Source organism: Pinus tabuliformis, chromosome 7 (assembly GCF_031772625.1).
Source record: "Pinus tabuliformis cultivar Carrire ecotype Pingquan chromosome 7, CPIR1, whole genome shotgun sequence".
NCBI lineage: Eukaryota > Viridiplantae > Streptophyta > Pinopsida > Pinales > Pinaceae > Pinus > Pinus tabuliformis.
The window spans coordinates 63,666,939-63,811,117 of NC_142293.1; the positions used below are offsets into that span (position 1 = coordinate 63,666,939).

General features: G+C 40.1%; 2 protein-coding genes across 2 annotated transcripts; both read left to right on the forward strand.

Annotated features, from left to right (window-relative positions):
• Positions 1–5,457: 5,457 nt before the first annotated feature.
• LOC149245218 (peptide-N(4)-(N-acetyl-beta-glucosaminyl)asparagine amidase-like) lies at positions 5,458–46,732 on the forward strand. Its single transcript, XM_089455549.1, has 7 exons — positions 5,458–5,518; positions 5,742–5,828; positions 44,820–44,875; positions 45,040–45,099; positions 45,508–45,595; positions 45,700–46,464; positions 46,590–46,732. The coding sequence occupies exons 4-7, from the start codon at positions 45,044–45,046 to the stop codon at positions 46,704–46,706; spliced, it is 1,026 nt and encodes a 341-aa protein (XP_089311675.1). The 5' UTR covers positions 5,458–5,518; positions 5,742–5,828; positions 44,820–44,875; positions 45,040–45,043; the 3' UTR covers positions 46,707–46,732.
• Positions 46,733–68,484: 21,752 nt separating this feature from the next.
• Positions 68,485–70,871, forward strand: LOC149245219 (uncharacterized). The gene is made up of 2 exons (XM_089455550.1): positions 68,485–69,741; positions 69,859–70,871. Exons 1-2 carry the CDS (start codon positions 68,565–68,567, stop codon positions 70,515–70,517), a joined length of 1,836 nt encoding a protein of 611 aa, XP_089311676.1. The 5' UTR covers positions 68,485–68,564; the 3' UTR covers positions 70,518–70,871.
• Positions 70,872–144,179: the final 73,308 nt, after the last annotated feature.

The following is a 144,179-nucleotide window of genomic DNA, read 5'->3' on the forward strand; positions in this document are numbered from 1 at the left end:
TATGCTGCCCATGCTCATATCATCATGCTGCTTATTATGCTGCCCATGATCTCATACATCATGCTACCTTCCTTCGGAGACAGATGCTTTGGCTGTTTCGGCAGTTCTCGGTAGTTCCGGCTTTTTCGGCAGTTCCGGCTTTTCCGACAGTTCCGACATTTCTGGCTTTTCCGGCTTTTTTGGCTTTTCCAGCTTTTCGGGCGTTTCCGGCTTTTCCAGCAGTTCCGGCTTTTCCGGCTTTCCGTCTTTTCTGGCTTTTCGGGTATTTCCAGCTTTTCCGGCATTTCCGGCTTTTCCGGTAGTTCCAGCTTTTCCGGTAGTTTCGGCTTTTCTGGCTTTTCTGGCAGTTCCAGATTTTCCGTCTTTTCTGGCAATTCCGGCTTTTCCAGCTTTTCCAACTTTTCCGGCTTTTCCGGCAGTTTCGACTTTTCTGACTTTTCCTGCAGTTCTAGTTTTTCCGGCTTTTCCTTAGGATCTCTCCTCCTACTAAAACCCAAAGACAAGTAGAGAGAGGAAGAGATCCAAGTGTGTGTAGAAATGACTTGAAGTCCTCTTCTATTTATACTAAAACGTAGAGGTTGAATAGACATGACTGTTGGGCTTTTGAGCCTACATACGTTGCTGGCCGACTTAACAATTTGTCCATAACATAAATAAATTCATAGCTTCATAAATACTTATCGGAATTGGATGATCTTTAGATCAATCCTACACCTCTCAATGAGAGGGATCCAATAAAAATATCAGCTGCCATAAATAATATGACCCACATGGAGTTTGGCCCTAGTTGCCAATTTTAACACTCCCTCTCAACTAGGGAGAACTCTATCCGCTAATCCATATGTCCAACTGTACTATCTCTGCTATCAGTGCCCTGCACTGCTCTGCTTAGCTCTGTTCTGCTCTGCTGGCTCTGCTCTGCTCTGTTGGCTCTGCTCTGCTCTATTGGCTCTGTTGGCTCGGCTTTGCTCTGCTCAGCTCTGCTGGATCTGCTCTGCTCAACTTAGCTCTGCTGAACCATGAAGAAGAAGAATTGATCGAGAATGTGTCATACCATTCTCCACTGACCCAAAGTCAGTCTCAGAGTGTGTACCACTGGTCCCAGACCAGTCCTCAACCGACCCGAAGTCAGTGTCATAGTAGGTACAACTCCTACCACTGGTCCCAGACCAGTACTCATTGATCCCAGATCAATGAAGGTCATCCTAGCATAGGGAGTACGGTAGATACAACAATGCGTCCATCAGCACTACTATGGTCCCTATCCTCATTTCCCTACTCATTGATCAGATGAGAGGTACTTCCCATGAGTCCCAGACTGCATGGGTAGGATGCCTCGACAGGAGAACTTAATCATTCCTATCCTCACAGGAGAACTAATCATCCTGCTACATAATCGCCATGGCGAACACATCATCCGGCCTCACAGGAGAGCTGATCATCCTGCTACATAATCGTCATGGAGAACACATCATCCAGACCTCACTGGAGAACTAATCATCCTGCTACATAGTCGTCATGGAGAACACATCATCCAAACCTCACAGGAGAACTAATCATCCTGCTACACAGGAGACCGAATCATCCTGTCCCACAAGAGAGCGAATCATCTTGTCCCACAAGAGAGCAAATCATCTTGTTCACAGGAGAGCGAATCATCTTGTCCATAGGAGAGCGAATCATCCTGTCCCACAAGAGAGCGAATCATCTTGTCCCAGTGCGCACCACCAGGGGAGGGTGAGTCACCTTGTGGTCGTATGTTGCTCTAGTAAGAACCACAAGCCCCCAGAGCTCCCAGAGCTCAATGTACACAACATGCAGGACCCTTGTACAAGGGTCTCTTGACGACTCCAAGTCGTTCGAGAAAATCACAAATTTGATTTTTCCCCCGGGGCTTAGACAAAGTGTAGCGACTTGTACATCATCTCATAGCGATGGAGCTTCCTTGCTCATAGACTTACCATATCCCAGATAAGATAGTATCTGATGTCTATCTGCTGGAGCAATCGTCGAATATGGGATTCCTTAATAATCGAATCACACCTCTGGTTGTCACAGAGAATCACAGTGGTACAAACAGCTCACTTGAAGAGCTTCCCCAACCAGGCAGCTTCATACGAGATCATACTCGTAGATATGTATCTGGTCTCAGCGGTGCTTATAACAACCGACTTCTGCTTCCTGCTCATCCATGATATCGAAGCAGAATCCAAAGAGAAACAACACTAAGAAGTGCTCTAGTGATCCTCCACACTGCTTGCCCAATCAACATTCGAATAATCATGCAGTTTCATATTTTCGGCAGTGTATCTCAATCCATGAGAGATTGTGCCCCGAAGACATCTCAGAAGATTCTTGGCACCAATCCAGTGAGGTTCAACCAAATATGAGCTCACCATGCTAACTGCAAAACATATGTCCGGACGGAAGTTCACCAAGAACATCAACGCGAATGAGTTTATGAGATTCAGAGGCATTTCCCAAATCTGGTCCGACATCACTACCATATAACTTCTGAAAGTTAAGATCCTCGAGGTAGTCATAGGCTTGCAGTTCACCATTCCACATCTGGAATCCAACTCCCTCTTACTTCTGCAAATGAGAGGGTCTGCACCTATTAGAAGTAGGTCGTCCTCATAAGGTGCTGGTATGAGAGGTCTATCATCCACAACCTTCGGATGGTTTGGATCCATTTCACTCCTAGTGAATCTCAGCGTTATCAGACAGCTATCGATCCTCTCATATTATGCCCGGGGTGTTTTGCTTCAAGCCATAGAGGGCTTTCTTCCACTTGCATATGCGAGATTCCTGATTATCAATCTTAGACCCCTTGGGTTGTTCCAGACCTGTGGACTTGCTACATGAGGGGAATGGTCCCCTTGTAAGATTTTCCTTCGGTACATCTCAGACATGTACTTTCATGCTCCTTTTGAATTCAGGCATCCCTATCACCATCTGACTCACAGACCTTCGGTGCTACGTGACAATGGACATGGTCCCCAGTGGACTTCCTGCAATTTGATACAACCCTGAACTCAAAAACATCTTTGAAAATTCTATTTCCAAACACGTACCTTTCCATTGATGAGTGCCACCCTGAAACCTTTGACTTCCATTTCCGAGATGGACACCAGGTTCTTCTTGCGATTAGGTACATAAAAGTGATTCGAGGTTCCTTGCTTTCTTTGAAGAGTTGACCATTTCCTTGATGACCTGCATTACCTTCGGACACTCCTTCACATAATGGCCGAACTTATTGCAACCAAGGCATCCGCCTTTCCTTCCACCCTTAGATCCGAACTTCCCAATGAAGTGATCTTTAGATGGGCCATCAGAAACTTCCGCTACGCCATTCTGATAATATGTTCTGCTTCGACTTCACCCTTTGTGAACTTAGAAGAGAGATGTGGAACCCATTGATCCTTTTGTCTTGTCCCTATTGTCTTTGGTGATTGCTCTTTCACTCTTGCTTGGGCATTGTCTTCACCTCAGCTCTGATACCATGTTAATTTTAGGTATGTTCTATGCTAAAGCAATTTATTTCAATTTCTTTTCCACATTAGCAATCACATCAACATAAAATAAACTACAGATAGAACATAAATATAAATCGCAGAAGACAAGCCAAGACAAGAGGACACAAGATGTGGCGCTAGCCAGGGACAAACCCCAATGTGGGGAAACCCTTGATCAATTCTTCTTTTATGTTCTTCAAAGTTCAGCAGAGAAAGTGAGAGAGATAGTACATTTACAATAGAAGTCAATCACTTTGACTTTTGATATCGACATGAGATCAGTTGAAGACATATTGCTTCAACTGATTCTCTAAGGTGACTCGTTCACCTATCATAGTGCTGCATCTCGTCTATTTGCTGCACATTACCGTGTGACACCTTGCTGTACTGTCACATGTGTTGAACCTTGATGACTGAGCTGCTCTCATCTTCATGCTGCTCATCATGCTGCATCTTCCATGGTCTTATTCATCATCAAGCTGCCCATGCTCATGATCTCATTCATCATTATGCTGCCCATGCTCATATCATCATGCATCATTATGCTGCCCATGCTCATATCATCATGCTGCTTATTATGCTGCCCATGATCTCATACATCATGTTTCCTTCCTTCGGAGACAGATGCTCCGGCTGTTTCGGCAGTTCCCGGTAGTTCCGGCTTTTCCGGCAGTTTCGGCATTTCCGGCTTTTCTGGCTTTTCTGGCTTTTTCGGCTTTCCGGCTTTTCCGGCAGTTCTGGCTTTTCCGGCTTTTATAGCTTTTCCGGTATTTCCGGCGTTTCTGGATTTTTCGGTAGTTCCGACTTTTCCAGCAGTTCCAGCTTTTCTGGCTTTTCCGGCAGTTCCTTCTTTTCTGGCTTTTCCTGCAGTTCCAGCTTTTCTGGCTTTTCCGGCTTTTCCGGCAATTCCGGCGTTTCCGGCTTTTCCGGCTTTTCCGTCTTTTCCTTAGGATCTCTCCTCCTACTAAAACCCAAAGACAAGTAGAGAGAGGAAGAGATCCAAGTGTGTATAGAAATGACTTGAAGTCCTCTTCTATTGATACTAAAACGTAGAGGTTGAATAGACATGACTGTTGGGCTTCTGAGCCTACAAATGTTGCTGGCCGACTTAACAATTTGTCCATAACATAAATAAATTCGTAACTTCATAAATACTTATCGGAATCGTATGATATTTAGATCAATCCTACATCTCTCAATGAGAGGGATCCAATAAAAATATCAGCTGCCATAAATAATATGACCCACATGGAGTTTGGCCCTAGTTGCCAATTTAAACACTATCCAATTAAGGGTCAAGTCCACTGTAATACGGATGACTAACAGTTCTTGGAGATGCAATGCACATGATAATCATATCAAAACCATCAACGGCAGAGTGATATTTCCTAATGTGAGTACTGAAAAAAGGGTATCATTTCAGCTGAATTATCACCATTTGAAAATTGGAAAGGAAAGATAAAGAACACATTTTCCCCCAGTGGATATCCATTGAGCCTTATGCTACCTAATTGTAAATTAAATCTGTTGTAGCATGCAGAATTCACTGCAGTTTTTCTTGAGCATGGAAAATAAAAAGCCATTTCTTCTAAAATGAAATTTGCTACTTTAAGGGCTTATTTTATATTTGTTTTGATAATTCAATTCATAAGGCATAATTCTTCTTATTTTAGCCCCATCATGCAGATATTACATTTTTTGGGAATCACAATATTCTGCTATATTTTTGAAATGATAAGCACCCACATTCCAGTGAATTTAGAATATAATGAGATAAATTATCTCTCTAATTAGCTTCATAGACTTGTAATTATATTCTATCACTAGTTCTGTTATTTCTGATGTACGGTGTTTCAAGTTCTCTTATAGACAAAGTTGCCATAATTTTTAACTAAGTTTTAGTCACTATTGTGAATTCTTAAACTCATGAATGGTTTGTAAACTACAGGTGACACAAGTGTTCAGCGACTACTCGCTTTCCTCGCTACAATGATCCACTGAAGGTTTTTGTAATCCTAGCACTTTTAACAACTGTCTTGTCGCAATGTTTATAGGGTTCTTCCCCTTGGGGTAACCCTTTTGTATGCCCAGGTTATGTTGTTTCATTTTCTGTTGTTCTTGTACTTACCTGTCAGTCTCATTTTAGGTGGCCTCATTTTAAGTGGGCTTCTTAATGACATTATCAAGTCTCTGAGATCCATGATTTGTCTGAATCCTTGATTGCAGCTTGTGGAGACCAGGAGAGGACGCTGTGGAGAGTGGGCAAATTGCTTTACATTGTATTGTAGATCATTTGGTTATCAAGCTCGCCTGGTAAGTGTATTTGCCTTTGAGAATGCCAAATGTGGAATTTTTTAAAGGATATTTGAGGTGGCCTGATTCATTCCAACTGGAAGTTCAAAATGATTATTATACACTTAGAATAAGGAGTCTTAATTCCCTATAGGAGAATGAGTTTGGCTTGCATAAACAATAGGCCAAAACATAGCTATATGTGAATCTTCAGAGTAGGATGTAGACAAAGATTTCTGCAAGTTTTAAGTCACTTTATGTAAATATGGAATAGTTACGGTTGCCATAATCTTAGAGTACACAGCATAGTGTTAGCAACATATTTGGTTGAAGTGCGATCTGTTAGCACTTATTTTAGCAATAATGTTTGTGCTATGTTGCTCTTGATAAACTGTTTTGTTATGTATTTATGGATTGCAATTAATCACGTAATAGTTATATATGAGACAATAATTGGTCATAACTTTTGACTCATGTGTCTATTCAATAACCATTCATGTTCAAAACAATCAAGTAGCATTATTCATGTGCAGTGTTGCAAACATTGGTCAAAATTCACGAAAAATCGGCAACATTGCGATTTTTCCAGCTGTCGAAAAATCACCGGGTAAAAATCGCGATTTTTTCCTTTGGCGATTTTTCCCGATTTTGGAAAAATGAGCATATTTTGTATTTTTTAATATGTGCCGCGGTTTGCTGATTTTTGTCGAATTTTTTGCCGATTTTGCCGAAAAGGTGTTTTCTGGACCCTTGCTGATTTTTTCAGCACTGTTCATGTGTCCGATTTCTTCTCTTTTATGTCTAAGTATGCCATGACTATTAATGCTATCAGAGTGATAATAGTTGGTGCGTGTGATCCAATATCAGAGAACTAGGATGTGGACAAGATATTTTGTTAGGGGGTTCTTGATTTCAAATCACATGAAAGAGGCAAATTGTTAGGCACAAGCAAGGCAGTCTTTATTAATAGTTGAATTTAAAACAACAAAAGGTTTATCAAAGGTGAACAAACTCTTAAATTAATATGAAGAAATGTTTTAAAGGGATTTAAAAGACCATTATGGCAACAATAACAAATGATGACATACAGAGGCGTCGACATTGATAATTTTGAGGCATAGTAGATTGTTATCCATCCATATACATGGGAACCCTAGGATAAAATTTTTCTCCTACGATGCAGCTGGCCAGCCAGCAACCCTACCATGATCCGTAGATAGCCAGCCTCAGATGCCTCTCATCCATTCTTGTTGGAATTTCTAAGTCTAACTGTTAGAAATCCTTCATGTACTTTCTGATTTATTCTTGCCTACTTGTTCTGTTTAATTAACAAGTTATTTACCATGTAAATACTAAAAATAAATACAAGTATATGCTCAACACATTACAGATCATCAACTGAAGGAAAAACAAGAACACAAGTGAAACTGTTATTTTTGGACTAATGTCCCTAGAAAAACCCAATGCGGGAAAACTGGTGCAGCTATCTGAGGGTTTTATTATTAAGCAGTTTCAGAATACAATCTAGGTTCCAAACCAGCTCACCCAACAAAGAATGATCTCGGCAATAGTACCTCTCAGTCGGAGACAGATATTCTGGCTAAAACCTCGGATGAACAATCCTACAGCTCTTAGCTCTAATTTGCCCCACGAAATCTCCAACGTCTGCCTCTAAGGACTGCGTCAGCCTCTCTGGCCCAGCGTCAGCCCAACGTCACCCACACTCACCCTGCGTCAGCCTCTGGAGGCATTGTGTCAGCCTATAGAGCCTCTGCGTCACCCACACCGGCTCTCTAGCACTGCGCAGCTCCTGGCTGCCTCTGCGTGGGCCCTGACTGGCTCTGCGTGGCCTCTAGCTGGCTCTGCATCCCTCTCTCTCTCAGCTTCTGTGTTGATGCTCCTGGTACCTTCTTTGCCTCTCTGCTCTGTATTCACTGCCCCTCAACTGCAACTCTGATCACTCCTTTGATTTCCTCAGCAAGCCCTACCCCAGAAAATCGAAGTCTTGATCAACTCGGTGCGTTCTCCAAGTGACCCTCAAACCTCCTCTTATACTTTTCTCGTTGACAATTCACGGCTGAGATTAAGTCCCTAATCAACGGCTAAGATTAACTCTAGCTTGATCCATGACTTTTGTACCCTTCTAACACAGTTTTATATTAATTCACATTAATATTTTATTTTCCCTAAGTTTAGACTTAGGGACTCCATTAAAAATATTAATCATTTTAATATCTCCCAAACTGTTTAGAATCTACCCAAACCATTTCGGGGTATTGGAGATCTCATGTGCTTTAGCCTCTCCACCAATTTTCTTAGCTAGAGCACATCCAATGCTACCCCAAACCAACACTCCCTCTTAGCGAGGACTGTGCTCTAGTAATACTCTTCACTGAGCATCACCTTGATCATCCGGCATCAGTCCTGGTGCTGATGCTAGGCATGTTGCCCAACATCCTCTGTACTACTGCATCATGTACTGCTACCCATGGCCCTTCCACTGCCACTGCTGCATCCGTACGACAACCCCTCTCATCATGCTGCATCATGCTGCCCATAGCACTGCCACCATTGTTTTAAGAAACGGCCGTTTCGATACCGAAACGGCCGGGTTGATCCGAGCCATTACCCTCTGCTGTGACCCGGCCCTTGGAACGGTTCGACTGGCCGAGTCAGCCATGACTCGGCCAGTCATTCAATGACTCGGTCGAGTCATGGCTGACTCGGCCAACTCGGCCGTTTCTGTAACTCGGACGTTTCTGTATTGACTCGGCCGAGTCATAACCAGTGGCCTGTAACCCCATCAAAACAGCGATTTGACATTTTTTTAATGAAATTTTGAAGTGTTTGCTGATTGGTTTGAACTCCAATGTGTTTTATGAATTAGTTAAATGTTATTTGGGGTCCATTTCCCCCTCCCAAACCCTATTTAACACACTCAAATGCTCTCTACTATTGATATGCTATTCAAATTTCATGGTAATGTTAAATTCTTAAAGTAAAAGTGACATTCTCCTTAATCTTCATTTTCATCCTTTTACTTAAATTTTTAACATTACCATGAAATGACTCAGGATGTTTGAGAGTGGTTTCGGCCTCATTGGATTTCATATGGAGAAAGTAGAATTTTAGATTTCATTCAAAATCCAGCAGACTTATCAGTTTTTCAGGATTTCAGGATTGGAGGATTGCAATGTTTCCATTGAATTTTGTCATGTATTAGGGTATGGAACTCGTATTTAATCAAGAGCACCAATCCCTCTATGTACCTTGATGTTAGTGACATTGGTTGTCGAACTCCTCTGGGATTCGCTCCCAAACCAGGAGCTTCTGAAAATGTCGCTCCCGCTCCCGTTTTCGCTCTCGCTCCCCACTTTCGCTCCTGCTCCCAACTTCCAAGTAACACTGAGCCAGATGATGTTGGCAACTCTAGCAGTAGCCAGTAGTACTGGTCACATACTTTTGTTGTAGAGGCCATTTATAGCCTCCTTGGTTATGTGTTTTTGTTTTGATCTCTATATCATCATCGTGTATGTATTGGACAATGCATTGGGTGCCATTTTGATATAATGGATATATTCATGAGCCTACTTTGATCATATGTTGTCTTCTATCTATATTCTAATGCTGTGTGTTTGGAAACATGAATGAAAATCTTTAAAATTATGTGTTTTTATAAAAAATAAATATTTATTGTATTTTTTACAATGACCGAGTCATTGAAATCAAGCTGGCCGAGTTGATACCGAGTCGGAGTCGGAGTCGGAGTCGACCCTCGAGTCGGAGTCGGAGTCGGAGTCGACCCTCGGCCGAGTCGGAGTCGGAGTCGGAGTTTTAAAACATTGACTGCCACTGCTAATTGTTGCATTGCAACTCAGTTACTGAGAAGTAAGTAACTGATCTCCCAACTCTGACATCTCTGTCAGGCTAGAGACACCCTCGACGCTGAAACTCCCTCTATCGCTGACAAGTGCCCTTTCTCTGACCTCTACGTTGCTGCAACAACTCCATGCATCTCGCACTATTGCCTCACGTTGTCCTGGGAATCCTGCAATGTAGCTCCCTCTGTCGCTCCATCCGCATCCGTCTCTATTGACATCCGTTAGTATTGCTACTCCTCTTCAGGGCTCCCGTAGCAAGGTATAATCTAAGAGGCTGGGTACCTCGAAGATCCTGCCCCTCATCGCCTGTAGTCCATTTGACTACAGCTTGATGTCTCCCCATTTCCTCTCAAGTGGCTTGTGAGCACTCATGGCACAATCATCATTTGTCTCCACTTCCTTCTTCGCCTTTGCTGGCGCAGCCTTGGTCTCGGAAGCCTCTCCCTTGCTCTTCTTCCTTGGACACTGGCTCGCATAGTGACCCAGTTCCCCACAGTGGAAGCATTTGACCTTGGAGAGGTCCTTCTTCTTTCGTTTCTCCTGCTTTCCCGCAGATGCTACGATAGCATCCTCCTCTTCCTCCTTCTTGATTCTGACCCCCTTGCCGCTGCTTCCCACCTTCATCTAGAAGATTCTCACCATGACTTAATTAATACCCTTTAATTAATAATATTTCCTAAGTTTAGACTTGGGAAACATTAAAAAACGATTAATTATTTTAATTAAATCGTCTCTAGTTGGAATTTCCAGAAACGATTTCTGGGTTTTGGAGAATACATGTATTCTAGCCTCTCAACCAAATTTTGTGGCTAGAACACATCTGATGCTACAAAAACTATCACTCTTAGCGAGGAATGTGTTCTAGCGCTGCAACCCACTGAAGCAACACCCTGCCTCTGCACCACATCTTGTCGTGCTGCTGATGTCTGGCTGCTCTGCCCATCACTATTGCACAACTCTAATATGAGTTGCATCTGTGTTGCTGCTGACCCTGTTGAATTGTTGTCAACTACTGCATCTACACTACAACTCCCTCTCTTTTGCTGCTGCTGCAACTGAGAATCCATCTGTTTTTGCTACTAATACGGGTTCTCCACCGTACCCATATGTTCCCTGAACTCGATGAACTTAGCTCTCCCTAGAGATTTCATGAGTATGTCTGCTACCTAATCTCCCGTGGGAACATATTGTCGCTGGATTGCCACGCTGAACACAGTCTTTGATGAAATGACATCTGATATCAATGTGTTTTGACCTATCATGAAATAGCGGATTCTCAGAGTTTTATGCAACTCTGATTATCACAGTAAACACTGGTCGCTCCCATCTTCTTCCTGAACAAACTTACGAGCAACTTCCTAAGCCATATAGCTTCACACGTAACTGTGCTGGTTGCCATATATTGAGATTCTATTAAGCTCAGTGTTACTGACTTCTGCTTCGTATTGCACCAAGAGACCATCCTTGATCCAACACTGAAGCAGTACCTGGAGGTACTTTTCCTGTCCACTGAACTACCTGCCCAATCTGCATCTGTGAATTCGTGTAATCTGATGTCATCTCCTCGAGTGTATTTCAACCCATATCCGACTGTTCCACGCACATATCTAAGAATGTGCCTAGCAAATGCCTAATGTACCCTTTTCGGTTCTACCATGTGCTGACTAAGGGTGTTGGCAGCGAAACAAATGTCTAGCCTAGTGTTAACCAGATACATGAGCGACCCAATGAGCTGTCTGTACAAGGTGGTGTCGACTTCCTTGTCCCCTAATGCATCTATCTTCATCTAATTGGTGATCATGGGCGTCGTCACAGGCCGACAACCCTGCATTCTGAACATCTGCAAAATATTTATAGCATATCTCCCTTTCCTAAGGAAAATCTCCCTGTTGTCTCACAGATTGTCACGACAACGCTCAGACCGGGGGCTGTCACCCTGATCCCCGATCTCTCCGTTTAAGCCTGTCTCCCGCGGCTAAGGGGGGTAGACCCTATGGGAAAATGGATGACCAACTGAGAGCCAGTTGGGCTGGGAGACACGAAGGGAAACAAGCACTTAATTGATTTTATTAAGTTAATAGACCAGTGCCTTAAGGAGCTGATGATTAAATGATTATTTATTGAATATTGCAGAAATATAAACCATGTAGAACAATCATTTATCATCAAATAACCCAAGCGATGTAAGATTTTCAACAAATGCACAACGCCTTAATGGTGATCCAGCAATTAAACTTAAAGAAAAATTAAATGCTTTAAATGATCATAAAATTTAGATGCTGATCAGTTACCACTTTCACATAGCTAACTTCAAGATAAACATTAAGTGCTTTTAACTATAGAGAAATGGAACATAGAGACACCAAAAATGAATTTTTCAATTTTTATATATTTTTTATGATTCTAAGCTTAAAAGAAATCAAAATAGAACAAAATCCTAAATTAAAATCTGATCTAAAACCATAAAATAATTTTTGATATAAAATTTTAAATCTAAAAATTAAACAAAACTAAAATCCTAACTAAAGTCTAAAAAAAGGGAATTTTTTTATTTTTTTTTTTTTATTTTTTATCTAACTTTAAAAATTAAATCAAAACTTTAAAAAATTAAATCAAAATTTGAATCCAAATAAATCCTAAAAGAAAAACTAACCCTTTATTAACTTTTGATATATATATTTTTTATTTTTTTTAAAATTCTAAAATAAAAAAATAGAACAAACTAAAATCTATTCTAAACAAGAAATGAAAAAGAATCTTTTTATATTTTTTAAATCATTTATAATTTTTATATGAGATTTTTTTTTTTTGAATTTATTAAAAACAACTAAAAAATAAAATAAAACTTGAAACAACTCATCTAAAATGAAAATCGATTTCTTTTTATTTTTATATATATTTTTTATTTATTATAAAATCAAAATTTAAACAAAATTAAATCTAATTTTAACGAAATTTAAATCTAAAATTAAAACAAAAATTTAATAGATCTAAAACTAACGGCTAAACCAAAAATAAACTAAACTCTAACCTAAACTAAGATCCTCAAAAAAAAATGAAAAAGAACCTTTTTTATTTTTTTTTAAAACATTTATGATTTTTTTTTATATTTCTTTAAACAAAACTAAATTTAAACAAATCTAAAAAAAAAAAAAAAAAAAACCTCAAATCCAAAACCTAAAACTAAACTAAACTTAAAATTTCTAAATATTAAAACTAAAGTCTAACAAAAGGAAAGCAAATACAAAACTTAAATATATCCCAACTAAATAAAAAAAAGAACCTACGCTAAATCTTAACTAACACCACTTAAGAACTAACGTGAGTGAATCATATACAATTTTTTTTTTTTTTTTGAAACATTAATCCTTAAAATCCCAAAACGTATCAAACGTTTGGCAATTAAAAAAAAGAAAACGCAATATTGTATTTTGCAGGTTTGGACGGATGGAGTTGGACGGGGCAGCGGCGTGAGCAAAAGATGGCTGCGCGGTTTATCAGAAACGGCTGCGGAGGATCGAAGTATGGACTGCTGCAGTCGTGTGTGTGCAGGTTGGAGAGCAGCAGTGAAGATTGCCAACGATAGGGACTGCGTTTTGGGAAGAGTTGCGTGATGGCACCAGAAGGAAAAAAAAAACGCAGAGAGAAAGGGCAGAATGAAGGCTGCAGGTCGATGGATGAAGGCAGAAATTAAGCAGCGAATAAATGAGCAGTGTTGAGGGATATACGATTGCACAATGAGGAACGGAGCAGGTTGAAATGCTGTTTTTTTTTTTTTTTGGAAATGAACCAGAGGTAACCAATGACGAATTCTTCCTCAAGAGTTTATGGAGAAAAATGGCCCAGACCAGCGTTGCAGCCCTCAGAAAATACGATCAGTGTGAACTCAAACCCTAGCTATGAAGGCTGGAAATCCTTGCTCCGTCAAATCTACAATGAAAGCCACGGGTTGCAAGCTGCTTCAGATTTTCTGATGAAACCCTGAAATATTTCTCAAAACCTGTACCTGCAACCTGCAATGACAAAGAACAGAAAACCCAAAAATAATGTGCAAGAAATGAAACTAAAAACCCTAACTAAATAATTACAACATTCACAAACTGCAGGCTCTAAAACAGCGAGATTTCTCGTTATGCCACATAAATATTTTCAGAACTTTAATTTAACGAGAGATGCTTCAGAAAAACCCTGCATGCATTCATAAAAAATTTCAGATGGTAAGCCTGGGATCAAAATTGGCTGGGCTCTTTCAGAAAACACAACCCGGGAGTTAGCTGGTTCAGCCGAGAACTTCCCCTAACGCCCGGTAATCTGAAAAAGGGATTTCCTGCACAGCTTAAAATCAACCATTAACATAGAGGGAGAAAACAATAGTAAAACCCCGATCAAATGGAGATACCTGCCACTATATTTCAGAATCTAAACTATCATTCAAACCCCAAAGATCAGACAAGATACATGTGCCTAGATCAATCTTCATTAAGCTATCATCAATGGCTGAAAATAAAATTATGCAGAAAAATAAAACAATCTTATAGCGTTTTCAGAAGAGTAATACCAGCAAGATTTTTAACCCCAAAGTTTTCTTTATTGCACAAAAATGACTACAAGAGAGCTTTCTTTAGCACCAGACTCTCAGATCTAATCTCATCTCAAATGACCCCTAGCACCCTATTTAAAGGAAAAATTCCCAACGGCTAGTTCGAGTGATCCATGTCAAAATGATCTCGACCGTTGATGAGGATCAAGACATCTCTTAATCTCATCCGTCGAATTTTTTAATGCATTAAAAATTGAAATTCTGCATTTATTTACTCAAAAATATTATTATTTTATTATTTTTAGGTTTTTACTTTATTTTATTATTTTTATTTATTTTTTTAATTTATTTTATAAATTTTATTATTTTTTATTTTTTAAAAATTTTTATTTTTCAGTTATTTTTTTAATTTTTTTAGTCTTTTAATTTTTTAATTTATTTTTAAATGGATCCTCGAACTTAGCCTTTGGAAAAATCACCTAGGACCTAGGACTTAGGACTTATGAGGGGATTAAAACATTTTCTAACCCTCCAGACACTTTACATCATGACTTTTACAACTTTACATCTCAAGGGGGAGAACCCAGTTGACATAGACCCTCATAAACCACCCAGTTCTGCGACACAACTATAATCTAGCAGATTAACACACTAGGATTCTCCTAAGATTCTAATGACAAAATCCATTCCGGCTTTGGGGTTAGGCTGAAGGAAAACTCTGCCGATCATAGATCGGTGAGACAAAAAACCTTCCGGAACATAGATTATCACTAGAAAATTAGGTCCACCTAGGCAATTTACATACATGACTCAACTCTGCTAAGATTATTTACAATTAAATATGCAGACTGGGTTTAAAACATAAATTGATCAAGCTGTCGATGACTGTCGAATGGCACAGACATGTCGATCAAGCGCTATCCCTTTTTTGCGAAGAAAAGGGGGTGTATTGCTGGAAAGTTGACACGTAGTGGTCAACACTCCCCATTCTTCTGCCATACTTCCAGTCCTAGAAAATAGTGCATTCACCCCATATCCTCCATGTCGAATTCTGCTTCAAGGTTCCTTTTGCAGTCCTTTATAAGCCTTGATGACCCTGTTAGAAACAGGGCATCTACCTACAAAACCAGAATGAGAGGCTCATTCTCCACCATTAAATAGTAGAGATTGGGATTCTGCATCACTCTTGATGAATCCCAACTGCTACAAATAACTGTCAATTTGACCATACCACGCCCTGGGTGCCTATTTGAGCCCATATAGGGCTTTCTTCAACCTGCATACATGAGTGTGCTTATCATGTGTTTCGAAGCCTTCAGGCTGCTCTATATAGACCTCTTCTTCTATCACCCCATTCAAGAATGTTGTCTTGACGTCCATCTGGTGAATCTCCCATCCTAACTGCACTGGTAGGGATATAACGGATCTGATAGAGGTATATCTGGCAACTAGGGCGAAGGTCTCCTCATAGTCTATCCCTTCCTTCTGTGCATACCCCTTTGCCGTGAATCTAGCCTTATACTTCTCTACACTGTCATGTACATCGTAGTTGATCTTGTAGATCCATCTGGAACCTACAACTAATCTACCTTTTGGTCGAGGCACTACCTCCCAAACATCATTTGTCATGATAGAACTGTATTCTTCTACCATGGCATCCACCCACACGTGATGCTGTGCAACTTCCTGAAAGCTAGAGTGTTTCGTAACCTGAGCTACCAAAGCTTGATATCTGTCAGGTTGCTTGCGCTGTCTCTTGTCTGTCCTAGGAGCTCCGACAAACTCCTCTGCGTCCCTCAAGGTTTGACGCACTTCCCTATTGGCTCTACCACTGGTGGTGGGAGGTCCAATTAGCTCCTCCAACAGTTCTTGCTGCTCCACTTGCTGAGAATTCCCTGGATCTCCTACCCTTGAGGAGATACTAGTACTGGTCACCGTACTCCTGCTTGTCCCACTTGTTGTCCCTGTTGCTGGACTAACGAAACTTCTCTTGACTGATCACCTACAAGCATTTCTCGAGATCTTTTGAAAGCTCTATCTTCCATGAAATTTACATCTCGCCTAACTACATTCTTCTTGCTGCTAGGAATGTAGATCCTGTATGCCTTTGAGGTCTTGCTATACCCTACGAGGAACCCCTTTTCTGCAATCTGATCCAATTTACTGCGCTTTTCATCTAGTATGTGACAGTAAGCCACACTCCCAAATATCCTCAAATGACTTACTTTAGGCTTCTTTCTTGTGAAGACCCCCTCTGGCATTTTCTTCCCCAATGCTCTATGAGGTGTTCTGTTTTGAATGTACACCGCTGTGTTGCATGCCTCTGCCCATAAAAATCTAGGCAAATCCTGGTCATACATCATAGCCTTTGCAGCCCCAACTATTGTTCTGTTCTTTTGCTCTTCTACTCCATTCTGTTGAGGATTATATGGAGTTGTCCATTCTCTTTTGATGCCTTCCTTTGCGCAGAAGTCCGTGAAGTCTTTATCTGTGTGTTCTCCAACATTATCTGAATGTAACACCTTGATCTTTTTCCCTGTCGTGTTCTCTACAAGAGCCTTGAACTCTCTGAACCGATCAAAGACCTCACCTTTGGTCTTTAAGAAATAGATCCAGGTCTTCCTGGAATGATCATCAATAAAGGTGACGAAATATTCACCACCGCTAAGAGCTCTAGTGGACATAGGACCACAAATATTTAAGTGTATCAATCCCAATGCACCATTTGCTCTGTTGTCACTTCTAGGAAATGCTGCCTTTGTGTACTTCCCAAGTGCGCATCCTCTACACATCATCGTGCTCTGTGCTGAGAACTGGAACTCCTGTTACAATTTCTCTGAGCATCCTAAGTGCTCCATGTGAAAATTCCTGAATCTAACACATCAGAAATCCCTACTGCAATTACTGGTTTACAATCTCCTACTTTTTCTTTACATTAACAAGTTATTTAATTGCATAAAAATCTTAGTAAACACTATTGCAGCCTCCACAAATATACAGATCTTGCACTGAAATAAACTGAGACAATCACACAAGGGACACCGTTATTTTTGGACAATCGTTCCCGGAAAAACCTAATTCAGGAAAACCGGTGCATCATATATAGGGTTTGTATTATTAAGCAGATTTCGTGAATACAACTAGGGTGCTAGAAATGACTCACCCAATAGAGAATATCCTCGACAGTAGCACCTCTATTCGGAGACATATATTCCGGAAAATCAATAATCGGATGATCAAACCCTATAGTGACTCCGGTTGTTCCCCATGCTGGACAGCGAAAGCTACTCCAAGCACTGCTCAAGAACTACGTCACTCCTCCAGGAGCTGCATCACCCTATCCTGGCTCAGAATCTGCTGATCTGCTCCCAGTTTGCCCACAAAATCTTCGAGCACTGCCTCTGAAGCCCTCTACGACTTTTGCGTCAGCTTCTACGGCTTCTGCGTCAGCCTCTACGACCCTCTGCTTCCTCTGCGTCAGCTCCTACGGCCTCTGTGTCATCCCTTCTAGCGCTTGAGCTGTCTGTCCCGACATTTCATTGCCTCTCTACTATGTATTCTTCAGCCTTGGATGGAAATCCCTTGTTGAACTGCCCCTCACTGCAACTGATCACTTGCTCGATTTCTTCAGCAAACCTCGCCCCAGAAAATTGAACTGACTGATCTCTCTTGGTGTATCACCAACTGACCCTCAAGCCTCCTCTTATACTTTTCATGTATACGATTTAACGGCCGAGATTAAGTCCCTAATCAACGACTAAGATTAGAACTAGCTTGATTCTCGTCACTTAGAACTTTCTCACCCATTTTATATTAATACACATTATTATTTTTTTTTTCCTAAGTTTAGACTTAGGAACCCATTAAAAATATTAATTATTTTAATATCTCTTCATCCGGGTGAAATTTCTCCAAACGATTTCTGGGTCTTGGAGATCTCATGTGCCTTAGCCTCTCCACCAAATTTCATGGCTAGAACACATCCGATGCTACCCAAAATCAACACTCCCTCTTAGCAAGGAATGTGCTCTAGTAATGCTTCACCATAGAAGTATCACACTGATCTTCCACATCGGTCCTCTGTGCTGATGCTTGGTCTACTGCTCCACATCCACTGCACTGTTGCTTCTTATACTGCTGCCCATGACACTGCCACTGCCATTGCTACATCTATACTGCAGCTCCCTCTCAAAATGCTCCCTCATGCTGCCCATAGCACTGCCACTGCTAACTGCTGCAATGCAACTCAATTACTGAGAAGTAAGTAACTGACTTCACCCAAACACTGACATCCTGGTCAGTTTGGAAGCCTCGTGATGCTGAAGCTACCTCTGTTGCTATCCTGTGCTCCCTTTGTTGCCACTGCGCTGCTGCAACCTCTTCTATGCCTCTCCCACCACTGCAACCTCCACTGCGTTGCTACAAACTTATGCACTCTAGCACTGCCTTATCGTTCCATCACACCTTGCTCCACCCGACACTTGTCATTATGCTACTGTCATTAAGGGCTCCTGTAGCTGTACGTGATCCAAGAGTTTGGGCACCTCAAGGATCCTGCCCCCAGTTCTATAGTCCCCTTGATTACAGCTCTATGTCTCCCCACCTCTTCTCTAGAGGTGCATGGGCACTCATGGCACAATTGTTATCAGTCTCGACATCCTTCTGCGCCTTTGCTGGAGCAGCCTTTGAGTCGGAAGTTTCTCCCTTGCCTTTCTTCCTGGGGCACTGAGAGGCATAATGTCCCAACTCCCCACAATTGAAGCACTTGACCTTGGAGATGTATTTCTTCTTCCTCTTCTGTACTCCATGCTATCCCGCTAATGCGAGAGCTGCATCCTCCTTCTCCTCTTTCTTGATTCAAACTACCTTGCTGCTACTCCCGGCCTTGGTCAATCTCCTGAGCTCTTCCTATCTAAGAGCCGCCCACATCTCCTCCCAACTGGGGAGAGTCGCTCTTGCCAAAAATGCTTTGGACAAATGTCTCCAAATCCTCAGAGACTGCATTCAGGACAGTCCTGACCATGAACTTTGAATCTGGTGTAGACCCCACGGAAGTAAGCTGGTCGCGAATTCCTTGCAACCTGAGAAGGAATGGATCTATCTCCTCTCTTTTCTGCATCTGATATGACCTCAGCTGATTCTCCAATAACATCTTCCACTGCACGGAAGAGCCCTGGTATAAGGTGGTCAGGGCCTCCCACATCTCCCTTGCTGTTGTCTTCTCAGCAATATGTGGTATTACATGATCCTTGACCCTATCTAGGATCATGCATTTCGCCTTCACCATGGCCTCCTCATACTTCTCATTTGCATCAGGGTCAACTGGGACAGCTACTATTTTCAAGGCATAGTCCTTGATGCGATGTTTATCCAAGATTGCTAGGATCCTGGCCTTCCAGATGACAAAATTGGAAGCCCCGTCCAATCTGTCCTGATCCCTCAATCCGTTCACTGCCATCTCTGCTCCTCTTCTCTAGACTCCCTTTGAGTCTTGATTTCCCTCTCGAAAATCCTCTTGCGAACTGTTGAATCACTCCTCTCCAATTCTCCTTAGCAGTTGCAACTCGGATCTAGATTTCTTGGCTAGAAATCTGTCGAGGTAGTGCTTCCCTCTACCTTGGTTCAGTTTCCTTAGACACTGTTTTGCCAAAAACAACATCCCACCAGCTCCTCAAATCAAAATATGCTCAGCTCCCTTAGCCCTGACAATTGAAGAATCTGAGCCCTTCTGGCTCTGCGCAATCACAGTGAGAGCTGGATTAGCTCCTCCTGGCCACTACGTCAATCCTTCCTGGCTCAGAAAGATGACTTGGCACTGCGTAAGTCTGATGCAGATACTGCGTCGGCTCCTCCCAGCTACTGCGTCACCTTCACCTGGCTCAGAGTGCTGACACAGGCACTGTGTGAGCCTCTGCATCACCTTCTCTGCACTGCATCACTCCCCTTTTGCGTCTCTGGCTTTGGAAGAACGCTGTCACTCGGGACAACTGCTTTTTTGCTGCAAATTCTCCCGATTTCTTGGTTGGTGCCTTTAGTCGCCTATGATCTGCAATCGCTTCGATACCATGTGAAAATTCCCGAATCTAACACATTAGAAATCCCTACTGCAATCACTGGTTTACAATCTCCTACTTGTTCTTTACATTAACAAATTATTTAATTGCATAAACATCGAAGTAAACACTATTGCAGCCTTCACAAATATACAGATCATGCACTGAAATAAACTGAGACAATCACACAAGGGACACCGTTATTTTTGGACAATCGTCCCTGGAAAAAACCCAATTCGGGAAAATCGGTGCCGCATATAGAGGGTTTTTATAATTAAGCAAATTTCGTGAATACAACTAGGGTGCCAAAAATGGCTCACCCAATAGATAATATCCTCGACAGTGTTACCTCTATCTGGAGACATATATTCTGGCAAATCAATAATCGGATGATTAAACTCTATAGTGACTCTGGCTGTTCCCCATGCTAGACAGCGAACGCTGGTCCAAGCACTGCTTAGGAACTGCGTCACTCCTCTAGGAGCTGCGTCACCCTATCCCAGCTCAACATCTGCTGATCTGCACCCAGTCTGCCCCACAAAATCTCCCAACGCTATCTCTGAATCCCTCTACGACTTCTGCGTTAGCCTCTACGGCTTCTGCGTCAGCCTCTACGACCCTCTGCGTCCTCTGCGTCAGCTCCTACGACCTTTGCATCAACCCTTCTAGTGCCTTTGTTGTCTCTCCTGGCATTTCATTGCCTCTCTGCTATGTATTCTTCAGCAAACCTCGCCCCAGAAAATCGAACTAACTGATCTCTCTTGGCGTATCTCCAACTAACCCTCAAGCCTCCTCTTATACTTTTCCTGTGTACGATTCAACAATCGAGATTAAGTCCCTAATCAACGGCTAAGATTAGAACTAGATTGATCCTTGTCACTTAGAACTTTCTCACCCATTTTATATTAATACACACTAATATTTTTATTTTCCTAAGTTTAGACTTAGGAACCCATTAAAAGTATTAATTATTTTAACATCTCTTCATTCGGGTGGAATTTCTCCAACCGATTTATGGGTCTTGGAGATCTCATGTGCCTTAGCCTCTCCACCAAATTTCATTGCTAGAACACATCCGGTGCTACCCAAAATCAACACTCCATGTGTAAATGTCCCATCCTCCTGTGCCATAGTTTGTTCAGCTCCTTTCCACTGCTATTCTCACTGCCTGTCAGTGCCATTGGAGAATCGAGCTACATCTTGTATAACCTGTGGCTCTGAGCTCCAATCTGTCTCACCTTCTTCCAGCTATAGTGTTTGACATACACTTTCTTCCCCATGAAGTGTACATCGTATCCCTTGTCCTGCATTTGGGACACTGAAATTAGGTTCATACCCAATCCTGGCACATGTAGTACATTAGTAGCGCTGGTGCTGGTTCCTGTTTCTGTTTGAAATTCTATGGTGCCTTTCCCTACCGGAGTACATTTAGTTCTGTTACCCATAGTGATCTGGAAGTCCATCTGCTCCTCTTGATAGCTAGAGAAATATTCTCTAACTCCTGTCATATGAGTTGAAGCTCCACTATCAATATACCACACACCAAATGATGTTGAACCTGACAAACATGCAAACTCATCCTCCAACCTGGAAGATAATTCTGAGGCTTCCTGACCATTGATTCTGTCCATGATTTTTTGTGCTATTTCTCCTTTCTTTCCTGACGTTATTCTTTACTAGCAAACTGCTGCAAAATAACTATGTCCCAGCTGAAGATCTTCTCTACAAGGAAAATACTACTGCTCCCTCTGCCTCTGGTAATCTTTGATCTGGAAAATTTATTCTTTGTCACCTCTCTTAGAGAAATAAAATTTTCCTTAAAAAAAACGACCTTCTTGGCCAAAGGAACTGCGCTGCCTTTGAGGGTTTCGAACTGCTGCCTACACAGAGTTTCAAAATTCCTCTTCCCTTCTGCAACTGAGCTCTTCGACTTCCAAGTTGTGCTTCGATACCATGTGAAAATTCCGAAACTCGGAATCCTATTGCAACAAGTAATTATATTTCTTCTATTTGTTAAATAATTAAGCAAATTATTTGCAATTTCCTACAGCAAATATCGAAACATATACATTGCAGCCTTCACAAAACAAATACCATGGAAGAAAATAAATGCTGGAAAATTAGAGAACTTCTAGCACACACATAAAGATATTGATACAGTTATTTTTGGACAATTGTCCCCGGAAAAACCCAATGCGGGAAAACCGGTGCAACAGATGAGGGTTTCTTTATTAATTCTTCAGTAGTAATTCAAGTACAAGAATTCAGACAACAAAATAGAGGAAAATATTGAGAGAAATTTAGAAACAAATTTGTTCACTCCATAGTGACTCCTTGACCCCGAGATGGACCCTCTGCCCATATGTAGGTGTCTTTGCGTCACCCTTTGCGCAGTGATTGCGTAGTGCTCTAGTGGACTGCATCTCTCCCTCTCTCCTCACATTGTCTCCCCTTGAATTTTTCTTGCACTTCCCAGACAACTGCTGATGCCCTCTCTCTCTCCCCTACAACTCACCCATTGGCTCATTCTCCTCTGCTGAACTTCAGCCACTGAGAAAATCGATCTACCTGGGCAACTAAGTAATTGCCTTGGTGTCTCAAGTGTATTCTCCAACCCCCACCGAATTTCTTCTTATAATCTCTCGTTGAGACATCAACGACCAAGATTAAAACATAATCGATGTCTAAGATTAACTGGAACTCGATCTATGTCTTCTTCTAAATGATTCTCACATGACTTAATTACTACCCTTTAATTAATCATATTTCCTAAGTTTAGACTTATGAAACATTAAAAAACGATTAATTATTTTAATTAAGTCGTCGCTAGGTTAAATTTATAGAAACCATTTCTGGGTTTTGGAGAATACATGTATTTTAGCCTCTCCACCAAATTTCGTGGCTAGAACACATGTGATGCTACAAAAACTAACACACCACATGTGACTTGCTTGGATATCAAAGGGCCAACCCCTTAGTCACTATGTTTGGAGTTTATTCTCTCATCTTGGAACACTTTGGACTCAACTAGGCCTTCTCAATGGCCCAACAACTCATTATGTTTACTATTTTTCCCTCTTGAGAGACTTACATTTGTATTATTGAGCTATCTTGGTGGGCTTGTCACCAAGTCATGTCATTATTGTATATTATTTTATTCTTTGGGGCATTCTTACTCTAATTAGTCTATTCGAACCCCCTTATGGATTGTATAAATTGATGAGAGGCTCATTTATTTCTCTCATCACATTTTGGGATTGGATTATCTCTTCTTAAGAATTTCGGCTAGCCTCTTTGATGGATGAATTGGAGATCCAATGCATTTCGATGTTTGGAAAAGCTTAATTTCTTGTCTTGGAGCATCAATTTCTTTGCATCTTGATGATTGGAATAATTTTGCTATACTCGTGAATACCTTTTCGTGCTTATTTGTAATTTTGTCTCATAAATTGTCTATGGAATATTTTCGTTCATGAAGTTGGTGTAGTTGCTCTTTATCTTATGCGAAGTTGTTGGGCTTGTCTTTGTGAGAGATTTTTCATATCATCATTTGAGGTATGATGAATTATTGTCCTAGAGGTACATGAATGTTCATGAATTGCCTTGATAAGTCATCATTTGCAATATAAAGACGTATAAATTTCCCTTTGTAACCTAGTTGTTGCTTAGGCCATATGAAGTTGCTGGGGAATTCCTTGGTTGGAATTAAGCCTACCTAAATGTTGATTTCATTTGACTCCATTCTCCCAATTCGCTAGGTATTGGTCTAGTCCAAAGGTGATCACAAAAAAAGAAAATTATTTTCACCTCCTTTCTTTTCTAGACCTAACCCTAGTATGTCACCTAGGGCATCAAGCGAAATCCTTTGTATCCATTCAAAACCCTTGAATGAATTTTGGTCCACTACTGCGCTGGGGTTTTCTCAAGAGGTCCTCCAAGTTTGAAGCAAATTCGATCGTGGAATCCCGAGAATAGCAAGCCCTAGCCATAAGACCATCTCTTTCCCTAGGCTGATTTGGGTTAGTGTCCTCACTTGGATCATCACATTTAAAATTCAAAAGAGAATTTGTCCTTTGATCCTATTCTCCTCCCTAATTTGGTCAAGCCTCTCTAGTGTTGACAAACTCCACAACCTTGACCTAGTTTGGGCCCATGTTACTTGGGAGCGGAAGCGGGAGCGGGGAGCGGGAGCGACCATTTTCAGAAGCTCCCGGTTTGGGAGCGAATCCCGGAGCGATTTTTTAAAAATATATATATATTTTATATTTTTTAATTTTTGATACATATATGTCAACAAAAACATGTAGAATGATAAATTAGATATAAAAACATAAAAAAGCATAGATTGAACCATATAACAACAATCATCTAGAAGTTATAATCTTCATCAAGCACGTCCGCAAGTTAGTAACATAGTAACATACAACATATTGAGTCTCATGATTCATCAATCTTAAAGTTTCAAGCTTTCAAAATTCAATATATAACATTTATCATCATTGATCACCAAAGTTGTACTTGTAAGCTAAGTGTAACCATTACAACAAATAATATCTAACATGAAATGAAATGTTATAAAATGAAATGAAATGAAACAACTTTCAACTTTCATGAAGCATCATATTCATAATTCATTACTAATGAGTTATAATTGCCAACTTCGAACTTAAATTGTCGTATATTGTTTAAAAAAATATCATAATAAATATGAAAGAGTCAATAGTTATAAAAGCTACTAGAAACTAGAAAAGAGAAGTAAATCTATTATCTATTTCTTATGCTTGGGCCTCTTGCCACCACGAGAAATGTTTAATTTTTTAGTCTTGTTGCAAAATCAGGATCTTTGTCATTAATATCACCCTCCAAGCATTAATATCCAGAGGTATCTTTGTCATTACCTTTGTATCTGTATAGGGATCTTTGTCATTAATATCACCCTCTAAGCATTAACATAAGATAGAAAAAGCATAGCATGTCAAGTCAAGATTTTGTTTGAGTGATGCGTACATTTTTAGAAGGGTCATGATAGAGGAGTTCGACAACCAGTGTCACTAACATCAAGGTACATAGAAGGATTGGTACTCTTGATTAAATACGAGTTCCATACCCTAATACATGACAAAATTCAATGGAAACATTGCAATCCCCCAATCCTGAAATCCTGAAAAACTGATAATTCTGCTAGATTTTGAATGAAATCTAAAATTCTACTTTCTCCATATGAAATCCAATGAGGACGAAACCACTCTCAAACATCCTGAGTCATTTCATGGTAATGTTAAAAATTTAAGTAAAAGGATGAAAATGAAAATTAAAGAAAATTACCATGAATAACATATCAATACTAGGGCCTAGACTTGATCATTAAGCTGCCCCACTCAAAAACTATTTGTTTCTTTAAAAAAAAATTGCATTTCGAACATTACTACAAAAAAAAAAATGCAAAAAAGGCAAAACGCTCCCGAAAACGCCCCGAAAAGGCAGGGAGCGAAATTTTTTTTAGGGAGCGCGCTCCCGAAATCGCTCCCGGTAATGAATAGCATATCAATACTAGGGCCTAGACTTGATCATTAAGCCGCCCCACTCAAAAACTATTTGTTTCTTTAAAAAAAATTGCATTTCGAACATTACTACAAAAAAAAAAAATGCAAAAAAGGCAAAACGCTCCCGAAAACCCAGGGAGCGAAATTTTTTTTAGGGAGCGCGCTCCTGACCCGCTCCCGAGTCGCTCCCGCCCGGAGCGCGGATTGGGAGCGGGAGCGAGGGGGGGGGGCGCTCCCCCGCAACACTGGTTTGGGCCCACTTGGGTTCTTTGTGGTCCCACAACTTTCTAACTCACATTCCATAAGGGTCACATAGAAGCCATTTCTCCTTTAGGATTCTTAGGTCTAGGATACTTCTTGTGAAAGGATATTCCCCAACCCTAGGTCTAGATATCCTCATAGCCCTTCTTAGAGAGCTAATCACCTTGCTTTCAAAGCAAGCAAGCCAATTTTTTGAGCCTCTCTTGTGAATAGGATTTAGGAATTGTTGCACTCATTTTGTCAAAGTTCCGAGGAAGCAGATGTACCATATTTTTCTTCAAAGGATTGAGATCATCAGCCATTAGCACTATGTTATTGTAAACCCATTCTACAAATTTTTAATGTAAATGATGTTAGTAAGACCATGAATGTATGTAACAACCTAGGTAACCCTATTATTTTGGCGATAATTTCATCCTATGAGGTTTTTCGTCACACTGACTCATCTGTGTTTCTAAACACAAATGGTTGGCAGAGTTTTTCCCTCCAACCTCACCCTAAAGCTAGGGTGGAATTTGTCGTTAAAGTCTTAGGTGAGTCCTAGTGTTCTAGTCGAGTCTTATATAAAAGTGATTTGGGAATAATTTATGCTAATTGGCTAAATTATTTCGTTACAAATCAATTGGTCTGCTAGATCATATTGTGTCGCATAATTGGGTATGTAATTTGAGGATTTAAGTCGAATGGGTATTCTCCCTTTAAGGGTTGAATTTGTAAAAATCTGGTAAAAAGTATTTTAGTGCATGGTCCCTCATATTTAGACACCATGGCTAAAATATTAGAGGGTGGAAAAAATATTTAATTTCCTCAAGCGTCAATTAATTAAATTTTCTGGCAAAATTAAATTAAAATCCTAAGCCAGAAATTTAATTAATTAGAGTCCAAATTAAAATGTCTAGAAAAATTAAATTCTCCAAGTGGAAAAAGTCATGGGTTTCAAAGGAATTAATTTTTGGAGGTCCCTCACCAAGGGAATATTGGAAATTTCAAGAAAAATTGGGCACTTGGACCTTGGTGGTTAAGTCAAAGTCAAATTTTTGAGGAAATTAGCTCAAAATAATTAATTTTGAGCTAATAAAAAAGGGATTTAATGAGAAATTCGAAAATTCCTCAAAATAAATATTTTCAACGGCTAAGATCCAAAAATCATTAAGGATTTATCAACGACCAAGATTATTTTGACGAGGATCAAGTCAACTAGCCATTATTTTTTCACTTCGAGTATTTATCTATAAATTAGAGTCATTTGTGTCAAAAGCCATCTGATGTTTGACTAAGAAATTGCTGCAGAAGAATTGATGTAACACTATAGTCCCGCTGGGAACGTTTATTTGAACCATATTAAAGACTTTGGGGTGTAGTTCATGGTGTTCAGTGTTCATTGATTTGTGGTATGTGCTAGGTATGGACTTTTCTATATTGCTCTTATTAATTTTAAAATTTGTTTTTCATTAGATGGGGATAAAATCATTTTATTGATAGATTCTGCATTAATCTTAGATGATTTGATTCACCATATGTCTAAATAATTTTCTTGAGAAAAATATATAGTGTTTGCAAGTTCCCTAGTCCTTGGTCCCCAAGTTCACAAACTATGGGCATCGACTGACCTTTTTTGGACTCCAGATATTTATGTGGTTGATTTAACTTCACTAAGGCTATAGTGTGCATTAATTTTCCAATGTATTATTAGCCATTTATTAAAGAAAATTCCAGAAAATTTTTTTTTCAAATTTTTTTTTTTTTTGGTTGATAAGTGGGTGAATCTTGAAAATCACTCTTACCTTGTGGCTGAGAGGCCACGACTCAGGGGCGTCTAAGCCGTCAAAGTCACCCGGGGATCGCAGCCGGCCTGAGCCGCACCAGCCGAAATCATGCTGGATTTTTTGGTATTGGCGAGACTAGAACCGGTGACCTTTGCTTACGAAGCGCCTTAACAACGCGCTCCTTCACCGACTGTTCTAAATCTCTTTGGTATTTCTCAAAATTTATTTTAAAACCCTTGTATATTTGTAAATTTTGTAAATAGCTTTGTAAAATTATTTTGTAAATTATTTTTTCTAATTGGGGTTTTAAGATTTTTTTGTATATATTAGGGTTTTGGGTATTTGTAAATCTATTTGTGCAGGTGAGATCAAGGGGAGAAAGCTGAAATAAAGCTAGATCTAGGCCCTTGAGGGTAAGATCTAGTCTCTAAAATCTTTTTGCATGGCCAACCATTGAAGAAATTGCAATAAAATTCAGATCTGAAGCAAATAAATTTTCTGAAGCTGGGGTTTCAAGTTTCATCTTTCCCGAGGCCGAATCTAGCCCCTCCAAGGCCAGCGTCCTCCTGTCTAGCCTGTGTCAGCACTACAACCCTCTACGTCTGAGTTTTGAGCCTCTCTAAGGCTGGCTGTGAGGCCTAGAGGCCTCGACCTCCCCTTCTCCCTCTTGCATCTTGGTTTTAGGGGATTTTTAGCCTTAGCCGTGAGGCCTAGGGCCTTCATCCCCCCTTCCTCCCCTTAAGTTCCCTAGGGCGCAACCCTAAAGGGCTTGCAACAACATCTTGGAGGCTCCCTTTAGGGTGTCGCAGGTCTTGGGGCTTGAAATCCCTAGGTTGCAGCCCCTAGGGGCCTCTCGGCCCTCCCTTAAGCCAAGCAACAACCATCTAGGGCTTGTCGTAGACCTTCTTAGGCCTTTCCCTTGAGCCACTAGGCCTCTAAGGCCTTTTCCAACCTTCTTTGGCCCTCTTCCTAGCTCCTCTTAGCCCTAATTTGCCCTAAATCCATCTCTAAATTTTATGAACTAAAAATTGGTTTGTTTTGCAGGTGATATTGGCCCTAGACTGATGTTTTCAAGGGGCATATTCATTGAAGAATTTTTGGGCAAATTTAACAAGTGATCTACAAGGCCTAGGGCCCAGGGTTTGTTCTTTAAACCCTCATTTTATCTCTGTTTTGTTACAACTGTAAATTCATCTTCATTTCCTAATTTTTTAGTCACTTGGGCATTTAAGATCTAGCCTAGATCTATATTTTTGCTTGCTAGAAATTTTCTGCTTAATCACTTAATCAAATCTGATATTTTCTGAATAGCATATCTAAAGGGACCTAAAAATCAAAATTTTCAGTTTGGCAAGATGTCTCTAAGTTTTGGGCATATTTTGGCACTACTTGTAGCATAGATAGCTCACCTAAGTCATAGGACATGTCCTCTAGGGTCTCATGTGCTGTATTTCACGTGCCGGACACGAAAAATGCCCTAAAACATGTCAAAAACAGTTTTTAACGTGTCCTTGAAAACATAAAACGTATTCCATCGTTTTCATCATGTCCTCTGAAGGGAAAACACGTTTTCGAGGACTAAAAAACGTTTCCCTAACGTATTTCCCGAGTTGAATACATGTCCCATGAAAAAATTAGCTTTAAAGGCCACATCATTGATTTTTCGGGGTTCTTTTGTTATTTTCCTCCATTGTCGTCGCTGTATAATCTCTGTGGAGCCGAGTCACTACGTTTGGTCGCTGGAAAGTTTGGGCATTGCCGCTAGAAAGTTTGGCATTGCCATTTGCGTGGTGCAGCAATGCTACCAGGTCTGAGGTTTAGGTAAGTCATATACGTTGCAACTTTGCTGAGGGATGAGGGATCTTTGTTATAGTTCCTTTAGTGCAGTTATATAAACCGAAAATTCCTTCTAAAAACCTCATCTCGCTTCTAAGTTCTCACGGTGCAAAATGGCGTTATATCGAGCCTATAGAGCCTCCTTGTATTATTATATCGACTTCCTTTAATATACATTTTTTGGGACCTTAATCCAAACCTTGTAGGTAAGAAACTTTGGATAATCCCTTTTCTGTAATGTTTAAGAGTAAACATAAGCTTGATTACCTGACTTGATTTAGCTCTTAGTGCAGGTCAACAATGAAAATGTAAAAAAGACACAGGGGCTATAAAATTGAGAATGCAAAAGTTACAAAACAGTGATATCACTTCAAGGAGATGCCTTTAGTTTACCACTTCAGAATATGTAATATTCAGATTCCTAATGGAAAATTGACCCAAACTACCCGAGCTTTCCAAATATGACTTAGTTTCCAATGCAGGTCTTTGTCAAACAGTTTATGGATGAACTGTTGTAGGTGTGTCTCTTTTTTTCAGCTTGTTGCAAATAACCATAACAATGAATAACATAAACCAATGAATGTCCTCTGTGTCTCGTGTTCCTACTGCTGTAATAAGCATTTCAGATCTGATATAACTGTGGTATTATCGTCATAAGAAGGCTGAATACACCTAAAATATTGAGTTGTAAAAGTTGGTTTGATAAGTTGGATTTCTCTTTCTTACATTGGGCAAGCATATGCATCTTGAAATTAGTGTCTAAGACAAGCTTGCTTACTGCCATCATAAATTATTAACTGCTGTCATATCAGTCATTTATTGCTCATTAAAGGGTCATTGGAACATAAATTGCATTAGTGCTTTCATGGTTTTACGTTCTTATTGCTAGTATTGATATTGTGGAAGTGGTTAACATTGTGTTTTCCTTGTGAGTTTATATGCTATAAAGTTCAGACTTCACATCTAATAAGCTCACTCACTAAAGCACTCTAATCATAACTTCCATTGATATTGAGTATCTTTGGGCATTTGAAATTTAATTGGCATTGTGATATTAACATAAGATCATAATTCGTGCATCTTGAGGAATTGTGATTGGCATTGTATATCATTGATTAATTAACAAGTGGATAAGTACTTCAAGATCCTTAATTGTTGTCATTGTCTAAGAGCATTATCATTGGCATCTATCTTATCTCAAGTGATGGTTATTGGCATCTCATTGGCTAATTATTGAATAAAGGATCTCTTGTCTATTGTTGGCACTTGTATCATTGAGCACTTGGTCTTGTTTAAGATTGTTATTCCAATAAATTGTTAAAGTACTTTTGTTATAAGATAATCAACTTCAAGTACTTGAATCACATAAACAAATCTTAAACTAAGACTCGCTCATAACCTTGCATTTCATCCTAAGTGTAGTTGCATTAATAATTTACCTCTAAGCATAAGCTTGGTTGATAGACTATTAGGACAACCACTTTTTTATTTAGCTTGAGGGATTCAACCCTTCTTAGTGGTTAACACAGTGATCTTGCAGTCGTTAGAGCCATAATCTTTGTAGCGTCGAAGGCACTGGGTGATTGGAACACTAGGGGAGGTATAGCTAATCAAGCCTTTGGCTTCCATCTCACAATCTACTCTGAACACTGTTTCTCAAAACAGTTAAGGGAAAGGTTCCATCTAGATTGTTGAAGTTTCTAAGTTTACTTAGTTAGAAACCCTCCATGCACTTTATCTGATTTATTCCTACCTACTTGTTATTTTCCTTAACAAGTTATTTACAATGTAAATACTGAAAATAAACACTAGTGTATGCTCAACATATTACAGATTAGCAACTGAAAGAAACAGAAACAAACACACCATATGACACCATTATTTTTGGACTAATGTCCCCGAAAAAACCCAATGTGGGAAAACCAGTGCAGCTATCTAAGGGTTTTTTTATTAAGCAATATCAGAGTACAATCTGGGTGCCGAAACTGGCCTACCCAACAGAGAATTTACTTGGCAGTAATACCTCTCAGTTTTTGACAAATCTTCTGGCTGAAACCCCAGATAATCCTTTCGGTAGCTACTCAGCACAAATCTGCCCCAGAAACCCCAGCATTAGCCTCTCTCTGGACTGCGTCTGCCCCGTTCTCCCTCACGCTGGCCCTGCGTCACCCTGGATGGGTTTGCGTCAGCCTTAGGAGGCCTTGCATCAGCCCTCTGGCCCTTTGCGTCAGCAACGCTGGCCTCTCTGAGGCTCTGCGTAGCTCCCGGCTGCCTCTGCGTGGCCCTGCGTGAGCCCTGGCTGGCTTTGCGTCACTCTCCCCGGCTACTGCGCTGCTCTCCCAGCACTATCTTTGCCTCTTTGTCTCTCTGTACTCAATGCCCCTCAACTGCAACTCTCGATCACTAATTCTATCTCTCTTAGCAAACCCCGCTCTAGAGAATAGAATGACTGATCGCTTTGGTGTATTCTCCAAGTGACCCTCAAGCCTCCTCTTATACTTTTCCTGTTGATATATCAATGACTGAGATTAAGTCCCTAATCAACGGCTAAGATTAGATCTGGCTTGATCCATGTCTTTTGGACCATTCTAACACAGTTTCATATTAATACACATTAATATTTTATTTTTCCTGAGTTTAGACTTAGGGACTCCATTAAAAATATTAATTATTTTAATATCTCCTGAACTGTTTAGAATCTGCCCAAACCATTTCTAGGTATTGTTGATCTCATGTGCCCCAACCTCTCCACCAAATTTCGTGGTTAGAGCACATCCGATGCTACCCCAAATCAACATTCCCTCTTAGCGAGGACTGTGCTCTAGCAATACTCCTCACTAAGTATTATTCTGATCATCCGGCATTGGTACCTGTGCTGATGCTAGGCCTTCTTGCCCAACATCCTATGCACTGCTGCATCCTGTACTACTGCCCATGGTTCTGCCACTGCCACTGCTGCATCTGTACGACAACTCCCTCTGCATCTGTGCTGCTGCTGGTCCTTTTTCCCAACACTGCATCTGCACTGCACCTCCTCTCATCACGCTGCATCGTGCTGCCCACTGCAACTCAGTTACTGAGAAGTAAGTAACTGATCTCCCAATCTGACCTCCCTGTTGGGCTAGAGACACCCACTGACGCTGAAGCTCCCTTTGTCGCTGACCAGTGCTCCCTCTCTGACCTCTGCGCTGCTGCAACAACTCCTTGCGTCTCCCACCGTTGCACACCTCTCTGTGCCATCCTGCACTGGTGCAACACTCCTATGCCTCTCGCACTACTGCAGCCTACTAGCTTCGCGCTGTCTCGGGACTCTTGCACTGTAGCTCTCTCTGCCGCTCCATCTGCATCCGTCTCTGCCCACATTAGCTAGTTCTGCTACTCCTCGTCAGGGCTCCCGTACCAAGGTCTAATCTAAGAGGCTAGGTACCTTGAGGATCCTGCCCCTCATCGCCTGTAGTCTGCCTGACTATAGCTCGATGTCTCCCCACTTCCGCTCAAGTGGTGCATGTGCACTCATGGCACATTCATCGTCCGTCAAAACTTCATTCTCTACTCGTGTTGGCGCTGCCTTAGTCTCAGAAGACTCTCCCTTACTCTTCTTCCTTGGACACTGGGTTGCATAATGACCCAACTCCCCACAGTGGAAGCACTCGATCTTGGAGAGATCTTTCTTCTTCCGCTTCTCCTGCTTTCCCTCAGATGCTAGGGTGACGTCTTCCTCCTCCTGCTTGATTTTGATCCCCTTGCTATTGCTACCCGTCTTCGACTGTCGTCTGATCTCTTCCTGGCGAAGAGCTCCCACATCTCGTCTCAAGGTGGGAGAGTCCCTCTGCCCAGTATACTCTGGACAAACACCTCCTAGTCTTCTGAGACAACATTCAAGGCTGTCCTCACCATCAGGTCCTGATCCGGTGTCGCATCTATAGTAGTCAATTGATCTCGGATCTCATTCAGTCCTCCGAGGAAGGTGTCAACCGGTTCTCCCTTCTTCATCTGATATGACCTCAACTGATTCTCAAGCAACATTCTTCTCTGCACAAAGGTATGCTGGTACAACTTCTTGAGAGCCTCCCACATATCAAATGCCATTTCCTTCTCGGCTATGTGTGGTACTACATGATCAACCCCTTCAAGGATGATGCTCTTGGCCCTCGCCATTGCCTCCTCGTACTTGTCATTATCATTGCGGTCGACTGGGATAGCTATTACCTTCAAGGCGAAGTTCTTGACATGATTCCTGTCAAGTACGGATAAAATTTTGGCCTTCTAGACTGTGAAGTTCGATGCTCTGTCTAGTCTATCCTGGTCTCTTACTCCGTGTAGTGCCATGATGCTCCTCTACTTCCCTCCTGGAAGTTCTCTGTTCGACTCCTCTGAGTCTCTACTTCCTATCTGGAAGTTCTCTTCTGGACTCTCTCTGAGTCTTGATTTCCCTCTTGGAAATCCTTCTGCTGCTATTGAGATGCCCCCTACTCTGATCGTCTTGTGCAACCGCACCACTGATCCGGGTTCCTCGGCTAGAATCCCTTGATAGCAACTCTTCTGGCCTTTCTCTGTTAGGTACTGTTCTGACTACAGTACCTCACCAGCTCCACTCTGCAATATTCCCGCAGCCTTCTAAACCCCAGCAACCTGAAGGTGAGAGCTCCTAGGTTCTGTGCAATCCCGACACCAGCAATCCGACCTCCTCAGCCAACTGTGTCATCCCTCCCAGCTACTGCGTGGCTCTGCGTGAGGCATTTTTTCCTTCCTTAGACTCTGCGCTGCCTCTTCCCGACTCGCCCTTGATGATGTAGGCACTACGTCACCCTTGTTGCTGCTTTGCTAGAAACAACTTCTGTCACCTCGGGACAACTGTTCTCTGCTGCTATTACTCTGCTTGGCTGATGCCCTTTAGTCCTCTTGTGATCTACAATCATGCTTTGATACCATGTTGAACTTTCTAAGTTTACTTAGTTAGAAACCCTCCATGCACTTTATTTGATTTATTCCTACCTACTTGTTATTTTCCTTAACAAGTTATTTACAATGTAAATACTGAAAATAAACACTAGTGCATGCTCAACATATTATAGATCAGCAACTAAAAGAAACAGAAACAAACACACCATATGACACCATTATTTTTGGACTAATGTCCTCGGAAAAACCCAATGTGGGAAAACCAGTGCAGCTATCTGAGGGTTTTCTTATTAAGCAATATCAGAGTACAATCTGGGTGCCGAAATTGGCCTACCCAACAGAGAATTTCCTTGGCAGTAATACCTCTCAGTTTCTGACAAATCTTTTGGCTGAAACCCCGAATAATCCTTTCGGCAGCTACTCAGCACAAATCTGCCCCAGAAACCCCATCGTCAGCCTCTCTCTGGACTACGTCAACCCCTCTCTGCCTCACGCTGGCCCTGCGTCACCCCGGATGGGTTTTTGTCAACCCTCTGGCCCTTTACGTCAGCAACGCTGGCCTCTCTGAGGCTTTGCACAGCTCTCGACTGCCTCTGCGTGAGCCCTGGCTGACTCTGTGTCACTCTCCTTGGCTACTGCGCTGCTCTCCCGGCACTATCTCCGCCTCTCTGTCTCTCTGTACTCAATGCCCCTCAGCTGTAACTCCCGATCACTAATTCTATCTCTCTTAGCAAACCCCACTCCAGAGAATAGAATGACTGATCACACTCGTGTATTCTTCAAGTGACCCTCAAGCCTCCTCTTATACTTTTCCTGTTGACATATCAACGGCCGAGATTAAGTCGCTAATCAACGGCTAAGATTAGATCTGGCTTGATCCATGTCTTTTGGGCCATTCTAACACGGTTTCATATTGTCGCGGTGCTTGTACAATCCGAGCGACAACCTTTTTTAGCGCCATTGTTGGGGACCATTTTATTGGACCTTGGTTTTGACGCACTCTCATCAATCTTACTAATCTTCCAATCTTTGCCATTCGTTAGCCCATCACGCGACACAACATTTTTGGCACCTTTCCTTTCATCATTATTCATCTTTTCATCACCTTATCCTTTGTACTCTCACTAATCCTTTTGATCTTGTTCATTCACACTTTTAGCACCTGAACACTTAGGTTGGTTTCCTATTTGGGTGGCAACTCCACTTATTCAACCATTCACAAGAGCCTACTCTAGAAGGAATCTTGGTAGCTTGGTTAACCCTGCCCTTGATTCCGAAAAGGTTCTAAGAGCTCGGTTAAACAAATTACATTCTAGAGAGCAACTAAATTTTCTCGGACAAGAAGCCCTCCTTGATCTCCATTTTCTTTTCATCAATCCTTCGAATCAAGACATCATGGTTAACTTTTATAGGCCTTGCAACTTCACCATCATCCAAGGATATCCGCATGACCTGCCAAATGAATCTACCATGAGAAAGCTACCAATCTTCCAAGGGGATAATGGCATCAATGCTGAAGGACATATAAAGAAATTCAACAGTTTCATCCAAAGATTTGTTCATACTACTGCGTACAACCATGAAGATGTTAGAATGAAGCTGTTTGTTCTATCCTTAGAAGATGATGCTCTCGATTGGTTTCATGACAAAGCTGATAATAAAATTTTGATTCTTTAAGAACCCTCCTTGATTCATTCAGAGATAAATATGGGGATAGGAGAGAAGGGAAATATTTGGTTAAAGAATTCAACACTATTAAGAAAAGAGAGAATGAAACAGTGGAAGAGTTTAACCAAAGATTCAATAAACTTTTGAAAGATATGACTCAGGACTACAAGCCTCCTGATAAGATAGTTTTGGAATAGTATCTTGAGGCTTACCACGTTGAAACTCAATATGAGATAAGACGCGCTCACCCCAATACTCTAGCTATTGCCCAAAGCACAACTGAAGAATTAGAAAAGGATAGAAAAGCTTCTGGTAAGTCAGAAGTCCCGAGTTTTGATAGAGGTCCAGTTAAATCTAAGGGAAAAGAAGTTAAAGAAAAAGAGTCAGAATAGTTAAAGAATTGACCCGATTAGTAAGAGAAATGAAGATTGAACATGCCAGACAAATAAGCGAGATGCAGAATCAGTTAATACAGATGGAAGAATCCGAATGTAGAATATGTCGCTCAGGAATAATAATAATAAAAAGGGTAACAACAATAATCCATGGCCAAGAAGAAATCCTCTAAAATATCAAAGGCCTCCTACACCGCTTGAGTCTGCTAATATGATTGATGAACTTGTTCCTTTCTGTAGACCTTGTGAGAGTTTCCATGAAGAAAGTACATGTGCCTTTGCTAAAAGAATCTTGGAGGAAAGTAGAAACCAACAGAATAATAATGCAAGTCAAGATAACTCCAAGGAAAGTTGATGTGCCGACATGATTTCTTCAGCCTTTTCCATCAATACCTTCAATGAAGAGAAAGACCCCATTACTCAAGCATATGGTGAGTAGCCATCTCAGGAACAAATTCTAGAGCTTGCCAAAAGTAAAGGTTATACCTATCAGAGTAGAGGTAAAGATCAAAGTCAAAATAAGCAAGTTCCTTCTGAAAGGTATAAGTTTGGATTAAAGGTGAATTGGGCTGCATGGATTAATAACATCAAGATGTCAGTTCCAGTCTTAGAACTTTTGAAGATCCCATCACAAAGAGCTTCATTCTTCAGAGCTTGAGGCATTGCTCAACAAGAAAAAATTGATACTCAGCCTGAAGATGAAGAAATTAAGTTAAGAGATATAAACTGCTATATGACCAATGAAGACCATCAACCATTCTTTTTGACATTGGATATTAATGATCATATCTTTCACAATTGCATGCTTGATTCCGGTGCATCTACAAATGTTATGACCAAGAAGGCCATGGAACAATTGAACTTAAGAATCTCTAGACCTTACCGTAACATTTGCTTAATGAACTCTAGAAAAGTTGAAGTCCTCACTGTGGTTATAGATCTATAGGTCTCCTTGGTTGATTACCCATATAGGATCACCACCATGGATATAGCAATGATTGATGCATCAAATGTATGGGGAATGATTATGTCTAGAAAATTTGCAGCGAATTTAGGCGGATCTATTTAGATGGATCTATCTTACACCACTATTCCAGCAGCAGCAGGCATTATGGTTAGGTTATACAGAGAAGTTGAAAGAAGGTACCACGTAGAAGCTCCAAAGAAGTTGGAGAATGGTGAAGAGGTTGTTCCACAGGGTCATCCATTGTATTTTGAGTCAGAGTTTATCTAGGCAGTATGCCACTTTTCTTCATTCCACTACCCATCCCCTCGTCCAAGCAGAAAGAGAAGCTGGTTTCAATTTGACAAAGATACGCAACACAGTGATGAGCAGTTGCACCGACCAAAGAAGGTCAAATTTCAGCAAGGGACATCTGATAAGCAACCTATTGATGATCTACCAGTTAGTCAGCGATTGCCCAAAATTGATCCACATCGATGACATTTGATGCCATGGGGCATCGTTTGTATAGTATCTCTAACCCTATCCCTTTAATTTCATGTCATTAGATAGTTTTATTTCACACATTTATGACTATGTCTTTCAAATTTCAATTTGTTAGAGTAGATTTTTCTCTTCTAGCATGATTGACTATGTATGCATAACAATTTCGATTTTGAATGGATATCTATTTGATGGACTTCTGTTTTCTTGGATGCAGGATTCTGGGGTTCTCACATTATTCCATGGAAACAACGTGTCCCCATATGGAGCCAGATGTTTCATTCATTTTGTCAAAGTTCTGAGGAAGCAAATGTACCATATTTTTCTTCAAAGGATCGAAATCATCAACCATTGGCACTATGTTATTGTAAACCCATTCTGCAAATTGTTAATGTAAATAATGCTAGTAAGACTATGAATGTATGTAACAACCTATGTAAGCCTATTATTTTGGCGATAATTTCATCCTAGGATCGAAATCATCAACCATTGACACTATGTTATTGTAAACCCATTCTGCAAATTGTTAATGTAAATAATGCTAGTAAGACTATGAATGTATGTAACAACCTACGTAAGCCTATTATTTTGGCGATAATTTCATCCTAGGAGGTTTTTCATCTCACTGACTCATGTGTTTCTAAACATAGATGGTCGGCAAAGTTTTTCCCACCAACCTCACCCCAAAGCTAGGGTGGAATTTGTCATCAAAGTCTTAGGTAAGTCATAGTGTTCTAGTCGAGTCTTATGTAAAAGTGATTTGGGAATAATTTAAGCTAATTGGATAAATTATTTTATTACAAGTCACTTGGTTTGCTAGATCATATTGTGTCGCATAATTGGGTATGTAATTTGAGGGTCTAAGCCGAATGGGTATTCCCACTTTCAGAGTTGAATTTGTTAAAATATTATGTAAAAAGTATTTTAGTGCATGGTCCCTCATATTTAGACACTATGGCTAAAATATTAGAGGGTGGAAAAAATATTTAATCTCTTCAAGTGTCAATTAATTAAATTTCCTGGCAAAATTAAATTAAAATCTTAAGCCATAAATTTAATTAATTTGAGTCAAAATTAAAATGTCTAAAGAAATTAAATTCTCCAAGTGGAAAATTTCGTGGGTCTCAAAGAGAGGAAAATTTTTGGAGGTCCCCCACCAAGGGAATATTGGAAATTCCAAGAAAAATTGGGCGCTTGGACCTTGATGGTTAAGTCAATGTCAAATTTTTGAGGAAATTAATTCAAAATAATTAATTTTGAGCTAATAAAAAGGGGATTTAATGAGAAATTCGAAAATTCCTCAAAATAAATATTTTCAATGGCTAAGATTAAAAGATCATCAAAGATTTATCAACGACCAAAATTATTTTGACAAGGATCAAGCCAACTAGCCGTTATTTTTTTACTTGGAGGATTTATCTATAAATTAGAGAGTCATTTGTGTCAAAAGTCATCTGATGTTTGGCTAAGAAATTGCTGCAAAAGAATTGATGTAACACTACAGTCCCGCTGGGAACGTTTATTTGAATCATAATAAAGACTTTGGGGTGTAGTTCATGGTGTTCAGTGTTCATTGATTTGTGGTATGTGCTGGGTACGGGCTTTCCTATATTGTGCTTATTAATTTTAAAATTTGTTTTTCATTAGATGGGGATAAAATCATTCTATTGATAGATTCTGGGTTTATCTTAGATGATTTGATTCGCCATATGTCTAACAAATTTTCTTGAGAAAAATATATAGTGTTTGCAGGTTCCCTAGTCCTTGGTCCCCAAGTTCACAAACTATGGGCATGAACTGACCTTGTTTGGACTCCAGATATTTATGTGGTTGATTTAACTTCGCTAAGGCTATAGTGTGCATTAATTTTCCAAAGTATTATTAGCCATTTATCAAAGAAAATTCCAAAAATTTTTATTTCTCAAAAATTATTTTAAAACCCTTGTATATTTGTAAATTTTGTAAATAGATTTGTAAAATTATTTTTTCTAATTGGGGTTTTGGGGTTTTAAGATTTGTTTTGTACATATTGGGATTTTGGGTATTTGTAAATCTATTTGTGCAAGTGAAATCAAGTGGAGAAAGATGGAATAGAGCTAGATCTAGGCCCTTGAGGGTAAGATCTGTTGAAGAATGTAACTAGATTCGGTCTTCATAATTGTATTTGAGTCATAATGAAATGTATTTATCAAAAGAAAGAAAAAGAAATTATTATTATTATTATTATTACTTGTTAAAGCATGGGTTTCATGCTTGGGTCATCATGTTTTAGGTCAAAGTCCCCATTGAGGACTTCTAGCTTTTGTCTTGAGTCATTAGAGTCATTGTCCATTTAATGAGACCCTTCTTGGGCTTTTAAATCATGTAAAACAAATTAATATTGAGTAAAATAAGTCATTTGTCACCTCCACACCAAGTCGACCCTTACCTGATCAGGTAATTTTTTTTTGTAGGGCCAACCATTGAAGAAATTCCAGTAACATTCAGATCTGAAGCAAATAAATTTTTCTGAAGCTGGGGTTTCGAGTTTTATCCTTCCCGAGCCCGGATCTAGCCCCTCCAAGGCCAACGCCCTCCTCTCTAGCCTCTGCGTTAGCCCTAGAGCCCTTTGTGTCTGAGTTTTGAGCCTCTCTAAGGTTGGCCATGAGGCCTTGAGACCTCGGCCTCCCCTTCTCCCTCTTGCGTCTTGGTTTTAGGGGATTTTTAGCCCTAGCCATGAGGCCTAGGGCCTTCAACCCTCCTTCCTCCCCTCATTTTCCCTAGGCTGCAACCCTAAAGGGCTTGCGGTTGCCTCTTGGAGGGTGCCTTTAGGGTGCCACAGGCCTTAGGGCCTAAAAACCCTAGGCTGCAGCCCCTAAGGGCCTCTCGGTCCTCCCTTGAGCCAAACAACAACCCTCTAGGGCTTGCTGTAGGCCTTCTTAGGCCTTTCCCTTGAGACACTAGGCCTCTATTAGCTTTTCCAGCCTTCTTTGGCCCTCTGCCTAGCTTCTCTTAGCCCTAGTTTGCCTTAAATCCATCTCTGAATTTTCTGAACTAAAAATTGGTGATATTGGCCTTAGATTGATGTTTTCAGGTGACAGTCATTGAAGAATTTATGGGAAAATTTGACAAGTGATCTATAAGGCCTAGGGCCTAGGGTTTGCTCTCTAAATCCTCATTTTATCTCTGTTTTGTTACAGCTGTAAATTCCTCTTCATAACGATGATAGAAGTGCCCTAAAAACACATCTAATTGGTCAAAATACTCTAAAATTGCAAAATAATTTTTTACTAAATTTTTGCTCACTTGAGCATTGAAGGTTTAGCCTATATTTACATTTTTGTTTGCTTGAAATTTTCTGCATAATCACTAAATAACACAGTGACCTTGCAGTCGTCAGAGCCACAATCTCTGCAGTGCTGAAGGCATCGGCTGATTGGAACACAGGGGGAGGTATCGTTAATCAAGCCTTTGGCTTCCATCTCACAACCTATTCTGAAGATTGTTTCTCAAAACAGTTAAGGGCAAGGTTCTATCTAAATTAGGCATATAATCTAAAATTAACCAAGATCCTTGCATCACACTTAGGTCTTAGGAGTTTCATCTCATATAGGTTAGTTAATCATATAAGCAACGATTTTCCATCCGGTTACTTGGTCATAATTTATAATAAGTAGGAACTTTTGACTCCATAAGGCACTGGTCTCAATTCTAAGTTTTTAATCGAATCCTTAATCTTACTAAATTTTCACCAAGTAACTAGGCCACTTAACTGTGTCTCCCGGGCAAGTTGGTTTCCAACTTGCTTTCCATTATCTCATTTCCATAGGGACTACCCCCCATAGCCTACTGTTGGGAGTCATCTAGAATGGAGTGGGCGGGGATTAGAGTGACAACCCCCGCCCTGAGCAATTGTCGCGGTGCTTTCCATTATCTCATTTCCATAGGGACTACCGCCCATAGCCTACTGTTGGGAGTTGGCTAGAATGGAGTGGGTGGGGATTAGAGTGACAACCCCCGCCCTGAGCAGTTGTCGCGGTGCGTGTACAATCCGAGCAACAATAATTTGAGCGGTAACCTTGCCATTTGACCTAGTAGTCGATCTTTAGGAACCCCTCCTAGGACCCCTGCTAGATTGAGCTGTAATAGAGTGCATCTATAGGAGTGCGAGCCACAAGAATATAGAGAGAAGTCACTGAGATGAAGTGTAAGATACAAAGTATAGTGCTAGCCATTGTTGAGCCAATGCGAACTAGAAAAGATGCTACTAAGAGAATATGCGAGCCATAGAAATCATGAGAGAGCCTCAGATAGAAAAATGTGAACCATAGCCACAGAGATGTCTAATGCGAGCCTCAGATATGAGAGATACCAATTGCACACTATTGGAGATGGTGTGATCCTCCATTTATAGACATTCGCATAGTCCAAAATAGATGCCTTCAAGCCGACGTTAGAGTTTGGAGGGAAATACTTCTAAATTCAAACTTTGCTCAGAATGATATTTAAATATATTTTCTCTTAATGATTTCTTTAATAATTATTTGCCCAACTAGATTTTGTGATATCAAATAATAATATTTCCTTTAATCAATTTGAATTCTTCTTGGGGCAAGGTGGGCTTCCTCTGGGGTCTTGGGTTCCTATGGGGAAATTCGTCTCATAGTTGCCCCAATTTTCAACATAATTGTTTAATGATATACTGGAAAAATTAAAAGAAGATCAACATCATTAGAAGTAATTATCAGTTTTCAGAAATATGTGCTTGTATTTATAGCACTTGAAAAATCAACAGTAATGTCACAAGTCAATCTAATCTAGGTAACTCTTCATTTCTATAATTGATTGGGCTAGATAGGCCATGGGGATTCCCCCCAGGATAGACTAGCTTACTTTTTCCTTAGTTTGAAGTGTGGGGCAAGGCTATCATGGTGATAGTGTTTAGCTTGCCTATTGTTCCTCTAGGCTTTTCTGCTGAGGTTAAGACTTTTCCTCCAAGGTTAGAGTTTGAGAGCTAACAGAAAGCTTAGTGACTTCTTATTTGGTAGCTGTACTACACTGTTAGATATATAAGTATGTATTCATTTTTTATTCACTATAGAAAAATGTTGTTCCTCTCTTTTAGGTTTGTACCCAAGTCACAGGGTTCGGCGAACCTGAAGCTTCAGGTTCGAAATTCGCCGAACTCGTAAAAAAAATTTGAGGTTCGTTCAGGTTTGGCGAATTTGAATTCTTTGAATTCTTATTCAATATCAGTCTTGGAAAAATTTACCCAAAATACTGAAAGAACTGAGACGCGAATTGGTAAGAAACAAAGATATCACGATGGCGCGCCCTCCCCAAGTATTTGGCCAGTCTTATTCAACGTCACTGTCGGTAAACAAATAGTTGCAGAGATGAGATGTGATATGGTAAGAAAGAAATATCGTGATGGCGATGTGATATGGTAAGAAAGAAATATCGTGATGGCGCGGACCCCCAAGAATTCACTGCAGCGCGGAGAATGATGGTGCGTAAGGATAGCATCGATATCAACCAAGACATCGTCGGTCCCTGTTTTAAATAAATATATGTATGTGGAAAATACTGAAAGCAAGATAAGATTCATTTGTATTGATTGAGAAAATGGGAAAGTGTCGGACAATGGGTCCGCTCTGTTTTATTTACCGAATAAAGTAGCGGTGACGGTTGTGCGTCGTCCGGCAAGATAAGATTCATTCGTATTGACGGAGAAAATGGGAAACAGTCGCACAATGGGTCCGCTCTGTAAGTAGCGGTGACGATTGTGCGTAGTCCGGCTGTTAGCTTTTTGCTGTATATATATACGGCTGTTAGCTTTTTGATATATATATATATATATATATATATATATTTTTTTTTTTTTTCTGGATTTTTTTTAAATTTGTTTGTCTTTTAATTTTGTATGTTTACTAATAAGAATTTGTGTTAATGTGTTTATGGATCGATTTTGAATTTTCTATTATTTTGTCATATATAGATATATAAATATAAATATATATATATTGAAAAATATGTATAGTCGAACCTAATGCCGAACCTCATTCGAACCTGATCGAAAAATTCGAATTCTAATCGAACTTAATCATTGTCGAACTCGAACCGTGTGACATTGGTTTGTACATGATGTATTTGAGTCCCGTTGAGCACTTTTAGTTATCTAGATTTTAGATACCAATATAGTTTCTTTATTTCGTTTTTTCTGTTGTATATAAAGAAACTTAGTATTTTCTATGTATAAAATATTGAGCAGAAAATATCTGTTAGAAAAGGCAGAATTTATTATTTGGATTTGTTGTCTCAATAATATAAGCTGAAACTAGCAGCCATTTAGTACTTCACTGGCCCTGTAATGTATTGTCATTTGTTGCAGTGGATAGTTCCCTTAGTATCTCCTTTTAACTTAGCCATGCTATGCTTCATTTCAAATTGCATTTCCTGTAATGTATTGTCATTTGTTGCAGTGGTTAGTTCCCTTAGTATCTCCTTTTAACTTAGCCATGCTATGCTTCATTTCAAATTGCATTTTTAGAAATACTGCTGAGAAAAAAGTTCTCTAAGAAGCGGGAAAGAAAGAGAACTTGTTTCATACACTGACATTTTTTGTTAAGGATGTATCAGGATTTTATGTTTTTCATAATCCTTACATGTAGCATTGTAGCCTTGTAGGTTCATGCCATTATTCTGTAGCTGTAGTTTTGATCGTAATTGGCACTTTTGCAGGTTTTGGCTTTCACAGATCATGTGTGGACAGAGTGTTTCTCTGATCATCTTGGCCGGTATTGTTCCTATGATTATTCATCTTTTATGTGAAAGTTTATGTTATAATTCATGTTATATTCATTCAAACTGGTATGGCTTTGCAAGATTATTGGCAATCTTTGTTACACCACATGTAGTATAATTCTTCTTCTCATCTCGCTATATGTATTAAATAATGCAGATGGATGCATTTAGACCCTTGTGAAGGTGCATTTGACCAGCCATTATTATATGAACAAGGGTAAGGATTTATATACTTCACATTGTCTGTCATCCTTGGATTTATGGATTTATGCAGGTTCTTTTAGACTTTAGTTGAGATGTTTGGATCCAAAAGAATCTGAACTACGTATATTTTTTGAATAGAGAGTTCTTTATTTTGTAGATGCATATTTGCATCCAACAGTTCATTTACAAAGGCAGGAATTGCGGATTACTTTATTTGTTTTTATCTGTACCTCGCTTTAGTAAAGAGTCCAATATTTTCTGCTTGTAAGCATAACCGTTACTTTTCTGTTCAAATTTGCTTTCACTGGTCCCTTTCTGATGACACAAACAATATATTTATTATATTTAGAATGAAGGTTTAGGTGAAATGCCTTCATTTTGCAAGCAGTGTTTGGCTAACTATGTGTTCTACTATATAAAGCTGGAATAAAAAGTTGAATTATACAATTGCACTCGCAAAAGATGGAGTATATGATGTGACAAAACGCTACACAAGGAAATGGCATGAGGTTTGTTCCATCCAATTCAGTAGTAACAAATCTTCCTGTGGAAATTTTCCTTTTATAGAATGTTTGTCCTATTGTTTAACTCATAAATATGAATCCTTATGTAGATTCTACATCGGCGTCTTGTCACTTCAGAAGCTAATGTGCAAGAAGTAATTAGTAGTTTGACGAAGGAAGCTCGCAGACATTTCTCTCCAGTTGAGCTGGCTGCACTTGAAAACCGTGATAAGAGAGAGTTGGATGAAATAGGAAGATCAAATTATCCTGAAGAATTTTTATGTTCGTTACCTGGACGGCAAAGCGGATCAAAAGAATGGCGGATTTCTAGAGCTGAGCTTGGTGCTAATAGTAATATTAATATGCCCTCCCAGCATTATTCGTGCCCCTACCGTATATGTATAGATGACCACATTGGGAAGATTTATAAATCCTTTGGATTAATTTTATACCAATGCATTGATCATGTGAAATCCATTACTAGAGTTATGGATGAACTGAAGGGTTTACAGAATTTTCTGGTTGAGCTGAGTGCTACACCTTTCAGAACTCGGAAAATAACAATTGATTCGAAATCAAATATGTTGGCTTTATCTGAAGTCCTAAAAAGTAATGCATATGAAAGCTTATTTCAGTCTCTTAATCTTAAGAGCTGCTTAGATGAAAATGGAAAAGGATTTGTTTGCTTGGGTGGGGAACCTGTCATGACCTCACTTGCCTTGCCAGTAGCTGTGGATATTCTACAAGAGATGGTCAACAATGCAGGCTCTGACAAATACCTTACTGATGATCCAGCAGTAAAAGTGTTTGCCAATTGCACTAGAGTTTGTTTTGGTTCAGTTCAAGCAAGTGGAGAGCAATTGCCTTTGGGAATTGTAAGTTTTGTCACTTTTACTAAAGAAATTGTTTCTAAGAAAACAGGAAAAACAGTGTAGTTCAATGCTTGGGATTTGAGTTTCCTGTATTTCCAAATACTATCTTGAGAATTCAAAATTTGCAGGCTACAGCAGCTTTTGATGGCCTTAAGTCAACTAAATGGGAAGAACCAGATGGAGGAAAAGGTAATGTACCTTACTCTTCGAGAGTTTATTACTGTTGCAAAGTTAGCTTTCTATGAGATTCATCATCTTTTGTCAGTTGGTTAACTTTCTCGCTTTAATTTTTACTATTTCCCAAGGGTGTGGCATTAACTTATAAATGAATTTGCCTGTGCTTTATGCAAGCTGCCACATGAGTCATGCTGGAAAATTTGGGAGTTAGTTTTATTTAGTTGGTTAGGTTAATAACATATTCCATCATGTGTGACTGACAGTGCAATGACCATTGAAATTCACAAACTTTGTCACAAAACAGACGACAGTCTTGTTGTCGCACAATGTCTAGGCACTGTGACAATGTCTCAGATCGGGGGCTGTCACCTTGATACCCAATCTCTCCGTTTAAGTTGTCTCCCTACAACAGACTAAGGGGGGTGGACCATACAGAAATGGAATGAAGGAGGACTAGTTGGGAACCAACTAGGCCAGGAGACAGTTGAGCGACCAAATACTTGTTTAGATCTAGCAAGACTTAAATGATTCGATTTATACAATTGATACCAGTGCCTTGTAGAGTCAACTATCTTGCTAAAAAATTTAGGACCAAGTACATGATGGACAACTGCTGCTAAGGAAAATGTTATTATGATGAAAAGAGATGCAAGATGCGATTAGCAAAGGGATGAGTGAGTAGTCTTGAGGTAAGATCGTTTAAGACTCAAGTAGTTAGTATTGATTAACTTTATGACAAGAGTAAGTACTTAATGAAATGAAGAGATGATCTTATACAAGACAAAGTGCCAAATATCTCAAGTGCCAATAAGATACACAAGATAACCAAGATGACCACAAGATATATGCTCTTAAAGAAAGATCACTAATATGTTAAAAATTATAATAACCACAAGCCAATAATAATATTAATGTCAAGGAACGAGAACTAGAGCATTTATCCAATTTATGCTTCAATGACAATTACTTGAAAATTCCAAAACTACTTAAGAGATATTCAAATAGCCCATGTTTTCAATTAGATCCAAATCGAATGCAAGCCTTTTCAGTGATACTTAGCTCAATAGATTTCACAATATTTACCATTCACCAAACAAGAAAACCTTTTTGCAATTTAAAATATTAGACTTATATGCTCCAAGTGTGTGAAATGAATTTCCTTTAGGCAATGAGCTTGTGTGTATGTGATTCATAAACTCAGAAAATAATAGGTGTAAACTTGGGATTTTGTTGCCAATAATTGTACCAAAAATTTGTTGACCTGAACTTATGCAAACAGTCATCCAAAAGCACTTATTTTCGAAGATTAGATTTAGGACAACAACAAATTCTCTAATGGCAACAATAAATTTAAAATGCCAAAGTAAGCCAAACATGTCAAACAAATTCTGAATTGTGTTATGAACTCAAATCATTTGAAATTTCAGAATTTAATCCATGGCAGCCAATATGTTTTAGTGATAAAAAAGGGCAGCAGAAAAGACTTTATGACAACAGGGAAATGCTTGCTGCAATCAAGAAGATCACCCTTCTAGATTCTTATGACAGTTACTTCCACAACGATATTAAAACTCTTAATTTTCAGAGAATTGTTTTTTAGGACAACAGTGAATTGTTTAAGACAGCAACAAACAAATGTTATGACAACAACAATATGACAATGAAAACAGTGAGCTATCAATGCTATCTTTATACTAAAAATTTACCAAAAATTTTCCAAACTTGCCCACATGAATTATCAAAAAATTTCAGCCTGTTATGATGTGATTTCCAAAATTATATCAGATCTGATATACTTATTACAGTCAGCAATTAAAATATGAAATAGGCTTAATGATGGATTCCCAACTCAAGAAATTAATTCCTTAATGTATTAGACAACTTAGGAACTAATTTTAGGCTAACCCACATGAAATTTTGCCACTATTAGAAAGGTATATGATCGCTGTAGCAAATAGTGAGGAAAAAAAGGGTTTAGAGATCAAACCGTTAGGCCCTAAGCCTTGAAGATCACTTGCCAAAGTTGCCAAAAAAAATTTCAATACCTGAAACACAAATTTTTACCAATTTTTCTGCAAAAAGTCACCAATGATCAGCTTCAGAAAATTAAATATTCAGATCAGAAAAGGAGGTCCTCTTCGGAGTAAGAAAACGATGTGGTTTGTGATAAAATCTCGAGTAAAATTCTCTCTGTGATTCTTCCTCTATTTTGTCTTGTACATAAACTATTGTTGAATATTAATAAAAGAAACCCTCATCTGCTGCACCGGTTTTCCCACATTGGGTTTTTCCGGGGGCAATTTTCCAAAAATAATTGTCACTATGGTTATATATGTGCTAGTATTTTCCTTGTATTTACTTTCTGCAGCTTTTTATTTGTGAAGACTGTAGTATATGTATTTTGATGTTTGTCGTAGAAAACTGCAAATAATTTGTTTAAGTAATTTAACAAATAGAAGAAATATTATTGGTTACTATAGTAGGATTTGGGATCACCGAATTTTCACATGGTATCAGAGGACAAATCATGAGAAGGAGAGCTCAGAGCAGAAAGGAAGAAGGGGGTTCGAAATCCTACCTTGACAGCAGTTCGAAATCCGAAAGGCAGCATAGTCCTTGAGCCAAGGAGGTCGAAGTTTTGAGTGAGATCGATTTCTCTGAGTGAGTCGACAGAGAAATTTGATTCTCCAGATCAAATCTTTCCACAGGCAGAAGGGAGCAGCGCAGTTTCCTTGCAGAGCAGACCTTCAGCTGGGACGTAGTTGTTTTGTAGTAGTTGCTAGCAAACCAATGTCAGAAGAAAGGAGAATAGCACAGGAAGTTATGGATACTCAAGAAGCCTCAGAATTATCTTCTAGGTTGGAAGATGAGTTTGCATGTTTGTCAGGATCAGCTTCAGCTGGTGTTTGGTATATTGATAGCAGAGCTTTAGCTCATATGAGTGGAGTAAGGTGTTGAAGAATCTAGGGCACATGTAGATAATGAGATTCTTCTTAGCATGATAACTATTTGTGAGGTATTTTATCTTTAGCTTATTAGCACAATCTTTTCTTGATATCATTGGTGTGTGTATTTATTACTTCATCAAATAGCTAGCAAAACAAATAGACAAGAACAGACGATGTTGGCTTTTTTCCAGGGCCAAAACCTCTCCCTTTTGGAGAGGAAAACCTGCACAAAATTCTTCTTATAGAGATTCCAATTGACGAATACCAAGACCATGACCCTTGACCTACTAGGCCACTCCAAGACCAAGACACCAATCCTCTTCTTTGTCACTATTGAGATCATCATCATTGTTGCACCAATGAGCACATCATTGATATCATCATCGCTGCACCATCATTAAGATCATTATTGTGCATTCACTGAGATAGTCACAGTCAGTGTTGCAGGAATCGCCCCCCCCCCCCCCCGGATCCAAAGGCAGAATCGCGAATCGTACGGAATCGATCCGGAATCCCCACAAGAAGCGCGATTCCGTTTTTGAGGTGGCGCGATTCCGGGTTAAATAGACGATTCCTGCCATTACGGTTGCGTTGCCCCCGGAATCGCGCTTTAGTAATATATAAAGAACTTATTATTCCGATATGCTCGCCATACAAGTCACTATCATGGATAATTAAAAAGCAGAAGTAGAGCTTTAATTATGCAAATCGTAATCGAGAAATAGAACGGTTGACACGTGAACGCCTTCAAATGATAGGTTCATCAACAAAATCCTGTCAGAATGGGTGCTTATTTTCATCGCCAAAAGCTTCCTGGATGCTTTTAAATGAGAGTAACAGTTGAACATGTCCGCCATGTAACCCCATTGCCAGATTAAAAAATTTCATGAGATACTCGTGTTACCACTATTATCTCATGAAATTTCATGAGACGTGAAATGTTCATGAAGAAAATGCTGTCAGCGTGGATTGCTTATTTTCATCAGAAAATCTTCAGAGTGCAGTGGATGCTTTTCATTCTGACCAGTAGTTCAACATGTCCGCCATGTAGAACCATTGCCATCCGAAAAAAAATCATGACATACTCGTGCTCGAAAGATTGATGAAATAAAAACGTAGATAATTATAATAAATTAGAGAAAGTATTTATTTCTTAAACTCGTTTTTAAAATATATTAATGTAATTTAAATCCTATATCTTTTTAGTTTATTGGGTAAGGTAGTGATATATAAAATTGTAAATTGTGAGTGTTGAAAGTACCATATTTAAATAAGAAAGCTAAGAAATAACTTTCTGCATGAGAGGACAAGGGCTATTAGATATCAATTAAAAAACATATCAAATAATTATTAAGCTAATTTCATAAAAATAAGTTATATTATAATGTTTTTATTAAATTATAAATAATAATAATTTAAGTTTTGATTATTTTTAAATTATAAGTTATAATAATAATTTGTTTTTATATAAATAATAATAATAAATTTCTTTTTCATATAATAATTTGATTAATAAAATTTACAAGTTGTATCTTCTCTTTTTTATATTTAATTTATAATATTTAAAAAAAATCATATTATATTATAGCTATTTAAATTTTATAGTATAAATATAAATGGAAGTCATTTCATTTTTTCTAAATAATTATATAAGTATTTACTTTGTTCTTATGATGTTCTCATGCATATTAAAATTCAAACATCACATTATTTACTTTTCTGATTTATTGCAACTATATAAAATAGACCAGGATGAAAATAATAAGAACATTATTTACTTTTCTGATTTATTGCAACTATATAAAATAGACCATGATGAAAATAATAAGATCGCTTATATATAACCAAATCTTCTACAATTAATTTGGTATTTGGGATGTTTGTTTTGAGTATAAATGCAAAAAAATATATAAAAATATATATATATAGCAGACGCTTCCGCGGACGCTTCGCTCCCTAGATTTTTGGAAAATGACGCTTCCGCGCTCCGCGCTTCCGCTTCGCTCCCGCTTCGTGCAACATTGGTCACAGTACATTTACTGAGATCATCACTATACCAATGAACTCTATATACTGTAATTATGTCTTCATCAAAAATTGTGCCGAGATGATGATTACGTCCAGAATATGAGACAGAGTGTGTCCCTGTGGGATCACCAAGATCCTTATCATCACACTTACGCCTTGACTGTGACTGTGTTTGTTATGCGTTATGACTGTATTGAGTATGCCAAAACGTGATCATGAGGAGGTCGATATATAGTGATATTTCTCAATGTAATTTCCTGCATCGAGACACTATAATCATTACCGATACTGTACCTCCGAAATTACAAATGAATCCAAAGTGTCTGTACTCCTATGCTTGCCTGAGATTCTGTATCCATTGTGCCATCCGAAGTTTCAGAGGTATGTCCGAAATTCTTTTCTGTAATTCTGAACCTTAACGCCTATTTATAGTGGTTTGTCTCCCATATTTAGTCGACGTGTCAATGTGAACCGATGTGTCTCTTTATTGAGCCGACATGACTGTTCTTTAGTTATTTAATTCATATGCAGGTCGACATGGCTATGTTTTATATCGTTTTTCTTGTTGCCATATTCAAGAGGATTGTGCTTGTCTTGGAGGGCTGATCTAGACACTGGGTTGAATTGTATACATTACACATAGGCTCAAGAAGAGTATGACCTTAACTCTTTGACATCCTAAGGCTCTCAATGGGAGCCACTAAATAAATATACCTCTTGCTCATGAAACCCATGCAACAAGGAATAATAATAAATTCATTTTCTTGTTTACAAAAAATCATAAATACAATATTATGAAGACCGAACCTAGTTACACTTTCTTCAACATAAGGGAATATTTTTCGAGCTATCAAGAGGAGCCAATGGAATTCCATATCACTATGGGCAAAAGAACTAAGCGTACTCCAGTAGGGAAAGGGACCATAGATTTTCAGACAGAAGTAGGAACCAGCACTGGCACCACAAATGTGTTTCATGTGTCAGGATTGGGTATGAACCTAATCTCAGTGTCCTAGTTGCAGGACAAGGGATATAATGTGTACTTTGTGGGAAAGAAAGTGTATGTCAAGCATCCCACCTGGAAGAAGGTGAGACAGATTGGAGCTCGAAGCAACAGACTATATAGGTTGCAGATCGATTCTCCAATGGCACTGATAAGCAGTGATGACAACAGTAGGAAGGAGCTAAATGAACTATGGCATAGGAGGATGGGGCACTTGCACCATGGAGCACTTAGGATGCTCAGAGAGACTGTAACATGAGTTCTAGCTCTCAGCAATGAGCACGATGATCTATGCCGAGGATGTGTACTTGGGAAGTACGCAAAAGCAATGTTTCCCAGAAGTGACAGCAGAGCCAAAGGCGTGTTGGGATTGATACACTCAGATATATGCGGCCCTAAGTCCACCAAAGCTCTTAGCATTGGCGAATATTTTGTCACTTTTATTGATGACCATTCCGGAAAAACTTGGATCTACTTCTTAAAGACCAAAGATGAGGTCTTTGATCGATTTCGAGAGTTCAAGGCTCTTGTAGAAAACATGACAGGGAAGAAGATCAAGGTAATGCATTCAGATAACGATGGAGAATACACAGATAGAGACTTCACAAAATTCTACGCAAATGAAGGAATCAAAAGAGAGTGGATAGCTCCCTACAATCCATAAGAAAATGGAGTAGTGGAACGGAAGAACAAAACTATAGTCGAGGCAACAAAGGCCATGTTGTATGATCAAGATCTGCCTAGATTTCTGTGGGCAAAAGCATTCAACACAACAGTGTACATTGAAAGCAGGAAACCTCACAGAGCTTTGGGGAAGAAAACACCAGAGGGAGACTTCACTGGGAAGAAAACTGAGGTAAGTCATTTGAGGATATTTGGGAGTGTAGCCTATTGTCAAATTCTAGATGAAAAGCGCAGTAAGTTGGATCAGACTGCAGAAAAGGGGTATCTCGTAGGGTATAGCGACAACTGAAAGGCATACAGAATCTACATTCTTGGCAACAAGAAGATTTTAGTAAGGCGAGATGTAAATTTCATGGAAGACAGAGCTTTTAGAAGATCTCGAGAAATGCCTGCAAGAGATCAGTCATCAAATGTTCCATTAGTCCAACAACAGCGGGGACCACAGGGAGAACAAGCAAGGGGACAATCACAGGATTCAAGTATAGTGACTAGTACTAGCATCTCCTCAATAGCAAGAGATCCAAGAAGTTCTCAGCAGATAGAGTTGCAGAAACAGGCAGAGGCACAAATTGAACCTCCCACTACTAGTAGTAGGACTAGCAGGGAAGTGCGTCAAACCTTAAAGGACGCAGAAGAGTTTGTCAAAGCTCCTAGAACCGACAAGAGGTAGCGCAGGCAGTTAGATAGATACGAGGCCTTGGTAGCTCAGGTTGCAGAACCCTCCATATCTCAGGAAGCCGCACAACATCAGGTGTGGGTAGATGCTAGACCTGAAGATAGTTCTGTTATGGGTTCTGGATGGATCTACAAGATCAAGTACGCTGCAGATGGTAGTGTAGAGAAGTACAAGGCTGGATTCATGGCAAAGGGGTATGCACAAAAAAAAGGAATAGACTATGAGGAGACCTTCGCCCCTGTTTCCAGATATACCTCTATTAGATCCGTCATATCCCTAGCAGCTCAGATGGGATGGGAAATTCACCAGATGGACGTCAAGACAACGTTCTTGAATGGGGTGATAGAAGAAGAGGTGTACATAGAGCAACCTGAAGGCTTCGAAACTCATGAGAGACGCACTCATGTATGTAGATTGAAGAAATCCCTATATGGGCTCAAGTAGGCACCCAGGGCATGGTATGGTCAAAATGAGAGTTACTTGCAGTAGTTGGGATTCTTTTGATGATGCATATGGTACATATGTTATGTTTCTTACATGTTGATCTTCATAAATTCAAGGAGATAAACAGAGCTTGATTATACAAACTCATTATTTGATGATGATGACTGACACTCATTACTTTTATGTTGTTGTTATTATGCCTTCAAAGATGCATAAGTTGCATATGGTGCAGTTATCCAATGGAGAGGGTCTGATTTAGCTTTGAGAACTTATGTGGTTTTGGAGATGGCTTCAAATTTTCTACTCTTTTCACCCTTTTGACAGCTGAAAACAATTTTGCAGTGAGTGACAACAGAAGGAATATGAAAAAGAAATATTATGATTCCTCTGCTCATATAAGATGTTATTCTTGTAACAAGTTTCGGCATGTAGCAAAAGAATGTAGGAACAAATCTATGGATCACCTCAGACAACATGGCAAGCAATTATATAAGAATATTGATGTCAGAATACCTGAAAAAGATGGATCCACCAACATTTCTCATAATAAGCATAAATAAGAAGAACAAATAAGGTGTGGTCTTTCTCTATGCTCATTTGAAGGAGAAGATGAATGGTACATAGGTAGTGGGTGCTCTCATCACATGACTGGAGATAAGAGTAAGATGGAGTCTCTCAAGAAAAAACAATATGGTAAGGTTATTCTTGGAAATAATGCTCCAGCAAAAGTTCTGCGAAAAGGTAGAGCCAAAATTAATAAACATAGAGGATCAATTGATACATTATTAGTTCATGGGCTAAAGCAGAATATTCTAAGTGTAGGTCAAATAGCAGATAAAGAAAATATAATTGTGTTTACATCAACCAAATGCAAAGCTATAAATGAAGAATATGGAAAGGTCATAGCAAGAGGATATAGAAACCTAGACAAATTATATATGTTTACAGAAGTAAATTCTCGCAGATATGAGGAGGATTCAGACTCAGAGTAAAAGAAGATGGTGCTCAAAGCTAAATCAGACCCTCTCCATTGGATAGTGCTCGGAATAAGCTTTTCAATGGTATATGGAACTCCTCAAATGGACCTCAGAATTAGAAGATATGGCATGTTAAATTTGAGGGTTTTGTCACCGTTGAAATAAGCGGAGAAGAGAATATCGGAGGTCTGGGAGCATGTCACAAATCGCAATCGGGGTTTTATGAAAGCAGTAGCAGGTGTGGGGTGAAATCAGCGATCAACGATCGCTGATATCGCAAATCAGCAATCGGCGATTTCTCGTCAGTGGCACTAAGCACATATCGGCGCATCGCAGGTCAGAGGTCTGATATATTGGAGGTCCTGTATCGGTGGGTCAGGCAGCCCTGGCATATCGAAGGTCACTCACATCGGAGGTCTGGAGCGACATCAGCGTATCGGCGATTGGGGGGAGACAACCCTAAAAATATTACGATATCGTGAGTTGCGATATATTAGTGTTAAAGCATCGGGAGGATCGAAAACATTTAATAAAGGAAACCAACACAAAACCAAGGGCAGGTGAGCCTTTTTCTCTCTCCTCTAAGGAGGCCACGTGGCAGAGTTTTATTGGATTCGGTAAAGACACAATGGTGGTGACGTCAGCATAATGTGGTAGTACGAAGGACATGTGGCATGCAGATCTGGCATTTTCAAGGTTCCAAAGAGGGCATATCAGGGTGACACGTGTCATCACTCAGGAAGTGCCATGTGGTAGTAATGACGTCACATCGGAGATCGCAAATCGGCGTTTGCAGGTTGAGGCATGTTATTACATCAAGGTTAAAACCCCAATTGCGGTCCGCTGATAAAGGGGCTCTGATACAAGGGCTGGCCCACAATCACATAAAGAGCTAAAAGAACCAGGGGCTAAGCACGAAGGGTGATCGACGATTGGCAGTTGTGATGTGCATCAAAAAGAAATCGTCGATTGCGAACCTCCAATTGGGGGACTCCGATAAGGGGGCTGGCCTGTGATCACTTAAAGGGCTGAGGAACCAAGGGCCGAGCACTTAAGGGCTATCACAATTGGAGATCGCAAACATGTGTGCGGCTCTAATCTAAAAGTCCCGACTGGAAACCCCGATTGTGATCCGCCGATAAACAAGCTCCAATAAAAGGCGCACAGTCGTGAAGACTTAGGGAAACCTGGTGCAAAGCACTTATAAAGGGAAAAGGCCCTTGGACAGGAATCTAAAGGCTCTAGCTCCTTAGGGCTAAGCTCCAGGTCACAGCCCCCCAGTCATATGAGAAGAAAGGCAGAAAGGGGCTAAACAAAAGGGGGCCAAAGGAGATCGGGACTCACTATTCTGTAATGCCTCTTAGCTTAAAGGTCCCAATACAACGATGCCCAGATAGTATGGTACAAAGCTTTGAAGGCAGATGGGTCGGCAGCTAAGACATTGAATGAAGGCATGGGGAAGTGGTAAATCAGTATGGGGACTCAGGAAGACTTAATCCCTCAGCGTGGAATTCCACTCAGTCGTAAATGTAAAGGACTGGCCAGATAAACCCTGCTTCTGCTCTGCGAAAAGCAAACACAGTCGATCGCTACCAACTCCAAAGAGTGTTGAAGCTAGACAGTTAAGGCGAAAGTGATAGGAACCAACCGAGCAATAGGAAAGGCACATCAGCGCAAAGATGTGGCCTGATCAAGGGGCTTATTGAGAAAAACAAAAATACATTTTCCTCCATCATCATTCAGTTTCCCTTGTTTCTCTTTTCTGTCATTTCTATTATTCTATAGTTTTTATGTATTTTCAAGAAAGGAATCGAATCCTTTAGAATCATTTTGGGCATCAGAGCTATCGCACGCCGAGACAGCTAGTCGATCAGACAACTGGATGCTCAGGCTGAGATATTTTTGTAATTAATTTTCAAGCTCTCCCTCTCCTTATAAAAGGGAGGAAGAAACACTTAATACAGGTTCCAGAATTCTGCACCCGCAGTGGTCCAAATTCTTTGGTTCCATTTTGGTTCTAAATGCTTTTTCATGAGGGACTTGAGTTGTAAGTTGTTGAATGTAAATGGACTGGTGAATGGGACTCATTTTGCAGATTAATGAAACTCCTTGGTGATTCCAATCATGGCAATGCACAATATGTTTTCCCCTCTGTAAATCTCATTCCATATATGTTTTTATTTCTCTGAAATAGTGTCATGAAACTATAGGTTTCATCCTTGTTCATGATTGTATATTTGTTACTAAGTAGCAACAATACCTTTGTTATTTACAGATTTACTTAAGTACCTGTAATGTGCACATATTTACTCAAGATTTTGGTGACAAATGTGCCCATGAGTGTATGGCCTGAAACCCTGACTAGCGCTCCACTCCTTCTGCTCTTTCATCTCCTCCTTCTTCCATATTTCTATTGGAACATTGTGGCTTAGGATTCTGCATTGCGATCATCCCTATGCATTGATTTCTCTCCCCTCTTTCCTCCTCTTCACTTTACTGCAATGTCAATATTAAGCTGCCTGTTGTTGTGTGGCGGCCACCAGAACCATACATTTCTCTTTGAGATTGGCCCGATTTACCCTTGAGCATTTGGACCCATGTATTGGCTTGATTTTAACTTCATGAAGTTTGATTGAACCAAGCCCCCTTTATTCTCTTTTTCAAACTATGTGACAATGGGAGTGCACCGAAAGCCACTGTTGATAATCTTCCATGCACTCCTCTATCTAAGATGTCTTAGGCATTGGTCTACAATCAACTCAGAGGTTGTCTCTAGGATTTTTTTTTGTGTCTCCTGAAGCACTTGTGCTAAAGGTGCTAGAAAAAGCGAAAACATCTTTTTGGCGCCGTTGCCGGGGAATGCATTAGAATATTTCTCCTTGGGTGAACAAGGGAAGTGTGGGTTGAAGATCTCTCACCTTGGCGACTCCACTGTTTCAATTTTATGGTAAACATCCTGGCGACTCCACTGTCCACATCTCTATTTGATCATTATGGCTTTCAAGCAGCCTCATAATCACTCTGATGCTAAAGAAACCGAAAAATTTCCCTACCTTCAAACCTGAAATCACTCACCTAGGGGGTTTTCAAAATGGCCATTCCTGCATTCCTGGCCAACCAATTTTCCCCACTAGATTTTTCTTCTATTGTTGGTTATCCCAATCATGTCCCTACATTTCATGAATGGAATACCCATTTTCCTATATTCACTGAAACACAGATAGAAGGCTTGACCAACACCTCAAAGATTTTCATGAATGCATGGAGAAACAAGGTATTATTTTTGAAGATGCACAAATGAAATTGTTCATGTACTCTTTAGAAGAGGATTTTAGAGTTTGGTATAGAACAATACCTCGTGGCAACATATCCTCCTTAAAATGTTTTCATATAGCATTCCATCATTATTGCAAAAGATTATATCCACCGAATGCTCTGTTTGAAGATTGTTGCGCACATTTTAATGTTGAAAATATCCCTGAGGGTAATGATCCTACTGAAGATGTTTGTGAGACTCCATTCCAAGAAGATATCTACTCACATCAGGAAGCATTTCCCAGTGATCAAGAAAGCAAAGAAGGAAACATCATCGAGTTGCAAATAAACCCTCAGAAATCTTATTCAGTCGAATTTGATGATTCTCCTTCTTATGATCAGTATTAATCTGATGGGAAGTCGAGCGACATTGAACTACAACAGTCCAAGTCATGGGAAGATGCATAGAAAGAAGATGCCCCAGGCCACGATTCCCAATCTTCACCTGGAGAACAAGTTCAAGAGCCTCCTCCAACTTATGATTCATATTATTCAGAGGAGGATGAGGCAGTCGCGGAGTTTCAAAGGGAGTTGTTTACTAGCAAGTGGGGAGAAGGCTCCCAGCAACAAATTTTCAAGAAGAGCCCGAAGTTGAAGGACCAAGCAATGTTTGTGATTACTTATTGCAGAAAGGTCCCTGCCAGGAATTCTTAGTAGGCCCTCTAGTTTATGACTCTTACAATTCAGAAACTAAAGATTTTACTACAGATTTCCAAGAGGGTTGGCCCGTTGACAAATGGGTAGCAAAAGATCAGCAACAAGCTGTTCTTGAAAAATCTAAGGCTGAGGAGCTTTATAGTATTTGCAGCTTCCTTGATCAAGAAGATATTCGTCAACAGAATTTTCATGGAAATAAGGCAGCTACAAATTATTCTTGTTAGTCCTATGACCTTGTAGCTTATTACATGAGCACATTCTTTGGTCAACATCAAAGGTTGTTTTTGGAGTATGCATCAAGTTTTTTGTTTGAAGATTTTTCATGGTGCATGCTTAGTTTAATTTTTAAATTTCAACAACAGGGAGGCATTAGGTCCAGCACCCAAATGTTGGCCTAGATCCATTGGAGGGTTGAACTCACTTAGGTGAATTGAGCCCTATACATAGGTAGGAGTTGTATATAAATAAGCTCACTAGCTGAGCATTTACTTTCCAGTTAGTAGAATTTATTTTTCTGCATTTCAGTTTGATGAGGAAAGGACTCCCTGCAAACAAAGTTTCATGGAGATTTGATGGTTGTACAAGTTCATTATATTTTTAAACCCATGCCCAATAGTAAAGGGTACTGGTCTGCAGGTTTTCAGCACCTTTCCCGCAAGGCACTGTCCCTAGTTGGAGCCAATGTTGTCACTCACTGCAAAATTATTTTCCACTGTCAAAAGGGTGCAAAAGAGCTGAAACATTGCAGCCATCTCCAAAACCATAGAAGCTCTCAAAGCTAAATCAGACCCTCTCCATTGGATAGTGCTCAGAATAAGCTTTCCAAAGGTATATATAACTCCTCAAGTGGACCCCCGAATCAAAAGATATGGCCTGTTAAAGTTGAGGGCTTTGTCACTGTTGAAATAAGTGGAGAAGAGCATATCGGAGGTCCAGGAACATGCCACAAATCACAATTGGGTTTTTTTGAAAGCAGCAACAAGTGTGGGGTGAAATCAATGATCAGTGATTGCCGATATCGCAAATCGGCGTTCGGTGATTTCTCATCAGTGGCACTAAGCGCATATCGGCGCATCGCAGGTTAGAGGTCCGATATATCGGAGGTCCTACATCGGCGGGGTGAATCGGCGGGTTAGGCAACCCTAGCATATTGGAGGTCCCACACATCGGAGGTCTGGAGTGATATCAACATATCAGCGATCGGGGGGTGATAACTCTAAAAATATTGTGATATCGCGAGTTGCGATATATTAGTGTTAAAGCACTGGGAGGACCTAAAACATTTAAAAAAGGAAACCAACGCAAAGCCAAGGGCAGACGGACCTTTTTCTCTCTCCTCCAGGGGGCCACGTGGCAGAGTTCGATTGGATCCAGTAAAGACAGTGGTGTTGACGTCATCATAACGTGGTAGTACGGATGACACGTGGCATGCAGATCTGGCATTTTCAAGGATCCAAAGAGGGAATATCCGAGTGACACATATCACCACTTAGGAAGTGCCACGTGGCAGCGATGATGTCACATCGGAGATCGCAAATCAGCATTTGCAGGTTGAGGCATGTTATTAAATAAAGGTTAAAACTCTGATTGCGATCCGCCGATGAAGGGGCTTCGATACAGGGGCTGGCCCACAGTCATATAAAGAGCTAAAGGAACCAGGGGCTAAGCATGGAGGGTGATCGGAGATCGGTGATCAGTGATTGGTGATCGACGGTTGTTGTGTGCATCAAAAAGAAATCGCTGATTGCGAACCTCCGATTGGGGGATTACGATACGGGGGCTGGCCCACAATCACATAAAGGGTCGAGGAACCAAGGGCCAAGCGTTAAAGGGTTATCACAATTGTAGGTTGCAAACATGTTGTAGCTCCAATGTAAAAGTCTCGATTGGAAACCCCGATTGCGATCCATCGAGAAAGGAGCTCTGATAAAAGGCGCATGGTTGTGAAGACTTAGGGAAAGTGCAAAGCAATTATAAAGGGAAAAAGCCCCCCGTGTTAGGTTCCTATACTAATAGGTTTCATATTTCATGATTGACTATGGAAGAGCCAAATATGTTCATCCTTGCATGCTGCAATGGTTCCATATTTTGTATACAAATAGGGAAATTAAAAAATGTAAAGAGGGTATGCCCTAAAAGAAAAATCAAAGGGCAAAAAGAGTAAATTGGTCAGAAAAAAATAATAGAAATGAACCCCAAAGAAAGACCAGGAAAGTGGCCAGTCAAAATGCCACTGCTATCTTATTTGCAAACTCACAATGTGCAAATACTGTTGTTTATCACACTTGATGGATGGCCCAACATGGCAGTTGTTTGTTTGCATAACAGTGGAAGCATGACTAATTTCCCCTTCGTTCCCCATAAATCTTTGACTAACATCCCCTCAAGGAGCCTGGGATCTGCCCAAGGGTCCTGTTTCACTTCATTTCATGATAAATGTTGAGTTGAATCTTGACTCCACTTAGTGAAAAGAAGCCACATTTCTTGTGTAAAATCATTACTCCATACTCCTTTCATCTTCTTATGTCTAAGTTTTCACTCCATATTCTTAGCATTCACCCATACAGTTTCATTCCATAAAGTCATATTAACATATAACCCTATTATATAGCTCCCTTAATCATTTCACTATCCCTATATTACAAAAAACTATAATAAAAAACCCCAAAAAGTGTAAATATCCCCACCCCTTGGCACTATAGCCATATAACCTAAGTTTGGGAAATACTAAAGTCCATTTGGGACTTATATTAGCCCTTCCGCGTATGTATCTTGGGATTAATTTAACATCCGGTTAAATTAATAACCATGCTGCCCACCCCCCTCACACATAAGCCATACTTTATTTACCCTCCGCGCTCATATATTTCGGGGTTTGTTTAATATTTTGATTAAACAAATAAACTACATCCCCGACGCCGATCACATAACCCATATAATCTAAAGTTTTATACCCCGCATATATTGTTAAACGTTTAAATATGCGCGGGCCCCGTCATTCCAAAACCCCGCAACTTTAACGTCCCAACCGCTGTCTGATCCAGGGCCTCAAATCTAACGGTGGGCGGCCATATCGGGCGCTCCGATCCGCCGAAGATTAGCGTCCAGGGGATGGGCAGTATTGCTGCCGTACCCCCACCACGCGTCAATCACCCGGCGTGATCGGAGGCCCTCTCTGCAAAACCGCCTCGGGCCAAAAGTGGTGCGGGGAAATCCGGAAACCGCCCGCCTCCTTCCGCTGACGATAGGCCCACGTCACCCCATGACCGCGCATCCACGTCACCCCCAGCCCTCTGCAGTACAGCCACGTCACCCGCTCACGTCACCACCCCACCACGTCATCATACACGTCGGCTGCCACGTCATCTCCGTACCCACTACGCGCCAAAAATACGTCATGCTGACGTCATCCCCGAAAAGCGCCAAAAGCGCCAAAATGTCCCAAATTCAATAAAAAGTCGCGAAAACGACCATTTTGTTTGTTTTTTATTATTGCACCCGCGGACAACGTGCATGCAATTTTACGACGACATTGCCGCCACCACTCCAGATTGCTCAACCAAGCGAGTTCTGCCTACAAATCCGGCCCCTCAGCTCGCCATTGAACCTGCTAATTGCCCTCTGCACCATACAAAACAGGTATTTACCCGCAGCTGACCTATGAACCCTGTTTTTTAGAAATTTCGCCATTAAAGTTGGTTGAATACCTGCAAATTCAAACCAGAAAGGCACTTGAGCACCTAAAATTCCACCAGTTAACTCACTTGTTGACCCCCTGTTCAAGTGCAACCCGACAAATTTGCCCTCTCTGCGAATTCTGCCATTAAAACGCATTTTAAGTTTGTTTCTGCCGGCAGATGCTCTAAACTACCCATGCATTGAAATCCCTTTGTCAAAATCCTCTGTAAAATTTCACCCCTTTGGCTAGAAATCAACCCCATTCCCTCTGCAGTTTACCCACAGAGCCTATCAATCCAGTGAATTCATTCAAAGACCTGTCCAAATTCTGCAAAATTTACTGTTTTACCATAAATTATACACAGTGAAGGCCAGTGCTATAGCCAGGCTTACTCTACAGCTCCCCAGCAAAGCCTCAGAGGCAATTTTTCACCACGCTGTTGTTGCACAAATCCTAATTTCAAGTACACAAACAAAAAAATTTGAAGATGACCACCCCAGCAGCCTTGAACATTGCTCCTCTCAATGCACCTCACAAGGAACTTGAAGCATTACCCCTAGCTGATAGGGACCACCTTATTCAAGATTTGGTTGGAGACAGAAACCACTTGCAGACCTTCTGTCAACTGAGAAACAGTCACTTGAACAGCAGTGACATCTATGGCATTTGGGAGTCAAACTTGCCCATCTACTTCCTCCCTTCTGTCAATATTTTCCCTGAAATTATTCGCCTCTGCTATGAAAACTATGACCCATCTCAAAGAGCAGTCAAGTCTCCATCTAGGAGCATTCTTTTCCAAATAACTCCTGATTCAATCAACCAAATGCTTAACTTCAAGCAAACTCAGCTTCTGATGCCTCTCTCTATGAAATTCCTACTTGATGAAGGTCCTAAACTTTCCAGCTCTGAGATAGCCCGAATTGTTAAAATATTCTGGAGAGCAGACCGCCAGCCTACAGGGCCACCTCCTTTTCTCTATGTGTGCTTCAATGAAGTGGGTAAGTTGCTGGTTGATATGATATCCTATGTACTAGGTTTCAAAACAAGTGAGCACATTGATGAAACCATACTAGTCATGCTGTCTACATTTAGCCCAGGACAACCCCCTGCTGTCAAGTATAATTATGCTAAATTCATCTCCAACAAGATACATGACCAACTGCTGAAACTGGATAGGGAGGGAGTCTTCAAATATTCATCCTATATCTATCATTTGTTCATGTATTATCAGCCAGACTGCTTCCAATGCCCCATCAAAATATTGGACTCTAAAGGGGAAAAGAGGTCTGTGATTTTCTGGACCTCAGTCTTTCATGAAGTCCAGAACTCCCCCTACTCTTACTGTGAATTTATTGACCTATTTGTCTATCCAGTTTTTTGTCTCCTGAAGAGAGCCCCTCCTGCTAGGTTATCCTATGACATGCAGAAAATATTGCAGCTTTCAAAGAATTACAAAATAGGTGACTGGTACTTTTACCAGAATCACACTGTCATTAGGATCTATGGCTGTGAACTCTGTCCCTACAGGCTCCCAAGATATGTGCCAATGAGACTCTTTGCCTTGGAGTATTACAGGCAACTCATCAATTCAGACTTAACTCATTTTCATAGTGCCAAGAAGAAGGCTCGCCTGAAATTCAAAGACCAACTAGGCCCCTTTGTCATGAACAAGAAAGAAGGTTGGCAAGATTCTGATCAAATATTGGGGGAGAAACTCAAGTTAAAGAGAAGTTTCTGGTGGGTCCCTTATGACCCAGATGGCTTTATTAGTACCAGAAAAATAAAATATAGGCTGACAGCCTATGAGCATTGTAAAATCCCACAAATTGAACAATATGCCAACCAAGATGAGTGGGTGGCAGGGACACTAGTTGAGGAATTTACCCAAGAAGAAATTATGGAGCAAAATGTCAAAGATTTAGAAAAAACTCTTGACTTGGATTCTTTTGAGCAGGTAATATTCAAACTGCCACAACAAGTCGGAGAGGGCACATCTACTGCTGCAGCTTCACAAGCTGCCCAAGAAAGATCTACACCGGCAACAGGTACAGCAAAAGGCAAGGAGGTGATGGATGCAGAACAGGAAACAGTGATTGAATAGCCTACCACCTCAAAGGAGCAGGGTCAAGGGCAAGCCCCTCCACAGCAAACTGAGGCACTACAGGTGCCAGCTTTACAGACTCCTCTTAATGAGAAAAGAGGTAAAAATAGGGATAGGGAAGAGACCACACCTCCAAGTGGGTCAATCCAGCAACCAGAAGCCAAAAGACAAAGAGTTGATCCTCAAGTTGAGGAAGAAATTACTGAAGAAGTAATAGAGAGCCCGAGGAGTGGAAGAGAAACAAGCCAGCAAACACCTACTAGCTCATTCCAGCAAGATCAAGAGAGGTAGCATGGTATGGAGGTGTCTTCCTCAAGACAGCAAAGCAAGCAACCGCCTGGCATCAAAGCAACTTTTATGGAAATCAAAGCTCAGAATGAACTATTAAGAGTACAGCTATATGATTAGTTTCTCAAGGCAACACTCTCCAAACAGCAAAGGTTAATGGCAGCCTATGACTTTAAAGAGGAGAAAATGATACTAAGTCATTTCAAGCCGAAGATACCACAGCCCCAGACAGCTGCAGACTATATAAAGACAAGCTTAGAGGTCCTCTCCAAAGACATACACCCGATGGACCAAATAGAGCTGCACAAGCAAATAGGTGAGATGGTCTATGCCACTCTGGCAGACAAGGCCATGCCGGCTCATCAACTGAAGGAATCATTAAAAAACACTAACACTCAATTGGATTTGGAAAGAATGTCTTCCTCGGCCAAAGATAACAGAATAAAGACATTGGAGGAGATCATAGTGGAACTGGGGCATGATCCTAAGAAGGATGCTAAAGCCATCCAGGCCCTCATAAGGAAAAAAGAGGATGTCATTACTGCACTTAAAAAACAATTGAGGCTGCCTTCAACTATGCACCCTCAAACTGCAGAACTTATACAAGAAAAGGAAGGAGAAGATACCATGGATTTGCTAATGAGGATGAACCAAAGAATAATTCAGATGGAACAAGAGTTGGAGAGAGCACTGCAAGGCAAGCAGGGAGAGTCGACCTCCCAGCCACCTCAAACAGCTCCAACTGTTGTCACTGTTCCTCCCACATAAGCAGCAGCAATCCCTCCTATTATCTCAGCATCTACAACAACTACAACAACTACAGATGCTACAGTAGCAACAACAACAGCACCTGAATCTAGCATGAGCATGGAAGAAATGATGAAAGCAGTCAAGGAGCTAGAAGTTCAGGTGACAGAGGTGAAAGAGGCCAAAGAAAAGTTGGCCAAGCTGGAAGTAAGCTACGACAAGTCCAAAATGACAGTAGCTGAAAAAACAAGGGAAATAAAAGCCTTGAATGACAAAATAAAAGCCTTAGAGAAGGAGCTTACTTTAGACAAAACTCTAGCTGAAATAAAGAAGATTTTGTGGGCCAAAATTAACCAGTCAATCACTGACCAATGGCGGTCGATTCAGGCCATACATGAACAAATAGAATTGATAGGCCTAGCCCAATTTGAGACTCAAAGGGCTAGAGTAGCATTGGGAAATATGCCTGAGCAGGCCAGTAAAATGATTCACTTCCTGAACACTCATACCAAAGAGGAGTTGGCAGCATTAGACATTAGCAGCAGGACAGATACTATTCTGACAACAAAGAAGGTGCTGACCCTAAGAAATTTTGTGCAAACTCTAGAAAGAAAGTGCCAGGAAATGCAGGCAGAAATAGATGATTACAAGCTAAAGCTTGCAGCATTGCAGAGCAGAGGGTTACCCAGTTTATTAACCAGCGTTGGAAGACTGCTAAGACGTGAACAGTATGCCACCAGGGTAAATAATTATGTTTCAAATCAGATTACGGCATCCTCAAGTACCTCAGAGGAAACAGGGCCTCCCTCTGGGCAGACTCTGTATGACAAATTAGAGAACCTGTTTTATATTGAACATGAAATAAATCACCTCTTTGAGGTTCAGCCCAATTTTTATAGATATACTGAAGCAGATGAGACATTGGTAAAGATACAAAGGCATCAATTGGCTACAAAAGATTGGTGGCAGTCAATGCTGGAAATTCTGCCAAGGTGATATAATTTTGTTTCTTTTAAATCAGCTACAGGTCAGCAGCATTGTTTTACGAAACGGCCGGGTTGACTCCGAAACGGCCGTTTCGTTCCGGGTCAACAAAAAAAATTTCAACTCGGCCCCATGACCCGGCTCGGTGACCGGGTCAGCTATGACCCGGCCGAGTCAGCCAATGACTCGGCCGGGTCATAGCTGACCCGGTCAACCCGGCCGGGTCACGTCAAAAAACGGCCGTACCGTTTGGAACCCGCTGGGCAGCGTTTTAACTTGAAAAAAATTAATTTTTTGCTGATTTTTGGCTGATTTGGTTAGGGTTTGTGGACATGAAAAGGTTTATGTGATTAGTTAAATGCATTTGGGGTCCATTTCCCCCTCCCAAACTCTATTTAAGACAGCCAAATGCTCTCATTTCACTCACAGCAGTCTTATGCATTTGAGTGAGAGTCTTCTTTGAGAGTTAGTGAGCAGTTCTTGAGCTTGTTTTGGAGCAGCAGTGAGGAGTCTTGGAGGAGCATTGTAGCTGGAGTGAGGAGCTTCTTGGGCAGCCATTTGGAGCAGCATTGAGGAGCTGATTTTTGGAGCAAGTTTGAGGAGGCAGTTTGTGCCTGGAGGTATTTTTTTCCACCTCTATAAATCTGTTTTTACTTGTTAAATTTTAGGTGCATATAAAGATAGCTTAGAGAGTGTTTTTAGTCAAATAAATGAACATTGAATCAATTTTTATTTTTTTTTTCATTTTCAGATTGTTTTCCTAGTCAAAAAATGGCACCTAGAGCAAAAGATGCTGCTTGGGCATATGTTGAAATGGTTGATGATGAGATGTGTTGCAAGTTTTGCCATAGGAAAATTAAGTCAGGTCCTGGGGGGATTCATAGGCTGAAACAACACTTGGCAGGGATTAAAGGCAATATTACTGCATGTAAATCCCCCGAAATTGGGGAGATTAGAAAGACTTTGTTGGAAAGCTTTGAAAAATTTGAAGCAGATAAGACTAGGCAAAAAGAGATACAGGCTGAAATTGGGAGGAAGAGGGAGATACAAAGAATGATGGCTGCCAACCCCCACTATGAGTTTGAGGGTTCTTCCTCTATCCCTCAAACTGATGCATCAAACCCTTTCCGTTATGTTCCTCCCTCTTTTGCTTCTGTTCAAGATAAGGGAAAGGGTAGAATGAAGGGTGATGGGACTATCAAAAGTTTTTTCACTCACTCAAGCTCCTCTCCATCAGATGCACATGGTCCTGAAGTTAGTAAAGGACTTTCTCAGCCCACTTTAGATGACCATTGGAAGAAAAAATTGAGGGAGACTGCTTGTGACTACATAGCTAGATGGTGGTATGATGCTGATATCCCCTTTAATGCTGCTCGTTCACCATATTATGAGCCTATGTTTGAGGCCATACATGCTGCTGGAAAAGGCTTCAAAGGCCCTACTATGCAAGAGCTAAGGGGGGTTCGTTTGCAGAAAGAAATTACATCAATTAATGAGTATTTGCAAGATTTCAAGGAATCATGGGCAAGAACAGGGTGTACCATCATGTCAGATGGATGGACTGATCAAAGAAACCGTACCATCATAAACTTTCTTGTCTTCTGCCCACAGGGAACCATGTTTTTAAAATCAGTTGATGCATCTGATAAGGTAAAAGATGGCCACTTGTTGTTTCAGCTATTGGATGAGGTTATTCAGGGTGTGGGGGTGGCTAATGTTGTTCAAATCATCACAGACAATGCCTCTAACTATGTTCTTGCTGGTAGACTGTTAGAGGAAAAACACAAGACCATCTTTTGGACCCCATGCGCTGCACATTGCATAGACCTCATGCTTGAGGATATTGGGAAATTAGATTGGGTCAGAAACACTGTAGATAATGCCAAAAGCATAACAAAATTTATCTACAATCATACACTGGTTTTGAGTATCATGAGGAAACACACTGGAGGCAAGGATATTATTAGGCCTGCCATCACTAGATTTGCTACACATTTTTTGACATTGCAATCTATGCTTTCCCAACATAGAAACTTGCAAAAGATGTTTTCCAGTGATGATTGGAATAATAGCAGTTGGTCTAACAAACCAGAAGGCAGAGAATTGAGAAGGAAAGTCCATGATGAAACTTTTTGGAGAAAGGCAACAGAGATTGTGAAGGTTGCTGAGCCACTAGTTAAGGTGTTGCGGTTGGTGGATGGGGAAAGGTTGGCTATGGGCTTCATTTATGAGGCTATGGATCAAGCAAAGGAGCAAATAAAGGCAGCATACAAGGATAGAGTGGCAAAGTATGGGCCCATTTGGGCAATCATTGATGAAAGATGGAACAATCAACTCCATCGCCCTATACATGCAGCTGGGTATTTTTTGAACCCACGGTATCATTATAAAGCTAAGGAGTCAGGAGCTTTGAGGGGGGAGGTCAGAGATGGACTGGTTGATTGCATTGAGCGCATGGTCCCATCGGAGTCTGATCAGCTACTGATACATCAGCAGGTCACATCCTTCACCAATGCAACAGGTACCTTTGGGAAGAACCTAGCAAAGATTGCAAGAGAAGCAGATGAGCCAGGTAAACAAAAATTTCAATTTTCAATTTCTCAATTTCAAGTTAGATATAATTTGTAATTTTGTTGAGCTTCAGCCTTCATCTAACTCATAATTCATTACACTCCTATGTTTTTTGCAGCACAATGGTGGGAGGCCTTTGGTGGCCAGTGCCCTGAATTGCAAAGGTTTGCAATTCGTATTTTGAGTCAAACTTGCAGTGCATCTGGGTGTGAGCGCAATTGGTCTGTCTTTGAGAGGATTCACACAAAGAAGAGAAACCGTTTGGAGCAAAAACGGTTGAATGATCTAGTTTTTGTCCAATACAACCTTCGGCTCAGACGGAACCAATTGCTGAACAAAAGACCTGATTCAGATCCCATTGTGTTGGAAGACATTGATCCAACATCAGATTGGGTAGTGGAGAGTCGTCTACCAGAGTTTGATCCTGATGAGGATCTTGATGAACTTGATGTTGGAGATCCACTGCAGCGTGTTCAGTTGAATGCAGATCCCAATCCACCAGCCTCAGTCTCACAGCCAGCTAGTAGGACTCCAGTTGTAGGTGCTTCGCCTTCCTCTGCTCAGCCACGACAGAAGCGCAGCCGCATTTGTACTCTATCTCAGCTTGCATCTGCTTCACAGCCTAGTGGTACTGGTACTGGCACCACTTCTACAGTTGCAGTTGGAGACGATGATGATGAGGAGGAGCCATGGGGCCCCTTGTCTGGCTCTGCCTCTGATGATGATGATCCAGAGATTGGTCGAGATGATCTTGGCTCCTCTGGCAGTAGCCAGTAGCTACTAGCCTCCTTGGTTATTTGTATTTTGTTTTGACTCTTGAGTCTTTGATCATGTATGACAGACTACAGTTGACTATGTATTTACTATTGCCATTGGGTACACCGTACCATTTTGATATAATGGATTGGTTCATGAGCCTACTTTGATCATATGTTGTCTTCCATGTATATTATAATGTTGTGTGTTTGGAAACTTGAATGAAAATATTTAAAATTATGTTTAAACTATTTAAAATTATGTTTTTTTATAAAAAAAATAAATATTTAATGTATTTTTTACAACGACCGAGTCATTGAAATCGAGCCGGCCGAGTCATTGCCGTTTCCGTTTCCGTTTCCGAGTCGATCCTCGGCCGAGTCCGAATCCGAGTCCGTTTTGTAAAACATTGGTCAGCAGCTCCACATATAGGGGTCAGCTACCAAAGTGTCAAGGTGGTAGAAAAAGAAAGTCAAATATGATAGCAGCTCATTAAAGCAAAGCAATCACAAGTGGCAAGAGACAGCACATCAGGAACGCAAGCCAAAGCTACAGCCACCAGCCGAAAAAGCAGCCTAAAAGTCAACAAAGCAGGACACCTAAAGCGGCCAAGTACCGCATATTTACTCACTCAGGTTGCGCTGGCTTCCACATCAGTTATTGCTATTCAGCAAAGTAGATGGATAAATTTATGACTAGATATTTTCCTACGGGATATTTTTGTAACAAACTCTCTTATATATAGACCGAACTCATATGTTTTGTGGGTTGGTGATTTTCTTTCTAAGCTACGCTGTAATTTCAGAGACTATCTAATACAAATGGCTGTTGAAGTTCATGGTTTCTGCGCTGTTTGAAAGTGGAAATGATGGTCTGGGACATGCTACAGGATTCCTGTGTCAATCTATGGAACAATAAGTTATTCTAAACTCTGTTTTATGTTTTCTGTGTTTGTAAAATGCCATCTATGTTCCATAATCTTAGTAACAGAGAAGAAGAATAGCCCAAGATTTGTTTAAATGCACCATGTGCTCAATCTCTGCTATTAATTATGTTTTCTTCAGGATTAGTTACAAATATGAATTCTTAATTTCTCATGTTTGCACTAATTCCTTTCATTTTGAATATTGTTTAGGAATTCTTAGTTGCTTCTGAATAACATTCATACGCTTTCCCTTTGCCAGCATAATGAAATATTTTTGATTGCCTTTCATTCCCTGACTTCATACCACCAATTTCCAGATTTGAAAATTGTTCCTAGATTGCCTATCTGGCTCTGTAGCATTCACATTCACCCAAGAAACACTTTCAGCAGTACACCATCATAGACTCCATAGCCCAATGGAATAGACTATCTTAGACTTGCATCCCAGCTCTACCTGAAATTACCATCCAACAAACTTAAAACAAACTCTGTACATCATAACTAGCCTAAAATACTTCAAAATAAAGCTAAATCACAAAGAGAGAGCCCTCTCTGGTTGCAGGTAGGCTAGGACCTGCAACTAAAAGATTTGTTAGTGGTTACCTCAGCCGTATTCCCTCCAGGAGGCAGGGAACAACCTGAGTGATAACATCATTGGCGACTCCGCTGGGGAATCTGAATGGTTATTTGCAACTGCCATCTATTTTCTAAAGCTACAGATGGAGCCTGAAGTTAGCCAGGTAGCCTTTGAAACTGTCTCTGCTCTGCATTTACAGGAGTAAATAAAAGCTGCTTCAGTCAATCTCCAGTATAGTTTTAGGCTTTAAACAGCTGTTTCAAACATTTGATCAGTTTCCTCTGTTTCAACATGTTTAAAGGAAAGCCCAAAGCCTCCCATATTTCAAAGAAACTCTTGTAGAATATTGTGAAAAAATTGTGATCTTAAGACATCACCTGAAAATACCAAAAAACAGATTTAGAAGCTGGCTCCAAAGAAGAAAACTCGTTACACCAGGTCAAACCCTGACCCAGATCCTTCAGCTATTTTTGAAAATCCCAACTTGATCCCTAAGACCCTTAGGAAACAAGAAGCTCAAGAAAAATTTGCTGATTCAGATCTTGAAACAGTTCAGCAGAGCTATATCGCAACTCCTGCTAAACCCTCAATCTGTCTTCACATTACTGCTGCTTCTCCCAGTTCTTCATCCACCTCTCAAAGCACCTTCTCCATACCTCCATCCACTGCACCTATTTCTACCACTGTCCCAGTTGTTCCAACTGTCCCATTTCTTCCTGTTGCCCCATTTATCTATGTAAATATGGCGAACCGTTATGCTCCTTTGCAGTTACCTAGAAATCCAGGGGCTATGCCTCAGGATTATCAGAGTAAAATCACATATTTTGATGGTACTGGCTCCTATACAGCCCAACAACACACTAAGAAAATGCAAGAATATTTTGAGAATTATGAAATAGATGATGATGATGTGAGAATGAAGATCTTTGTCCAAAGCCTAACGGGTGATGTAAGGACTTGGTTTAGATCACTTGCTCCAAATTCTATAGCTAATCCAGATGCCCTCTACCAATCCTTTCTAAATAGATGGGAAAAGAAGAAAGACCCTTTGCACATTTTAACAGAATATGATAATCTAAAAAGAGGCCCACAATAAGCCGTCCAAGACTATTGTGCTAGGGTCAACAATGTGTATAATGCTATTCCTCAAAACCTTAGACCTCCACCTGATTTAGCTTTGATCAAATTTCCTGATGGATTTGACCCTGATATGGCATATCAGCTGAGGGAAAGAGCCCCTCCAAGCTTAGCAGACATGCAGAATATAGCTGTTAGTGTGGAGGCAAACTTAATTGCTAAACGAAACCGGGCAAGAGCTGAAAGAAGAACAACTTTCAAAGAGGAACCTTCAACATTTGAACAAAAACTTGATGCAATCATCAAAGGTATGGATAGACTTGGGGATAGGGTGGAAACTATTGAAAGGAAATCATCATGGGAAGGTCAACCAAGTAACACTGCAAGAAGCCCGAACTTTAGAAAAAATCAAACTCCAAATGTTGGAAGGGCTGGCCCTGACCAAAACATCAGACCTCCATTTCAAGAGAACTATGTCGAAGCCTCAACCCCTAGTGAACCAACAGAGGACACCCAAATCAACCTAATGGGGTTAAATATGAGCAACAAATATTCTTGACCCAAGATGACCAAGAAGCCCACAATATCAATCAATTTCAAACCAAGTCTGGAGAATCATTTGATTTTAGGAAAGGCTATGATGCTGCAGTCTATGAGGTTCATAAACAGTACAAACTAAGAAGCAGAACCATAGATGTGCTTGAACCTACTAAGCCAAGGGATACCAAGCAGCCAAAGAAAACAAAAGATAAAGCTGTCCTGATAGAACCCTCTACTAAAACAGACCCAGACCCAAAGGAAGTCACTGTGGAAGATATATCAGACTTACAGCCCTCAAAGAATCAGCCATCCACTACCCACTCTTTAAAAGAAAAACTAAATTGTTTTCCTGAAAATAATTTCAAATCAGATGTACCTCAAAACAACACTCATAATCAAGAGGAGATCACTGAAAATTCAGCTGAAAAGGAAAAGTTTGCTGTCCATAATACAAAAATTCAGACAGAAAAGCCTTTTAACTTGGAAACAGAAATAGGTAAAGCTGAAAATAGTTATCCCTCTGTCTGAATTGGCCAAACATGAAGTGTACAGACAGCAAATCAATCGGTCACTACATATACCAGAGAATAGGGATGCAGTCAATGTTCTTGATGATCAACCAAAGTTAATTTTCAGTCCTGAAGTCAATGGTAAAACAGTAGATGGAGGAGTTCCTCCATTCTATGTGAGCTTAAATATTCATGACAAAGTGCTGCATAATGCTATGTTTGATTCAGGAGCTTCCCATAACCTAATGCCTAAGTTAGTCATGGAAAGACTAGATCTAGACATCACTAGGCCCTACAAAGACTTATTCTCATTTGATTCCAGCCAGGTTAGGTGTCTAGGCCTAATCAAAGACCTTTGTGTGTCTTTAGTTCAATATCCAGCTAAGACAATCTTGATGGATGTGGTGGTAGCTGACATTCCACCTAAGTATGGTATGCTTTTGTCCAGATCTTGGGGTGCTAAGCTCCAAGGATCTTTGCAACTAGACATGTCCTATGCTACTATTTCAGACTTTGGATAGCCAAAGAGATTATACCGGGAAACATTAATGAAATATGTGGTTAGTAGTCAAGAAAAACCCCAAAACTTCCCCATCTATTCCATCCATTCTGATATGGATTCATTCATTTTATACAATGCTGACATGTGTCACAGAATTGAGGTCAAATTACTAGAAGCAACACAAACAGAAAGTATGAATGAACAATCTGCTGCTCAAGATCAGAAAACTGTTGATATGATTGATGTAACAAAGGGGAATGATATATCATTTGACATACAAGAGCCAAATCTACCCATTGAACAACCTCCGAAAACTCTTAAGGCTAGGCATAGTTAAGAAATTTTATGGTATTTAGAGTTTGATGGGTCAGTAAACAAGTTAGGAGCAGGGGCAGGGGTTTGGACACACAACATGAAAAATGACCATGCTGAAGGTCATGCATATAGGTTAAATTTCAAATGCACAAACAATATGGCCGAGTATGAAGCCCTGTTGTTAGGACTCAAACTCATCAAAGGTCTAGGGGCAACTAAGGTCTCAATTTTAGGGGACTCAGATTTGATTATACAGCAAATGAAGGGAAATTTTGTCACAAATGATCTCAGGTTAAGAGCTTACAGAGGGGCAGTCATTGAAATACTTGACACCTTCTCAGAGTCTCAGCTAACCAAAATTCCTAGAAAGCATAATTTACATGCACATAGCTTGGCAACCTTTGCTAGCACTTGCAAGCTTCCTTTTAAGCCCAATCACCACTTCACTGCTGAAATCAAACATAGGCCTGCTGTCCCAGACAATGTCAAAAACTGGCAGGTCTTTGAAAATGATACACAGATAAATAACTTCCTGACTTTGAATGAGGAATTCTCCAGCATAAACATTGATACAAGCACCATAGGTGATCAACAGCAAGTAGACAAAATTGAGCAAGGTATATCAGCTGAAACAGCAAATCTGATTTTGCACCCAACAACTTTTGATGACAAAAATGTACAAGAGCTTAAGCAAACAGATTTTGATGAAATAGCTGAGGCAGAAGCTGAAGTAATTGAACTGAAAGATAATTTTCTGCCCACGGGCTTAACTCCTTTGGAGGATTTGTTCGATTCAAATGATATTTCAAGGAAGCCAAAAATGCAACCCCTCAATGCAGAAATTGAGGACTGCAACATTGGAACCACAGAAAATCCCAAAATGGTAAAACTATCCAAGGCATTACCTGCTGATTAGAAGTTGAAATACATTGACTTGTTTAAAGAATTCCAAGATGTCTTTGCCTGGAGTTATGAGGACCTCAAGTCCTATGACACTTCGGTCATCCAACACACTATACCTTTGAAAGAAAATAAAAAACCTTTTAAACAGAAGCTTAGGACGGTGAATCTTGTCCTCCTTCTCTTGATTGAAAAAGAAGTTAAACGCATGTATGAAGCTGGAATCATAGCACCTATCAGGTTCTCAGAATGGATTTCAAATCTAGTGCCTACTAGGAAGAAAACCGGGGAGATAAGACTATGTGTTGACTTGAGAAATTTGAATAAAGTCTCCCTCAAAGACCACTACCCCTTACCAAAAATGGATCATATCTTACAAAGGGTAGTAGGAGCCTCTCGGATCTCATTGTTAGATGGATTCTCAGGATTCAATCAGATTTTAGTACACCCAGATGATCAAGACAAAACTGCCTTTACAACACCGTGGGGAACCTTCAAATATGTCAAAATGCTTTTTGGACTCAAAAATGCAGGGGCCACATTTCAGAGAGCAATGGACATAGCCTTTGCCAAGGAGATCCATGATTTCTTAGTCATATACCTTGATGATCTCACTGCTTTTTCAAAATCAGGCCAAGAACATTTATAACATCTCAGACAAGTGTTCATAATTTGCAGAAAATATGGCATATCATTGAATCCAAAGAAATCATTGTTTGGCCTAGAAGAAGGCAAACTCCTAGGTCACATAATCTCAAAAGATGGCATTAGGATTGACCCGGACAGAATTCAAGCTATCCTTCAAGTGCCTCATCCAAGAAACATCAAAGAACTGCAAGCTTTTTTAGGAAAGATCAATTTCCTAAGAAGGTTCATTCCCAATTTAGCTGAGCTAATTAGACTGTTGAATAATATGCTCAAGAAAGATTCTAAAGTCAAATGGACAATGGAAGCTAAACAAGCCTTTGAAGACATCAAAAGAGCTTTGACAAAAACACTAGTCCTCACAAGTCCCAGGTTTGATAGAGATTTCATCATTTTTTCTTTTGCATCTGAGCATACTATTGCTGCTGTCCTATTACAAAAAGATGACCAAGGGTGTGAAAATCCCATTGCTTTCTTCAGCAAAGCCCTTAGAGATGCTCCCTTAAAATATCAGATCATGGAAAAACAAGCTTATGCCCTTTTGAAAGCTATCAAGGACTTCAGAGTTTATATCTTATACTCTCATGTGATAGCCTATGTTCCAAATGTTGTGGTAAAGGACATTTTAACTCAAGAAGGAATTGAAGGCAAAAGGGGCAAATGGATAGCCAATATCTTAGAATATGGCATTGAAATCAAGTCTACAAAACTCATAAAAGGACAAGGATTAGCCAAACTGATGATTGAAACCAATTTGCTAGCCCTTGATATCAATCAATTGGACAACAAACAGGAGATGGCGACTCCACAGATCAATCAAGCCTTTTTACAATCACCTTGGTATGCTGACATATGTTTTGTATTGTTAAACTTGCAAGCTTCTCCAGGGTTGTCCAGGACTACAAAGAGATTCTTGAAAATGAAAGCATCAAAGTTTTGTATTGTAGACAATGTTTTGTTTTGGAAAAATCATGAAGGTATTTTGCTTAATTGCCTAACATTGGATGAAAGTGACAAAGTACTTAAGGAATTTCATGCAGGGTGTTAACACTCAGGTTGTCCCTAAGCTCCTTAAGGGATACGGCCGAAGTAACCACAAACCAATCTTTGGACTGCAGGTGCTAGCCCACTTGCAATCAGAGAGGGCTCTCTCTTAATGATTTAGCTTTGTTGATGATTTTAGGCTAGTTATTGAGTTCAAGGGGTTTTGTTTAAGTTTTGGTGGGAAGGATGATGCTTTCAAGTAGAGAGGTAGGTATAGTATGAAAGTTTCGAACCATTGGGCAAGGAGTAGGACTGCTGGTGCATTTTCTTGGTCACAAGAGGAATATGGAGCAAGATAGCTACACATGAAACAACATTCAAGCTAAATGGAGATGGATTGAATGCTAAGGAATGAGAGGCAATTAAGAATCTCTCATTCAGCTTAACAGAGGGAAGGTGAATGAACTCTATCTAGGAGCAGTAAAGAATCCCTAGATAACTGTCAAACATGGGTGAATTAGGGGAAATATGAGCCAAAGGGAATTCATATTCATTACCAATTCAGATGAAAACATAAAGAAACAACAGAAATTGAGCATAGAGTGCAGCCAAGCAAGTTCTAAGCTAATCTTTCTATCTGCTATTTAGATGGTGATACATGGGTGATATGAGCATATATCAATGGAAAACAAAGGTAAGAAGCACTTATTGAGTCATATTGCAGCACAAGAATTCCACATTCACTCTTCAACCATTAAACAAACAGCAAATAGTCCATCCTCCAAGCTTTTCAGCAGTCTTTTATTAAAGAAATCAACAAACATACAGAGCGAGTCTCTAGTGGAGCGAATCAACCAACCAACCCTTTAAAACAGTGCATAGGGTGGTTTATATAAAAAATATGTACAGACTGGCCCTTGAGCCGATCTCAAGGGAGAAAAACATCCCAACATATCTATGAAAACAGATCTAAAACAGATCTGAGGTAATAAGTGCTTCTAGTCCTAATATGTGCTGAAAAATAAATGCATGAAAGATCAATAAGAGCTGCGCTGGGGCAGCTGGCACTCAAAGCATGTGACCAAGGCGGTGTATGAGGCAACAACCTCAAAAAATGATTATCCAAGGCTGCGCATTGGGTCCGCAGCCTCAAAATGGATGTAAAGTGTTCCTTGAGCCATGTGCTGGCCTTATGGCCATAACTGCGCATGGGCTCAACAACGTCGCCCCAAATGAGAGGCCAGATACAATGTTCTGACAATAACTGAGCTTTCAAAACCTTTATCTGCGCCTTCAAGTGGTCCTGCTGCCTTAAGTGGCCAAAACTGTGAGTTGGCGAGCCTTTATGGCTCAAATGATGCTTTGCAAATTTTGCTGGGGCCTTTTGATTTCATCTGCTTTGGAAGATTTACACTGATACACTCTGCTGCTTCCCTGATACTCTTTGTCATTGAACCTGGGCCGCCTTCTCCCACTGATACACTTTGCTGCTTCAAAATCGCCCCTTTCTAGCCGTTGTTCGGCCAAAGAATTGCTGAGGGGCCTTCTGCCGCCTTTGGGAACCTATCGGCCCTTGCCGATTCCAAAACTGACTTCAAACTGATAAAATTGCTGCAAAAAACGCTAAAAAGGGGCGCCAACCGACCGCCGAGGAGAAACTATGCATTTGGATGTATTATGGGCCTGAAGCGATTTCAAAATAGCCAAGGAAAGCATCGTTCCTTTGCAGTTGTGGCGGGCGGGAGCGCTACACACAAACCTTAAAAATGGCCCTTTTTATTATAATACACAAATGCTTTCAAAACTGTGCAAATTCATGAAATTTGGGCGCTTTAGCGGACACTGTAGCAAACATTAAATCTTGGCCGTTGGATCCGGCGCGGGCCGATCCAACGGCCCAGATCATATCGCTATATCGGCATCGGCGATCCATCGGGGGCGGCACTTAACACACATTCGGAACCACCGACGGGCCGATCGCCGATATCGCATCGGTGATCGCCCATCGGGCAAACATTTGATATATATATGGAGCGAAATGGGGGGCGCGCGACGAGATCTGGGCCGTTAGATCTGGGGCCCGATCCAATGGTCTTGGATCAGTCAGCATATCGGCAGTCGGCGGGACCGAGGGTGCGGCCACTATGAATATAAGCGATGCGATAGACTATGTACAATGCGCGATTGCAATATTAATAATATATGCGATACACATAATATCGCAATCGGCGTTTGGGCGGATATATAATATGGCTTTGGAAAACTGCGACACACAGACACGAAGTCGCGATCGGCAATGAACTGTCGGCGGAAACATATATATATGTATTTCAAACAACCATTCGACTGCTGACTGCCGATGCGATATCGCAATCGGCGATCAGCGGTCCAACCACTCGGAGGCTTTATATATTGCTTTTCAACGTGCAAGTGCCCCCTCCCGACTCCGATATCGCATCGGAGGGGCTCAAAAAAGAACACTTTTCAATCGGACCAAAATTTTTATAAAAAGGCAAAGCCTTATGCAATCGGAGGAGCTTTTATTGCTATTTTGAAGGGATTCTTGAGGCTTCGGAAGGGGTCTGAAGTGAAAAAAGGAAGGATTTGAATGTTTTTGAGGGATTTTTCATGGTTTTTAAATGATTTTTGGGTGTTTTGTAGGTTTTTTAAGGCCCAAAAAGAGGGGTTTATGCCTTTGAAAAGGCAAAACAAGGCAAAAAGATGGTTTTTTATACATATGAAGGGAATTTTATTCTTTGTGAAGGAGTCAAAAAGCATTTGGGAGGTTTTATGGAGTGATGAAGGGTTTGGTGCATCCGAAGGAGTCCGAAATGCATGAGAAGATGGTTTGAGGGGGGAAATGAGGGCTCTTGCTAAGCTTCAGGTAAACTTAGCAATTCCCAAGCACACTTATGGTTATTTTTCAACCAGGGGAAGGGGATAAGTATATAGGGGAGTTATTAACATAGTTTTAGTAGGGGGAGGGGAGATAGATAGGGAGTTACATAGTAAAGTTAGTAGTTAACATGATAATGATAAGAAAAAACGCTAAGTATGAGATCTTAGGCTATTAAGGGGGAAAAGAGACTTGTAGAGGAAGTATGGACATTCCTTGAGTAAAGCAGATTTTTACCAAGGCAACTGATATGAAAATGATGAGACTAAGAGATATCAAGCAGATCTTGATCTCTTTAGGGGAAGTTAGTGAGTGATTTGGGGAAGAGGAAGAAGGGGAAGTTAGACATGCCTCGCTTGAAGTCTTTCAAATGGAAAACTGCCTCAAACTTGTGATATGAATAGATATGACACTTGAAAATATGAAATGGATCACAAGCCATGATTCTGCAACCACAAAACTACCTACCTGGCCTACTCACCTAGCATTTTCTCTTCTTTTTGGTTTGGGTGCACTTGAACTAGCATACCCAGCTTTTCATTCTTTTCTTCTTGCTGTCCTCCTATCTAAATCTACACTTATTGCATCCAGGGGCTCAGATTAAGCTGTTGAGCACCCTTGTTTCTCTACCTATCTACAAATCTGCCAAGATTAAGCTGTTTGGAAAGATATTCATTCTCTATATTCTACAACAAGAAATTGAAACCTAGGGAATGCCAAGATTAAGCTGTTTGGCCTTCCCTTAACTGAAAATTTATCAAACATGGATTAACACATCAAAATGGAACACAGCAGTGGCATTTAGACTAGCACACTTTCATGGCCTCTTCTTTGGCCTCTTCTGGAAATATGGAACATTGCAACATGCAAAGAATGACATATTTGGCATGTAAAAATGTCGATCATGAAAGATGAATACCTGTTGCAACAGGAGGCTAACACAGGGGACTGTGGAGGACACTTATATTGGAAATCAACAGCTGATAAAATCCTAAGGGTTGGATTTTATTGGCCCTCTCTGTTTGCTGATGTGAAAAAATTTGTGGTGTCCTGCCACAAATGCCAAATCTTTGAAGGCAAGAAAAAGCTGCTCCCTTTGCCCCTCAAACCTATTTCAACTAAAAGACCATTTCAACAATGGGGTTTAGACTTCATTGGTGAAATTCACCCCTCCTCTTCTGGCCAATACAGGTGGATTCTGACTGCCACAGACTATTTTACCAAATGGATAGAAGCCAGCCCTTGTAGGCAAGCCAATGACTCAATCATTATGCAATTTTTAGAAACCAACATCTTGTCTAGATTTGGTTGTCCAGAAAAGATTATTACAGATAATGCTGCTGCATTCAAATCCAAAAGAATGATCAACTTCTGCCATAAATACCACATTACCTTGGGCCACTCCATAGCCTATTACCCTCAAGGTAATGGCCTAGCTGAGTCATCCAACAAAAGCCTCATCAACATCATTAAAAAGGTCTTGGAGGAGAATAAGAAAAATTGGCATAAAAAACTTGTGAATGCACTATGGGTAGACAGACTGACCACCAAAAGATCTATTAGTACAAGTCCATATGAATTGGTTTATGGAATGGATGCAAGATTCCCTTCATCTTTGAGAATCCCGGTAATCAAATTACTGCAAGAAATACAAGCAGAGCCTAATGATGTTCAAAGAAGGATCAATCAAACTATTCACTTACAGCAGACTAGAGAACAAGTATATCACAGAACCCAGGTATTACAAGAGATGCTGAAAAAGATGTTTGACAAAAGAACAAAAGCTGAAGATTTCTTCATAGGAAACAAAGTGCTGAGATGGGACTCTAGGAGGGAAGATAAAGGGAAGCATGGAAAATTTGATTTCCTATGGAAATGACCATTTATTATTCATGTTGTACAAGGTAACAACACCTATTTTTTGAAGAGTTTGGATGGCAAAGATACTGAGGAAGGCCCAGTCAATGGGAGAATGCTCAAGCACTATTTTGACTCCCTGTAATCAACACAACACAGCTGTATATTGTACATAAATATTTGTATTTCCATCAGTTTTTATTTACACCAATTAGATAAGGAACAAGATGCAGCAGATTTTGAAGAAAAGGTCAAGGAATTACACCACTTTTGGTGTATATTATGAATTTACAACAAAGGATCAAGAAAGGGACTTGGGAAGTATAAAGATGATGATAAGTACTCAGAAAAACCAGCAAAGACAGAGCTGTAATTTTGCACAGACCAGCTCATAAGGACTGCATACAGGATACAAAGGTTCAGATCATTGGTCTCCAAGAGAAGGAAGTTTCAGACTACAGCAAAAGTTGAAAAATAAGGCAATCTGACCTGCTGTTCTTGGCTTTTCACTAGGAAAAGCCATCCTCAAGTAGAGCCACTGTTAGGTTCCTATATTAATAGGTTTCATATTTCATGATTGACTATGGAAGAGCCAAATATGTTCATCCTTGCATGCTGCAATGGTTCCATATTTTGTATACAAATAGGGAAAATTAAAAAATGTAAAGAGGGTATGCCCTAAAAGAAAAATCAAAGGGCAAAAAGAGTAAATTGGTCAGAAAAAAGTAATAGAAATGAACCCTAAAGAAAGACCAGGAAAGTGGCCAGTTAAAATGCCACTGCTATCTTATTTGCAAGCTCACAATGTGCAAATACTGTTGTTTATCACACTTGATGGATGGCCCAACAGTTCAATCTGGACCATGCCATGTTTGAATTTCCTGTTGTAGAATAGAGAATGAATATCTGTCCAAACAGTTTAAGCTTGGCAGATGAGTAGATAGATAGAGAAAATAAGGAGCTCAACTGCTTAATCTGGGCCCTTGGAAGAGATAAGGGTAAAATGATGATTCCATTGAATTAAAAATCCATGGAAGAGAAATTGGTTAGGTGAAATGTTGTAATTGTTAGCTCACATATGAATTCATAATAATTGGAAACCACTCCTTTAGAAGTTGAATTATCTTGTTTTTCTTCCCTTTGTTTTACCAAAGAATTCATAGGCATATTATCTAGAACAAAATCAAATTAGTCACTCTTAAACACTCTAATTGCAATAGAATGAACAATTAGCTTATTGGAAATTATGGTTTGTAAATATTGATATTATTTATCCCACTAAAGGCTCTATCATTTAAATGTGATTTTAAGACTTATGGTTGTAAGTTTTGGATCTTGAGGAACCATGACCCTATAGCCTTAATGACAAGTTTAATATTACCATGGGTTAGTTAGTTAGTAGAAATTAGTATGTAGTGTAAAGAATACCAATAAAAATAAAAATAAAAATATAGATATATAACCTTGAATTAACTTTTACGTCTTAAAAACTTAAACTTAAATCACATTTTAAGTCAGCCTTAGTATAATACTGATGGTTGGTAAGGTGGGACCTTACATATGGTATCAGAGCCAAGTTAAAACTCTGTGACCTAGGGCTTGCCTGCTAATATTTATTTACCTACCTAAATTTTTCCTTGGCCAGGTTTAGTAATCATGGAGAGAACATCAAGGAGGAGGAAGGAAGTCCAATCTCCACCTCCCGAAGATAAATAATCTGAGCAAATATCCATCAAGGAAGTAAGGGATATGATGTTATCTTTCCAAAGGATGATTGAAGCTTTGATTAGTAGGGTTGGGGGAAATCCTTTAGTGCTTGGTTCTTCATCTCAATTAGAGAGGAAAGAGATACCATTTGATGGAGATGTACATAGAGAGTTGGAAAAAGTTAAGCTTCCTATCTTTAAGGGTACTACAAAAGGGGAGGTAGTGAAGGCTTGGTTGGAAAACATGCGCCTATGTTTTGAGTTGCAGAATTATTCTAGCAACCAAAAGGCAAAGTTGGCTATATACCAACTTGTTACACTAAAAATTGTCACCATGACATTCTGCATTCTGCGTGAGTCTATCACCACTCATAATGTCCTCTTTTGCAAGTCTTAAACCTCAGTTCTTCATGTCAAGCCTTGAAAATGAGAGAAAGTCCTCAAAAATCTATAAAACTCTGGTTCCGCACTTTCTCTTAGCATTACCTACGGTCCCGCACCTAATGGTCATGTCTCCTGCGCACCTGACCGATCTTTCTCTATGTAATGGGTGCGGACCCATGTAAAAGTCAAAAAGGCGCACGTGCATTCTTAAAAACTCACTTTGAGTCATTTCTAGAAGTTTGTAGAAGGGAATCTTGAGGTGGCGATTTCGCTCCTTTAAGGTTCATCCATTCCATACCTTAAGGAGCTAACCCCTTGATGAGAGGAGCTTATCCCTGGGGTTGACCTTGAGGTATGTACTGTCCCGAAGGTATGTACTGTCCTTGAGGCTGCCCTAGACTCAATATCAACCTCAAGGTCAACCCCAGTATCAATATATACCTAAAGGCAACCCCAGTTTCAGTACATGCCTCAAGGTTATCAACCTCAAGGTCAGTACCCAACTCAAGGTTTCCAACCACCTTCTGGTCAACCATTTGTACAAGGAGCTGGAAATGTACCTTTCAATTATCAACCCTATGCTAAACCCAGTTATGGTCCTCCATATGCTCAACCTGTTATGGGTCCATACCCCGGAATGAACATGGTGTGGGAACCATCTCAAACTCAACAGATTTTGCAACCTAATGTGCAGTTGTCATCTAAAGCTGGACAACCCGCGGTTGCTGGTCCATCCCAGCAACCTGTCCAGTCTACTATTCAAACTTCTGCACCTAGTGTAGTTTCTCAGCCTGGGCCTAGTACACCTCGTACTCTGCCTCAAACTGCTGCAACTACTGCAGCTTCTGTTCAAACTACCACACCTACTTCCGGAGTATCGGCAGCTCCGGTTTCTACTGTTCCTGTATCAACTCCTCAAGCCTCTTTACCACAGTCAGGACCCACAGTCCAGACTTCGGTTCAGATGCCTGTAGGGCAAGCTGGTCCAAGTACGGTTGTCACAAGTCAACCTCAATTTACTTATCAACCGTACCAGGGACAGTACCAATTCGGTCCTGCTGTACAGAACCCAGTTTATCAGTATCAACCGTACCTTGGATATACTTATCAGAAACCTCTACAACCCTAGCTTGGTTCGGTTAATCCTGGTTTTCCAGGAGGATATAATATTCCAAATGCAAATCCAATTCCAGGTTATCCTGGATATCCTCCTCCTGGGGCTGGTCTTGTGCCCCAAGGTTTTCGAGACCCTAACCGTCAGTTACCGTTTATAACAACATTGGATGTACCTGACTTGTCGCGCCTTACGAACGATCCAATTAATTATCTTCCGTTTTGGCCGCCAATGCTGAATAAGTTGCCTAGTGACATCCCAAAGTTTGAGGGTAAGTCAGGAGAGGATCCGTCAAATCATGTGATGACTTATCACCTCTGGTGTGCATCTAATTCCATTATTGATGATTCAATTCGCTTACGTCTTTTTCAACGCAATCTGATTGGTCTTGCGGCCAAGTGGTACATCGAGTTACCATGAGCCTCTTTTTATAATTTTAGTCAGTTGGCTACTTCTTTCTTAACTCATTTTCAGTTGCCTGTAAGATACGACAATGGCACGGAATTATTAACTTCATTAAAACAGTCAACGTCCACGTATATTTCAGATCATATTCATGAATGGCAGCGTAGACGGCGTTTAGTGAAAGTTTTTATTCCGGATCAAATTTTAGCAGAATGGTTCGCTAAATCATTATTACCTAAAATCACTGAAGATGTAGCTAAGGCAGGAGTTGTTACTGAAGAGCAAGTAATTGCTCAGGCTCAGTACCTTGACCTCGTTTATACGCAGTCAGGTACTTTACATGAAAAAATCCCCGACCTTCCGAAAAACAATCAAATCACTGCAACTCCTTTAGGGTCTCATGCCGCTGATGGTATGATTGGTTCAGTTAGTACCAAAAGCAAGAAGAAATCTTCAAAGAATTCTTCTCCTATTATAACTTTACCAGATTCCCCGACGGGAGAATCTTCCGCTAAAATTCCTGCCGACATCCATGTTGTAGAATCATCTACGGCCAAATCCAAATCCGGCGGTAAAAAGAAGGGGAAGAAGAAAAATAAACAAAACTCAAAAGAGAAATCAGATAAAACTGAATCTACTGACGAGAAGCGTAAACCTCGCTATCCTTGTCTCATTTGTGACGAGGAGCATTTTACAAGAGACTGTCCACATCGAGCTGAGGTTTCGAAACTCGTCAAAGGTTCTCAAATTCCTGCTGTCTTGAAGGATCCTTTTCCTAGTCAAGATAGTAAAATGATCGGTTCTTCCTCAAATGCCTCAGAAGAACCCATAATGATGATGTCCCATGTCAGGATTGCGACGCGATCGCAATATTACGGTAGTAAAAATCCTGTTGGTGGTAAAGAAGCAGAATCTTCTAATTCAAACCCATCAACCTCAACTCCTTCTGGTTCTGATCCGCTACAGATCAAGAAACATAACCCTGACTTAGTAATCAAACGGCCTGCTAAAGGTATACTTCGAAAGTTAGCTTTCAATCCACATGCGAGAGTTGCTTAGAATTATAACATTGTTGAAGACTTAGCTATTTCTCCTTCAGCAATGTCGGCTTTGGAAGTGCTGCAATCATGCCCAGCACAGCGTAAATTACTATTGTCGGCTATAGGAGTTGTTGATATTTAGGATACGAATCTTATAATCTTCGATTTAGAAAATAGTACACCTCGCCTACCTCATCAAATGGTTTTCCAGATCCCAGTGTTAGTCAAAAATAGACCTTGCTTTAGGACTGTCATTGATGAGGGAGCTTCTACGTGTATTATGTCGATCCAATGTTGGAAAACGCTTGGTTCTCCAACACTCAATCAATCCCCGACGATTCTAAAGGCTTTTGATGGCCGAGGGTTTCATCCTTATGGCATTTTGTAGGATTTACCTATAGGGGTTGAAGGCAAAACTGTCAATCTAGATGTGGAAGTGGTTGATGCCCCTCTAGATTACAACCTTCTCTTGGGTCGCAGTTGGTCTTACGCTATGAATGTTGTTATTTCATCGATCTTTCAGCTTATCAAGTTTCCTCATAATGGAAATATCGTTACCATAGACCAACTGACTTATTTTTCGTCTGACCCAGCCTCTTCTGAAAGTATCCAACATGTTGGTAAAACAACTGTCCCTTACAAGGATGTTGGGGTAGGCTTAGTTAAAGATTCTGGTTTACTAGGAACTTTTTCCTTTCCTTCTCCTAACATATCGCCTTCTACTGCAAATATTCATATGATTTCATCTAGCACTATTGCTTTTGATGATCCTTGGATCGTACCTTCCAATTCTGAGGTGGATTCATTTGGTGATGCGATGCCTTTGAGTCCCTTTGAAATTGCATACCAGGCTGTACAGTCGTTTTCTGACTCTAGTTCAACCGAAATTGATCCAATGAATGTGGTCCATGGAGAATCACTTTCAATATCAACCTCAGCTTCAACAACATTTTCTGAGCCTGTTCATTCTGATGAGCAGATTCTTGAACTTTTGTCTGTTAATGAGTTACCATGGGTAGATCTTCACCACCGATCTTCGTTCTTACCTGAGCTTGATCTTTTTGAAAATGATTTTTCATCTATTTTTACCACTGATTATGTCAAAGAACCATAGAATCCTTTGCAACATCCTGATTTTGAGTTAAATTTTGGAAATATTTCTCGAACGGTTCCCATTGACATTTCAGTTAAACCTGGAATTATTGAAAACATTCATATAGGTGCTTGCTGTACGGACGATGAACTCCAAACTTATCAAGCCCTATTTCAAGAATTCCGAGACGTGTTTGCCTGGTCATATGAAGAAATTCCAGGAATCGATCCATCAATTGTTTTCCATGAAATTAAAACTTACCCGGATTGTAAACCTGTCCGGAAACGTTTGCGTCAGATACACCCGCGAAAAGCTGCTACTATTAAAGTTGAAGTTGAGAAATTACTTCGAGCAGGTTTCATTTATCCAATTCCTTTAACGGATTGGGTATCGAATATTGTTCCTGTTACCAAAAAGCAAGGAACAATAAGAATATGTATCGATTATAGGGATATTAATCGAGCTTGTCCTAAAGACAATTATCCAACACCCTATATCGATCAAATTATTGATGATTGTGCCGGCAGTGAAATGTTTTCCTTTATGGATGGTTTTTCCGGTTACAATCAAATTAACATACTCCCTGCTAATAAACCAAAAACGGCTTTCATTTGTCCATGGGGGCCATTTGCTTACCGCAAATTGCCTTTTGGATTGAAGAACGTCGGAGAAACTTTTCAAAGGGCTATGTCTTACGCATTTCATGACATCAAGCACATTGTGCAGCCTTATCTCGATGATTTACCTGCCCATTCATTACGTAGAGTCGATCATCTCACTCATTTACGAGCAATCTTTATGAGATGTAGGCATTATCGAATTAGGCTGAATCCACACAAATTTGTTTTCTGTATAGAAACGGGTCGTTTACTGGGATTTGTTGTTTCAAAAACTGGCATTCATGTCGATCCCTCGAAGGTTGAAGCTATTGTCAAATTGCCTCCTCCTTCAACTCTTCGCCAACTCCAAAGTTTGCAAGGGAAAGCAAACTTTTTACGTCGTTTCATACCTAACTACGCCAAGATAACGAAAGGTTTTACCAGGTTGTTGAAACAGAATACTCCATTCTTTTGGGATGAGATAGTTGACAAGTCTTTTGATGCACTTAAACACGCGTTAACCCATGCACTGTTAGTGCATCCTCCCAACTACAACCAGGATTACTTTTTGTACCTCGCCGCTTCTCATTCCACCATTGGGATGGTTTTAGTTCAGGAAGATGAATTCAATAGTGAACATGTGATTTACTATCTTAGTCGAACTCTAAATCCAACTGAGCTTAAATATTCGCATGTGGAGAAATTGGCCTTGGCAGCTGTTCAAGCTGTCCAACGTTTTCGTCACTACATCTTATTACGCAAAACCACAGTTATTTCTGACTGTAACCCTATGATCTATATCTTGACCAAACAATTGCTAGGGGGCAAGTATTCCAAATGGATCGTTATCCTGTAGGAATTTGACTTGGAATTCGAAAAATCCAAGGCAAAAAAATATTTGGTTTTTGCGGAACTGATGTGTGATTTCCCACGCACTGATACAGAAACTGTGGTGGAAGAACCCATTGCGGATGAATCCTTGTTTCTTATCAGTACTCTTGATCCTTGGTATGGAGATATAATTGTTTATCTCCAAACCCAATCTTTTCGGCCTAAAATCTCACGATCTTAGCGAAAGAAAATACATTTCCAATCCCAACAATACAATATTATTGGAGATACACTCTATTGTCGAGGGGCGGATTTTGTTTTCCGACGTTGTCTAACTCATGAAGAAGCTGAAAAGGTTCTTAATGACTGTCACTCTGGAGCATGTGGCGGTCATATGTCTGGGTATGCCACAACCCAAAAGATATTGCGCGCTGGTTATTTCTGGCCATCCTTATTTAAAGATTGTATCTATGCAGTCCGGAAATGCCACAATTGTCAAATTTTTTATCGTAAGATGCGTGCTCCACCTGCTCCTCTCCACCCTATAACTGTCATCGATCCTTTTGCAAAGTGGGGTATCAACTTTATTACATGTAACCCTCACTCGGCTGGGGGGCATGCGTATATCATCCTTGCGGTAGATTATTTTACTAAGTGGGCCGAGGCGATGCCTACATTTATGGCAGACGGCAAAACTGCTGCAACTTTCGTTTTCAATCATGTAATTACTAGATTCGGTGTTCCTCAAACTATTATTACTGATCATGGGAGTCATTTTCGAAACATCATGATGACTGAACTGATAGATCAACTTGGCCTGCGTCACGATAGTTCTACTCCATATTACCCACAGGCTAATGGTCTGGTTGAAGCCATCAATAAGGTTCTAGTCACTATGATCCGACGAATCATTGGTATTCATAGGTCGAATTGGCATAACATGTTATTTTCAGCACTTTGGGCATATCGAACCTCAGTAAAAACATCAACTGGTTTCACTCCTTTTCAACTGGTTTACGGTTTGGAAGTAGTGTTACCTATTGAATGCGAAATTCCGTCATTGCAAATAGCCATAGAATTACTCCCATCCACTTCCAAAGAGGAAAAACGTTTGTTGTACTTAGCTCAGCTAGATGAGAATCGACGTGATGCTACATTAGCAATTGAAACTCATGCCAAACGAATTAAAGCTCAATATGATCGAAATGTTACACCTCGTTTTTTTTCGGAAGGAGACCTAGTTTTATTATATGATCAAGCAAACGATAAGCTAGGGGCTGGAAAATTTGTACTTATGTGGCATGGTCCTTACATTGTTAAGCGAAAGCTGGCAAAAGGGGCTTATGAATTGGAAGATTTTGACGGTGTCTCTTCGGGTAAACCCAGAAATGGGCTTTATCTAAAGAGATATTATGCTTAAATTTCGGTGTGGAGATTTTTGTTAGATTAGTTTTTCTTTTAGCCGGTGTGTTTTAGATTAGACAAGTGTGCCTAGTTTAGAGAGTGTGTTTTCATTATTCCTGCTTATCTTGGTTTTACTCTTGATATTGCAGATGTCGACGTCTCCTCAAACATATATTGGTTTTGCTGATGGTTCTTGTCGTAGTACACGAAACATTTCTTCCGCAGCTTGGGTTATCTATTCTCCCTCTGACGAGTTAGTATCTATGCATGGGGTAAGCCTCGGTCAAACAACAAATAACATTGCAGAATACAGTGCAGTGATTGAGTTATTATCTGAATCCATCTCATTTGGGATTTGGAGTTTGATTGTTAGGTTAGATTCTGAACTCGTTGTATTACAGCTTAACAAGATTTATTCCATTAGAAATCCAGTGTTATTAAGATTATTTTTTAGAGTTCGTCTCTTAGAACGTGAATTTGATTACATTGAATATTAGCATATTCCAAGATATTTAAATACATTAGCAGATGCAGTTGCTTCTCGAATGTTAAATAGACATTTGCAATAATAAAACAGTAAATTTAAAAACATTTCATAACATGTTAGACAAGATAGCCAGTAATAGTGATATATCATAGCATAAAAGTGTGTCAAATATACATCATCTTTGATCATAGTGTTACAAGGAAAAGTGTCTATGCAGAACTGCTAATCCCACTAAGGTGTGGTAGCTACCTTAGAAACAAACAAAGTAAAACTACTTTCGTTTTCCTTTATGAAAGATAGATGAGAAAAGAATAAATGAGACCAACCTCTGTCTTGCGCTTGGTTCCTTGCTCGATTCCTCTCTCTTCTGATAGTCCTTTGCTCCTTGCTCCCTTGTATACCCAGCTTCACAGAGTACCTGTAGAATCAAAGCAGCGTAACACTATACGAGAACATGGATCTATTATCATAAACAATTTAGGATCAGATGTAAATTGACCATACAAATGCACAAAACATAGATTACACAAGAGTATGGAGGAAAACTTGAATAGCTTTATTGATAATCAAGAAAGAGCCAAGAGAGTTACAACCAGTTGTTCTGACCCAGCATCATCCTCTCAGCAAGTAAGCCCTTCTTCACCTCATGCAAAGCTTACATCACCCAACACTATGATGTTGCCTCAAGAAACCAACAACAATTCCTTACAAGATGCAAAATTCCAGCCTCTGGATCTCTGGGATGAGGGATCCATATATAGATATCTATAAGGGAGATGAGTCAGCTTGTGATTTGATTAGTGTCTTCCCTCTGATAGTTCTTGCTTCCACTTGGAGATTGATGATCTCTTACTCATCCTTGGTCGAATTCAGAAAGGCAAGTGTCACAGGAGAAGTTTCTGGAAGATTCCATGCTTCTCCACCTCGCAGATTGACACTGCCATTTGTCTCTTCTCGCCCATCGCACCCCATAGAAGGGCTTTTTGAAATGCAACGCACCTACTGAGTGTATTTAGGTGAGAGGCAACGTACTTTGCCTATGGAGTAGGTGAAATGATCCTGTTTTGACCAGTTCTGAGTAGTTTTTCATGGAGAACTTCTGGGAGAAGCTGTAATCAGTTGACCTTGTTCCTTTAGGGGTTGGAACAACACTTTTAGGGACTTAGGAGCCCTTGGTTTATGGACATTTTATGCTTGGGGTTGCAGTGCCCAAAAATGTCTATAACAGTTGCCCCCTAAAGCATGAGGTCGTTAATCTTTTTGATGTCGGGTGAAATGCTTTATCATGAGGGTCCGAAGTTCTTTCAAGTTGGGAGGAGACTTGTAATAAGATACAATACAATACATTATCTTCATAATATTTTCATGATCTAGCTGAGGCGGGCATTCCCATGCTCAACTTTATAAATCCATTTTCATGTACATAGGACAAACAATCGTCTGAGTGTAGATTGATGATTCTGGTAGAGCCATCATCCCTTTGATTGAATGATTATCTATGTAGCAATGATGTACATTTGATGTCTTTATTTTCTTGAATATATATCGCAACTCGGATGGATGAAACTAGATCCGGGGTCTTCAATCTCGTTCGATCTTCACTCGAAGTACAAGTCGATCCATGTGAGAGATGTTCTGGAGTCGAACATGGAAAGACATCGCCTGATTACCAGCCAATGATGTAAGCTGTTAACAGGCGCGAGAGGAATCACCAATAATGATAATGACCCTCAAGGTACTGCAGTACAATTGACGTGGTGTGAATAAAGGACTTGGCGTCGAACACCACGCAAAATCTTTCGGTCGAAGGCCATTGATGTAAACCTGTCACCGGAAGTGAGAAAATTGCCATTGAGGCATGCAAGCTTCAAAGTACTGGAATGGGTGTTCCTAGATCGACTTCTTGGATAATGAGCTGATGTCGACAAGAAGCGATCCGTCATAGGAGGGCCTTAATGAATCCCACATCAATGACACGTAACGGAGCAAATGATTTTAATGGAGGTGAAAACGATCTGGTGATATAAGGTTCAGGGTGGCGGTCATGAAAGAATGGAGCGTAAATGTATTGCAGCGGGTGAGACACAGATGAATTCTCTAAGTGACTTCTCTTGAACAAATCGGCGACACTGACATGATGGACTGGTAGCATTAACCCCAAATGTGGATGGTGTGATGTGACCATGGTGATGTGACCGGTGAATGAAACAACCCAACCCGACTTGGATGCGGAGTGAAAGTGTCATGTTCAAGAGCGACTTGCTACCAACAAAGTTTCTTCAAGTTTTCTTCCCAATTTTTTCCCAGTCATTGCTGACCAGTACCTCTTTATTTTTGTCAAGCTTGAGGAGGATAACATATGCTTGTTCTATAATTTTCCCTTCGGGCAAACCCATCGCTATGTTTTAACGAGCCTAGCGATAGTGAAACTTGTTATCGTCTATAGACAAGTTTGTCGCTATTGGGTTTTAACGAGTTTAACGACAAAGATAACTCGGTCCTTTTCAATTTTAGAGAGTCTGAAAAGGGACGTAAAGGAAACTCCAAAAATCTTTTTTCGTCATCTAATCCCTTAAGTCCGAAAAAGTATAAAACAATACAGAAGGGATGAATTTTCGACACTTTTAACGAGCCGAACAAAACAAGCGCTCGATCTTTTTGTGTAATAATCCCTCAGGTCCAAAAAGATTAAAATCTAAAGGAGGGATAGCACTTCCGGTCACTTTAACGAGCTGGAGAGGCCAATGGCTCGGCAATCTTTTCATATTTTACGAGTCAGTTGAAAAGAGCTTAAAGGAGACTCGTTTTTTGAGGAATGAGTGATAAATTTGGGTAGCAGCTGATTCCAGGTAAGGTTTGGAATTTCCAATCACGGCAGTGTTACAAGGATGGCTAATAGGATCACTTTTCGCAGCTGTTCCTCAAAAGGGGTAAACAATCAAATGGAGGTAAATGATCGGCCAATACAGAGTGGAGGTGATGGTGAGAACACGACCAAGGCTTTAAAGGCTGAAGTACTACATTCACGATGGTTATTTACCGGAAATTAGTTCATTTTTTAATGAGCTTAAACGCGGGGAGAAACATTTGCTCATGACTTATGTTTATTTTTTAACGAGCTTGAACTATGTGCTGAAACTGCTCGATAAATCCAGTCGTATAATAAGAATGTCTCATATATAAAAATGGCAATTTTTCAAATCTTTGCCCCACATCCTTTCTTTATGCAAGTTAGGAAACGACCAATCCTACGAGTTTAAAGGGTTAGAGGACCTACAAATTTAAAAAATAAATGGTCGCTCTTCGCTTGCACGCCAAAAGGTTCGCATGCCCCCAGGTATAAAATAGAGTTTCAAGGTCACCTCTCAATCTACTGACAAAACATTTGTCTTATCGGGAAATGTTTACCTCTTTCAGGTTACCAAAGATTGTTCTATTCACAGTGCAAACAAAACACTTCTTCGGCGATGTCTACCGAAATAGACAAAGGCGAGTGGCGTAGACGCCTCCACCCACATAACTTTGACAAGGGAATCTTATTCCAGTCCAACCCCCTTTTCCAATCACGGACGGGAGTACAGACTAGTCATATATCTCTCGCGGAAACCTACCCTATACCCGAAGTTTTCCTGTCGAAGCAGACCAGGGTGCATGCCCCCTGGGTTTCAGTCATGTCCCCCCGAATCACTCGCGCTCATCAGGAGGACAGACTGGGGATTGATGAGACATTCCTTGTGTGAAAAGACCATTTAGGGATGGTATATGACCATTTTCCATGTGTGAACTGGGAAATGAAAGCTAGTCTACGAGCTTGACCACTCTTCCTTCGTGCGGAAAACACATTACTCTAAAGAGTGAGGAGACAATTGCTCCCATGCAATAAATATAGTCTCGTCCAAGGAGTAGATTATAATTCAGGGGTCCTTGGACTACCATTACGTTCATTTGAACGGTTTTCCCTCTCAATGTTATGGGCACATTGGGAAGGATCCCTAACGGTCGACTGGTTCCTTTATCAAAACCTGTTAGATTTCTCATCTCAGGCAAAAGCGATGGTGAACCAAGCGCTTTCCAAGCAGTCGAGGAAAGGATACTACCAGAAGCCCCTTCATCTATGATGGTACCGGCCATAACCATCCTATATATTTGAGCAATGATTCGGAATGGTACACTAGCCGGTAGACGGGGTCTGCCTAGTTGATTCCAGTCAAAGGAAACAACTAGGTTGCTTGGAGGTGGGACCGAATAGACGGCCGGGTATGACTCTGACGAACTTCCTTCCTGCGGTAAAGGAATGGGTAAATTGCCCCCATGTTCATCGGAGTCTGTGCTTACGGAAAGAATTTGGACGGTGTCATCCTTGTTCTCTTCGGTGACTGTATCATCTGAAGATGGAACCTCTGAAGGCAAGACCGAGTCAACTGCCGCCTCAAACTTTTGACTTTCGTCTGGTGTGGATTCAGATGGTTTTCCTTTGATGATAGAAACTTCGGCCGACCACCTGGGCGGGTCAGCTGGATTTTCAACTAGTAACGGACTCGGCAAGAGTTTTTTATATCCAGGAGGAAGTTGTAACGGTGAAACCGGACGATCATCCAAAACTCTTTTAGCCTCGTCTAAGAAGGGACAACGGTGGACGGCATGACCGCCTTCACACAGTTTACAAGGAAATCTATATTTTCCTTTTTGTCCAGGGGCTTCACTTTCACTAGTTGACGGTGTGCTTTCAACATGATCATCAGAGGTTGATGACACCGGATTGTGCAAACGAGGAGACCAGTCCCTTAAGATCCGGGGGATGCAAGGACAATCTCGATGAAAGTGGTCTCCTTTGCAAATGACACATGGCGATTTAGGCCTGGTCGGTGCAGTGTGTGGATTTTCGCTAGACGAGGCTTGGTTGCCCCTTTTCGCCTTTGGCTCCTTCTTCTTCTTCTCTTTCTTCTTCTTTTCCTTCTTCTTCTCAGGTACTTGATTTTTGGCTTTACCAGCCTCATCAAGTGAAGAGGAAGGAGGAGAGGAAGAATTAAACGAAGTAGAGGGTTGGGGGGTAACTCTGGAATTGTCTAGTTGCTGACTTGATTGTTCAGGAATTGCGGTGTTCTGAACAACGGAGGTTGAGAAAAGCCATACAGGCAAGCCAATCGTCAATCCTGGAAGTGACAATGTGGCCATGTGGGGTGCACCAACATCTCTACAAGAGGAGAAGGGACTAGGATTTCCTCCAAGGGGAACTCCTTGGTTGGTGGACTCCATTCTCTCAACCTAAGACCAACGTAGGAAAGGTGATGATTATTCCGTTTAAAATAAATTTTAGACACTTTGACACAACTTGTTTTTTCAATTTTAAAGAGTCGAGAAAAAACAAAAGATGACTCTAGTCGCCTTCGATTTTTAATGAGCCTGAAGTGACAAGTGCTCAGATGGACCTTTTCCGTTAAGGAGTCTGAAAAGGAACGAAAGGGACTACTCTGGAAATCTAGGTAGAGGGATTACCAAACCAATCGCAAAACTGCAGAATACTTTTTACGGTACGACAGTCAATCTTCCCGAATGCTGTGTTCAGTGCATTGCGATCGATAAGGCGACAGACACGGCTTCCTATGGATAAAGGATTAAGCCTATTGTGGTCTCCCAAATTATACTCGACGGTACGTGGGAGCACAAGTCCGTACTGGCACTTATCGTCTCAAAGTGGAGGAATCACCCAACCAACATTGAGAACAACAGTTACCAGGGTTTATGACGCCGGAATACGTCTCTAGCCTAGACTTCTAGATGTTGTGCATTAGGTTCCAAAGCGTTGTTAGATTCATTAAATTTATTTTATAGTTGATCTTGCTTAATATACACAATTCCTAAAATGCAATCTTAAGATGATAAACAGTCTTTTTATCTTCTTTGTGCAATGAAAATCCTAGCTACTAAAGAAAGAGAGACAATACTCTTTCAACAAAGAGCATAGAGCACACACTATATGCACTGTCCTAAATCAAACCAATCAAACAGTCTAAATGCAAATGCACATGCATGTATTTGTTTTCAGCCTTCTTAATATGTGAATGATAAAAAGAAAGCTAATGCGCAAATCTGAATTATTTTCAAAGCGACAATTACTAACAAGTTTCTTTTCAAAATCAAAATGAAGACAATGACAACACTTTGCGATTTGGAAATGAAAACTTGCTTTCGACACTAGAAAAACTGCTAATTCAGATCAAATACAATAGTAACAGGGTAATCGACTATCAAGAGCAATCAGACTCTCTTCTATGACTGAAAACGACACTTGCGACACTTTCAAATCAAGAAATGACAGTACAATTACGTTACTTTTTGCAAAGGAGAACTGAAAATGACTCAACAAATACACAAAAACATTTACAGTTCTTTGCACAATGGAGGCGGAATAACAGCAAGGAAAGGGGTTTCAAACAGAGGTGTACTGACCATAGGCAGCAAAACTCATGAATAGAACTGAAAAGAATGAACACAGAAACCAAATTTTATGAACAAGGCCTTGTCTGTTCAGCGCACCTGTAACACAGTGAAACCGAAATGCAACGCACCTTCTACACTCGGGAAGTGCGCTGAATTTGAGATTCACAGAACAAACAGTGCGCTGGACCGGGGATGAGACTTTGCTTGGGTTCCGGGTCACAGTTTGCAGTTCAGTTCAGGGATTTTGGCCGAGCAAGTGGTAATCAGTAAATCAACAACAGGGGTAGATCTAAGGAGGTTACTAGAGCCACCACAAGGGCAATTAGAGAGTGTAAATCAGTTGTTTAATTCATAAAAAAAACCCGGAGATTGACTGAAGCGGCATTTATCTACTTTGCATTTGCAGAGAAAATGCAGTTTGAAAGCTACCTGGCTCGACTTCAGGCTCCGTCTGTAAGTTTATAAAGTAAACAAATGTAGATAGACAAACAACCTAGTCGCTCCCCAACGGAGTCGCCATTTTGTTACAGGGAAAAGTGTCTATGCAGAACTGCTAATCCCACTAAGGTGTGGTAGCTACCTTCGAAAAAAACAAAGTAAAACTACTTTCGTTTTCCTTTATGAAAGATAGATGAGAAAAGAATAAAGGAGACCAACCTCTGTCTTGCGCTTGGTTCCTTGCTTGATTCCTCTCTCTTCTGATAGTCCTTTGCTACTTGCTCCCTTGTATACCCAGCTTCACAGAGTACCTGTAGAATCAAAGCAGCATAACACTATACGAGAACATGGATCTATTATCATAAACAATTTAGGATCAGATGTAAATTGACCATACAAACGCACAAAACATAGATTACACAAGAGTATGGAGGAAAACTTGAATAGCTTTATTGATAATCAAGAAAGAGCCAAGAGAGTTACAACCAGTTGTTCTGACCCAACATCATCCTCTCAGCAAGTAAGCCCTTCTTCACCTCATGCAAAGCTTAGATCACCCAACACTATGATGTTGCCTCAAGAAACCAACAACAATTCCTTACAAGATGCAAAATTCCAGCCTCTGGATCTCTGGGATGAGTGATCCATATATAGATATCTGTAAGGGAGATGAGTCAGCTTGTGATTTGATTAGTGTCTTCCCTCTGATAGTTCTTGCTTCCACTTGGATATTGATGATCTCTTACTCATCCTTGGTCGAATTCAAAAAGGCAAGTGTCACAGGAGAAGTTTCTAGAAGATTCCATGCTTCTTCAGCGCGCGGATTGACACTGCCATTTGTCTCTTCTCGCCCATTGCACCCCATAGAAGGGCTTTTTGAAATGCAACGCACCTACTGAGTGTATTTAGGTGAGATGCAACGCACTTTGCCTATGGAGCAGGTGAAATGATCCTGTTTTGACCAGTTCTGAGTAGTTTTTCATGGAGAACTTCTGGGAGAAGCTGTAATCAGTTGACCTTGTTCCTTTAGGGGTTGGAACAACACTTTTAGGGACTTAGGAGCCCTTGGTTTATGGACATTTTATGCTTGGTGTTGCAGTGCCCAAAAATGTCTATAACACATAGGTTGAAAAACACCTCATGATCGACGAAAATGATAGTACAAAAAGCAAAAATGTCATGTGAGTCTACAAAGGCGATCATCCTATCACTGATGATGATCACGATAAGAAACCAATGCTCAGGCCACCCTACAAAGGAACCTCCTGAAAGGTCCTGGGACCCCAATCACGTAATGCTGTAACCTAAATGGAATATTATCTATGCTAGTCTCTGGAATGTCTGTTGTCAAACGCTCTAGATGGTTCTCCAATTCGGCCAGGGTCTCTGCTGATTGGTCCTGTGGGGCCGGCACTACTGCAGCTGGGTGTCTCCTCTCACAGGGCTGGAGAATGGCTGGTCGTTGTGGACCAACATCTGCATTTAAAACTTTTTACTATCAGATTTGGACGATTTAAAAAACAAAAAAAATTAGTTTAAAATTAAGAAAATGTTGAAAATGAGTTTACCTGAATCATCCCATTGCTCTCCTTGTGGAAGAGCCATGTCTAGATCACCACGATAATCCATTCCAGCATATGGAAAATCCTGTATAACAAAAAGTTGGTTTCCCAACAAACGAAAATACTCAGCCGAAAATCGAACAACCTCTGTACCCTCCTCAAGATGACGAGCCATCACTGCAACCCAACGCATAATCCTAGGCTCTCGAGGAAGTCCAGCCTCAATGGAAAGCTATTGTGGGACCAACATAGGGACCCTCTCTAGGCCAAAGCTCACGACCAAGAAACCATATCCAAAGTTTTTTAGTTCTCCATTCTTTGCTCTAGTCAGTTGGCCTTTTACATTCGCTAACACAGCCTCGCACCAGTTGAAGATGGTGCCTCGATAACAATCTACTGCCATGTGCATCTGGGATCAGGTAGCTACATGCAATGCTGCGCTCCCTCATAGTTTGGTGATAGTAAATGCAATCACTTTAAGTTTAGGACGGGAGATGTTTGGTTATTACAAAACTCTAGTCGGAGACTAGCGATAGACTGGCCACCTGGCCTAGTCCCGAATAGAGATAATCGTTCACCTCTTTTGGGCAAACCAGTCAAGAAGTATATATCCTCTAGCTCGATTTCGAGCCGGTGGCCACCAATAATGAAACATTGGTCCTGTATATTCCACCTGTCTACCAGCCATTGCAGAAAGTCTACCTGAGCCCTCATGCCGGGTATGGCCCAGAATTTATACAGTCCACATGTTTTTAATGCCTGTACTGAAGGCGGATGATTTATTGCGGCTTCATCCACATCTTTGTGCTCCCGTTCCCACCAAATGAGCATTGTGTATATCCTACATAGCAAAAAGGCGGATTAGAACATTTTGATTCAAGAATTTTGGGGCAAAAATGAAAAAATGGTAGTTTCAAAACCTATTTTGCGGGGTCCGCACTCGCTTGTTAGAAACAGTGCGTAGGTCCACACTTTTCCTTAGCGGCAAGTGCGGAACTGTGACTTTTCCCCTGTAGAAAAAAGTCGGGGTCCGCAGGCCACGCATGCTGCGCCTGTGGACCCCCGCGAGCGGATTTTTAAACCAAATTTGTTATGCTCTTAACCTGCAAAGCAATACCCAAACATAGAATTTGTGAAGAAAAGATACCGAGAACACAGAATATGCGAAGAAAATATACCTAGAACACAGAATAGCAATGATTTTATTATTCAGAGAGAAATGTTCACAAGCCTCTTCGAGGGGGCAACCTCCAATAGAGCAGAGCTCGATTACAAAACAAGACACAATGCTCCTCGCAGGGAGTCTCTATCCTTTATATATGACTCATACATGCAATACCACGAGCCAATATCGTGGGTTTTATTAATACCATCTATCTAATACTACCGCCCATTTGCAACTAACCGTGGTCCCGTCATTAATTGCGGGTTAACCACTTACAAATATTAATATGGGCTTTATTGACTCTTGACTATGACGTGATCCCATGACATAAATAAGGGGGTTAGGGTGGGACCCTAACATACCCTCCCCCTTAAGACTAGCCTTGTCCTCAAGGCTGAAGCTGTGGAAACTGCTGAAGAATAGTGGCTGGTTCCCAAGTTGCATCTTCCGGCGAGGTGTCTTTCCATTTGACGAGGACCTCCTTAATCATGCGGCCGCGCAGGTGCTTGTCTCGTGTGTCTAGAACCTGTTCAGGTTGAAGCCAGATTGACTCTTCTTCGTCCAATTCAGGTAGACTGGTTTGAACTCGGCAATTGTTCCCAATCACTTTCTTGAGGCACGATACATGGAAAACTGGGTGGATTTTTGCTGTAGGTGGCAAAGCCAACTTGTAAGCCACTTCTCCAATGCGCTGAAGTACTTGATATGGTCCGTAGAATTTTGGAGAGAGCTTTTGACAGCCCTTGTCTTTGAGTGATGTTTGCTTATATGGTTGCAGCCTCAAAAAGACCTGATCCCCTTCTTGAAATTGGCGCTCTGAGCGATGTTGGTCAGCCTGTTGCTTCATACGGTTCTGAGCTTGATGAAGATTCTCGCGCAGGTGGGCAAGCATGGTTGCACGGTGTTGTAGGAGTTGATCCACGGCTTGTACTTTGGAGCACCCCGTGAGATAAGAAGTAGGGGAAGGCGGAAGTTGTCCATAGACTGCTTCATAGGGAGTCATTTTGGTGGTGGCATGATAGTTGGTGTTATACCACCATTCCGCCAGAGGTAACCACTGTACCCAAAGGTGTTGTTTTTCTGAAGTGAAACACCTAAGGTAGGTTTCTAGACATTTGTTGACGGCTTCGGTTTGACCATCTGTTTGCGGATGATATGAAGTACTGAGTTTGAGTTGAGTGCCTTGTATTCTGAAGAGCTCCTGCCAAAAATTACTGGTGAAGATTGGGTCGCGGTCGGACACAATAGAAGTGGGCATGCCATGCAATTTGAAGATCTGATCCATGAAAGTTTGAGCAACCAAAGTGGGTGTGAATGGTTGGGGTAGGGCGCAGAAATGAGCATACTTCGACAGTCGGTCCACAACCACCATGATGACTGATTTGTTCCCAGACTTTGGAAGACCTGTAATGAAATCCATGGAGACCTCCGTCCAAATTGACGCCGGAATGGGCAATGGTTGTAATGTGCCTGGTGTGTTGACGGTTTCCCCTTTGTGGCGTTGACAGACGTCACATTCTGCTACGAAAGTAAGGATGTCCTGTTTCATGCCAGCCCAAAAAAATGATGTTCTGGTGCGAGCATATGTCTTCTGAAAGCCCGAATGTCCTGCAATGGGAGATGAGTGCAATTCTGCCAAAATGCGACTTTTGAGGGTGGATGTTGGTGATATTACGACTCTGTCCTTGTAGCGAAGAATATCATTCTGCCACGAGTAGCCCTTGCTGGAATTAGGATCTGCCTGCAATTGAGAAATGAGTTGGGAGAGCCCGGGATGTGAAAACCATTCCCTGCGAGCCTCTTCAATCCAATCTGGAATGGGGAGGGATATTGCGAGCAGAGTACTTTCCTCCTCAAATTGGTGCGATAATGCATCTACTACCCTGTTGTCTTTCCCTTTCTTGTAAATGATCTCATAATCATATCCCAGCATTTTGGCTAACCATTTATTTTGTTGTGGGGAAGATAGGCGTTGCTCCAAAAAATATTTAAGACTGTGATGATCTATGCGGATTTGGAAACGTCGCCCCAACAAGTAGGGTCGCCAGGTCTCAACTGCATGTAAGATGGCCATCATTTCCTTCTCATAGGTAGATTGGCCCAATTTCTTCCCACTTAGTTGTTGGCTGGTGAAGGCCAATGGTCGCCCTTCCTGCATTAAGACTGCTCCAATACCTGTTCCCGAAGCATCAGATTCAATGACAAATGATTTGGTGAAGTCCGGTAGTGCTAAGACCGGAGTGGAACACATGGCGGTTTTAAGAGCGGTAAATGCCTGTTGTGCTTCTTCGTTCCAGAAGAAGGAATTTTTCTTTAGCAGTTGCGTTAGGGGCTTCGCTATGCGGCCATAGTTGCGGACAAATTTACGATAATAGCCTGTGAGACTCAAAAATCCTCTCAAGCTTTTCAAGGTCTTAGGTTGAGGCCATTCTTGCATTGCCTGGATCTTTTTTGGGTCCACCTTGACACCTTCACGCCCCACAATGTGGCCTAAATACTCCACTTCTTCCATGCCAAACGAACACTTAGACATCTTGACAAATAATTTATGCGTGCGGAACAGTTGCAAGAGGAGATCTACATGCTGAAGATGTGCCGCCCAAGTGCCACTATAGATGAGGATGTCATCGAAGAAGACCAGGACAAATTTTCTGAGATATGGTTTGAGGAGGTGATTCATAAGGTTCTGAAAAGTAGAGGGGGCATTACAGAGACCAAATGGCATGACCAGGAACTCATAATGGCCTTCATGAGTTCTGAAAGCTGTCTTGGGAATGTCGACTTCCTTCATGCGAATTTGGTGGTAGCCTGAGCGAAGATCCAACTTAGTGAAGAATTGAGCCCCATTGAGTTCGTCCAGCAAATCGTCAACCACTGGGATGGGAAATTTATCTTTGACTGTTAACTTATTGAGGGCCCTGAAGTCTGGACACATCCGCCACTCCCCATCTTTCTTGAGGACCATGACGACTGGAGATGAATAAGGACTAATGCTGGGACGAATGACACCTGCTTCCAACAATTCCTTGATGATTTTTTCTATTTCATTCTTTTGGGTGAACGGATATCTGTATGGCCGCACATTTGGGGGTTGGGCCCCTGGAACCAATGTGATGCTATGATCATGTTCCCCTCGCGAGGGTGGAAGTTCATGAGGTTTGTCAAAGACCGTCCGATGTTTATTTAAAATCTGTTGCATCTCAGGATGAATTAGCGAAGACATGGTGTCTACTACCTGGATGGCATTAAATTGAGCTACCACTCCATGATGGCCCTTTTTTAGCAATTTTTCCATCCTATGTGAGCTTATGATAGAGGGGGCTCCCGCCTGTAGTCCACGGAGGGTATGTGTGGAGTTGTTCTGCTTAAAACTCATATATAACTCCTGGAAATCCATTGTGATTGGCCCAAGAGTGCGGAGCCATTCCGCACCGAGGACAATGTCACAACCCCCCATGTGTATTGCAAACATGTGGGTTTTCAATTGATAATCCCCCATTTGAATTTTGACATTTTCACAGCGACCTTCACATTTCATTGTGCCCCCATCTGCAATCTGGACTTGGAAGTTAGAAACTGCCCGGACAAAACAATGTGCTGCTTCAGCGATCTTTTGGTGGATGAAATTATGGGTACTTCCACTATCAATCAAGACTACTACTGGGCGATGTTTAAGAAAACCCCTGATTTTGAGAGTTTGAGGGGAAGAAATTCCTGCCAATGCATGTAGCGAAATAATTGGTTCATCAGGTACCATCTCCTGTTGGTTATCTTCTTCGATCGCCTCTGGTTCCTCAAGTGGTGGATCTTCCTCGGTGGAGCTGTAGTCAGTGGCATCTATTTGAAAAAACTTGTGCTCTTTGCATTTATGACCCAGGGAATATTTTTCATCACAGTAGTAACATAGTCCTTGCTTCCTTCTTTCGGCCATTTCCGCAGGTGACACCTTTTGAATCTTAAGTGTCTGAGTCATATTGGGAGCCTGTGAGGGACGACCTTTAGCGGGGAAGTTGGGGCAGCTGGATTGGGCTGTTAATGCACGTTCCACCTTACGGGCTACCTGGCAAGCCTCGGTCCATGTGGGAGGGTGGTGGAGTAGCACCTGAGCTTTGATGGCTTCTTTAAGACCGCTGATAAAGCATTCCATGTAGAACTCATCTGTGAGACCCTTAGTGCGGAAGGCTAAAGCTTCAAAAGCAGTCATATATTCCTCCACTGTACCCGTCTGTCGAAGCTTAGTGAGACGCCCCAAAAAAGAGTCTTCCTGTTCAAAGCGACTGCGAAGAGTTTTGGCAAATTGGGCCCAATTCTGAAAATGTCCATTGCAGCGTTGATGCCATTCCTTCCATTGCCATCTTTCATTGTCCAAGTACATGGTGCCCACCATAAGCTTAGTCCCCTCATCTGTGATATGATTCAATTGGAAATACTACTCCATTTGTGCTAGCCATGCTGACGTGTGAGAACCGTCAAATTTCTGCATATCCAACTTGGGAGGACGCTGACTGGGTGGTGGACGGGAGTGCCAAACGTGAGGAGAGTGGCTAGACTCACCCTCATGGTAGTCATGGCCATTATACTCCTCCTCGTGGGCTGGCTCCTTGCCTTTTGGGAGTGCCTGCTGTATCTGGTTACTCATTCCTTTAAGCTCAAGTTGTATGAAGTTACTCATTCCTTGAAGCTCATGTTCGATCTTGGTCATCGCAGTTTGGAGGGACTGCATATGGTTTTCAATTTTGTCGATCCTTTCATTGGCCATCGCTTGAACGCGAGTTTCTACCATACACCAACCTGATGAAAAATTGGGACCACCTAAAAATTTTTACTAAGAAATTGAATGGTAACACCTTGCTCAGCTCGTCGTCCTGATACTGATGGGCTAGGTCACCAATAAGCGTCCCGGAAGATCTCAGACTTTTTTTTTTTTTTTGGAAAACTCCTAACGGAGTTTTACTCCTTCCTGATCAATACTGCAGTTGCCAAATCCTCAAAATGTCAATGCCGCCAAAAGTCCTGCGAAAATTATATCCAGGTACAGGAACCCTTCACAACTACTCCGATCTGGTGCTGCTACTGATCTGGAATATCCGATCTGGTGGATCTGAGAGATCTAAATGGTGGAACAACTGCTGCTGCTGATCTGGAATATCCGATCTGGTGGATCTGAGAGATCTGAATGGTGGAACAACTGCTGCTGCTGATCTGGAATAGGTGATGTGTGATCCCCCAATAGAAAGGGAACTATGGTCTTGGGGAGTGTCAGGTGTTACAGATCGCAATATACATAAGGGTCTGACAGTAGTACTCGGCCCAATGTTTTAGGGCTCTAACTAAGGAGGATCGACCGTACCCTTAGCCGTACAACCCGACTACCCTATCGTACGGGCGAGCAATCTCTCCGAGTGCTGTTCTCGGTGTACTGTAGCCACAAGACGGCCGAAGGTTTATCTATGGCGAGGTTTCAAGGGAGCTAGGGGGCTTCCTATATACCCAGAGGGTACGTGGAAGACAGTCCGTGCGCGGTTCTGTCTAATGCGCTACTACTCGAAGGGGTACCCACAGGGGTTACAAGGGAGTCCAACAGACGTGACCACCTCTTGTATTTCCTGCGTGCATGCCTCCCCAAATCCACAGGTTTATGCGCTTAACGACAGATCCCGTGGTTTAAAGATGCCGGAACACGTCTCTAGCCTAAAAAAAATTTGCTAAAATTTGGAGATCCCACCGAGCCCTGGAAAGTGCTCTGATACCACTTGTTATGCTCTTAACCTGCAAAGCAATACCCAAACATAGAATTTGCGAAGAAAAGATACCGAGAACACAGAATATGCGAAGAAAATATACCCAGAACACAGAATAGCAATGATTTTATTATTCAGAGAGAAATGTTCACAGGCCTCTTCGAGGGGGCAACCTCCAATAGAGCAGAGCTCGATTACAAAACAAGACACAATGCTCCTCGCAGGGAGTCTCTATCCTTTATATATGACTCATACATGCAATACCACGAGCCAATATCGTGGGTTTTATTAATACCATCTATCTAATACTACCGCCCATTTACCATCTATCTAATACTACCGCCCATTTGCAACTAACTGTGATCCCGTCATTAATTGCGGGTTAACCACTTATAAATATTAATATGGGCTTTATTGACTCTTGACTATGACGTGATCCCATGACATAAATAAGGGGGTTAGGGTGGGACCCTAACAAAAGTTTCCCTAAAAATAAATTTAAAGCCCTAAAAACAAAATTCAAACGGTTGAAATGCAAGATAAGGATGATGTGGATTACCTGGAGTTGACGGTTTTCATTTCCAGCGGTCAGATTTTCCGCAATCTTCACAGGAAGTTTTTTACTCAAAAGCTCTTTTCTCTCACTCCAAAGTCAAATGGTAAAAATGAATTTACAAAAGCCCTTTTTATCAGATTTTTTGAATAAATGAATTTTAATTTGTTTATTTTTCACTTTAAAAAGGTAACTTTTGATGCATTTTCATTTATTTTAAACAGGTATGAGTAATGTTTTGAGTTTTTGTGCAGAATATTGGATTTTCAGGGATAATTGATCATTTTCAATGGAAAAACATGAGTCCTCTTTACGCTCTTTTCTGACTCGTAAAATATGAAAAGATTGCCGAGTTTTTCTTTTTAAACTAGTTAAAATGGAATTAAAAAGATGGTCCACTTACAGCTCTTTTCTGACCGCATAAACATGAAAAGATTGCCAGAATTTTGTCGTTTCAAGTTCGATATTGGTAATAAAATGACGTGTCTTTGATCGCTTTTTTACTTTTTCAGATCAGGGCCACTAATTATGAAAAGTACTCCTTGATCGTAATGGTCAAGCAGTTCTCTCAAGTATTATTTTATACTTTTTCGGGCTTGGGAGACACAAATTTACGAAAAAGGACAACCATGGAGTTTTCTTAAGTTTTTCTTTTGACTCCCTAAAATCGAAAAACACCGAGTTTCCCCTATACTGGACTCGTTAAAATTTCACAGTAAAGGACCTGTTCAATTTTAAACAGGAACGAACCACTCCTTCTTAGGGTTCGAATTTTAAACTAAGTTGGACTCATCCGAAGGATGAGCTTATAACCAAGCAAATGTTATCCTCCTCAAGCTTGTCAAAAATAAAGAGGTACTTGCCAGAAATGGTGGGGGAAAAGAGAGAAAAATGAACTTGTTTGTTATACTTTGTGTTTTAGAGAAGCAGTCAACCACTCTTGAACATGACACTTTTTATTCACCTGGGTTGGGAAATCCTTTGCCTAACAGTTAATCAAACCATATTGAAAGTCTTCAGCCGGTTTCTAGGTATTAGCTTTGGGTCAATTGTCACCAAACCATCTGTAGTGTCGTTATGTGTTCAAGAGGTCAGTTCAAATAAACCATTCATTTGCAAAATATCTGTCATCCATTTTGACCATCCCTGAGTTAGTCCTTGCTACTATATTTCTTCAAAACTTGATCTATGATTTTGTGTTGTGGGCTTGCTTACGACGGATCGCTTTCTATCGACTTCAGCTCATTATCTAGAAAGATGATCTAGAAATCGTCAGTACCTTGGAATCTTCATGTCTCAATGGCAGATTTCTCGTCCTCGACGACAGGTTGCATCATTGACCTTCGATCAAAGGATTCTATGACATGTTCGACATCAACTCATTTATTCACATTTCATGGATTGTACTGAGTACTTTGAGAGCCATTGATATTACTGGTGGTTTCTCTCACACTTGTTAACAGTTTACATCATTGACTGGTAATCAAGTGGTTTCTACCATGTTCGACTTCAACACATTCATTCACATAGATAGAATCATACTAGTTCGGGAAGCAGAAATTAAGACCCTGGATCTAGTTTCCACCATCCAGGCTGCGAGGAATTTTATTATTCATTTTACAGTGGACTATTCATAAACAGATGGCTGCGCCCATACTGTGTCTACATGTGTCTATACTTGTGATGTATTACAAAATCATTCCTGTATCAAAGCAGTTTAGTTAGTTTTCTAGTCAGTTTTGATCTGAGTATGGGAATGCCTACCTCAGCGATGATATGTTCACATATATATATTTTGCATTGAATGTCTTTTTACAGGTTCTGACTGGGGTATCCACAGGATGATCCTTGAAATGATAAAGTACTTCACTCTTCTTAGATGACAAATGCTATCCTCATCTATTACAGACTTCACACTTTAGGGGGAAATCTGTTACACTAAAAATTGTCACCATGACATTCTGCAGTTTGTGTGAGTCTATCACCACTCATACTGTCCTCTTTTGCAAGTCTTAAACCTCAGTTCTTCATGTCAAGCCTTGAAAATGAGAGAAAGTCCTCAAAAACCTATAAAACTCTGGTTCCACACTTTCTCTTAGCATTACCTGCGGTCCCACACCTAATGGTCATGTCTCCTGCGCACCTGACCGCTCTTTCTCTGTGTAATGGGTGCGGACCCACGTAAAAGTCAAAAAGGCGCACGTGCATTCTTAAAAACTCACTTTGATTCATTTCTGGAAGTTTCTAGAAGGGAATCTTGAGGTGGCGAGTTCGCTCCTTTAAGGTTCATCCATTCCATACCTTAAGGAGCTAACCCCTTGATGAGAGGAGCTTATCCCTTTGAAGGAGGATTCTATCCCTTCATAGGTGGACCTTGTAACTTCCTTCCTCTGCACTATAAAATGAGGCATTGGGCTGGTTACTAGGGGGGTTAAGAAAGCTGAATATTTTTGAGGTGAAATGCTACTGGAACTTAGTCTTCCTAATTGAGCTTTTGAGAGGAAAGATTACATACCTTTTTGATCTCATTGGGAAGAGTGTGAGGCTTGTCAAAGAAGAGGAGATTCATGTTTGGACCCCGGGAAGAACTTGTACAGCATCAAGGCACCAAAGGTTGTAAAGTTCTTCTATTTCAAAGTTAATACAATCAAGTTTATTTTTCTCAATAAGCTATGTTTCATGGTTTATTTTATGGACTCCTTGATCACCATAATGAACATGTTTTATGATATTAGCTATGCAGGTGTTATTTGATGTGTGCTTGTTTGTGGTTGCAGATTCTCAAAAGGAAACTCTTTCGGACAATTGAAGGTTGGCTGCTACAAACTAGCATTGGACTTAAGGTAGGGTCTAACACCTCTATGGTTTTTATTATGAATCACAATATGTTTAGAGAAAAGTAAATTTGCTTGTTCTGCTTGTTGCTAGATATCATTAGATACTAGGGAGATCGGCCTTGTCCACAAGGGCGATTTATCCAGCCTGTTAGTGTCAGTCTTTTCAGCCTTCCTCCAGTGATCAAATGTGCTCTTACAAAGTGATTTTGAAGTGTCAAGGTCAAATTTTGTCATTTCAGTGAGTCTTCAAGCAAAATTTGGTCACTAGGAATTAGGCCTAGGGTTTGCCCAAATGTCAGTCTATGTCATCATTCAGCTGAGTGTATCATCATTCAGAGGGTTGTCATCATCATGTCAATGTCTAATGAGTCATTTTACACCTTGTTCATGCTTCAGTTGTGCCTTGGCAAGCTCATTTCCCTCTCCTAGGGTTTTGAAAGCCAATTTCTCTTGGATGGTCAAATCACCGGCAAAACTTGTTTCCTGATGTTCATACACCTTCCCCTATCCTTAAAGTACCTTACCAAACACTTCCCATCCCTTAGATCCGTCAAATTCCTCATTTTTGCACAAACACTAGTTTCTAGCTACAACCTGGCAATTTTCTAGGTTGGGCCTGTGTTTTGCCCTTTTGGACCCCTTCCCCTCACTCAATCTCTGAGATTCCACTTTCCCCTGCTTCCTAACATCCCTCCCCACTCCCAAAAATTTCCCCAAGAATTTAGAAGCCCTCTATCCCCTTCATTCCGCTTCATTTCGACAAAATTCCTTGTTTCACACATCGGGACAAGTTTCACTCAAAAGTTGTTTCTGAGCAATCAAAGATGAATTTTTCAAAACTGAGAGAGGTTTTTGTCCACAACATGCCAAGGAAGAAAAACCTCCTTCACTTTTTGCACAGGTGTCATGGTTTGAGAGAAATGTCAAAAATGCCGGCGAGAACGAAGGTGCTCCAAGGACGGTTGGCCAAAGCACAAAAACGAAGGAAAACGCCCGATCCACTCCAAATTTTGGCCAAAGCCTCTTTGACTGAGCATGGTACTTGATTGGGGACTCCCAGCCCAAATTTCAAGAAATTTGGAGAAAATTTTGTCATTTGTGAATTTTTTGGGAAATTGACAGGTTTTGGCCTTTTAACGGGTAGCGCCACGTGCGCTACCCTACATGGGGCAACTCAAAACGGGGAAAACTCAACATTTTTGGAATTGTCATGCAAAGTTACACCTACCTATGGATGGACTTCAGTTTTTATGGAGATTTGGGCCTCCAAAAGGTCAAAACACATGCAAATTTTGACTTTCTGCCCCTATTTTGAGTTGCAGAAAGCTGTCTTGGGAGAATTGAGTTTTGAGGGGTCAAATGAACTCCAAATTCAAAAATTCCGGTGGGGTTGGAAAATAGACTCGCAGACCTTTCCAATGAGCTAGCTTGCACCTGATTTGGACATCGGGAAGGCCCTCAAACAGGCCTCTCAATGTGCGCTACATGTCAGGGAATTTTGCCTGTTTTGACCAGTTCGGCCAGAAAAACACTGTTTTCACTTGGTTTAATGTTTTGGGCATGTAAATGATGGATTTTTATGTAATTATCATGACTCAAAGACACTTTTACTCTTCTTTAACACTTCTAGAAGTTTCTTGAATGTAAATGGTAAAAATTTAATGCATGGATAGGTTTCCTAAGTTTTAGAGGCAAGTTGTTTTGACTACCTATTATCTAGTGCTCAGTTTATAATTAGTTGAAACAACTCCTAGGAAGCTGAGCTCGACCCCTAGAGGTGGGGAAAGGAGTTAGATCATCTATATTATGCCTTCTCTTGCTCATTTTCATGGTTGGACTCTTGAGGGAGAAGCTCCTATTGTATATTTTACTTGTATCTCTGCAATTTGAGGAAAAGGAAGACCAGGGTTTTGCAGACATCATTGAGATTCTTGTGGACTCTTGTGTTGATGGTGTGTTCTCTTATTGTAATTGTAAGTGTGTTTATGTGTTCCATCTCTTTCTTTACTGCAGCTTATTAAACAAATGAAGTGATAAAGTTTGAATTCATGCTTGCCATGCTCAGCTTTCAAATTTGTTTAATGTTTATGTTTTCCACTGTCTAGAGAGGATTCAAAGTCATTGTTTGCCCTCTTTAGCTTCTCTTTTTTCTTCCTTGATCATCCATCTTAGCTAAAGGCATCAGCACAAACTCCTACCTGCCCCAAAGACCCACCTGCAGAAACTGTGTCAAATCCCCGCACCCTAAAATTGCAGATCCTCAATTTGCCACCAAAAAACCCCAAAAACCCCCAAATCAACCTTTTAATCAGTTTACTAGCCTAATATCAGTATTACCTTTGATTGGTCATCTCACCCCATTGAAAATTTGTCGAGATAGACCGGAGAGAGCCTTCTCATACCCCGTAGGGCTAGCTACGAGGTGAAATGGTTTGATGTTGCCTTGAAGGTTTACCTTCCTCAGCCTAGGGTGAAATCTCAAGCGCTAACACGGCCAACACAACTTAAGGAGAGTGCACTATTATGGTGGAGGAACTTAGAATCCCAATTGGGATACTCCATGTCTACCTTGACATGGGAACTATTTGAAGAGGAATTTCGAGCAAAGTACCTTTCTGTTGAATACTTGGAGAGGAAATTGAATGAGTTCCATGATCTTAAGCAAGGAACTTAGACAATCCTTGAATATGAAGGATGATTCATGGAGTTACTTAGATATGATACCCATCTAAATACTGAAGCCCTGAAGGTAAACACGTTTTTGTATGGATTGAATCCTATTATAAAGGAAAAGGTGCGCATTTTGAGGCCTACTACGTTGCATGAGGTAGTGCAACAAGCAATTATAGCCAAGGAAGAATTATTGGGGAACAAAGGGGGGGATAAAACCCCAAATCTATCATTCCATGGGAAACCTCCTCGAAGGGGAGGCCAATATGTAAGACATAAGTTAGGTGGTTCACATCATCAAGGATTTCAAAAGAATCATACTTTTAAGAACCAAAGAAATAACCCAAGGCAACATCTTCAACAAAGTAATGCTCACACTCAAGAATCACCTAATAAAAGGGTCAAATTTATGAAAACTGCTCCCACTAATGGATGTTGGACTTGTGGAGGACCTCATTATGAGCGAGATTTCCCTGAAAATAAGACTGAAGCACAATCAGAGCAGGAATAAGCCACTGTTAGAGATATGGGCAGAGCCCACAAGATTCATGCAGTTGCGCAAAATCACCAGGTCGAGCATCAATCTACAGTGCTTGGAGCATCATGTAAGCCAAATGGTATGGTTGTTACTATTTTGATTGATCCTAGCACAACTGAAATTTTTATTTCTCCTAATTCTTTATTGAAATGTAAATTGGTGGCGATAGAGCAAAATGATTTTGATCAAGTTCAGATGGCCTCAGGGCGATCTCAAAACGTTGAATGCTTAGTGCAAGAGTGCCCTTTAGACTTGGGAGTGTGTGTCACAAATGTGAATCTTTATGTGATGCCACTTGGTCATTATGATGTGATAATTGGGATGGACTGGCTTGAAGCCCACTGGGCTGTGCTTAGTTGTCAAAGCAAAACACTTCATTTTTTGAGTGATGAGGGCCAATCTATGGTTATCCATGGGGAAAGGAAACCTGTTTATTTAAGACTTATCTCATTCTTGCAGATGAAGAGAAGTCTTAGGAAAAGATGTCAAATGTATGTTGTAATGACTTTAAATGAGGGAGAGCTTTCATCCTTTGAATAATATCCTTTCCTTTCAGAATTCTCCGATGTCTTTCCAGAGGAGTTGCTTGGTTTACCTCCAAAACGAGAGATTGACTTTTCCATAGAGCTAAAGCCTGGTACCGAACCTATATCCAAATCTCCCTACCGAATGTCTATTTTTGAACTTCGTGAGTTGCAAGTGCAACTTCAAGGGTTATTGGACAGGGGTATGATTAGACCTAGTGTTTCACCTTGGGGAGCTCCAGTGATATTTGTAAAGAAGAAGGATGGATCCCTTTGGCTCTGTGTTGACTACAAGAAATTGAATCGAGTAACTATTAGAAATCAATATCCTTTGCCTCGCATTGATGATCTATTTGATCAAATGAAGGGAGCTACTGTATTCTCGAAGATCGATCTTCGATCTGTATATCATCAACTCAGAGTTAAAGAAGAGGATATTTCCAAAACCACTTTTCGAACTTCTTTTGGTCATTATGAGTTCGTGGTTGTTCCTTTTGGGTTATCTAATGCCCCAGGAGTGTTTATGAGTATGGTGAATGGTGTATCTAGGAATTACTTGGACAAATTTGTACAAATGTTCCTCGATGACATTCTAATCTATTCAAAGTCCCCAGAAGAGCATGAGCAACACTTGAGATTGGTGTTACAATGCTTAAGAGAAAATAAACTTTATGCAAAAATGTCCAAATGTTCTTTTTTCAAATCAAAAACCCATTATCTTGGACACATTATCTCCACTAAAGGAATTGTTGTTGACTCAACAAAGATCAATGCAATTTCAGAATGGCCAAAACCCTCTAATGTGCATGAAGTGCTTAGCTTCATGGGTATGGCAGGATACTATCAGAGCTTTGTGGAGCGGTTTTCAAAAATAGCTAGCCCTATCACTTCATTGCTTAGGAAGGGAGTACAATTTAATTGGACAAATGAGTGTGAGCAAGCATTTTCCAAGCTCAAACAATGTTTGACTACAGCTCCGATACTTAAGGTTCCAGATATGGATAGACCATTCATAGTATGTACCGATGCGTCAAAAGATGGATTGGGTGTGGTATTATCACAAGATGGTAGGGTGATTGCATATGCCTATAGGAAGTTAAGGAAGCATGAGGAAAACTATGCAACCCATGATCTAGAACTAGCAGTTATAGCTCATGCCTTACGACTTTGGTGACATTATCTGGTGGGAAAGAAATTTGAATTGAAAACAGATTACAAAGGTTTGCAACATATATTTACTCAAACTGATCTAAATGCTAGACAAAGCAGGTGGTCAAAACTCCTAAGTGAATATGATTTTGACATAACTTACATCAAGGGTACATTGAACAAAGTAGCCGATGCACCTAGTCGAAGACCATGAATATTTTCAGTAATTCCATTGAAGATTGATTTACGGGAGCGCATCTTGAGGGCACAAGATGTAGATGAATGGTGGAAGGAAGTTAAAGTTTCTCTTTCTGGGGAGGGGGCTAACAAAAACAAGGTAGAAGGGTATTCTTGTGATGACGACGATATGGTGAGATTCATGCAAAATATTGTAGTTCCAGATCAAGATGGGCTTCATGAGTTCATTTTGAAAGAAGCTCACCATGCAACATATATGGCTCACCCAGGAGTCCAGAAGATGTATGTTGATTTAAAGCAAATTTTCTTTTGGGCAGGCATGAAGAAGGATGTAGCAAATTTTGTGGCAAAATGTTTGGAATGTCAGCTAGTTAAAGCAGAACATGGTCATCCAGCAGGATTGTTGTAGCCGCATAACATTCCTGAGTCCAAATGGGAAGAAATATCTATGGACTTTATTGTTGAATTACCTAAAACAACCAAAAGGCATAACTCCATTTTGGTGGTGGTAGATAAACTTACTAAGAGTGCCCATTTTATACCCGTTAGAGATACTTACAAAGCATCTGAAATAGCACAAGTATTTATCAAGGAGGTGGTTAGAATTCATGGTTTTCCTAAGAAAATCATATCAGATAGGGCCTCTATATTTACAAGAAGATTTTGGACTAGTTTCCAGGGAGCCCTTCAGACACAATTAAATTTCAGTACAACTTATCATCCAGAGACTGATGGCCAAACTGAAAGAGTAAATCAAGTGTTAGAGGACATGCTTAGAATGTACGTAATGGATAAACAATCTAAGTGGGAAGATTATCTTCCTCTAGTGGAGTTTTCTTACAATAACAGTTATCACCGCTCCCTTGGTATGGAACCTTATGAGTTATTGTATGGAAGACCATGCAGAACACCTTTAAGTTGGGATAGATTAGAGGACAAAATCTTAGTAGGTCCTGAAATTCTTCAAGAAATGGAAGAACAAGTGTGTCATATAAGGAAAAGATTAAAGCAGGCACATGATAGATAGAAGAGCTATGCTGATATGAATAGAGTGGATCGTAGTTTTAAAGAAGGGGAATTTGTTTTTCTTTGAGTAAAACCTCATAAAAGCTCTATTAGGTTTAGGAAAGGATCTAATCTCTCTCCTCAATTTGTTGGGCCTTTTGAGATCATCGAAAGGGTTGGACCTGTGGCATATTGTCTTGCTTTACCACTAGTTTTTCATCGTATGCATGATGTATTTCATATTTCGGTACTACGTAAGTATGTTCATGATCCTTCTCACATTTTAGATTGGCATCAATTACAGGTAACAGATGAAGGAACTCTTAAGGCAGAGCTAGTTTGCATTTTGGACCATCGCACTCGACAGCTTAGACGTCGCATGGTGGACCAAGTAAAGGTCCAATGGGACCCATACAGTCCTAGTTCCACCACTTGGGAAGATGCATCTTCTATGCGTCTTGAGTTTCCTTTTTTGTTTAGTTAAACTTCGGGCCAAGTTTACTCCAAGAGGGGGAGTATGTAGTGTCCTATTTTTCTAGTATAGTTTTGTCACTCCTATCAAGGGTTATATATATATGATAGGTTGATCACTTGATTGAGGAATAATGTTTTACATACATAGTTATATTTCCTTTTATGTTTATGTATGACAGATTGATCACTGGATTGGGGAACAATGTTTTATATAGTTATATTTCCTCTTATATGTGGCATCATTGATTATCTATATTAGATGGTTTTGGTTAAGTAAAATGTTATACATATGTTTTTCTATTTGTATCTGATTTATGAAGTAGGTGTATGACATGGATGGTGATCCAAGATTGAGACACATATACCCATGGATTCTCATGGTTATGCGGAATAGATGGTTAATTATGATTTATGGATGATACATGATTTGTGTGATTATATATGTCTAATATTGTACTAAGCAGGATGTGGTAGGGTACTTGGTCATTTTCCAACAAGGATGTTCAATTATGAATGACTGTGGAAGTCATTTCTTCAAAACCAAAATGACTGTGGAAGCCATGCACCATTCTGGGTAAAATGTGATTAAGTTAATTTCATTATGAAATTCATTTGATTCCTTTGATCTATGAGATTGTAATGTGTGCAGGTCTTTGAACAAGGCCTTACCAGCGAACCATCAAATGGGTAAAAGCTCACAATCAGTACCATAAGGAGAAACACAAATTTTCAAAGCACAGTAGATGAGAGGGCATGGAAATTAGGGCATGGAGTCCTAAATCGAAGAAAGATAAAGACGTGGAGTCTTGTATATTTAGGGTGTGGAGTCCTGAATATTTAAAAAGATCAATTTGTGGAATCTTAGATCTTTGGAGTAGATTAGGGCACAGAGTCCTCAATATACTAAGGCACGGAGATGCATGAAATAGGGGTGCGGAATCCCTATTCTCCAGAATAAAAATACCACTCATGTATGAATTTCCTTGAACAAAATTTCATTCTCACAATTCTGGAATGACTTTCTAAAAATAGAAAGTCATGTCCAGAGTCTCAAGCATGACTTTCCAAAAATAGTTAATCACTTTAAATAAATTGGTAATCAAGCGGAGTTGAAGAAAAACGAATTAACTTATCATTAACCAATCCTAATAGTTCAATATTGATTGAATCCTCAATATTATTATTATTATTATTATTATCTTTTACGAGACTATGATATTATTATTAAAAATGAATTACAAGTCAATTTTATCTCCTCAATCAATTCACACATCTCCTTCATGACTCTCATGGCTCTATGTAACTCTCTCTCTCTCTCTCTCTCTTTAAATAATTCATTATACTCTATTTTATGCACTCATCAAAGAATGGCATATTCCTTTTCACTCATTAAAAATATGTCATAAAATATTCCTCTTACGCTCTCTTTAATGCATATATTACACTCTCCTTAATTAAGGCATGCATACCTCTCCTTAATGGAATAAGTTACACTCCTCTAAATGGAATCCAATGCATGCACATTACTCCTCCTTTATGACAAGAATTGGTTGCTCCTCCTATATATGAGTCTCATGTATTCTCACTTGGAGATTATGAGGCCAAGAGTGGAAGAGACTTGAGGAAAATAGTGAGAGGGAGAGATATGGAGAGTAGCCAATTGCTTCCATAATAAATCTGAAATTATTGTTAAAATCCTAAGATCTCTAGCTATTGAGGTTGGCCATGAGTGGTATTGAGAGGAAGTGAAAATTTGCTTCCTTAGTTTGCTTTGCAAATCTCTCTACTGTTGTCTTTTGGTACTGCTTGTGAGCTTTTGCAGCTTGGGGGTTCCAAGGGGAGAATTTCTTCCTGGATATGGTTGGGAGGAAAACTGGGTGGTTCACAATGAGTTGGTAAGGATATTGGAGCTGGAGCATACTCTCATTGGAGCTGGAGCATACTCCCATTTTTTGAGTTGTATAAATTCACTGCCAGGTATGTTGACAACATTATATTGTGTTTCTTTTTGTAGTTCATTACATGGTTTTGCTTATTTGGTTGTTGACTGAAACTTAGATGTATATCAAATGCTGCACACTAAATGTTGAAGGAATTTTGCAATAACTGTAGTTTATTTTATGTAAGTTTTTTTTTGTACAGTTTCATTGCAAGTTGATTTACATCATGTCTTAATGGCTGAAGCATTCAGGCTGCCATGAGTTTTATGAAAACATGTTAATAGCATAAATTTGGTTTTTTCCTTCTCTTTTTACAGCTGTAGATAAGTTTGCATAGTATATGTTTGACAAAAGGGATAAATGAGATAGTATGAATTTGTTTTTGGTTGTGGTTTTAAATAATCACATTTCTGGGCATTTCTATTTCGATTTATTTTAACTTCAGGGGGTATCTATACCTTATGACCATGTCACCCCAAATTTTATTTCAAAAAACAGAGTTTCAGAATCTGGTTCTATAATCTTCTATATTTTACAGATTTGTTGTTGTGCTTGGTGGTTTGTCTTGCTGCTTTTTTTTTGGTAGCTGTGATTTACCTGGTAATCTCTTTTTATGAAACCAGTCTGTTATATAAACTTTGAATTATTATTTTAAAGTATCAATGGTTAATACATTGATAGTTTAATAAACTTGTGACTACTTGTTTGATAGTTTAATAGCTAGTAGCTTGTTTTGTGACTGATAACCGTTGTTCAAAATTCCCAATGGTTGTAGCTACATTGTTGCGAGCTATTTGTAAAAATTCTTAAATATTTATAGTCATTATGTGCCTAAATTTTTGTATATGCAGCAATCAAGATGGATGACAATTCTACTTATGTATTAGGTTCACTTCTTGGCATTACTGACAAAGAAAAAGAAATTATGTAATCTTAGATTCATGTTAGTTAATTTTGGTGAAATCACCTTAAGGGTTATGGTTGTAAGTGTTTGACAAAATGCCTCAATGGCTGTACATTTCATGCTTGCAAACTGATGACATAATGCTTCAATGGTTGTAGCTAATTACATCTATGAATTGTGTGTAAAAATGACTAAGTAAATTTAGGATTTGCAACCAAGGTGTTTCTAGAAATATCTCAAAGAATAAGCATGATGATTCCATTGAATTAAAAATCCATGGAAGGAAAATTGGTTAGGTGAAATGTTGTAATTGTTAGCTCACATATGAATTCATAATAATTGGAAACCACTCCTTTAGAAGTTGAATTATCTTTTTTTTCTTCCCTTTGTTTTTCCAAATAATTCATAGGCATATTATCTAGAACAAAATCAAATTAGTCACTCTTAAACACTCTTAATTGCAATAGAATGAACAGTTAGCTTATTGGAAATTGTGGTTTGTAAATATTGATATTATTTATCCCACTAAAGGCTCTATCATTTAAATGTGATTTTAAGACTTATGGTTGTAAGTTTTGGATCTTGAGGAACCATGACTCTATAGCCTTAATGAGAAGTTTAATATTACCATGGGTTAGTTAGTTAGTAGAAATTAGTATGTAGTGTAAAGAATACCAATAAAAATAAAAATAAAACTATAGATATATAACCTTGCATTAACTTTTACGTCTTAAAAACTTAAACTTAAATCACATTTTAAGTTAGCCTTAGTATAATACTGATGGTTGGTAAGGTGGGACCTTACAAAATGTGTGTTTGTAGGATCACATATTCATCTTTCACTCGTTCACACACTTAGTCATTTTTGTTGAAGTTCTGATGACCAGACTCCCCTTTGACAGCTGGACCATCACCTCGCCATCGATTCGATCGAATGTCACCTAGAACAACGCAAGAGAACCAAGCAAGTCATTTCAAGTTACGCTGCTTGCAAGAAAATCAATCAGTCTCCATGCTGGTCAACTAGAGAGTTTGACTTAAAAACCACCCCAGGACCGACTCCCCTAAAAAATTATGCAGAGGCTGCAAGCATTGCCCACTTTGTTGAATAAGAAACTTGCACAGACAGATCAGACAGACACCCAGTGCCCGTCCCTGTCTCCCTCAGAAAATTACGCAATTTTTCTAGCCAGCCCTCCTGACAGTCAACTGACTGCTCACCCAGAAAATTGTGCAGTTTCACGAGCAGACCGTCTGTTGCCCAACAATCCACTCAGCCCAGAAATTTCACAGAGGTGATCTACAGGCTGGCCTCCCAGCATCAGCGCACTTTTTCTCGCCAGCAGCTCCCAGCAGTAGACTATTAGTTCCCTCTAGGAATTGCGTAGTTTCTACTGCCAAGCTCCCGGAAGTTGATTGCCAGTTCCCCTCAGGAATTGCACAGTTTCTACTGCTAGTGACCCAACAGTCAACTGCCAGTTCCCTCCAGGAATTGCGCAGTTTTGTCTGCCAAGCTCCATCCCCTTCCTCCAAAAAATTGTGTTGTTTTTGCTGCCAAGCCCTGCTGCCCGCTCGTTCCGGAAAATGTGTAGATTTTTCCTACTCAGCCTTCCTGCAGCCCAGACTGTTCCCCTAAAAAACTACGCAGTTTTGTCCTCCAGTTGAGCCAGAACTCGCAGACAGTCACTGTCGATCCGGATTTCCCATATTCATCACCTAGTGACTCTTGCATAGTTTTCATCTGCAGTGCTCGGAGCCTCCATCTCGCCTTGCAAACTTGTTGCCTCTCCCAGTCACCTACATCTGAAATGATCATGTATCATGATAGACTAGGAGGTTTTTGGATTTGATGTCATCTCGTCATGAGTGACTGCAGGAGCAAGTACACAAACTAACATGGCGTGACGACGAAAGGGATGAACGAAGGGAGCACATGTAGGAGGAAAGTTTCACCAACAGATGAACAAATGATGCATGCAAATAGATGTGCTCTTGAAAAAATGATCATGCAAAGACGTGTTCGCAGATGGACGGATGACCAAACATGCAATATGTGCTCATGGATGGATGAACGGACGAACATGCACCTTTCGCGAACAGAGGAACCTGTAAAGCCTTCCAACATACAAGCAAGGAGTAGCGTGCAAAATAAATATCAAGAAAACCAACAATCGTCGAAGACTCCGCACACTTTGCCATGCGGAGGTGAAGCCGTGACACACCATGAAGACATCTATCATCCAGCAGTGCTGCAGCTCGACATGCACACTAGTAGCAGGATGAATGTATCATCACTGACATGTCGATTCGTGTCATGAGTCATGTCTTCCACATCTCTAGTGTGGGCCATACTATCTATCATTGTAAGGTAACGTGGAAGTCCAAGAGACCCACTTGTTGTACAAAGAGTCATGTAAAGTCGAAAAGTCATCGAAGTCAAACAATCATGAGGGTATTCGAACAACCATAAGGGTTAGGTTCACCCTTGGCTATAAATACCCCCTCATTTGTACATGCAAAGGAATTTTCACCTCAGCGCCTCCCACATAGCCATGAGAGTCTGTAATCTTTTCTTTGAGGAGTAAGTAGTGGTTCCAACACCCCGCCCACAGGGTTAGTGATGTATGGTGTAACGATGTGTCTTGGAACTTTCGCTTAATTCAGAAGCCTGCTAACAAGCCAGCAAGTTTTCACACATGTATTGTAACTGTTGTAAGACTACTCTTGAACACTTGTGATGCATGTTGCTTTAACCTGTGTTTCACACTTGAACTATTTCACTTGTTGTAATACATAATCTATTAATGAAAATGTGTTGTATCTACTGTTAACGTTGTCTCGCTTGTGGTGGCTACCTTCCCAGACATCAAATAGACCTTTCACATAAGACTTATTGTGACAACCGTCGCACTCGCACGGACTCATCCACTGAGTGTTGTACATGTTATCTTCTCTTGTGTGTTGTGATTGCCACATCCATGTGGACTGTTCCTCCGAAAGTTGTGCACGTCCTGTTGTGTTGTGTGTTCCTAGCAAAGTTGGGACTTACTCCCAATTGACTTGGGACTCAATCTCACCCTCTCCCTCTATAATGAAAGAACCATTGACACAAGTAACACTTACAATCACCAAGAACATGAACCTCACTTCTCGAAGAAAAAGAAGACCACTCTCCTGTGTTGAAAAGCAAGAGGTGAGGCAAATCTTTAAGATAATGGCAACCGGGCCATCATACCGGATGAGACTTCCACACCAAATGATGTGAGGTCTAGTTGGGACTTCATACTAGGGTGGTCCCCTGAATGTTGGCAAGCCCAACATCATCAACATTTATGGCGCTAGAAGGAGGGAAGCCAGTTGTATATGGCTGAACATCCTCTCACACTCAGTCATCAACCATCTGGTCAAGGCAGTGACTCGCACTCCCTCTCACCTATGCACGACTCTACAGTTGGTTACTCCTCACCTCCCAGGACTAAACATGAGATTCTATATCATCACCTTCGCTCCGTCCATCCCATCATTCGCTAGTTCACGAAACTAGTTGGTTTGATCCCAGGCATACAACATCTTCCATACGCATCAAGAAAGCCAAAAGCCACTCCTACAGGAGTTGTTGTATCGTCAGTGGAAGAATCAGTCCTTGCCACACTTGAAGGTTTGACAGAAGCTATTGAAGACAGGGAGGAGCCTCCGGTCTTCTGGCAAGGTGAACAGGACACTCTTATGATCTTGGGATCAGACTTCGGTACAGGAGGCAGAGGGGAAGGCAACGGAGGAGGCGGAGGTGGAGATGAACCAACGGACTTAGAGCTGGAACCATCAGATTCTAAAAGAGAGGAAGAGGACGAAGAAGAAGAAGAGATGGCTGGCCCAAATTTGGAATGGATAACTCAAGGACCATTGTCTCTGCCGACTATTTTGCACAAGATGTCGAAGTGAGCGAAGAGAATGAACATCAAGTTCAACCCTGACATCACGGTGAAGGCAAAAGATCACTTGGACAACTTCTACCTGCAGCTGCAGACCCTTGAGGCATAGTATGATGATGTAGCATGTAGATTGTTTCCATGTACCTTGGATGGTCGCACAGCTGCATGGTATCATAGCCTTCCACTGAACTCTATACAGAACTGGGGTGTATTCAAACGCATGTTCCTTGAAAAATTTGTTGATGACAAGACCTCAACCATGCTACTCAAAGAATTGGGAAGCATGAAGATGGAGGGAAAATAAAAAGTAAAAGACTTCAATTAGAGGTTTACATGCATATTGAACAAGTTTGCAGCAAACACTAAACCTCATGAGTCCATCACTGTGGATTACTACACGTCCACACTGCCGACCAGCATTGTGTAGTTCGTCAAGCTAGCTGCGAAACCAACACTCTTGCAAAGATGTGAAGAGGCTATTGCTGTTGAGAAAGACCTACACGCGATTGGAGTCATCAAGGATGATGAACCAACAAAAGACTCCAAAGACGCGAGCAGGAAGTCCCAAACGATGGCGAGAAAGGGTAGAGACAATGAAACAAATGATATTGAAAACCTCACTCGCCTTATCAAGAACTTGACTACGGAAGTGTCTAAGCTCAAAAAAAAGAAAACAAACACATCTACAAGCAGTCATCTACCCAGGCAGAAATAGGAAAGCAACTCATCAGGAAGCAACCGGTTCACTCCCAAAACTGCACAAAAATCTATGTTCCAGGTCGAAAAGTGCGTAGATCCCAAGTTTTATTCGTTATAAGAAGAACATCACCCCGAGAACTCTTGTTCAGATTGGAAGCGAGTTTCAAGCTATGTATGCAGTCATACACTCGATGTGGAAAACAGTATGCAGGAGCAGTCAGAAGATACTGATGATGATGAAGAGGTTGCACCTGATGAACCATCAAGTTTTGGGCATGTGGTGAACATGTATTTGTGCTCGCAAGCAATGTCGAAGATGAACATTGAGAAACAACCCCCAAAGGCAAAGTGACCGATACAATCTCAGGAGTAAAGGGGCTCCCCTTACACTTGGGGAAGCATAAGAAAAGATGAGACTGTTGATGAGGAAGGGTGATCCACTAGTTGTCCCGAAGCAGAAAACACAAAACAAGTCTGGGAAGATAGCGACGGACAAGAGTACATCCATGAGCAGCAAGATACAAAACACTCTGCCAGACAACACGAACATCTGTTCTACCCCGGACACCTCAGTGAGTTTACCACCTTTGGATTACAACATTATTGATGACATGAAGAAAAATTGGGCAAACATCAATTTGTTTGAGTTAGCTAAGATCCAGAGTTAGCGAGACATCCTGCTACGTGCATTGGGACAACCATCAATGGAAAACGCAACCTCTACCAGCAAGGGAGTAAACACACCTCCCGGATCACTTTCCACTGTGCTCAACGCACTCTGGATGAAAGAAGAAAACTCAGGTTTCCCTCCATTCCTTTTATCATTTGAAATTTTAACACAATGTTCACAACTGGTTAGTTGATTCTGGCACGACTGCCAACGTCATGCCACTCTCCATTGCGAAAAAGATCAATGCACAATGGAGCGAGACATCCACACAAATCATCCAACTCAATTGAACATCAGTACCAGCCATTGGTGAACTGCGAGACGTGATCATCTGACTATCTCATGACAGTCGAGTCCACCAATGCAACAACATAGTTGTTGTGGTCATACCGAAAGCATACGATCTATTACTCAGTAGAGACTGGTCTAGCAAGCTAGATGGATATTTTTCTATAGACTAGTCCCACATGTGGCTTCCGTACAAGGGAAAATGCAACCAAATCTAGGTATTGTTTGAGAGGTATATGAAGCACAATGTTACCCCCCTTAATAGTGAGAATGAACCGTTGGACTTCGCAGAACTCATGTAGCAACTGCCTCCTAGAAACAACATTGGGGTGTTATCCTGCACGACCAGCTCCAACCCCACCAGACACGCAGTTGGGACTCCTTCCTTGCCCAACTGATGGTAATGAAACTTGTACAGTGCATCATACCAATAGTAGCAATAGCAGTAGTAGCAGTAGTAGAAGCAATACTAGCATGTCAAATGGTTTGCGTACAGACAAGATGTGGGCCATGGATTTTGACGTATCAAAGACACATGACAGATCAAGGACCGGGTGTATCTCAGTCGCCCAAAACAACAGAAAATGCATGATTTCAAGATGCTTGAAGTTCGAGTGCACAAACAACATTTTTGAGTACAAAGCACTCATGTTGGGCATACAAAGGACCATCAGCCTCAACGTGGTCGTACTCAAAGTGATACTGGACCCCGCGAACAATGTTGATGCTTTCAAGGACATAACGTGATCTGAAAATGAGATCTTAAATCAATATTAAGGTATTACAGACTCATGTGCAGGAATGTCTATATTATTTAGTGCAACGGATCGAAAATATTACGAATAATATAGACAATGAACAACTATAAAACATAATAAACACACACATCAACACAACAAAATAATCAAGGAGTTCACCAGACTTCCTGGCTACGTCTCCTGGTCCATCTTTCAGTGTCAAACTCTATATTATGTCTTTAAGAGAAGAATATTACAAGTGTGAGCTCGAATAGAGTCTCAACACAACAGTGAAAAAACAATAGGGATTTACTCGAAATCCTTGAGTCTAAAAGAGTGCACAGACTCTCCCTCTTGCTCTCTGTCTTCTATTTTCTCTTGCTCTCTTCTCTGTCCCCTCTTTGTCTACCATAGAGTTGCTTTTAAGCCTCTCGGCTCTGTCCATTCATCTACATTATTGGGATTTCTAGCTCCCAGTCGTTGTCCATTCAACTCCCTGTCGAGCATTAAACAATCATTGTAAAACACTTAAGGTATGGTGGCCACCTGTTTTCAAACGGAAAGACTAGCGTGGTGAAAAATCCCAAAGAATTGCTTCTTTGTTTACATAGAGAAATACACAAGAAAAACTCTAAAACAGAGGAATCATATGACTGTTATGCCTCGTCCGTTATCGGTTCTTTGGCATCCCACACCATAGATCTGTTCTCATCTGACGGTTCACATCCATCCTGATCATCCAACCTGCTCATGCATTCTGCACCGTTGATCTGCTACCACTTGATATGACGACTGATGTGCATTTCAGATGGCTTACTTGCACGGAGATCACCCGCCTGAAAAGCAATTTTCTCTCTCCTTGCTGTGTGCTATGTGTCGGTCAATGTATGGGATTGGGTGGAGCCTCTCCAATACTACTTACTGCCTAAAGTCCGCCCAAAACACCGCTTACCACGGAACTCAAATCCTCTGCTGTTTTATTTCACAACTCCTTTGGGTCCGAGCATATCGCATAGTCTTTGGGTCATTTCCCTTTGTTTTATTTCATAACTCCTTCGGGTCCGTGCATATTGTGTAGTCTTCAGGCCTGCGGGTTAAGTCCTCCCCTTTGGAATTTGCGATGCGATAAATGTTATCTCTGTCGTTGATCTGCGCGCTTGATCAACGGTCCATGTTAAGTTGCTGGATCACGATCACAATTCCCATAAGGCTGCCTCCGATACACTCCACTGGCCTACTCCGATGCGATATCATCGATTCAACCCGGTCCATTGATCTGGCCGATCCGACGACTCTGGTGCAACGAGACTTCATTCTTTGTTTAACTCTGTTTTTCATGGTTTAAACATATATTTCTCCGATGCGATAAAAGGCTGCGATGCGATAATTCTTTAAGGGACTTTGAAACATATTTTTCCATTTTAAATAAAATTGAAGACTTAGACTTAGAGGTTTTTATTCAAGATCCATTTTGGATCATAACGACTGATGAAGGTAAGCACGAGCGGCCCCTGAAAACTGCAGCTGAGGGCAAGAAAGGAAACCCCGTCCCAAAGGGTGTGGTCTCTCTCAAATAGCTCTATGATTTGCAGAACTTTTGTCAAGGGCCAAGAAACAGCAGGACCCATAGGTCCACCAATACAAACGAATAGAGAAACCTGGGAACCCATCACGATCTGAAGATAGTCAGTCTTGGTACAATCCACGCACAACAGTAGTGGCAAGTCTTTGACTGCCTGATCAAACAACACCAGGATGTGTCGAGATGGGCAGATGATGACCTGAGTACACACTTAACGCAGATAATCTAACACGGGATTCTGGGTAACGGAGGAGCCAAGCCATTGCAACAAAATTCAGGTAAAACAATATGTCGTTTGAACTCCTTATGCAGAAAAAATTGACTAAGATTTTGGATGTTTGGATTACTTACAAAGTTCATCATCATAAATGGGTTTCTAATTTAATTTCTGCATGTAAGAAATCTAGGGAAATCCACTTATGCATTGATTTCAGAAACTTGAACCACTTCCAGAATAAAAACAACTACCCCGTGCCATCATCTGAGCCCATGTTGCATGCAGTATCTGAAGCAGTGGTGTCGTCTTCACTTAAATGTTTTTTGGAACACCACCAATTTTCAGTGGCGGAACCCGGTAGCCTAATATTGGTCTGAGAGAAGCCTGGAAAACACACATTCCATCTGCAATCACTTGACGAGAGGGTTTAAAACCTTCCTGCCAACAACCAAGATCTCAAGAATTGCTTCCAGTAGGCCGGGCCACGCCCGTGCCATGTACATAGTCTGCTTGCTTCTTGTTGTTTTCATCTTGTTTGCCTTGCTTACTGTCTTTATTTTTATTTTGTTTTTTCTGCTTACTATTTTCGTTTAGGTATGTTTTGTTTGCTTGATACCTTACTATTCTTGTTTCTAGAAATAAGTGCTGCCAACTACTATGTTCTGGCTTTTGAATAGAGTATGTGGCTGAATTTTGAAGAGACTTGTGACACTGCAGAACTTGGCCAGTCTTGTGTCTGTCTTCTCTGTGCTTGGTTATAACCTTCGACCGATGAAGTATTGATGGAAAATATGACCCATCTGCAAGGGAAGTTTTGGTCCAACCATGATCTTGTGTCCACACTGGAAGCCCCATGCTTGTACTCAACCTTCTGCTCGATGTGTTCAAGCTCATCCAACTAGTAGAAATGGAGAAGGGGAAAATCTAAACGAGAAAACCTATGTCAGAGGTCTTACATGCTTCTCTGAAGGAACAACCTCTTTTGCTCTCAATAAGTCAGGATCCATCTTCCGCCCCAAAAATAAATAAGTGCCTATGCACAATCCTCTTGAAAAATACAAAGGTGAAAGAAGAGAAAGTCTTCCTGCGCAGAGAGGTGAAGCATGCAACTCCACCTGGGTACTAACCAGGCTCGCTGGCAGTGGAGCAATGCGTGTGTTCCTGTGTGACTCTGCCGGGATACTGTCTAGGCCTGTTGGAAGTGGAGCAACACCAGAGATGAAAAGTTATACTCTAAAAATCTTCAACTCGCGAGTTAAACTACCCTTCTCGAATTCGAAACACTATGATTAAGCTGAACTTTTGATTGTGTGTGACTAAGTTGGAAAAAGGTGAACCATGTATGTTCATGGGGTAAGTGGGGAGGCTGAAGTAACCCACACAACGATTCAATACTCCCCGAAAGACCAAGGCCCTGTGCTAGCAATGAACCAAAATAGAGAAGTTGGAATTCTACCAGTGTGTTGCCAAGTGTTGTAGCGGCTACAACCACCCTCCAAAATTTTGGCCTGCACCCAATTTTGGATCCTCCCTTGAGAGTTTCACTTGATTACTGCACACACTCGGGTTCACTCCATGAGCTCATGTGAGTCTTCACATTCGCCTTGCTTGTTCATTTCACCAAGTCTTGCATGTGGATGTCAAATTCATCCTTATGACCATGTACTGGTTATGCTCAAAGTGTTCACTTTGTGTGTACTTGTTGTGTTCGCTATGCAAACATCTGTTGCACTCACACACGGAGTCACATTCACTGTCGTGCAAGCATCGTCATAATCAACCAATGATCAATCACAAGTGTCGCACTTGTCGCTTACACCGTCGGTTAGTCATGTTGAACATGCGTGTCTGGATGGTTTGAGTCATCTCTTTGTTGGGTCATGAAAGTGTGTGTTTGCAGGATCACATATGCATCTTTCACTCGTTCACACACTTAGTCATTTTTGCTAAAGTTTTGACGACCAGACTCCCCTCTGACAGCTGAACCATCACCTCGCCATCAACTCAATCAACTGTCACCTGGAACAACGCAGGAGCACCAAGAAAGTCATTTCATGTTGTTCTGCTCGCAAGCAAATCAATAAGTCTCCATGATGGTCAACTAGAGAGTTTGACCCGACAGCCACCCCGGGACTGACTCCCCTAAAAAATTACACAGAGGCTGTAAGCATTGCCTGCTCTGTTGATTGAGAAAATTTCACAGACAGGCCGAACAGACAGCCAGTGCCCATCCCTATCTCCGTCATAAAATTGTGCATTTTTTTCAACCATCCCTCCCAACAATCGACCGACTGCTCACCCAGAAAATTGCGTAGTTTTCACCAGCAAGCCCTCTATTGCCTAGCAGTCCGCTCAGCCTAGAAATTGCGTAGAGATGATCAGCAACAAGACTCCCAGCATCAATGCATTTTTTTCTCGCAAGAAGCTTCCAATAGCAAACTGCCAGTTCCCTCCAAGAATTATGCAGTTTCTACTGCCAAGCTCCCGGAAGCTGAATGCCAGTTCCCCTCAGGAATTGCGTAGTTTATGCTGCTAGTGACCCAGTAGCCAGATGCCAGTTCCCTCCAGGAATTTCACAGTTTTGGCTACCAAGCTCCTGACCCGTTCCTCCAAAAAATTGCGCAGTTTTTGCTGCCAAGCCCCACTGCCCGCTCGTTTCGGAAACTGTGAATATTTTTCCTGCACAACCTTCCTGTTGCCCGAACTGTTCCCCTCAAAACTGCACAATTTTATCCTCTAGCTGAGCCAAACCTTTCAAACAGTCATTGTCGATCTAGATTTCCGATCTTCATCACCCAGTGACTCTTGCACAGTTTTCATCAACAGTACCCAGAGCCTCCATCCCACCTCGCAAACTTGTTGCCTCTCCCGGTCACCTGCATCCAAAATGATCATGTATCATGGTAGACTATGAGGTTTTTGGATTTGATGTCATCTCGTCATGAGTGATTGTAGGAACAGGTACAAAAACTAACATGGCACAACAACGAATGGGATGAACGAAGGGAGCACATGCAGGAGAACAGGTTCACCAATGGACGAACAAATGATGCATGTAAAGATATGTGCTCGCGAACGGATGATCATGGAAAGATATGTTTGCGGATGGACGGATGAGAAAATGTGCAAGATGTGCTGATGGACAGATGAACATACGAACATGCACCTTTCACGAACATACAAACTTGTAAAGCCTTCCAGCATACAAGAAAGGAGAAACGTGCAAAAACATCATCAAGCGAACCAACGACCGTCGAAGACTCTGCACACTTTGCCATGCCAAGGTGAAGCTGTGACACACCATGAAAACATCTATCATCCAGCAGCACTGCAACTCGACATGTACACCAGCAACAACACAAATGTACCAGCACTGTCATGTCGAGTTGTGTCATGAGTCATGTCTTCCACATCTCTATTGTGGGCCATGTTGTCTATCAATGTAATGTAACGTGGAAGTCCAAGAGACCCACTTGTTGTACAAAGAGTCATGTAAAGTTGAAAAGTCATGGAAGTCAAATAATCATGAGGGTAGTCGAACAACCACAAGGGTTAGTTTCACCTTTGGCTATAAATTCCCCTCATTTGTACATGCAAAGGACTTTTCACCTCAGCTCCTCCCACATAGCCAAGAGAGACTGTAATATTTTCTTTGAGGAGTAAGTAGTGGCTCTAATGCCTCACCCATGGGGTTAGTGATGTATGGTGTAACGATGTGTCTTGGAACTTTCTCTTAATTCAGAAGCCTACTAACATGCCAACACGTTTTCACACATATATTATAACTGTTGTAAGACTAATCTTGAACACTTGTGATGCATGTTGCTTTAACCTGTGTTTAACACTTGAACTATTTCATTTGTTGTAATACATAATCTATTAATGAAAATGTGTTTTATATGTTGTTAACGTTGTTTTGCCCTTGGTGGCTACCTTCCCAGACATCACACAGACCTTTAACATAAGTCTTTCTGTAACAACCATCACACTCGTGTGGACTCATCCGCTAGGTGTTGTATGTGTTATTTTCCCTTGTGTGTTGTGAATGCCGCATCCGTGTGGACTGTTCCTCGGAAGCTGTGCATGTCCTGTTGTGTTGTGTGTTCCTAGCAGAGTTGGGACTTACTCTCAACTAACTTGGGACTCACTCCCACCCTCTCCCTCTACAGTGAAAGAACCATTGACACAAGTAACACTTACAATAACCAGGCACACGAACCTCACTTCTCGAAGACAAATAAGACCACTCTCATGTGCTGACAAGAAAGAGTTGAGGCAAACCTTTAAGATAATGGAAACTGGGCCATCATATCGGATGGGACTCCCACACCAAACGATGTGAGGTCTAGTTGGGACTTCATACCGGGGTAATCCCAGGAATGTTGGCAGGTCCATCACCGTCAACATAGAGCTAGGATCACTAGTTCTAAAGAGGGAATATTTTCTCCAACACCTCCAAGCTCATTTGGACACTGAATGAATTTGGAGAGGTAATGTAGAATGGTTTCTTCTTTCTGTATGTAGATGTTTATGAGATTGTTCCTCAATGCCAATTTCTTGGCATCACTGCTATTTTAGAATAACTAAATGAGGGTATTCCACATAGAAATTGGAGTCTCTTTTCCATGTAAATTTGAGACTATGTGGTCTCTCACACCCTCCAAGATGAACCTCATGGATTTTGCGGTATCCCTCTTGCACTGTGCAAGTGCTTGTGCATCAGATGTTCTTGGTTGTTGAATGTCAGTTTTGGTGTACTCCATCCCACCATTGTCATTGAGCACTGCTTCCATCCTATCCTTCCAATCTATGAAATTATAGGTTCCCTCAAGGGCATACTACAATCTCAATCCATTGAAAGAAAATTTCCTACACGAAAGAAAACTGCTTCACTGAATCTCCAAATCGAAATCTCTGAAGGAGAAGCTCTATTGACTAGTTTCTAGTGTGATTTATGCTCTGATACCATGTAGAAATTAATATAAAATTTCTACTACTGATGAAATCAAATTGAAATCAAGAGATTACAAATTTCCTCTACTATTTTGTAGAATGGAAATCATAATTTAGAAACACATGCAATGACCTGCAATTATCAAAACAGCACAAGAACATAATTATTTATAGGGGAACCCAATTGGGAAAAACCCCTCTATTTTTTTTATTAATCAGATGAGAATGAGAAACTATTACAATGTCTTGCTTTGACCCTGAAGCAAAACCTGCATTGTAAACCTATTCTCCTGCTGTTTGTCTTTCTTTGGCCAAAACTTAGCCAATTCAAGGACCCTACTTGCTCCTATTTCCTTGCGCAATCCTAGAGGAAATTATCTCCTAAAAGATAAGAATTTTCTCCTATTTCCTTGCGCAATTCCCAATGAATGATTCACCTGCTTAATTGCCAAGCCTGTACACTCAACTAATATACGATTGATAATTACAATGTTTCTTTTCCACCACTCTAGCTAGGTAATTCAAATTCCATGCATGTCTAGCCTATTTTTAGATGGTTGACTAGTTTAACTGAGAGATCATTGAGTTAACAACAACTCTACTACTCAACTGACCTTCAACTGACTTAACTAAGTACTTGAGCTTAGTTAACTGAGTCAAACTGAAAATAATTGAACTAGATTGCTAAATTTTAGAAATAACTACATGCATAACTCTTATTCTAGCCGATAACTCAAATTTACTGAGTAAACTAGTAGAAAAATCCATGTCACACAAGTTAATTGTAATCCAAGTCATTCTGCTGATGTGGAAAATCGAATTACTAAATTTGACTAAGGCGCAAGTCAAATTTAGCCTTTCTTGCTACAATTTCTAACATGTTGGAATGGATACATGGTATTGGTACTCACTTTCTACTGCTCCCCAAACATTAGTTCCAAAAGATTGCAAATAAGACCTCATTTTAATCTTCCAAAATATGAAGTTTGATCCTTTGAATAAATGGGGCTTGGTTGAGAAAACTTCATTTTGGTTGCTCATTTTGTTGGATCTTCCTTCTAGAGATCAAGCTACTTCTTAAAGGCCATGCCTTTGATACCAATTTTTAGAAATACTGAGGTGGGGGGAGGAGGGGGGGGGGTGTGAATCAGTATTTCATATAATAAGTATTTTTACTTTTCTTTTTACGATGTTAATTTCTAGATAACATGAACAATATACGAGAGAATAAATCACAAAGCACATCAATGGATCAATGACACATCATCACATGGGATACTTTATTTTTAGGTAGAAAAACTAACTGGGAAAAAACACCATTGTTGTTGTATGCTTCATCTTCAATTATTATTAAAGAAAATTCTTTACATCTTGCACTGACGTAGGATTTTCCTAGTGCACAAGCTCCTACCTGCTGGAGGCTGCTACCTCCACTAAATTCTATCGCTGCTATTGGAGGGAAGCCACTACTCCCTCTGACCTCTTGTGAACCACGTTTCAAAATATTTCACACTGGGACCACCTATAACAATAACTAATCTAGTAGGCCACATTTCAAACTTGTTTTAGACTAGATTGTAACGAACAAAGTTCATATATGCAACAAAATAATAAAAAGATCTGGAATATAAAACTATCCATCATAGGATAATAAATAAATATATGAATGTTTGAATACAAGAGATATGAGATGATTGAATTGTTACAAATGAGGGCCTTCTTATACCTAGGCAGGCGCCCCTTTATGAATGGTCATGTCCTGAGAGACATGCCTCTTCTATACTAATCGCTAATTAATAATTATTTATGATTGCTATTGTTATTTATATTTACATTATTATCTCTCTCTCTCTCTCTCTCTCTCTCTCTCTCTCTATATATATATATATATATATATATATATATATTCATAACATTGCCTTCCTCTTCAAAAAAGAATTCCTCCAAGCTTATTAATGAGAAGCGCGTCATCTAGTTCTTTGTCTTGTAATATGTTCACATCCTTTCATATTCTTGGAGTTGTTATCTTCGTTGATAGAATATGATAAGATCCTCTAAGTGATAAATAAAGTTGTCTAACTGAGAAGGAATCTGACCATCCTAAATAATTCTTTTACATAATCTTGTGGATACTGGGAACTTGAGATGAATTTTTATCACAAGACTAGATTATGGTGACATCCATATTCCTTGGATTTGATTTCTGGCCCGAGTGATTTGGATTTGAAGAACGGTTGAGATGTCTCACTACTACATATAGGAATAAATTGTGATGACATAGTCCAACGGTATGACCCATACTATCGCAAAGGTCAAGAAAAATGTCATTTTTTTTTAATTTTTGGCGGTGTAAGTCCTTGTGTTCATCGCAATTCCAACAAACTATTTCTATCGCATCGACATTGCAACAGACCATTTCTAGATTATCTCAAATGTGATTAAAATTGAATTATGTCGCAATTGCGACATCTAATTTTAGGAGTCACAATAACGATGAATGACATCTATTGTCTCAACTGCAACGACAGATGGATTTCTACATTCCGATGTTAATTTGACCATTTGTTTGATGGTCATATTTCACTTTGACTAGTGATCTAACACCGCAATTGCAAAAAATAAATATATAAAAATCTCATATGTAAGAGACGTTGTGACATATTTTATATAACTACAATAGTTTTGAAAGATTATAAGATCTTTTTCGCAAGGGAAAAATATATTTTGTTTTATATAATTACTTTTTCGTTGGGAATAATTTCAAAAAACATTAGATGGGGAATTAATCAACTAGGGGTCAATAATGGGAAATGTTGTTTCCCTTGCAAAGTTTGCTAGTGTATAGGTCCACAGAGAATTTCATATGAAACGGTGGATAGACATTGTAGGAAGAATGGACACTTTGAAGGGGGGAACGAATATTGTTCAATGGCAAGCTATATTTTATGAATCATTATATATATTTTCTTTATACTAATTGTATTTGTAATTTTTTTTATTGTTACAATATTTGTTATATAGACTAATTTCACATGATTTTTTGTAATTATTATAAAGTCAAGGTGGCCACATAGGTACTTTGATCCAAATGCACCAAGTAGTAGTACTAGAAATGATGTTTTACATTTGAGGAACATGGAGCGGATATGGTCGAAGATCAAGATAATGATCCTATGGAAGAAGATGACAATAATAACATAGTTCAAGATGATGGGACAAATCAATTGATCTAAGACTTGTACGAAGATTAGAATGATGATGATATTTATGATGCATTTGTGCTATAGAAGGCAAATACACCACTTTAATAAGGCTCAAGAGAAAATATTCTCTCTGCTACATTATTGTTGGTGAACTTAAAGGTTTTGAATGGTTTGTAAAACACTTGTATGAGATAAATCCTAAGGTATAAAGCAATATGTTTCATCAGTATATGAAATGTTGATTTTCCCCCCTTTTGTTTAGTGTTAATTAGTATGTAAACTAAGAATGCAATATTTATGATTAATATTATTTACCATCAAATAGTGATTTTTTATTTTGTAATATATTTTTAGGTGAATTTATGTTACCATTTCCAAATAAGTTACCTTACACATATCAAGATTTATATAATGTTATGAAATAAATTGGAATGAAGTATCGAGCTATAGATGCAAGTCCTAATGATCATATTATATATTATGGATAACATGCATCGATTTTTTTTTCCCAAAAAGTGACAATAGTTGATATCAAACCAATCAAATAACAAAAAAGGTGCCTCAAAAGGTTCTTCGTCATATTTCCATAATTCCCCATTTGTAGCGATTGTTCAAGTGTAAAATCATAACATAGTTTATGGATTGCCATGCACGAAATCAAAGTGGAGATGATTTTGTTCGAATGAATGTAGAGATGGTTATGCATTTAGGAAAATTGAGGAAAAATGGCCACAATTTAAAGATGAACCTCATAATGTTAGGCTTTAATTGGCAGCTAATGGTGTTAATCCATTTGGAGACCTTAGGTCTATTTACTCAGTGTGGCCAATTTTTGTTATCAATAATAAAATTCCTCCTTGGATGTCAATAAAGAGGGAGCACATTATGTTGACAATGGGTGTTCCAGGTATTTGTTTGCATTAAAATTTTGAATATTGTAACTTTTTTATTTGTCTTGTTTGTTGCATAATATGTTATATTTATTTATTTACTTATATGTACATATCATGGTAGTAATTATGTGTAATTTCAAACAATTAGGGAATTACAAAGTAAAAGATATGAATGTATATATCGAGCCTCTTATTGACTATTTAATGAAGTTATGGGATGACATCACTATGTATTACATCTATAGGGCCAATAGGGGAGAGGCAATTTCAATTCCATGGAATACTTGTATGGATAATTCATGATGCTACAGGACTAACACATTTTTGTGGTATGTAACGTTCCATTGCACTTTAATGGTATATAATTATTTCAATTAGCTCATATCATGATTTCTTTTTTTAAATAATCCCTTCATTTATATTAATTGACATTAATTCATCTCTTGTGTGCCTTCAAACAAAGGCCTATACATTTTCATGTATAGTTTGTGGTCTTAAGATGGAATACCACCATTCAACTAGTTTAGGAAAGGAGGTGTTTGATGTGTATAGTCACTTCACCTCTAGAACCATAGGTATCGTTCTACTAAAAAACATCTTTTCAATGGTAAAGAAGAGACTAGATTAAAACCATGAAGAATGACACCTCACCTATGGAAGTTGGAATATAACAAAAATCATCGTGAAGGACATGGGCTTCCATGAGGAATAAAAATTTATTCCACTCAATTCATGAGGTTGTTGTATTGTGAGCACCTAAAAATAACTCATTTGTTTGATACAATGCATATTGGGAAGAATGTGACATAAAATTTATGGTGGATCATAGATGGTAGGTGGGATAAAGAAAAAATCGTCAAAATTTGCAATGACATTGTGGAAGCCAATTATGAAATGAACAATGGGATATGATCAAGTAGTGATGGAGACCAAAACAACCTTCCATGGTTATTAACAAAGAAACAAAATGATAATCTAAAAGATCCCATTCAAAGAATTGAGTTTCCCACAAGATTTTCTTCAAAAATAAATAATATCTTAACAAAGAAAAGTGAATTTGGTGAGGTAAAAACACACAAATGGATTACCTTCATTAAGGTAATTATTTTGGTATATATATTTCTATATTGGTATATATACATATTTATGGTTTTTTTGTCTACTTTGGATTAAACAAATAATGATTCATTTTTATTTTTATAGTGTGTTCTACCTCTATCTCTCCTAGACAACTTCGGCAACAATGTCAAACAAGTCATATATGATTTTGGAAAATACGTGAGGTAAGTAGCGATTTATATGCTGAGTGTTTTTTAAATTAGTTGTTGATCAACTTCGTGATGTGTTTTACTTGTAATGTAATATATTATTTTTTATTGAAAGATGTTATTTTCTTGCATAATCTATAGATGGTTGTCATTGAAATAAATACATAAAGACGATACAAAGCATTAGAAGAGAAAAATTCTTCGGCTAATGTGTAAAATGAAAAAGAATCTACCTCCAACATTTTTCAATACACAAGAAAACTACCTCATACACCAAGTTTAGGAGATTGAATTGTGTGGAGCTATATACACAAGGTCAATGTGGATGGTGGAGAGGCACTTAAAATCATTGAAGGATTTGGTTAGACAAAAAGCATGTTCTGAGGGTTCTATGGTGGAGGGATATATGGCATATAAATCCATGGTGTATATTAGTTATTATATTCCTAAATTAGCATAAAATATGCATGTGGATCACATTTGGGATGTGAACTCCATCAAATTTTTTGAAGGGGAGCACCTATTGGGGAAAGGAAGAATGTCAAAAGTGAGAAGTAATTAATTAAATATTTAATGTGGAGATTTACAAGACATTTTATAAGACTTTTCATTTTTGTGTATATCATACTTATTTATTTTTTTATTCTTTCATCAATTGGTAATATTGACCATGGTAACTAATATTTGTTGGTGAATTACGATTTTCTCATACCATTGATTGAGTGTGGTATGGACGGCATTTATACATTGCAAACAATATTGATTGGATGAAGCCATGTATTGAAAAATGTGAACAATCTCCATGGGGGCTCCACTAGGGGAGCAATACCATACCACATGCGTCCATATTGGGGGATATTTATTGAGGAAAAAACTACATAATGTATTGGGGAATATATAGGGGTAGAAGGTTTTTATATTGGTAGGTATAAAAAATGGAGCCCGAAGTTAATGAAAAAACATAAAGGGCTATAAAAAAAAGTTAATGAAAAAATGAATACCTACAATATTTAGTGAAAGTAGGGGTTTTTAAATTGGGAAGGTGTATTGGGTTTGTATTGGTAGGGGGTTAGATAATGTGATTTTTAGAGGTATTTGCCAATATGTAATAAAATTAAGTGTATTGTTTAATATGCCACGAATGCAGGTGATATGTCAGAGGTTCATTGACTAAAGCCCCCGTGACAATCCCATGGTGTTTTATCATGGCAAGGGGTGTCTACACTGGTTAAAGAAGCCCTTCATGCCCAAGATGCCAATCTTATGCAAAGGGAAATTGATTTAGAAAATGGTTTGAAAGATAAACATGAAAGCATGCATTTTAACTGGCTTGCAATATTTTATTAAGTTATAAATATATTATTAATGTGAATGTAGGTGTATTATTTTTTAGATACTTTCCAAGTAATGTGAATTTAACAATGCCTTTTTTGTGTGTTTGGCATGTTGCAGTTGAAACACACAAGGCTATGTACCACATTGGCCATAAATTTTGTATCAAAAAGTTGGAGGAAAAGAGGAAAACTTCTAATTGTAGGATAAATGTAGTCTTCCAGGTGACTAATGTTTCCTTCGGAAGTGACACAAGTACACAAGTCTCTGAAAATCAATAGTATGGGTGTTTGGATGACATACTTGAGTGTGACTTTGATTCCTTCAAATTGGTTTTGTTCGACGTGAAATGGTATAAGATACGAATGAATGAACGTGATACTGAGAGAATTTTTATTCAACATGATAATGGATTTACCATGGTTAATACAAGGTCATTGGAGCCATGATTAGATCACTATGTTCTTCCAAGCCAATGCAAATAGGTCTTTTACTCATAGGTTCTAGGTAGAGTGGGTTGGTCATATGTTGTTAGATATGATCCAATAGGAAGGTCGATAGAGTATAATGTAGCAGAAGAAGATGATAATGTTGAAGAGGATGATGATGTAGAGGAGCAGCTAGTTGATCATGTGTCAAATCATGAAGATGTTGAAGAAGTTCAAGGAGATGTTCAAGGCAATGTTCTCGATGATGTACTATCAGATGAAGAACTTTAAGAAGTTGAACCAAGTGATGACATTGATGATGATGCTGAAATGGCTGATCGTTTCAAAGCCATTTTCGAACTAGATGACATACATTTTGAGTTGGATTACGAAGACGTTTAATGATATCGAGATGTTGAAATGTATGAGGTATGTGTGTATATGTTCCCAATTGATTTTTTCTCTTTCATTTAACTTGACTTTTTGTTTTCTTAGTAATTTCTATATATGCTTGATTCTTACGATGTTGCTTTCAAATAGTTTATAGTAGATAAATTGGTATTGGGAATATTGAGAGTGATGTGAGGGGGGAGGGGATGGGGGTAGGGGCCATGTGTTCTTCCACCTTCACATGGTTAGACTTGTTCATTAGAGTATTATATTATTCTTGAAACCAATACAAGCTCATTATTTGCTCTGATCTCAAGCTTGTTGTCATGACCAATACATGACATAATTTATTATATCTCTCTTATGCTCCCGCTTCCAATCTCAAAGTATATGAGTCCCCATGAATGCAAAAATCATGGCTAGGAACCAATTATATGCACCTATTTCAAGCTTATTGTTACCAATTATCAACCTACCTTTGCTAAGGACCAATGGAAACCGATTAAGATTTACTAATAATTAGTGGCAAAAATTATGCTTTAATTAATTGACCCCGCACATAGTGAATTGTGAAGGGGGCCAACATTGATTTTTTTTTCAATTTATGCTCTTGCACACTGAAATTTGACATGGTTATAATAGATGAATGAATTGATGGTGTAGGATGGTTTCAAGACTCAAATACAAATCAGAGAAAGAATTCGACAATCAAGTGAGATCACCTAGTTTTAGGGAAATCTTGATTTGTTGTGTTTCATAATCTAAGAATTTTGAATCCTCCTATGTGAAGCAAAATTGATAGTTCATTTGGATTCCTTTGGCTACAATACCTCTTCACCTAAGATATATGATATATAATATATAGGACTAATTATATATAATATATATTATATTTTATATTTTATCTCCCACCAAAGATTCTTTCGTGCCATAATATTCTTTCCCCCTCTATTCTCCTTTCCCCACGCCCAGACCATCGATTCATGATTTGAATCACCATAGAGGCTAGACCATCAATCTATGATTTGAATCACCACAGAGCCATGATAATACCCCCCCTATAGTTGTTCGTCAATGTAAACCCTGCCCATTCGAGCGCTGAGACATTGATCTGCTAGGTTCGCATAGAAGGATACATTCATTTGATAGGGCCACGCTAGAGGAAACATTAATCATGATAATACCCCGCCTATAGTTGTTCGTCAATGTAAACCTTACCCATTCGAGCGCTAAGACATTGATCTGCTAGGTTCGCATAGAGGGATACATTCATTTGATAGGGCCACGCTAGAGGAAACATTAATCCACCAGGGCCACAACTAAAGGCTGAGTGAAAAAGAATAAAAATGGTAATGTGGTTTCTTCATGCTTCAAAATTGTTCAGTTTGGCTTCAAAACTTGTGTGCAACTTCTCCTCGCATAATCAATTCATGTTCTTATTTAGTTATTTTTATTAGCTTTTATGTCTTGCATTTCATGTCTCTTTTATAATGATTGTTGGTGAGATTTTCTAAGTTCTTTAGAGATATAGAAATAAGGTTGTTTTTATCTTGAGAGGTACATCCATGACACCTTCATTTTAGTACAACAATTCCCTTCTTTTTTCACCTTGGACTCCATGCACCCAAGATACTTCAGATCTGCCTTGTAACTCTAAATTCAAGTTCTGTTTGAGTCTATCACCAATGTTTTTGAGTGAAATATGTTACATGGATACCAAGCTTGATGGTATTTCTTGTCACAAGGATTCACTGTTTTTCCATAGGGTTAATGTCACAGAAATTGGTTTGGGCACATTAACTTCCGACCCATTCATGGTTTCCCCAAAATTTGTGTTGTATGCATTCAATTGTTGGGCCATTTATTGATGGTTACATTCTAATTTCCTAGGTTTTGTTACCCAAACCTTCTTGCCTTCAACCTTAACAATTTTCTCAGGAGTCAGCCTTTTGGGTTGACCAGGAAGGTGAGTCTGCCCTTTTTCGCCAAATGTTAAACTGTAGGGCTTATGTGTATGCCACCAAAACTCAGGCTTATGTCATGCCACTTCTCTTCAAGGTGCATCTCACCTTGCACTCTCGGGGAATAACCTCTAGGATTAGGTATCCTAGTGGCTACACCCACCACACTGTCAGTGTTTTTGGTTGGTCCATATAATTTCGCTCCAACTTAACAATTATGGTGGCCTTACTTCTGTCATGAAGACCCAATGCCGAGTCATCGCGACTCTCCTGTGTATACCACGCCTTATTATTTCCAGGAGATGGAGTCTGAGGCAGGGATGTCCCCATCAATTGCCCCAACATTTCCTGTCAAGCAGGTCCCACTTACCACTTCTCAACATTGTGGTAATTCTTCTTCACATGAAAATATGGTTTCCCCATCGACCAATGCATGAATTCCAAATCATACTGGCTATTCCATGTTACCGGTGTTGAAATTTGGTTAGCTATGGGACAAATTTCTCACAACCCTAAAAGAAGCCCATCATGCCCCAACTAGAATGATTAAAAATATATTATTATTTAAGGGAAAAATTATTTGGCTAAATAATTACAAACGAGATTGTCAATTATAATTGAATAATATTTGAATTTGAATTTCCCTCTACAAATCAATTTTCATATCTCTCATGTCATCTTCTTACTGTTGGCCTCCCTAATGGACACGAATTTTCACATATTGAAACAAGTATAAATTCCCCATCAATGCACCTCATTTAATCACAAGTATCTGAGATTCATATGTTCTATATTCTGTGGTAATTCTTATCTAGCCTGGTTCTCTGGCACACATTCTATGGGACATTGCTAATTCCACATCCTATGGAACAATTATGTTGCACACATCCTGTAGCTTGAATATCTATGGATTTATTCTATGCTTTACTCGCACTATGTGGTTTAGTTTTGTGTCTCTTTGACCTTTTATTTGGCATGCTAGACACAATCCTTAGTGGCTCATTTAATGTATTCTAGTGGTTCTCATCTTTTAAGACATGAATTAAATCAACAATGACTCACATTTTCTTTATGGATTGTATTCTCTATGAAGTGGCTCGTATAACCCTTACAACTTGATTTTTATGTGTCTAGTAACTCGCATTAGATTCATTGTGGTTCACATTAGGTTCGTTGTAGCTCACTTTCATATTTTCTGTATCTTGTATTTATTTCCAACCCCTATTACATTCTCGGTAGTTCAAATTGCACCTGTGGTTCGTATTGCAATTTTCTATGGATCGCTATGATATTTGGGGCTTACATTTATAGTGACTTGTAATCCTATGAAGCTCACATCTTATGTTAGTAGCATCGCTTTACATTCTAGCATCATTGCATTACATCACACAGAGGCATCGTTGAGGCTTGGAAAATTACTATAGCACTTCATCTTTGCGATTACAAAACTTCATTATGGTTCACATATATATTCCTTATGGTTCGTATCACTTAATTTTGATTTGTATTAACTCTCTATGCATATCTATAACTCTATGGTTCACCTATGTATTTTTTAGGCTAATACTTTATCACTATGGATCACACTTTGATAAGATTTCCTGAAGCTCACAATTTTTTCTCTATGATCGCCTATCTATATCTATATCTATATCTATATCTATATATATATATATATATATATATATATATATATATATATATATATATAGATATATATATATATATATACATATTTCAATGATGTCTGCGATGAATCTTGGCAAAAATATGATTGAACGCTATCTTGCCGCGACCTACCCTTGGAAGTATCCCCTTCACCAACGTAACTAAGCTAGGCATGAACTAGCCCCAAAACTCCTTTATGCAACACTATTTTGGGTTGTTTAGATTTGCAACCTACCCACAACAACCTTCTTAAGGCTACAACTACCTCTTCCAAGGGTAATTCACCCACATCCACTCCCAACACAGACCTGGAACATAACTCCTCTTTCTTGACCCTCCTGCACAACAAATCTAGCCTCTAAACAACCTTAAAAGATTCCCCAACAATCATCTCCTTCTCGCTGGTCTTCCCTCTTTTTCCTGCGGCCCAAAACAAAACTAGACTCCTCTTCAACGAGTTACTTTATCTCTCTTTACTGCCTTGTGCTGCACACTTTTGGATGTGATAAACGAGACACAATCACCTCCTATTT

What these genes read in the sequence shown, in the direction of transcription:
- LOC149245219 (XM_089455550.1), top strand. Translation starts at nt 68,565, where the DNA reads ATGTTTGAGGCCATACATGCTGCTGGAAAAGGCTTCAAAGGCCCTACT. An exon ending in AAGAGAAGCAGATGAGCCAG is followed by an intron (nt 69,742 to 69,858) that starts GTAAACAAAAAT and finishes TGTTTTTTGCAG; the next exon opens with CACAATGGTGGGAGGCCTTT.
- LOC149245218 (XM_089455549.1), top strand. Translation starts at nt 45,044, where the DNA reads ATGCATTTAGACCCTTGTGAAGGTGCATTTGACCAGCCATTATTATAT. An exon ending in CCATTATTATATGAACAAGG is followed by an intron (nt 45,100 to 45,507) that starts GTAAGGATTTAT and finishes TACTATATAAAG; the next exon opens with CTGGAATAAAAAGTTGAATT. An exon ending in ACACAAGGAAATGGCATGAG is followed by an intron (nt 45,596 to 45,699) that starts GTTTGTTCCATC and finishes ATCCTTATGTAG; the next exon opens with ATTCTACATCGGCGTCTTGT.